At 37.5% G+C, this 144,179-nt stretch overlaps 1 long non-coding RNA gene and 1 other non-coding gene across 2 annotated transcripts; one reads left to right on the forward strand and one right to left on the reverse strand.

The window, feature by feature from the left end:
• The first annotated feature begins 13,589 nt into the window (after nucleotides 1-13,589).
• LOC129528988 (uncharacterized) lies at nucleotides 13,590-95,945 on the forward strand. The gene is made up of 5 exons (XR_008674348.2): nucleotides 13,590-13,706; nucleotides 16,304-16,372; nucleotides 16,751-16,813; nucleotides 75,682-75,789; nucleotides 95,391-95,945. It is a non-coding gene; the product is annotated as an uncharacterized lncRNA (long non-coding RNA).
• On the reverse strand, nucleotides 16,226-16,327 carry LOC115932244 (U6 spliceosomal RNA). Its single transcript, XR_004068558.1, has one exon. It is a non-coding gene; the product is annotated as a U6 spliceosomal RNA (small nuclear RNA).
• Nucleotides 95,946-144,179: the final 48,234 nt, after the last annotated feature.

A 144,179-nucleotide genomic window follows, 5' to 3' on the forward strand; every position in this document is an offset into this window, starting at 1 on the left:
TAAAGCCCTGCAATAAGCTTGAGTTCAGCCCAGTGAGGCTTGTTTTAACTTACCTCTAGAACTGTAAGATAATACATTTGTGTTGTTTTAAGGCACCAAGTTTGTGGTAGCTTGTTAACAGCAGCAACAGTAAACGAATCTAGTGACACATCAAATACAGGAACAGAGACCTTGATGACCTTTCTCTTCTTTACTCTTGAAGGTTTTTCTCTCTGTGGTGACATACAACTGCACTAAGGGTTTCTCAGCCTTGGCACTGTTCACATTTTTGGCTGGGTAATTCCTTGTTGTGGGGGCCATCCTGTGCATTGCAGCATGATTAGCAGCACCCCTGGCCACAACCTGTTAGGTGCCAGGAGCTTTCTTCCTCTGGTGTGGCATTAAACATGTCCTCAGACCCTGTCAGGTGTTCCCTGATGAGCAAATTTACCCCCAGTTGAGAACTGTTTACCTGGGCTTATCCTTAGGGATATGAGTTTATCACCAGCATCTTTGAGTTTTTGACTTTCAATTCAAAAATGCTGCCTGAACTTTTAGACTATGGAGAGATTAAGACTACAGATGGTTCCCTAAAAGTAAGTATCCTCAAAACAATCCTAAAACGAATTAGGCAGGTCTTGCAAGGAAAAGAGGATGGATGGAGAACAATGAGCTCTGTGTGTATGTAGACCACATGCCATCTTCATGTTCTACAGAAGTCCACACAAGAAAGAGAAGTGATGAGTTTCCATGCGGGGAGAAGAGCTTTTCTTCACTCAGGGAATAATTAGAAATTTAAGAATTGTGAATTTAAGGGATCTGTGCTCAATGATTTGTCATGAAATATACCAGTCAAGACTGCACAGAACATTTTATTTTTTTGAGATGGAGTCTCATTCTGTCACCCAGGCTGGAGTACGGTGGTGCGTTCTTGGCTCACTGCAACCTCTGCCTCCTGGGTTCAAACAATTCTCCTACCTCAGCCCCCCGACTATCTGGGATTACAGACACCTGCCACCACACCTGGCTAATTTCTGTATTTTTAGTAGAGACGGGGTTTCACCATGTTGGCCAAGCTTGTCTCAAATTCCTGATGTCAGGTGATCTGCCCGCCTTGGCCTCCCAAAGTGCTGGGATTACAGGTGTGAGCCACCGCGCCTGGCCAAGACTGCATAGAACATTGACTTTCCTTTGGTTACTTGAACCATATCTGTACTGCTTTGGTTTTTTGACTATGGTTAGGTTGTGTAAGCCAGGACATTCTTAAACTGTATAAACATATATTATTATGGTAACTGTATTCTCAGAATGAAGAATCAGTCCATTTACCGTGCTTTGAGATTCTCCACTTTGGGAATTGCCCATGGCTTCCACTGTACTATCTATTTGGATTCTGACTGCTGGCAGGAGGAGAACCAAGCCAGTGCCAAAGTCTTGCCAGAGTGGCAGAGTATGTGGGAGTGTGTGCATGTTTGTGAGTGTTCAGGTGACAATGTGCTCAGTTGAGAGCAGCCTTCTCATTGCAATTCAGTGCCAACTAGAAAAGATTTAGAATATTCTACTGTTTATTTTGTCACCTCCACAATTGAAGAAGATGGAGGATGCATTGCTAAAGACCAATAAAATTGCATAGGGGTGTGTGCGTGTGTGTATGTTAGTTGTAGCAAAGGAGAAGTAAAGCACATTTTACCAATTGACTAGTTGCATTATTGAACCTGGTTCATTCTTCCCACGCATAGCAAGCCAATCACTGAGATGACAGAGTTTGCAGAAGAGGTAGGGGTTATTCATGAGGCAGCCAAGCAAGGAGGCAGGAGAACAGGTTTCAAATCCACCTTCCTAAAGATAGGGCTTAGGGATATTTATGAGTTACAGAAGTGGGGTGGTCTAAGACATAGAGAAAGGTGACTGGCAGTGGGAAAAATGAAGTAATCAGTGATCTATACAAACATCGTGTTCATTGGCATTTCATGGGATGTATTTTTCAGAAAATGGCAGCATTAGCATGATGAGAGGGTGAAGCATTTGTGTCTGTGAGGTCAAAAGGCCACCACTCAGGTATTTCCACAGCCCCAGTTGAAGGGTCAGTGGTCTCAACCAGTTTGACCTGGATGGGAGCTACCCCCAAGCTCCTAAAGAACAACTTAAGTGATTGTTACCATGGTGACTTAAAAAGGTTATCTATAAGGTACCCAAGGAAGGTTAAGTTACAGTGTTCAGCAGCATAGCCTTCAGCTACTGCAGCCTTCAGTTTCATGGAAAAAAAAAAACTGCAAGACACCAAAATCAAGTTGAGCAGGCTAAGTTGGGCAGATCTCATCAGATTAACTCCTCAGTGTCAGTTGTAGCATTGCATAGTAGGGAAATCTCCAGCTGATCCAGGCTTGCATTCACAGGGTTTCAATATTAGGATGCTGAGATTCTGATAGGCAGAGAACTGTAGAGGGCTTATTACCATACAGAAGTTGCCAGCCGGGCACACTGGCTCACGCCTGTAATCCCAGCACTTTGGGAGGCCAAGGCAGGAGGATCAAGAGGTCAGGAGATTGAGACTATCCTGGCTAACACGGTGAAACCCTGTCCCTACTAAAAATACAGAAAATTAGCCAGGAGTGGTGGTGGGCACCTGTATTCCCAGCTACTCGGGAGGGTGAGGCAGGAGAATTGCTTGAACCTGGGAGGCAGAGGTTGCAGTGAGCTGAGGTTGCACCACTGCACTCCAGCCTGGGCAACAGAGCGAGACTCTGTCTCAAAAAAAAAAAAAAAGTTACCTCCACTTCTCTTCCCAGTCTCCTGGTTTCTTAGTCCATTTGGTCTGCTGTATAAAAATACTATGGGCTGAGTGGCTTATGAATATTACAAATTGATTTCTTACGTTTCAGAACACTTGGAAGTTCAAGATTAAGACAGCAGCAGATTCACAGACGGCCACCTTCTCGCTGTGTCCTCACATGGTGGAAGGGGCAAGGGAGACTACTGGAATTCTTTTTATAAGAGCACTTTCTCCATTTGTGATGCCTTCTCCCTCATGATCTAATAACCTCCTAAAGGCTTTATCTCCTAATACCACGTCCTTAGGGGAGATTAATGGGGTACATTTGAATTTTGAGGAGACACAAACATTCGGTCTGTAGCACTTGGTGATGTTTAGGTAACATTCTGAAGCTAATTCAGTTTGCTTTTGCCAGCTGGGACTTACATATTTTGGTATCTATCAATAAGAACACGGAGACACAGGCATGACCTACTTTCTAACACAAGGCCAAGATAGCTTCAAAACCTCCGAACTTAAAAAATAGAGTCCACACCATTCTCTGAAACTAATTCATGCTTTTTCATCATTAAAACGATTTGCCGCAGTTGCTAAATTGGTTCCCAACATCAAACCTTTAGCAAGGCTACAGGAAAGACTTTCTCTTCTTAACAAATGACTCATAGGACCTGTGGGATTTTTTTTTAACCAAACTTCAACTATAAGGAAACTGGTGGACCTCCCTCCTACCCAGCCACCAAACTTTGAGAATTTACTTTCCCTTATGTAATGTAGTCATTTCAGAGGTGAAACTCTTGAGTGAACCCCATTTGCCTTTCCCTCAGTTCAGACATTAGCTTTCTCTAAAAGGCCTCTGTTCAAAAGCTGTCTCAGGATTTGAAGGCCATGTTTACAAGCTGCAGTGGAGCTAATAGGTAGGTCTTCCATCATCACTGGGTTGTTGAGTTTAATCCATTAAATGTAAGCATTAATCACTTTATTTCATCAGCTGTGCTCCCATCTGCTAATAGGTCAAGCTTGTCCTTGAAGCAATCCTTTGTTAGATATAATTCCATGAGTTGTAGGAGCAATTTAATTTTTGCAAGAAATCCTAAACATGTTTGAAGCTCAGTTGAGAATTTTCGTCTCTGCAAATGGACATGTGAGTCAGCAGAGCAGATACTGAGTGGAAAGCTGATGTTTCCCCTCCTGTTATCCTTTTCCTCTCTAAATATCTAAGCATTTAGCAAGTAATCAATTTGATGCTGAATTTAACATTTCTTTTTGAGAGTGAAGGGGAATTTTGAGTGGCCCTCAGTAAAACTCCTGGGCCTAACTTTATTTTCCCTTACTTCAAGCACAAAATTTTTACTTTCTATGTTTTCTCCTCTCAAGCCTTTGGTCTTTACTGATTGAGAGAAAAGAGACCTAACGTTGTTTCATAGTGCTTTGTTTATACTGTGAAAGTAATAAAAATGTCTCCTATAGTACAGCATTTCATAAAGGCAAAAGACTTTCACTTGTGCAGTCTCATTTGCTTCTCTCAACCATCCTGTGGACATGTGTTAGGTGCAAAAAGTCACCTGTCAGTGTGATACAGCAGGAGGGGCACTGGCAAGGAACTCAGAACCTGTGTTTTATTTCACTTCTGCTACTTTTAGGTTTTGGCTTCGAGCAACTCAGGGACCCTCTGTGGGTCTTGCTTTCTCTGATGTAAAATGGAATGTCTGTCTAGGCAGCAGGGTGAGTGTGGTGGTGTACCAGTCATGTCAACTTCTATACCCCTAGAATATCTAGTTATTTAAATGTCAGAACAGGAACCAGAACCCAGCTCTTCTGATTCCTAGCTGCTTTTCCATTCCACTACCTGTGGTAGGCAGAATAATGGCCCCTCAAAGCTGTGCACATTCTAATCTCTGGAACCTGTGAATGTGTTACCTTACATGATGTATTGAGCAGGGTTCTCCAGAGAATCAGAACCAGCAAGTTCTCTCTCTCTTTCTCTCTTCTCTCTCTCTCTCTCACTATATCTATATATAAACACACACAGATATGTATATGTAATGTATATGTATGTGTTTGTGTATACATATAAAGATTTATTATAAGAATTGGCTCATGCAATTATGGAGGCTGAGAAATTTCACAATCTATCATCTGCAATCTGGAAAACCAGAAAAGCTAGTGGTATAATTCCATTTGAGTCTGTGGGCCTGAGAATCAGATGAGGGGTTCCTAGTGTGATTCCCAAAGTCTGAAAGTCTGAGAACCAGGAGCTCCAATGTCTGAGGGTAGGAACAGATGGATTCCACCTCAAGAAGAAAGAGAGTAAACTCATCCTTCCTCTGTTTGTGTGTGTGTGTGTGTGTGTGTCGGGGGGGGGGGTTGTTTTGTTTTGTTTTTGTATTCAGGCCCTCAGAGGATTGGATGATATCCACCTACATTGGTGAGGGTGGATCTTCTTTACTGGGTCTACAAATTCAAATACAAATCTCTTTCACAAACACCTTTACAGGCACACCCAGAAATAAAATTTTATCAGCTATCTGGGCATCCATTAGCCTAGTCAGGTTGACATATAAATTCAACCATCTCACAGGGCAAAGGAATTCTGCAGATGTGATTAAGTGAAGAATTTTGACATAGGCAGATTATCCTGGATTATTCAAATGTCCCTAATGTCATCACAGTGGTCTTTGTAAGAGGGAGGCAGGATCAGTCAGAGGGAGAAAATGTAAGGATGGAAGCAGAGGTCAGGAAGGAGAAATGATGATACACTACTGGCTTTAAACGTGGAGAGTGAGGCATTGAGGCTAGGAATGTAGGTGTCCTCTAGAAGCTGGAAAAAGTAAGAAAAATGATTCTCTCCCAGAGGCTCCAGAAGGAATGTAGCGCTATAGACATCTCAATTTTAGCCCACTGAAATGGATTTTGGACTTCTGACCTTCAGAAATGCAAGATAAATTCCTGTTGTTTCAAGCCACTAAATTTGCGATAATTTGTTATAGGAGCAATAGGAAACAAATACACTACCCCATTCTTCAAGCAACTGAAATATTTCAAGATATTGCTATCACTTACATTGATTTTATATATATATCTTCTGTATGTTAGATGCTAAAGGAAACGCCACTTTTAAATAGCTTTATTTTCTACTCTCCCTATAGTCATTAAATTGAGGAGTTTGAGGAGGACCCTAGCAGTCTCAGTTAATACAATTTACTTGATTAATTCAACTGGGAAACAATAGAGGATATAGATGATAAAAATAATTATAGCTATGGAAGACAGAATGGGAAGGGTGATACTGAAATCTTAATTCTTTCAAGAAAAAAAAATCTGATAGAAGATGGTACCAAAACTAGAGGAAACTAATTTGATAGTGCAATTATTTTTGTACATGTGAATTGTTCCCATGGATGGTGATTAAGGCCATAATGTCCATTTTAACTTTGGATACTAAAAACTTCTCTTACCAAAATTCCTTGAAATTTTCACATGATTGAAATTTGTTTGACAGAAGACATGCAGCTGATCTTAGAGAACATTTCTTGTGTAGTTAATTCCCAAGAAATAAAATTAATCTAAAGCAAATCATTTTACATTAAAATTGACATAACAAAGTAAATTGCTTTAAAGCAGTGGAAGGATGACTGAGTAGGAGACAGAAGTGTATTTTGACTAAAGAGCAAGCCCACGTAGATTAAATATAATTTCTTTATTATAAAAAAGGAACTTCATAAGCAGGAACTTCATAAGCATATCAGCATCTTTTGTGCTTTTTAATAATTTTTTTATGGTTAAATTTTAATTTATTTGGTGAAAACACCAGTGGAAGCACCATTTCTCTTGCATGCTCTCAATTTGCTCAGCTCCCTTGGGCCTCAGAGTAGTGACTTAATAAAAATATAAGCACCTGGTGTCTTAGCAAAAGGCCCTCTATAGGGAGGGAACTAGAGCTTTGAGGGAACTAGAGCTTTGGGGGAACTAGAGCTTTGGGGAAGCAGTTGGTTCCGGAATCTGATGGTGTGGAGTTGAATCTCGCTCTGCCATTTTCTAATTGTGCACCACTGGACAAATCTCTTCACTGTAATGGGTCCTTTTTTCTTCACATTTAAAATAAGGACATAAAATCAATATTTCCCTCACAGATTTATAGTGAAGATTACATATCTTGATATGTAATGACTTAATGTACTGTTGGGCACATGATCAACATTCAATAAACCAGAGATACTGTCCTCATTCAGGTATTGTTGTCAAGTCTTCTGTAGATATTTCAAAACTGCTGCACCAGTTTCTCCCCTCATTGATTCTCCTGTTGTGCCATAGTACTATTTACAGCAGCGAAAGCCATTGTCCCTTGCTCAGCCTTGCTTGATCCATCTGAAATTGTCCTGTTCTTCCCTCTTTAAATATCTTATAATCTCCTTTTATTCATCAGAGTGTAATTAGATGAAGTCTGAATTCTTTACCTTTGTTCTAAAACAAGCTTGTGTTTGTTTGTATGCTTAACTAGAATGTCTTTCAACCAATGTTAGACATATTACATTTGTGATCTCAAATCTCAAATCGGATGTTGCCGCTATCCAGCATGTCTACTAAACTCCTCAGTGTGTTCACTTTCTCATTTGCCAAAATGACAAATACATGCCTGCTTTCCTACTCAAACATCCTATACCAAACTCTCCTTTCCCTCCTTCCTAGCTTATAAACTTGGGCCATTTTAAAAAACACACATTTAGAAGCTACCCCAGTCTTCTTTCTATGAAATCTACCGATCCATTTGTGTCCCTAGCACACTTTCAGCTTTTCATCCTGTGAATACTCACTAAGGTATGTTGACTGCTGAGAGAAAATGCTCAGCATCTCAGTGGTTTCTCCCATGATAGTTTGCTTATCACTCACTTGAAGTCCATGCATCTGTTCCTGGTCATGTAGCTTTCCTGGACAGCTTCTCTTCAAGCAATGCTTTAGAGATTCAGATCACTTTCTTGATATGAGGTCATCTGCAACATGTGGCTTCTGTGATCACCATAGAGGCAAAAGATAGTGGAGAAGGCATAACTGCTTCAGCTCAGAAGTGACACTTTCTTTCTTTATTCCCTCTGTGGGAATCAATCTCATGGCCCTACCTGGGAGAAAGACAGCTGTAAACAATAGTTGTCTGATGGGGAAGAGGAGCTGCCTTGGTTGCATGGTCAGTCACATTATGAATGAATTCTTGTTCGTATAAAATGCAACTCCTTCTTCACTCGTGTTCTGTGCTCTATTCTCACTCAACTTATTGGACCTCCGTTCTGGAAATTATTACTTCTCCTGTTGAGCAATTTCTCTTCTTCTATTAGATCATTACTATTAGTATATAAACATGCTCTAATATCACCTACCATAAAAGACAAAAACATCGAAAAAGAACCCTTTTTTGGTCCCTTTTTCCTTTCCAACTACCACCTAATTTTTTAATAGCACTCAAACATCTTCAAATATAATCCCATTTCAATGTGCTTTCTGTTTCTTGGTAGTACGCTAACTTATAGAAAAATTTGGTTTGGTAGAAACCAGCTTTTAACTTTTCCCCTCGTTCTCACTTGGCTACATTTTAGAACTTACCTTTTTTCCCCATTTTGTCTCTGATTTCCATTGTAATTTCCTTACCTGTAAGAATAAATGAATGTCTGTTTTTATCTTCATAATAAATTGTACCTTTTAATAGTTAAGAAATAAGAATTTCATAGGAATCCTTCAATATTTCTGCTAGAATAAATGTTATATTCATTTGTTTTCATTTAAACAAATCAAAAAAAGTAAAACAAATAAATGACTAATTTTTATCTTCTTAAGCTGACTTTGGTGTGTACATGTGATATGGTTTGGCTGTGTCCTCACCCAAATCTCATCTTGAATGGTAGTTCCCATAATCCCCACATGTTCTGAGAGGACCTGGTGGGAGGTAATTGAATCACGGGGACGGTTACCCTCATGCCGTTCTCATGATAGTGAGTGAGTTCTCATGAGTTCTTATGATTATATAAAGGACTTTTCCCCCTTTTGCTCAGCACTTTTCCATGTTGTTGGCATGTGAAGAAGGACATGTTTGCTTTCCCTTCCACCATGTAAGTTTCCTGAGGCTTCCCCAGCCATGCTGAACTGTGAGTCAATTAAACCTCTTTCCTTTATAAATTACCCAGTCTCGGGTATGCCTTTATTAGCAGTGTGAGAACAGACTAATTACAACATGGTACACTGGACCTTTGGCCTCTCCATTTCTTCCTGCTCCTCCCACACTGGCCAGCATGCTGCCCTTTTGCATGTTTAATAAGTGACATATTGAAGAAGGAAATGTACTGACTATTTGCTTCTTGTTGGCAAGACTAATAAAAGTCACTGTAGTAAAATTGTGATGCATTTGCCTAAAATGAGGCTTTCTGGATTACAAGCAGATTTCATTTATCATAATATCCCTGTCCTCCATAACCATGAGTAACATAATTGACTCTGATTTAATCCTCTATTTCAAATATGCAGGTCATTCCAGAGTTAAACTCCTGTAAGTAAGAAAAATGAATATTGCTGTAATTGAATAGCTAAATTGGCAGAGCATTCAACATGAGATAAATTAGGAAGAAATTGACAGTAAGAACTATCTTTTCCCTGACACCAGAAGCACAACATGAAGAAAGCCAATTAAATCGAACATCTCATCAACCCATTAACAAGTGTAGAATTACACTTTAGGGTTTATTTTTCCAACGCAAAACTTCATTTAAAGCACAGTGTTAGGGAACTGGAGATGTATTTTTAAATACACACACACATATGTGTGTGTGCATATATATATCTATATTTTAACTTATAATAAACATGCATGTATCTATATTTTAACTTGACAGTCTAAATAATTTGTTACTATTCAGCTTGAAGATTTAAAACAAATTAAGTCAAGCTATAAAAATATTATCCATGATATACCAGATAAGGGTAGCACACTACAACCTTCCATTATACATTAATAACATGTTGATCTCTGACCATGCCAGGGTTAAAACCAACTGGGAATCTGAGTGACTTTAAATAGGACATGCACTCTTTTACACCCTCAAATTTCATTCATTTATATTCTCTGACCCCTGAAGTTGTTTGAGTTTATACTATCTGTTTCAGATAATTCAGGTCTTCATGAAATAATTCAAAGCCCCATCTGCTATTTCTTTGGCAGGGGTTGGGCGTCAATTGAAACTACCACAGTTCCTCACCTAACCCACCTGAGGTGTAATTTTAATAGCCAAAAGACGAGAGCAAAGTATTATGTACTAGAGCATGACTTAGAAATAAAAGGACCTGAGGGAAGAAAAAAGAAAACATAGCGAAAGTTTAATTCCGTTCTTTGAACTCTTCCAAACCAAACAAGACAGAACAAACTCACTTTCCCTTGATAAAAAGTAAATAGTATAATTAAACACTTATCCAAAGAAAAGTGTTTATATAAAATATAAAATACTTATCCAAAGAAAACATAAAATCCTATTTACTTATCTGTTTCTAAGTTCTAGGTATCATCCTTACCACTGAAGCTATAAAGACAAGCAAGACTCTCATTCATTCAGTCATCATTCAATCATTTACACATATGTATTTACTATGACTAGGGTTTTGGGTAGCATAGTGAGCAAAACCAGAAATGGATCCTGCCTTTGTGAAGTATACAGTCCCTAGGGATTTGGGAGGCTGGGATGAGGGAATGACTTTAGGCCAGGAGTTTGAGACCAGCCTGGGCAACATAGTGAGACCCATGTCTCTAAAAAATATTTTAAAAACTTAGCTGGGCATGGTGGTGCATGCCTGCAGTCCTAATTGAAAGGAATCAGTCAGCTTGCTTTAGGCAAATAGGAAGGAAGGGGTTCCCGGAGAACCTCCAACCTGTGTTTTGTGCAAATAAGGCAACTTGCAGAGGAGCTTGCCTAAACATGCCCACAGCCGACTAAGGTCCTGCATGTGCACTGGGGGAATGGGGTGGTGACACCAGGAATTCACGCCTTATACAAATAGGGAATCCAGCCTCATTGGCTTATATGTAAAAGCCCTTGTATTCAACTGTTAAGGAGGTAACAAGGACCCTGCTTTCAGGTCCCCACTCTTTGCTGACAGCTTTACTTTTGCTTAATAAACTCTACTCCAGGACCAGGTACGGTGACTCACACCTGTAATCCCACCACTTTGGGAGGATGAGGCGGGCAGATCACAAAGTCAGGAGATCGAGACCATCCTGGCTGACATGGTGAAACCCCGTCTCTACTAAAAATACAAAATATTAGCCAGGTGTGTTGGTGGGTGCCTGTAGTACCAGCTACTCAGGAGGCTGAGGTAGGAGAATTGGAAGGCGATTGAACCTGGGAGGCAGAGGTTGTCATGAGCCGAGATTGCACCACTGCACTCCAGCCTGAGCGACAGAGCGAGTCTCTGTCTCAAAATAAACAAAGAAATAAAATAAAATAAAATAAGCTCTACTCCACTCACTCTCCGGTGTCCGTGTGCCTAATTTTTCCTGGTTGTGAGACAAGAACCTGCACCTAGCTGAGCTAAGGAGTAAAATATCCTGCATAATTTCTACTTGAGAGGCTGAGGCAGGAGGATCGCTTGAGCCCAAGAGTTCAAGGTTGCAGTGAGCTATGCTTATAGCACTGTACTCCGGCCTGGCTGAACAAGCAAGACCCCTACTCAAAAAATAACAATAATAATAATAAGTGTACAGTCTAGCTTGTGAACTGTATCTAGGTGATACAAGTGAAATTAACATATGCAATGAAATAAATGCTCAAGTGGTGGTCAAATGAAAGTCTATAATAGGGAGATTTGACTCAGGGAAGTCAGAAAATGTCTTCCTTGAGAAAGTGATACTTGAGCTGAGAGTTCAAGGATAAACAGGCATTGAGTAGATAAAGCCAGGTATTTTTGATGAATAGACATTGGCAGGTTGAGCTCAGAATGTGGATCTCCATCATTAGATTAACAGGAAATAATTGCTAGAATTTAAACATAAGTAATAGTAAAGTTTTTTATTTTCAGAAAGAATACTCTGAGTGAAATGTTGAGAATAGTCAGAGTATCTGCAGCCAACCTGGTTAGAATGCTATAGATTCAGTCTATATAAGAGATGGCTATTGCTTGGACTTTGGTGGAGATAACAGAAGTGAGGATTCAGAAGGTAAAATCTAAAATTTTGTGATAGGGTGAAGTGGGAAAAGGTGAGTGAGAGAGAAGAGCCAAGAATGATAGCTGGTTTCCAACTTTTTCAGCAGAAGCTCTTGTTTCTGTTCTTTGAGATGGACAGTGCTGGAATCGGACTAGGATTTTTCTTGGAGGAGGCTGAGCTCATAAATGTGTTCTTTTGGACATATTTAAACACATTCTCAAAGATCCGAGTCTGATGAGGGACATAGATAAACCTACACGTACAGTAAAATGCCACAGATGCTACAATGGAGGTGTGTGAGGGGTGTGTGCTCACAGAACAGGAATGAAAAGCTTATTCTCCAGGCGTGGACAAGGCCTTTAGTGAGAGTAGCACCTGATCTAGGATTTCAAGGGTAAGCTGGAGCTTTCCAGGTGGATAAATGGGTATAGGGTTAAGGATGTAAAAGAAGACTTAAAAGGCTGTGAAAACAGTGCACGTTGTGCAATAAAAAGAATACAGAAATGGAACTACTTGATGTGTTCCAAAATTATGACACGTTCCACACGTCTGAAGGAGTTTTGAAGGAATAGCAGGATATGAGGCTGAACATGTATGAGATATTAAAGTCTTTAAATTTGTGATGACTATGATTTATATCCAAACTGCTCTGCTTTTTAGGGTGAAAGTGAAAGCTATAAGTAATTTTGACAAGATAGTCAGTGTGAACTGAGACTGTCTGGGGAAAACTGGGATGTGAAGCTACTCTACACTCTGAAAGTGACTGATTCCCAGAAGCCGTGGGGAGCTGTCGGAGATCTTTTAAGCAGGGCAGGGAAGCAACTGGATGAAAATTTTAGGAAGGTCACGTCACTGAGATAGCTCTGTGCAGGTGGATACAGAATTGGCTTGGTCCTTTTAAGATCTAAATGATTATTATATAAATAAACCTTATTTATCATGTGGCTATCACATACTTTCTCAGGTTCTATTTATTGTGATGCAACCAAAATTAACACTTGTTTAGGCCGGGTGTGGTGGCTCATGCCTGTAATCCCAGCACTTAGGGAGGCTGAGGTGGGTGGATCACGTGAGGTCAGGAATTCGAGACTAGCCTGGCCAACATGGTGAAACCCCATCTCTACTAAAACTACGAAAATTAGCCAGGTGTGGTGGCAGGTGCCTGTAGTCCCAGCTACTTGGGAGGCTGAGGCAGAACAATTGCTTGAACCCGGGAGGCAGATATTGCAGTGAGCCAAGATAGCACCACTGCACTCCAGCCTGGGCAACAGAGTGAGACTTTCTCTCCAAAAACAAAACAAAACAAAACAAAAAAACTTGTTTAAAGTGGCAAGATCATTTATTAAGGCATTTGAACATTAAGAACAAATGTGTATGTAAACTTGCATAAATCTTAGTCAGATATCTGGAGAGGACAACACAGTTTTAACCTACTTTGGGGTTCTATAGCCATCTGCCACTCTCCATTGTGGTCCAGGCTAATCTATGTTTTCTAGTCCTTCTTCATAAGCACCTTTTGCCTAGTTGTAGGGAAAGCTTTCATATGTCTTGAATACCTGTGATTCTTACCCTATTGTTCTCTCCATATCTGCCTTCTACCACTATTCTGGTATATCGTAGCATCACAATGATGCTGTTTTGCTCTATGTGTTAGCCAGAGGCTGGGGAGGGTAGAAAGGACTGCCAAGCAGAGAAAGAAACATGAACCAGAACCAGCTAATACAGGATGGGAGAGTACATGTGCCATTATCAAACACACAGAGGAGTGAATAAGAAGCAAAGGTAACAGATATTAAGAACTAAGCTTTGGAGATATTGATATACTTTGAGTCCAGAGAAGGAGCTAAGATGAGAAGCTGGGGGAGTCCATGTTGTGGAAAAGGGCATAGTTGGGTTGGCGTGTGCATTCACTCTCAGTTTCTGCCCTGACAGAATGTTTGCACGTTTTTGCAATTCCTTAAATTCTTCAATTTCATTCAAACTGTGTCCCTCAGTCAAGGTGCCTCCAGGAACCTTGGCCACCCCCTTGATTGCGCCATGAAAACATCCCCCCTTTTACCTTTCCCAGCTGTTTTCTCCCAGTAACTCTACTCTTTATTGCCTCTCTCACCCCTGATCTATCATCTCTATTGCTCTAGTCTATCAATTGCCAAGTCTATATTTAACCACAGGTAAGCACCTCTTCTAATTGATAGTCATTTAAAAAAGCATTTTGCAGCATTTCTATACCATGCCTTATAATTGTTACGCAATTTGTTTTTCATGCCTCTCAAAGGACGAATCCTATTTTCCATGATAGCATATTTTACTATCCCCACAAAAAGAGAATGAAGCAATTTGATTTGAACATTTAGAAGCTTTTCCTTCTTCTTAAAATTCCCCAGTATCATTACCATTAATTTAATTACTCTACCTTTCTTGTTTCAAAAAAAAAAAAAAAGAGAGAAAGAGGTATTTTCCATTCTAAAGTTTAGTCACCTGCTTGTGCTTTAGCTACTCTAGACCTACATCCACCAAACATTCTCCTTTTTTTCTAGTAAATCTTAAACTTTGCCTTTCCCCTGGCTCTGTACCAAGGTGTTCGAGTTTTCTCCCTCCTTTCCTCTGTACACAGGCACAAAAACTTCCCTTGATTTCAGCAAGCTTCCCTTTGAGGTCATCACTTTTTCTTTCCCTTTAACCACCTGCTTTCTTACAACAGTTTTACATAATGTCTTCTCTTTTCTCTCCTTAGAAAATCAACATAACAGAAATATTTTCCCTTCTAGCATGCTCCTCATTTTAACTGCACGTTCTCATTATATCAGCAAGTAAGATTGTTCATATCTTTTCCGTTTGTTCTTCCCATGTTTTCAGGGCTTTGGCGTCTCTCCTCACTGAAGTGGGAATTGTCATGATAAAATATGACAATATAGATAGCATTTGAGTTAAAGAGGAAGGAAACATATGGGTAGTTGACAACACACATATGTCACTTACACCAGGACCACACTGGAGAAGCCAGTTCTGTCAACTACGGTCACTGGTTTTATACAAGATCAAGCTAATTCTTTTTTAAGTGGGTTTGGGAAATGACTTTGAGCAAATGTATTTATTCTCAGTATATTTTCAACAGATAGTTTTGTTCCAAAAAATAATCTCGTGGCTGTTCTTCTAGACAAAGCAGAATCACCAATAGGTATTTGAAGGTCTGATCTGCCCACGGCATAAGCATACAGCTGTTGGGCCAACAGGTCTGTAGTTAGTAAATGAGGCAAAGGTCAACTGAAATGTCTTTTATGTAGTATCTAAGTCTGGAAAGAACCTGGACAGAACAAAGAAGACCCGTTAGCACAGCAGCAATCCCAAGTAGGGATGAGTCCAAGGGCTCCTGACTTATTCCCTGAGACGCTAAGGCTCAACTTCTGTACTTATTTTTCTTCTTATTTGAAAAGCCTCAGTGACTTGTCATTCTCTGTTTTTAATCTTTTGCCACAGGGGAGAAGCTCCTTTAAAATATATATATATATATAAAATATATATATATATACACACACACACACATATATAATTTTTGAGGAAAAAATATATATACACATATTTTTGAGGAAAAAATATAATACATATGTATTTTTTGAGGAAAAATATGTATACATATATATTTTTTGAGGAAAAGTATGTATACATATATATTTTTTGAGGAAAAAGTATGTATACATATATATTTTTTGAGGAAAAAGTATATATACATATATATTTTTTGAGATGGAGTTATAATTGTTACTTGATTTGTTTTTCATGCCTCTCAAAGGCACCTAATCTGCCTGAAGTGTAATTTTAATACCTTTAATACTCTTCAAGCAATGCTTTAGAGATTCAGATCACTTTCTTGATGTGAGGTCATCTGCAGCGTGTGGCTTCTGTGGTCACCACAGAGGCAAAAGATGGTGGAGGAGGCATAACTGCTTCAGCTCAGAAATGACACTTTATTTCTTTGTTCCTTTTGTGGGAATCAATCTCATGGCCCTACCTGGAAGAAAGACAGCGTAAACAATTGTTCTGTTTTTCTTTCTTTTTTTTTTTTTGAGACAGAGTCTCGCTCCATCACCCAGGCTGGAGTGCAGTGGCGTGATCTTTGTCACTACAACTTCTGCCTCCCAGGTTCAAACAATTCTCCTGCCTCAGCCTCACAAGTAGCTGGGGTTACAGGTGCCAGCCACCACGCCCAGCTAGTTTTTGTATTTTTTGTGTGTGTGTGTGTGTGTGTTTCTATTTTTATTTGTTTCAAGGAATTTAACATTTTTAAAACTTTTTTCATTTTTAAAAATATGGATCACTTCATGAATTTGCACGTCTCCTTGCAGGGGTCATGCTAATCTTCTCTATCATTTCCACTTTAGGATATTGCCACGGTTTCTACGGGACTGAACAAAGGGGGACCCACACAGGAATGAAAACTTAAAACAGAAGTAAGTATTTTAAAGGAAGGGGCCAGGGGAAGAAGAAGAGCACTCGCAGCTTCAGGTGAGCATGAACAGCACCTGAGCTTCCACAGCCCTTCCTATTTGTTGAGTAGAATGAGCAGGGAGGAGGAGGTAATGATTGCTCAGCTGCTTAATTGATCACAGGTTCATATTATTACTAAGAGGCTTCAGATGTGCCCTGTAGCTAATCACAAGAAACACTTGTGCCTGGGTCGTGACTGCCTCAGCATTCCTTCTGGGCGGTAGACGCAGTTTGTCAGTTTACCAGTTTGCCAATGTTTTGCTTTTCTAAGAACAGTTTGCTGTTTACTCATATACCCTCCAGTGGTATACTGAGTTGATCACAACCCTCACTTTCTGCAGCAGCCACTAAGGAAGGCACAGAGGGACTTCCTTTCGGCCTGAAACAGTATCTGTGCTGCCAAAGTGAGTATGGAATTTTAAATTTTCATTCTTAATCTCTTCCTTCACCCACTGGTCATTCAGGAGCATGTTGTTTAATTTCCATGTATTTGTATAGTTTCAAATGTTCCTCTTGTTACTGCTTTCTAGTTTTGTTGCACTGTGGTCAGATAAGATACCTGGTATGATTTTGATTTTTAAAACATTGTAGAGACATGTTTTGTGTCTTTTTTTTTTTTTATTTTAGTATTTGTTGATCATTCTTGGGTGTTTCGCGGAGACGGGGATGTGGCAGGGTCATAGGATAATAGTGGAGAGAAGGTGAGCAGATAAACACGTGAACAAAGGTCTCTGGTTTTCCTAGGCAGAGGTCCCTGCGGCCTTCGGCAGTGTTTGTGTCCCTGGGTACTTGAGATTAGGGAGTGGTGATGACTCTTAAGGAGCATGCTGCCTTCAAGCATCTGTTTAACAAAGCACATCTTGCACCGCCCTTAATCCATTTAACACTGAGTGGACACAGCACACGTTTCAGAGAGCACGGGGTTGGGGGTAAGGTTATAGATTAGCAGCATCCCAAGGCAGAAGAATTTTTCTTAGTACAGAACAAAATGGAGTCTCCTATGTCTACTTCTTTCTACACAGACACAGTAACAATCTGATCTCTCTTTCTTTTCCCCACATTTCCCCCTTTTCTTTTCTCCCCCTTTTCTTTTTGACAAAACTGCCATCGTCATCATGGCCCGTTCTCCATGGTCGCCGTCTCTTCGGAGCTGTTGGGTACACCTGCAGAAAGGCTGTCACTTCACACTTGGAAGATTGCACAGCGGCCAGGCAGAGGCACTCCTCACTTCCCAGACGGGGTGGCGGCGGGACAGAGGTGCTCCTCACTTCCCAGACAGGGCAGCCGGGCAGAGGCTGTAATCTTAGCACTTTGGGAGGCCAAGGCAGGTGGCTGGGAGGTGGAGGTTGTAGCAAGCCGAGATCACGCCACTGTACTCCAGCCTGGGCAACATTGAGCACTGAGTGAGCGAGACTCCGTCTGCAATCCCAGCACCTCAGGAGGCCGAGGCGGGCAGACCACTCGAGGTCAGGAGCTGGAGACCAGCCCAGTCAACACCGCGAAATCCCGTCTCCACCAAAAATACAAAAACCAGTCAGGCGTGGCGGCGCGTGCCTGCAATCCCAGGCACTTGGCAGGCCGAGGCAGGAGAATCACAGGAGCCCGAGGCAGGGAGGTTGCAGCGAGCTGAGATCACGGCAGTACAGTCCAGCCTCGGCAACAGAGGGAGACCAAAGAAAGAAAGAGGGGGAGGGGGAGTTTTTGTATTTTTAGTAGAGAGGGGGTTTCACTATGTTGGCCAGGCTTGTCTTGAACTCCTGACCTCAGGTGATCCGCCTGCCTCAGCCTCCCAAAGTGCTGGGATTACAGACGTGAGCCACTGGGCCCAGGCTAGAAATTCTATTTTATTGTATATATTTAAGGTACGCAGCATGACGTTACAGGATACATACAGACAGTAAAATGGTTGCCATCGTGAGGCAAATTAACACATCTACCATCTCAGATAATTACACCTAATTTTTTGTGTGTGGCAAGAGCAGCTAAAATCTACTCATTTAGCAGGAATCCCACATACCATACAATTTTAACTCTAGCCTCATCTTGTGCCATAGATCTCTAGACTCTCTCATCCTAGTAGCTGCTACTTTATATCCTCTGACCTACGTGTCCCTATTTCCTCCTCACTACCCTGTCCACTGTTTTATTCTCTGTCTCTGTGTATTTGACTTTTTTAAAAAGAAAGATCCCACTTAGAAGTAAAATCATGCAGTATTTTTCTTTCTGTGGCTGGCTTATTTTACTTAGCGTAATCCTTAGCGTATACTTTCTCTCTTCTCTTTACTGCCTCTCCTGTGAAGAAAGGCCTCCTGTAACTTGCAGTAAAAGATTTTAAGAGTATCATTAAGAAAATTTGTTATTGCCTCCAAAAAGTTTAGGATATCAGGGTACTAAGACTCCTAGAACTATAAAAGGTTGATTTCTTATTCTATTTTACTAAAGGTTATTCAAATAATTAAAGTAGCTGGGAAGAAGTTTTTGGTGAAAAACCCCAATTCACTTATCTCCTGTAGATAATAGTTTTGTCATTTATCTTAAAACGTTACAGAACTCATTCAATACATTCCAATTGCTTTTTCTTCCTAGCAAGATATCATAACACTGGCTTTTTTTTTTTTGGATGGGAACCCCTTTGATGATCACCCTGTGTACACTTTTCATTTAGAAAATAATTCATTGAAAACATTTTCTACGGTCAGGCCCAGCGCTGCTCTTCTTTCTGTGTTCTTATACTAGGAGAATTTGCCAACTCCCCAAATTTCAAATTCCATGGCCACCTAAGAATATGATCCTAACCTTCATATTTTAGATAATTCGCACTTTTATGTAATTTTTTTCCCCATAGGATCAATATATGTAAAATGAGACACTATTCTTCCTTGATTAGTGGGGATTACAAAATGATAAATTGTGATTCTTAATGAGAACATTGATTGAAACCTTTTAGTAAAGATATTTATTAAAAATATTTACTCCTGGCTGGGTGCAGTGGCTCACACCTGCAATGCCAATACTCTGGGACACCTGGGTGAGGGGATCACTTGAGGCCATGGAGTTCCAGACCATCATGATGAGACCCTGTCTCTACAAAATAAAGATAAAAATAATTAGCCAGGCATGGTGGAGCGTGCCTGTAGTCCTAACTACATGGGAGGCTGAGGCAGGAGAAACACTTGAGCCCAGGAGTTCTATGATCACACCACTGCACTTCAGTCTGGGCAAGAGAATGAGACCCTATCTCTAAAATAAATAAAATAAGATACAATAAAATAAAACTATTTACTCCTATAACAAAGGATAGTTTTGTTCCATGTGGACAGCGGGAAGGTCTGAGATAAGTTAGTGCTGAGGTTTGGCTGTGTAGCCCCCAGTCTCCTGTACCCTGAAGCTGTATCAGGTCCACACCCTACTGAATGCAGCCTGTGTGAAGTGGGTTTGCCAGGGTGAGAAGTAGCATCGTGTTACCAAACCACCTTTTAGAATAAAATGCTCCAATATTAGGTAGAGAGACTGCTTAGAAAGTCAGAGCATTTTTCCCAAGGTTACTTCTCTATTATTAGAAAATAAAAAATTAAAAAAAAAACTCTTGCACATTTGCACCAGATTGAAAGTTAATAGAAAGTTCATCCTCCAGACGTCTCTTTAGGTGAATCTGCCATATATGCTCCAAATTAGATTCTCTCTTCAATTTCCTTGTCTCTTCTAAGGATATTACCATTTTTCCAATTACTTTCACTCAAAACCTTGGAGTTCTCTGTGACAGATCTCTCTCCTTTACTCACTCTGTCAAAAATTAAAAATTTCTTGCAATTCCCCCTGACACCTTCCAAATCCCAGCCTGCAATGATTCATTTTCATGCCACTCAGCAAACCACTTGACTGGATTTCAAGAATGTTGTTCCCACACCACAATTCTTCTCTAATTATGGCACCAAATAAGAATCTCTCAAGGAACATGTCACGCCTCAGCTGAAAATCCAAATTGTGTCTCTGTAACATTTTGAAAACAAAACCCTCCTTTCAAAGGTCCACATGCTGTCCATTGGTCCTTATTTTCCATCTTATTTCTCACTGTTTTCCAAAGTGAATGTGAGGTCATATCACTCTGATATGACCACTATCTTTATTCTCCTTGAATTCAGCGTTTTCTTTTTTTCATTAAATTCACTTACTCTGATTTTATCTCATTTCAAATTTGAAGCTTAGACAACTAGCCAGGTTTTCAACAGTCTCTCATGGCTTCCAACTCTGATATTAACCCCAGCCCAGCTCTCAATAGGCATTAAATTATACCCTTAAGATAGTGCTAGTATTAAGATAGTGAAGATATTAAGATAGTGAAAAGGTTGCCTGAGCACATGTACTATAACCTGGGATCCGCTGGATTCTGGAGGTTTCAGACCCTTGTATCTTACTTGCTCAAGAGGTGACCTTCCTCTTGAGCCCTATCCGTTGTTTCTGAAACCGCAGCCTGTTCCTTCTCTTTACTAAATTTGATCACATCTAAAAATAAAATTCCTTTGAGTTCCTCCTTCTCATCCCAGCTTCTGAGCCTAATCTAGAAACATGATTTTACCCTACAACTGTGTCTGATGTGAACTATTTTGGGCATAATTAGTCAATAGGACGGTATGATTGTTTTCCTGTAACCGACCTAGGCTGAAGTCTTTTGAACAAACTGGATACATTGAAAACAAGACAAAACAAAACCCTAGTATATTAAAGTCTGAAGCAACACATCAAAATGAGATGAAGTCAGATTAAGTGTGGTTTCCTAATTCAATTTAGATACTAAGTCCAAGGCTAAAATTTAAGACTGAAATCTTGGTATAATTCCTTTAACATAAATCTTGTACATTGGTAAACTCTTTGCTTTTTGTGTTTGTTTTTGAAAGCAAGAAGCGTCCATTTTCCATGTATGTGTCTTCGTAAGTTCCGGCACAGAGTGTACTACCTTTTCACTATTTTATATTTTTATATTATTTATCTAAGATGGATGTTGTTAATCTGTAGCCTGCAAACAAATTCTGGCTATCTGATTGTTTTTGTAAATAAATTTTATTGGAACACAGCCATACCCATTTAATTACATAATATTGTTTACATATTGTCTGTGGCTGCTTACCCTGGATTGCACAGTTGAGTAGATGTGACAGGGCTGATGTGGTTGCAAAGTCTAAAATTTTTTCCATCTAGTTCTTTAGAGAAAAGTTTGTCTACCCCAGATTTAAGAAGACACTATGACAAAAAGAATCCGTATACCTTTGGCCTTCTGAAATTGAAATGATATGCATCACGAGGCAACAGTTTTGAGTTGGCAAGTGTAAAATGAGTAACAGTGCAAATAATCACTTGGGAACCAAGTCAAATCTTTCCTCCTCCATCAGGTTTTCCTTCCTATCCCCACAAAGTTAATTGCCCCCCTCCTTTGTGCTACAACATGTTGTTGTAACAATGAAAACATTAATGATTGTTGATGTATTTGGCTTCCTAATTAAATTATGATCTTTACAGGGGCGAGGAGCATATTATATTTATCTTGACTCACTCTAATGCCTACAGTTGTGGTGTGTATGAGCTCAATAATTTCTCATTGCTAGAAAAGATGAGTGGATGGTTTTTGTAAGTAAGAAATTGCAGTCCAGTGAAAAACAGCTTTTAGCATTTCTACTTATTTTATTCCCTTGGAATTAATACTTACTTTATTCTCTCAGAACTTTGAGAAATATTCTCAATAAATGGGCTAACCATGCAGGGTTAGAGATGATGATGCAATCTTACTTTTTAAATTTTTTTTAGAGACAAGGTCTTGCTCTGTCACCCAGGCTGAAATGCAGTGGCTTAATCCTAACCCACTGCAGCCTCAAACCCCTGATCTCATGTGATCCTTCTGCCTCAGCCTTCCAAGAAGCTAGGATTATAGGCACACACCACCATGCCTCACTAGTTTCATTTTTTTATTTGTATTTTTTTGTAGAGACAAGGTCTTGCTACATTGCCCAGGCTTATCTCGAATTCCTGCTCTAAAGCAATCCTCCTGCTTCAGCCTCTCAAGGTGCTGGGATTATAGATGTTAGCCACCATGCCTGGCCATACAACCTTATTTACAGACATTACCTGAAGAGAAGACACAGGTTGAAATCACTAACAGTTTTGTAATAAAAGGTTTTAAAAGGCTTGTAGATAACTTTAGTTAATTTAATACAGGATATTGGTAGGATATACCTGTCCTACTTTGAAAATAGCAATTTGTCTTTTTGTCAAGCAGGTCGACTGTAAATATCAAAAGCAAATTACTGATTGGGATAAATATTGTTCAAGCCTAACTGTAGAAACCTAATGTTCCTATAAATTGGGCCATGTGTCCAATCCCAGTCACTTTCCATTTGTTTACTTGTCTATTTCTTTATTTATTTAACCATCAAGGATGGATTATGTACCCTATATCAGGGACTGGATTATGTGCATTTACTTACAAAATTATCCAAAAACTCTGAGAACTAAATGTGCTTAGTTTTTGTTTTTAGGTTGGAAACCCTTATAAAATATATGATTTCCTGCAGGTGTAGTGGCTAGAGAGAGATCAGATGTTACTATCATCACGTGGTTTTTGCTATCACTGTCCATCAAGGAAAATTCGGTTAATTCATTTAATCCTACTGGAAAGATACATGTCTCTTACTAGTCCATGCACATTACTCCTTAAACTGTAAAATCAGTATACTATTTTTCTTATCTCTGTTATAACAAATTAACACAAATTTAGTTGGTAGAAAAGACACAAATGTATTATCTCACAGTTCTGGTAGGTGGGAATGTTGGATACAGTGTGGCTCAGCAAGGTCCTTTGCTTGGAATATCATAAGGCCCAAATCAATGTTCCTTGATTCCTACATTCTTCTGGAGGGTCTGGAAATTAATCTGCTTCCAAGCTCATTGAGGTCATTGTCCGAATTCAGTTTCTTATTCTGCTAGGTCTGAGGTCCCTGTTTCCTTGTGGCTGCTGGCTGGGAGGCCATCTTCTCCTTAGGGAGGGCTGTGATCCCCTTTATTTGTCTCCTGTCTCTTTAAATGGGCACTGACCAGAAGAGTCCTCATGCTTTGATTTAACTCTCTAACTTCCTCTTCTGCTGCACCCTTCTTGCCTCCAAAGAGAGAAACATCTTTGTTTTTAAAGGCACATGTGATTAAATTGTGCCCACTTGGATAAGTCACAGAAACCTCCCTTCCTTAAGGTTCATAGCTTCAGATGACATCTGCAAAGTCCCCTTTGTTATGTAAGGTAACATTTTCACAGGTTCCAGGGATCAGGGAACATCTTTGGCATGGACATCTTTGGGGGTCATTCTGCCTACCACGTTTGGTAGGATCCCTTTCTTAAAGAATTCTTTAGACTCAGTTATATAAGCTAGAAATGGCTTGATTGTGCTGTAAGAATAAATGACCTCACAGTCTCATGGAAACATAGTTTATTTCTTGATCATGCTTCATCAAAGTTTGGTTTCTTTTCTGCTCTGCATCATCTTCTCTCTAGGACCCAAGGTGGCAAAGCTTCCTTTATCTGGAACATTGTTAGTAATCGTGGCCAAGTAAAAAGGGATAAACCTTCTGCCCAGAAATGACACGCACACATCGCTTCTCACATGTCATTGGCTGAGGCATGTCACATTTTGCATAATGCCTACCTCCCCCATGAAAGTCAAGGCAAAGAGGAAAATTTGATATTTGGTGCAAAATAATATAATCTACCCTAAAAAACAAGCTTCTTATCATTGCTAAATCTTCTGTTGAAGACTAGTATTGTCAGGCAACACCAATTCCTTACTATTAGGTGAGAATACATAGTGTTACAAAGGAATTTTATTTCTAGTACTGAGACTCTATGTAGAATATTCAGACTATTCATAGCAAACTAGTACCCACGGGATAAAACAATGAAAGAAATAGAAGGAAAGACTTCAGTAAGGACACCAAAGAAGTCAAAAGTTACAGACATGTTGCAAGTACAAACAACATGAAAATTATTTTGCTTATATTTTATGAAGTCCCAAATAAAGACAAACACAGAAAATACCAAAAAATAATTGAGAAAATGCTGACAATCCTCCAAATTAAAGACATTTTAAAATGTTAAGGATTAGAGTTGAGTTGTTCTATATGTTATCCAAATAGTCTTCTCATTTTAACTTTTGATATCAAGACAATTGCTCTAATCTCAAACAAATACTAGTTTTTCTTTACAGAGAGAAAAAAAAATCCAAAAGGAGTGACTAACATTTACTTAACACCTCCTGTGAGCCTTACGAATGGAAGGAAAAGTTTTTGTTTGCTCCTTCTGCTTTGCACCAAGCCCAGCTGGTATTATTCAAACATTATGAGATGATTACCATCAGTTACAGTCCACTTTAGTAGGGTGGTTGCAAGATTCATACCTATGTGTTTGACTGTAGGTGGCCATGAGAGGAAACCATTGAAGGGAGGAGCTACTGTGTATCTTTGTAACAGACAATTGATGTTCTGCTAGTATGTGGAAGACCTGGTTGTTGTGGAGGTTGCAAAGATAAATATGCAACTGTCTTAGACTTTAAGAAACATTTTTATCTCTACTATCTTGAAGTCTTTGGTAGTTCATGTCAATTGAGTTGCTACCATTTTGTGGATCATTGTTGTATATTTATTAACTATTATCTTTTTGTGAACATGCAGGAAAACCTGGCTCAACTGTCCCCTCTTTTGACATGCTCTCTGCCTCCCTTGTCACTCTGAGTGATGAAGACTCACATCTTCTCTGCTCCTTTAGGACCATTTGTCAGCTGCCTCAGCCTCCCAAAGTGCTGGGATTACAGGCGTGAGCCACCATCCCTGGCCAGTTGCACCCTTGTTTTTGGCATTCGGCTCTATCTTATGTAGGTCAATTTCAAAGAGTTAATCATGACCCATACTTAGTACTCCTTTTGATTTGATAGTGCCTCCAGATATGGGCCACCATCTCTGCAATTCTGCATTAATGTGGCATTTGATTCCATAAAAAAGGCAGTTGAATTTAACATTGTTATTGTTGCTATGGCTGTTTTTAAGTACAAGATATTTTGCCAGCACTAGTTGTTGATTCCAAGATTGTGCCAGAGAGCTCACACTCTGGGTTGGGCAGGGAGATATCAGTATGTATAACTTCACAAGACAGACAAAGGTGGAAGAACTCACTTGTTCATGCCTGTTGCTGTGCATGCTCATGCAGTCCATTAGTGGGAATCCTTTTCAAAAGCCTCCAGCATTTCTGTTTGTTTTTATTGAGACGGAGTCTCGCTCTGTCACCCAGGCTGGAGTACAGTGGCGTGATCTCAGCTCAACTGCTAACCTCTTCCGCCAGGTTCAAGTGATTCTCTTGCCTCAGCCTCCCCAGTAGCTGGGATTACAGGCACATGTCACCACCCCTGGCTAATTTTTGTATTTTTACTAGAGACAGAGTTTTGCCATGTTCGCTAGGCTGGTCTCGAACTCCTGACCTCAAGTGATCCACCTGCCTCGGACTCCCAAAGTGCTGGGATTACAGGCGTAAGCCACCGCGCTCAGCCCCTCCACCTTTTAAAAACAGAAAATTCAACTAGACTCCTAAAACATATTTCTAAAGGAGTAAGTTGTAAGTGTAATGTTTAAGGCAAATAAAGTTTAATGCAATTCTAGTAGCAATTTCTGAAGCTCTTTAATTAGTGGAAATAAGCTAACACTTTTCACTTGGGATAAGGTCCAAGAGTAACTTCTTTAAAGACTAAACAGTGAGAAAATAGTTCATGTATAAAAATAAAATGTCTGATTACCTATTTTAATTTGGAGTCTGTAAGAAAATCTTGATTGTAAAGGATAATTGCAGCCATAGGTGTATGATAATACTGTCATTAAAATCATTCTGATAGGGAAAACTAGGATAATGGATTTGGAGTGGTGACAAATCACAGGTCACAAAGTGCTCTGTGTCTTTTAATTCATTTTTTTCATTAATTATTGAGTGCGTATTAAGTCACAGGCACTGTTCTAGGCTCATAATATTAAAAATAATAATAAAATATGGGCCGGGCGTGGTGGCCCACACCTGTAATCCCAGCACTTTGGGAGGCCGAGGCCGGTGGATCCCCTGAGGTCAGGAGTTTGAGACCAGCCTGGCCAACATGGTGAAACCCTGTCTCTACTAAAAATACAAAAATTAGCTGGGCGTGGTGGCCCATGCCTGTAATCCCAGCTACTCAGGAGGCTGAGGCCCAAGAATTGCTTGAACCTGGGAGGTGGGGGATTGCAGCCTGGACGACAGGGTGAGACTTTGTCTCAAAAAAAAAGTTTAATAGTAAAAAAATATGGCTGTGTCTTAGAAGATTACACACTGCGGTGGGGGAGCAGGTAAATAATCAAGCAGTTATAAACCAGCATGGAAACTGATACAGTGAGGGTGATGAAAAGTCTGGGGATCGGTAGATGGAGCACCAATTCCAGGCTGTCCAGATGTGGTCTCTGGAGCACCAAACAACCAGACAGAAACCTGAAAGAGAGTTGGAGATTGGCAGCCAGTGGCATTGGAGAAGGGGAGATGGGAGGTGTCCTTGGAGAGGAAGCCATTTCAGAACAATGTGACCTTAAACGAACTGCATGTGCACACTGGGGCTGGAAATCCGAATAGGAGTTGTATCAGGAAGGGCAAGCCATAACGAGCTTTCATGCATGAAGTCGTGAGTCACGGGAAGATTTCAAACAAGAGAATGAAACAATCGGATTTGTGACTTTGACAGATCACTTTGACAGTTGAGTGAGATAGGAATCAGGAAGATAAATTAAGAGGTAATCTCTGTAGCCCAGTAAAGAAACAATAAAATCTTCAACTGAAGTTTCAGTAGTGGAAACAGAGATAAGTGATTTAAAGAATTCACATCACTTGGGGACATAGAGAAAGAATTGAATTTGGAGAAAATGAGCCAAGATTATTCCCAAAATTCTGGCTTGAGCAACTCAGTGGGTAATATTACTGTTCACCAAATAAAGGCTATAAGAAGAGATGCAAGTTTAGGGGAAGGGAAGAGAGTGTGGGTATGAAAGTAAGAAATAGATAATTTAGAATAATTTCACGTGTGTAATCATATTTAATAATTACTTGTCAATAGAGTGAATAAGGGTGACTTTCTCACTACATTTAAAATAAAATAATTAATTTTTATATGGCTCTACTAGTAAAATCGAAGTTGACATGAAATAGTCATGAAATTAGTCAACCATTTAAATCCATGCAACTTTTAAACATTTAAACCCAATGTTTGTCATGTATACACAAGTGATTCTGAATTGGCATTCATTTTCCATAGCTTTCTAAATAGATGTTGAATTGTGTTTTCACTGAATTATTTAAACTTACTTGTCTTGTGCAACACCACCACAGTGATTTTCTTGTCCTGCAACACTTATTAGAATTGATGTAGCTCAAAATCAGATTTAATTTTTGTATTTATTGCTGGATCTTGCCTGTGGCCGTTATTACTAGGATATTTTATTGGTAATTTTTTTCTTTTCTTTCTTTTTTTTTTGAGATGGAGTCTCACTCTGTCGCCCAGGCTGGAATGCAGTGGCACCATCTCGGCTCACTGCAAGCTCCACCTCCCAGGTTCACACCATTTTCCTGCCTCCGCCTCCTGAGTAGCTGGGACTACAGGCACCCGCCACCACGCCTGGCTAATTTTTTTGTATTTTTATTAGAGACGGGGTTTCACCGTGTTGGCCCGGATGGTCTCAATCTCCTGACCTCGTGATTTGCCTGCCTCGGCCTCCCAAAGTGCTGGGATTACAGGCTTGAGCCACTGTGCCCGGCCTTTAGTGGTGATCTTCTATTTTTTGTTTACGCTCTTGCTCTTCCTCTCTCTCTCTCTTTCATGTATCTGTATCTATCTCTTTTTCTCTGTCTCTCTCTATATGCATTCCATTTTTTTAACACTTCCTTAATTTCTAGTGATATATTTTTTCCTGCTGCAGTTCTGGAATCAGCCACTTCACATGAGCCCTGGCTCCTTTTGCTGGTGCGTGGTATTTAAAAACAAAGATCCAGGCACCAGCTGTGCTCATTGCTAGAGTGGCACTGCCTCTATCCCCTCTCAGTGAAGAAAGCTGGGACACACCTGTAGCTAAACTAATTCATGCATACACACACAACTATATCTGCATCTATGTATTGACATATATACTTTAAAATATGAGTCCATATTAAGACCTCTGACCACAATTCAGCACTGCAGAGTTCATTTTAGCCCTTCTCCTTTTTTATTTGTAACTTCCTTCTTCAGTAGTGAGAAACCTGGCTTTATTATTTATCGCATCTTTACTAATCTGTTCAATTCTAGTGTACAACTAAAGCAGTTTCAGAATTCTTAACCAAAACTCCTGTGAGAAACAAATTTATCAACTAGGATACAGTGTTTGTGTACTGTTCCTTTTTCCCCTTAGCCTTACAGTATCCAGTCAAAACAGCATTTTTCCAGTTAATTACATCAGTTTCTTCCTCCTGCAGCCACCTTAAGTATGATCATGTGGTTCATTTGTAATACAATTTCTTCACATTCCAGTAAATTTTAAAAATTAATGTGTAATAAAATTCACTTTTTGTGGTGTTCAGGTCTGTTGGTTTAGACAAATGCATAGAGTTGTATATCCACTGCAACACTTCAAACAATTTTTTAAAAATCTCTTGGTTTTTTATATAAAGATGAGGTTTCACTTCGTTGCTCAGGCTGGAGTACAGTCCTGCAATCATAGTTTACTGTAGCCTCAGACTCCGGGGTTCAAGCAATCCTCCTGTCTCAGCCTTCTGAGTAGCTGCAGACTACAGGTGTGTGCCATCATGCCTGGCTCAAACAAAGCAATTCTATCACCCCAAAATTTCTCCTTTGCTATTCTTTTATAGATTAACTCTTGCTTCCATCCCCCAACCCCAGCAACCACTGATTGCCTTGGGATAATTCTTCCTTTTTTAAAGATTGTCATATAAAATTGAATCATATAATATGGAGTTTTTCTGGTCTTGCTACTTAGTTCACTAGCAAAATGCATTTAAGATTCATCTTTGTAATGTAAATCGTGTGTCTATAAAGTCTAGTATAGCTGTATTAACAGTTTGCTTTTCCATTCACTAGTTGAAGGACATTGGGAGTACTTTAAAGTTTTGTCAACTATGAATAAAGCTGCTATAAATCATTGTGTAAGACTTTGCGGGAACATAGATTTTTATTTCTCTTGGTTATATAGTTAGGTTTAGTATTGCTTTTCTATAGATCCTTTGAGATTTTCTATATAAACAGTCCTGTTGTCTGTGAATTGAGAATTTTATTTTTTCATGTTCTTATCTGTATGATTTTATTTTTATTGTCTTGTTGCATTGACAAGAAATTTTAGTACAATGTAAAATAGGAGTTTAGAGAGAAGATTTCCATCCCTCATTCCCAAACTTAATAGAAAATTTTCAGTCTCACCATTAAGTATGATGTGAACTCTAACTTTTTAAAATTGTATTTTGTAGATGTCTTCATCAGATTAGGAAGTTCCCTTCTATTCCTAGGTTGCTACAGAATTTTGTTTGTTTTACCAGGAATGTTAAATTTTGTCAAGTGATGTTTTGGCATCTGTTGAAATGGTCATTTATTTTCTTCTTCAATAGTCTGTTAGCATGGTGAGTTAATTGATTGATTTTTTGAAAGTTAAAGCAGGATAGTTTAAATTTACTGTTTTTACTTTCTTACTTCCCATTCTCCTCTCAACAGATGGCTGTCTATCATCCATACCTCTCATGTCACATAGCTCTCTTGCTAAGCTAATGCTCTTCATTTTGTATAACGTTTTCAATCTTTATTTTACATGATGTCTATTAAACATGGCCACCTTCTAGAAATATACTTTCCTGGTTTTCTTTTTTTGTTTCACGGTCACTGCCCCCAATTTCCCTTGTCTTCCTAGAGATGTGTACCCCCTTGGATTTCATTTTCTTGCTTTGTCTATATATCTATTTATCTGTCTATTTTCTCTGCAAGTCTATGTTTCCAATAATCATATACACTTAGGTGACTGCCAAATATAAGTCTCCAATCTAGAACTGTCTCTGATGAGATCTGTGTCCAACACATTTACCTGCATATTATTTTGTAATCAATGTGTATTACCAAAATGACCATGTTGCTCTGCCTCAATTCTTCAAAGCCCCTTACTACTTTTAGCCTAAAAGTTATTAACCTATGAACTCTAAGCCCTACTTAACCTTTCAGATTTATGTCTTGTTTCTTCCCTAGCTATACTGTTAGCTTAATTATACGGAATATTATCTGTTTCCAGATCAAATCACATTATGCTATGTCATGACTCTGAGCCTTTGTACATATTGTTTTCTGTCTGTGTAATGCTCCTCCCTCTTTAAATTTCTTCTCATTTTTCAAAGTTTAGTCTATTTCACCCTTTGTGAGGCCTCATATCTACACCTCTCTGCACTGTTCAATGTCAGGCCACTGATGATTTACTTATCTGTGCTCTCATATCATCTATTCACAACTCACACTATTATGCTGTAATGTCGTAATTGGTTTACATGTTTTTTTTTTTCCACACCCTTCTCCCTATATATACATCTTAGCTACTGGATTTTGATAGCAAGGACTAGATACTGATCCTTTGGCACCTATAAAGGCCCTGATACATAGCTGGCAATAAATCCACATTTGTTGAATGAATAGTCTTTGTAGACAATCTTGAGTCCTAAAATTTTCACCCCTATAGGTTTAAATAAGACCTTTGTATGGTAAATTTTTGGCAGAATGTAGCCAGCAAACTAAGGTGGGAGGTTCTGGCTGTATGCTGAAAAAGAGAGAAAATGTCAGTGACAAGGTGGAGTGTTGAGGGCTAAGTCCAACCTGAAGAAACATCACATAAATCTGGGTCAGATGAGGGCTTTGTAGGAATTGAATATCACCATGCAAAAATTTTTCAGATAAAGAGGGCACCGGAAATGTGATGGGGCTCTGCCAATGGAGAACAGCGTAGAAGATGTCAACAGCATATATATGTCAATTTAAAATGACTGTTACTCAGCTAATGGCTTCCTATATCGTATGCCTCTATGACAAATTTGTGGAGGCTACGAGTATGAAATGACTCACATCCTAAGGATGAAGTACCATTTCTAATGAACCCTTGATGACTGATCATCGTAAAATCGATGCTGCATGACAATCCAACTTCCTTCTTGCAAAGGTTTTGGAGGGTCATTTCTTAAACTTTACCCCTTATGCCGGAAGACAGTTAAACTTTTGGTTTAACTTTTAAAATCTATGTTTTTAAAAAAATACGATTTAAATACAGAAGCCACTTTGGAAAGCATTTGCTTAATTAGATTAGGCTGTAGGCCAAAGACAAAATAAGGGTCAAAGATCTCAGACTGGAAAAGCAGCAAAGCGTGAATCAGCATCTTATTTATAATCACGCTTGAAAATCAAGGTCATTTTTGTTCTGGTAGTATGAAGGAAGCTCTGGTTTTCAATAAGAACTGTAGTAGAAACCTCTTAACTGTCCTCCACTTAATCTACTTTCTGGAGTAACTGACGCTTTGTGTTCCCTGTCTAAAATGTAATGACTGGGGCCACTGACATGCTGAAGCTTGTGACTATGCCCCAAAACCGGGGTTAGCAAATATGGCCCATGAAGAAAATCTGGCATACTGCCTGTTTGGCTATTATTTCATTTTCTTAAAAATTGTGATGAAATACACATGAGAGTTACCATCTTAAACATGTTAAGTATACAGTTCAGTGGTATTAAATGTATTCATAATATTGAACAACCATCACACCATTTATCTTCCACTTTTCATTTTATAAAACTGAAACTCTGCATCCATTGAATAATGACTTTCTAATGCCCCTGTCAACCACCATTCTACTTGCTGTCACTGTGATTTTGACTACTACAAAACCTCATATAAGTAGAACCATACTACAGTATTTGTCTTTTTGTGACTGGCTTATTTCAATTAGCATAGTGTCCTCAAGATTCATCCATGTTGTAGCGTGTGTCAGAATTCCCTTCCTTCTTAAGGCTGAATAATATTTCATCGTTACGTATATGCCACATTGTGTTTATTCATTCCTTCATCAACAGACACTTGGGTTTGCTTCCATGTTTTAGCTACTGTGAATAATGCTGCATGAGTATACAAATATTTCTTCAAGATGATGCTTTCAAATCTTTTGGGTACATACCCAGAAGTGGAATAACTGGATCCTATGGTAGTTGTATAACTGGATCCTATGGTAGTTGTATTTTTATTTTTTGTTTTGTTTTGTTTTTGTTCGTTTTTTTTTTTTTTTTTTTTTTTGAGATGGAGTCTTGCTCTGTTGCCCAGGCTAGAGTGCAGTGGTGCCATCTCAGCTCACTGCAAGCTCCGCCTCCCAGGTTCACGCCATTCTCCTGCCTCAGCCTCCTGAGTAGCTGGCACTGTAGGCACCTGCTACCACGCTTGATGAACTGTCATGAGTGATTTCCATAGTGGCCATATGATAACATCCTGATAAACAGTGCAGGAGGGTTTCAGTTATGCCACAGCTTTGCCAATGCTGTCATTTTCACTTTTTAAGTTTTATTTTTGATACTAGCCATCCTAGTAAGTGTGAGGTAGTATATTACTAGTAGTTTTGATTTGTATTTCTCTAATGATTAGTGATGCTAAGCATCTTTTCATGTGCTTATTGACCATTTATATATCTTCTTTGAAGAAATGTACATTCAAATCCTTTGTCAATGCTTGAATCAAGGTGTTTTTGTATTTTTTTTTTAGTTTTAGAAATTGTCTATATGTTGTGAATATTAATCCCTTATCAGATATATTATTTGCAAATATTTTCTTCCAGTCTGTAGGTTACGTTTTTACTCTATTGATACTTATTTTTTTGTACAATATATTAGAAATTTTATAAAATCCAATTTATTTTTGTTGTTGCCTGTGCCTTTGATACACATCCAATAAATCATCACCAAATGCAATATTGTGAAGTATTGTCCTATGCTTTCTTCTAAGAGTCTTACAGTTTAAAATCTTACACTTAGGCCTTTGATCCATTTTGAGTTAGTTTTTGTATGTGGTGTAAGGGCTCAACTTTATTCGTCTGCATGCAAATATCCAGTTTTCCCAGAACCATTATTGAAGAGACTGTTCTCTCCCCATTGATTGGTCTTGGCACACTTGTCAAAGATCATTTGACTGTATATGCAATAGTTTATTTCTGGGATCTCTATTCTATTCCATTCCATTGGTCTATATGTCTGTCTTCATGCTAGTACCACACTCTTTTGACTACCCTAGCTTTGTAGCTTTGAAATAAGGAATGTGAGTCCTCCAACTGTTTTCTTCTTCTTTTGAGATTGTTTTGGCTGTTTGGAGTCCTTTGGGATGCCATATGAATTTTAGAATGTGTTTTTCTGGTTCCCCCCAAAATTTATGGGATCTGGATAGGAATTGCATTGAATCTGTAAGTTGCTTTGGTAATATTGACATCTTAACAATGTTAAATCTTTCAATCATGAACATAGAGTGTTTTTTCCATTTGTTTATGTCCTCTTTAATTTCTTTTAACAATTTTTTTCTTTTTTTGTTGTTGTTGTCCTTGTTTTTGTTTTCTTTCTTTCTTTCTTTTTTTAGTTTTCATTGTGCATGTCTTTCACCTACCTGGTTAAATTATTCTTTTTTGATGTTATTGTAAATGAAATTCTTTTCTTAATTTTGGGGGGGTTGTTTATCATTACTCTATAAAAATACTACTGACTTTTGTGTGTTGACATAATATCCTACTACTTTTCTGAATTCATTTATTTGTTATAACAATGTTTTGTTAAATACTTAGGCTTTTCCAAATACTAGATTTTATTATGTGCAAACAGAGATAATTTTATCATTTCCCATTTAATGCCTTTTATTTCTTTTTCTTGCGTAATTTCTCTGACTAGCATTTCCAGTACTATCATGACTAGAAGTGACAACATAAAGGCATGTTTGCCTTGCTCCTTATCTTAGAAAAAAAGCTTTCAGTCTTTCACCATCGAGAATGGTGTCCATTGTCAGTTTTTTACAAATGGCTTTTCTTATATTGGGATAGTTTTCTTCTATTCCCAGTTTGTTGGGTATTTAACAGTCATGCAAAGGTGTTACATTTTGTCAAATGCTTTTTCCGCATCAATTGAGATGATCATGGTTTTTGTTTTCTTCAGTCTGTTAACGTGGTGTATTACATTAGTTAATTTTCCCATATTGCATCTTCCTTGCATTTCAGAAATAAACCCCACTTGGTTACAGTGTATAATTCTATATGCTGCTGAATTTGGTTTTCTAATATTTTATTGAGAATTTTGCATTGATGTTCATAAGGGATATTGGTCTATAGTTTTCTTTGCTTGTATTTTCTTTTCTTTTCTTTTTTTATTTTTTAGACAGAGTCTTGCTCTGTTGCCAGGCTGGAGTGCAGTGGCACAATCTCAGTGCACTGCAGCCTCTGCCTCCTGGGTTCAAGTGATTCCCCTGCCTCAGCCTCCCAAATAGCTGGGATTACAGGCACGCACCACCACACCCGGCTAATTTTTTGTATTTTAATAGAGACGGGGTTCACCATGTTGGCCAAGACTATCTCGATCTCCTGACCTCGTGATCCGCCCGCTTTGGCCTTACACGCGTGAGCCACCGCGCCCGGCCTCTTTGCTTGTATTTTCTTTGGCTTTGGCATCTGGGTAATACTGGACGCAGCATAAGGTAGGAAGTGTTCTCTTCTTCATGTTTTTTTTTTTTTTTCTGGAAAAGTTTGAGAAAGTTTGGTGTTATGTTTTTCTTTAAATATTTGGTAGAATTCATCAGGGAAGCCATAAAATCCTGGGCTTTTCTTCTTTGGGAGATTTTTGAGTACTGATTCAATCTCCTCACCAGTATAAATCTTTACAGATTTTATATTTCTTCATGATTTCATCTTGGTAGGTTTTATGTTGCTAGGAGTTTGTTCATTTCATCTAGGTTATTCAATCTGCTGGTCTACTTGTTTATAGTTCTCTCTTATAATTCTTTTATTTATGTAGAATTAATAATAATGCATGTCCCACTTTCATTTCTGATTTTGGTATTAATAATTTGAGTCTTCTTTTTTTGCATGGTTCGTCTGAACTAAAGTGTTGCCATTTTTTACATCTTTTCAAAGGAGAAAACTTTGTTTTATTGATTTTTTATACTGTTTATTCTCTATTTCATTCGTCTCTGCTCTAGTCTTTGTTATTTCCTTTCTTCTACTTGCTTTGGGTTTAGTTTGTTCTTTTTATAGTTCCTCAAGATGTAAAGTTAGGTTGTTGACTTGAGAGCTTTCTTGTTTTTTAATGTAAGCATTTATAGCTATAGATTATCCCTTCCACTGTGTTCCATATATTTTGGTGTATTTTCTTTTCATGCCTCTCTAAGGACACTGCACCAAAATAGCAGAGTTGAATTCTTCTGTCAGAGACATTCTTGCTCTCAAAGCCAAAAGTATTTATATATGAACATTAACAGAAAGTTTGCCAATACTTCCCCTAGAAGATTTCCACTTTATGAAATGTATGAGGCAGTTATGTTGTTCCTAATCCTTAATATCACTTGTGTTTGCTATTGGAGGCATGCTAAGTTAAGTAAACATTTAAGAAACTGATGATACATGAGTGCAACAACAAAAACTGATATTAATTATTTGAACAAAATGAGTAGTGATTTAGAAAAATACAACATAAGCAATTGCCTAAAATATTGATATTAAATTAGGTATAAAATCATGTTAAAAAGCTACGATTTTAAGATTCCTTTACAGCTTTCTCCTATTTTCACTCCATACCATAGATAGAAGCTGAAAATTGTAAACAATACATTATAGATGTAATTTGTTGGCACATACAAGAATAATGTGGAATTGAATTAGTAGAACTATAGTCAAGGAACAACCTTTGGCCTGTGATTATCGATTGCCTGGGTCAATGTTTAACATCAAAATATCGTTGGTTTAGGCATTAGGGGAAGTTCATTGAGCACTAATAAGATAATAAAATTATCCGCGGAATTACCTGTGCTCAAGAATAAAATTTGAAGGTGATTAATCTGCATTGAATGTTAAAATATGAACAAATGAGAGGTTCTTCACTTCCTAAATAATAAAACAAAAATCAGAGCAGAATAAAAAAGGTGTAAATTATAAATCATAGTAGCCACTGGAAACAATGCTGAACTCACAAGTTATAGATTTGTTTTTTTTCTTGTTTTGTATTGTTATTGTTTTCAGAAAAATCACTAAATCTTAAGGCTTTTAAAACTTTTTATTGTTCATCTTTACCAATTTTCTGTCCTTACAAAAACAAGGATGAATTGAGTCTAGATTATTCAAAGATAATTGTATCAGTCCTGTTTTCACACTGCTATAAGGAACTGCCTGAGACTGGAAAGGAAAGAGATTTAATTGACTCATAGTTCAGCATGGCTGGGGAGGCCTCAGGAAACTGACAATCATTGGTGGAAGGGGAAGGGGAAGCAGCACCTGCTTCACAAGGCAGCAGGAAGGAGAAGTGCCAAGCAAACGGGGAATAGCCCCTTATAAAATCAACAGATTTTGTGAGAAGTCATCACTATCATGAGAACATCATGGGAGAAACCACCCCCATGATCTAATTACCTCGACCCTGTCTCTCCCTTGACATGTGGGGATCATGGGAATTATAATTCAAGATGACATTTGGGTGGGTACACAAAGCCCAACTTACGCAAGTCTATGGGTAAGTCATAGACTTAAACATTGTGTAAAACACTTGAAGAAAAAATAATTTCAATAAAAAGTTATTTCTAATTAGCACTTTCTTTTTTTTACCCGTGAAGAACTAAAAAAAGTTATTTATTTATCATAAAATATAGCTGTTGATTTAGCTAGTTCAAGAAGCCCTGGAAATGTTGAAAAAGATGATGTAAGTAAGAATGTCTGAGGTCTATAATTTTTAAATTAGAAGAAAATTTTGCAGATTTATTGAAAAGTCATCAAGATACAACAATTTGTTTACTTTTGTTACCTTAATGGAGAATGAAATTCAAATAAATTTGTTAAATCTTATGGAAAACTTGGGCTGAGGTTGAAAACTACAGAAAATTCTGCACTACAAAGAGATAATCAATAATGTAATGTTACTCATCTCACATAAACTGGAAGTTCCATTTACAGAAATATGGCACACAATAATGGATTGGTGGTAATACTTCTTTTTCTAAAATTAAGAATGAAGTTGGAATCATGTAGTTTGTGATAGAAACAAATCAAAGTATGGAAAGTAATAATAAGAAGAGGAAGTAAAAAGAGGATGAGGAGAGACCAAATAAGGTAAAAGATTTATAAATTAGGAGCTGGAGACAGTCCAGATATCACTTTATTTTAAATTGAACAAGAACACAAAGCAAGTCAATAATATTCATTTTATAAATGGAGATATTATGTTGGAAAAACTGAATTTAATTCATAAGCAGCTTTACTGAAATCTTAATATATGGAAACAATAGCCAAAATCACCACTTTAAGGTATGTAAGTATGTAAAGTATAACTTTAAATCAATCAATTAGTTACTAGTATCATTTAAGAATTTGAAAACTAGGCCAGGTGCGGTGGCTCATGCCTGTAATCCCAGCACTGTGGGAGGCCGAGGCGGGCAGATCACGAGGTCAGGAGATTGAGACCATTCTGGCTAATACGGTGAAACCCCGCCTCTACTAAAAGTACAAAAAAAAAAAAAATTAGCCGGGCATGGTGGCGGGCACCTGTAGTCCCAGCTACTCGGGAGGCTAAGGCAGGAGAATGGCATGAACCCAGGAGGTGGAGCTTGCAGTAAGCCGAGATCATGCCACTGCACTCCAGCCTGGGTGACAGAGCGAGACTCCGTCTCAAAAAAAATAAAAAATAAAAAAAAAAGAATTTGAAAACTATTTTCAGTAAAATGCAAGGAATACTAACTATAAAATGATAGAACCTTACACTGGGAGTAGGGACTTTGTAAGTTACCTAAATCAATCTACTATATAGTAGTGTCAATACAATCCCATTTAAGTGCTGGCTCATGAGACTGCATCATACTTTATGAAGGACTTTCCAGAGGGGAAAGAACCACTGGGACTAGCCCCAGCCCAAAGGACTGAAGGAGAACAAGAAGTCAAATTCTGGGAATGCAAATGTTAATATCAAATACAAAGACAGGGACCATTCTGAATGGGAGCTGGAGCCAGGAGTGAGAAACCCAGCATATTTGGAACAGAAAAGGAAGGCTGTCTTGCATTGGATCAAAGAGGCTTTGTGACGTTGGTTCACATTTGTTACTCTGTGGGCACGTGGGCATCTCTGGGTGTTCTGGGCTGGCTTAAGGAATCTCAAATCAGAGTAGACAAATGTAGTGGTTTCCTTCATTACGTCTCTAAAAATCATGCAGCCTCTGCTTTCACACTTCCAGTAACAAAATCACAACTTTTTCTCCTTTGTTAGGAAGGTGTTTGTTACATTGACCCCAAATTCTCACTTTGACACTCCTTTTACCTGTGAAGAACTAAAAAAAAAAAGTTATTTATTTACCATAAAATATAGCTGTTGATTCAGCTACATTGGGAAGCCCTGGAAATATTGACAAAGATGATATAAGTATAAATGTCTATCAGATAGACATGTCTATCTGAAAGAGGGACACAAAATAAGAACACTTTTAAGTATTAAATATTAACATATAATATTTAACATTAAATATTAACTGTTCTCTGGATTTTTCATTTATCAGGTTAAATATCTTGATTCTTTTTCAGTAATCCCTAAAATGAAATCTGTACTCATATTTTATGTTTGTATAAATACTCTTTGCCTATACTTCAGTTTCTCTATATATTATAAAGAAATGAAAATCTTAGAGTTGTACCTTTTCAGAGGAAGTAGAATTATTACTTACAATAAATTATAGCACATGTTATTAGGAGTCAGGCAACAAAACTGTCTCAGATTGAGCTAAATGTTCATATCTTTTTTTTTTTTTTTTGAGCTGGAGTCTTTCTTTCTCTGTCACCCAGGCTGGAGTTCAGTGGTGCGATCTCGGCCACTGAAACCTCTGCCTCCCGGGTTCAAGTGATTCTCCTGCCTCAGCCTCCCGAGTAGCTGGGATTATAGGCGCCTGCCACCATGACCAGCAAATTTTTGTATTTTTAGTAGAGATGAGCTTTCTTCGCCATGTCTTGAACTCCTGATCTCAAGTGATCTGCCCGCCTCAGCCTCCCAACGTGCCTAATCATTTTTTGCATTAGGCCCTATTCACACACTGCCACTGCTCAGGAAGCTAAGTTTCTCTTATCCTGTATATATGCTGCTGAACATTTGAGCATATTGACTTCACTTGAGTCAATATGTAAAAAGCCCTTAGGAATATTAGTTTGTCAAATCCTATTAAAATTCAGAATTTTGATGTGCCTGTCAAGAAAGTTAATATGATGAAAATAATTGAGGACATTTTTTCTAGATAAATAAAGAGGATAATTTGTCTTTAAATATTGAAAGATGAGTCAGATGAAGAGGAATTAAATGTTTAATTTTCCTTAGCATCAGAGGATAAACGTGATAGTAGGATATTTGGGTTTAATAACGTATCATGTTCTCTTACCCTCTTTGTACGTTTGAACAGTTCATGTCCTCTCTGAGCTTTATTTTTCTGGTTGGCAAAACAGAAACTGAAAAAGATTCATGCCTCAAAGCATTGATGAAATAATGTACTTGAAATTGTTTAACATAATGTAAGTGTGCTTATTGGGCGTCACGTGGCTTCTCTAAGCGTGTCTTTCTCACCTGCCAAATACTTGTTCCTTCATTCATGCATTTACCTAGTACCTTTCACCTCGCTGAACAATGCTGTCTCTTCAAATCACAGAGGCCACCATTTCCTCCTGTGTTTTCTTCCTTCATGCAGTAGCCTGGGACAATGGCAGAAATCATAGCTCCTGCTATGATTTTTTCCTGGGTTACTAGTTTCTAAGGGTCGAGAGTAATTCTGACAACTTTTAATCCTTCATGGGCAAAAGTGGAAGTCTCTGGTATTCTTTATTGATGTATATATGTGTAAATGTATGTTTAATGTATTTATTAATAATTCCTTACCAAACGAGGCAGTGTGCTGGCATATTTGATGGAATGTGAATAAGATACAATTTTTTTCCCAAAAATCTTAAAATCCTAGGAAGAGAAAACCAAAACAGGCAAACACACTAATAAGTATAATATGATGCATTATATACCAACTGGCCTATGTCACATGTAAAATTATTTGCAAAAAGAGTGCCATAATGTCACTGGATTGAAGATCTTGGAGAAGCCTTCAGAAGGAGGTGATATATTTGATACAGATCTTGACCCACGAAAAGCACTTTAACTGATGGAGAAGAAATGGAAAGTTTTTCATTAAGCCTTCCCCAATCCCTTCAGTCAGAATTTGCTACTCACTCTGTTGTATTTTGTTTTCAGATTTATTGTGTCAATTATCCGTGATTACTTTATAGTGTAAGTGTGTAGGTGGATAACTTTATCACCTCTATAATAGCAGCCTCCTTCAAAGCAGGAGCTAGAGTGAAAGTGATTCATCTTTACATCACTCTCCTTCAAATTAGAGTGTAAAGTCCTCTTAATCTAGTAATGCATCTTCTGCCTTTTTGCCAAATGCAACAAATCTGAGAAAATAATATTTATGAAATGAGACCGAAACTGGGTGTTAAATTGAACTGGGGAGAAAGGCTTAGGGAAGGATTGATAACATAAAATGTCACTAAATTGCAGGTGAAATCTCATTATAATATGCTTGAAGGGAATTGGCCAAATTTTCTGTATTGTATTGTATTTTGTCATATTAAGAACTACTTGAAATAAGTAGATCAATGATAGATTTTTGGTATTTTTTTCCTAACCAAGGATGTTTAATGTTGTGGTATTTGTTCGAACTGGTTTCATCTGCACAAAACTTGGTTATTTATGTGAGATATTTTCTATAAAAACAGACATATGCTTGTAATGACATGAGAAAGTTTGAAAATGAGGTAGGAGTTCCCTCTAGCATCCTTGAGGGAATTTGGAGGAGGAGTAATCAGGAAAAACATACACACAACTATAGCCTTCAGCTTGTCTAAACTTTGAAGTTCAGGAAAAATGTAACATAAATAAATTTAAAATGGGGGAATTACAGATTAGAGTCCTAATAGAGCAGGAAAATTATGTATTAGGCATAGAATTGTAACTCACCAAACATTACAATCAGTAAATATTTAGAAATTAGTGCATTTTATCTAATTAAAAAAATGACGCATACAGTTTTGAACAATAGTCAATAATGTGATTAATATAGGGGTATTATAATTTTGTTTTAGTGAGAGAAGCTGTAGTAGGTTGAATAATGGCTACATTAAAATATCAAGTCTTAATTTCTGGAAAGTGTAAAAATTCCCCATTTTTAATTTTTTATATTACATTTTTAAACATTTTACATTTATAAACATTTTTATACATTTTACTTTTATAAAACTCCCATTTTGAGTTTTATAAATTGAAGATAATGTGAACAATTACAATCAAAATATTAAGATAAAATTTTAAACAACACTATGTAACATAAAGATCAGTAATATTATAGGCTTTTATTATGAAGCTTTTGATATAGAGTCATTTATTGTATCATGAGTATGTGGTTTTCAGTATGAGATTAGATGAACTGAAGTTTAGATTGGGGAAGCTAAATGGCCTATAGATCTGATATGAAAATCTTCAATGAGAAGCCTACCTTGGCCTTTCAAGGGCATATTCTTGAAAAGTTCTGTATATGTTTAATATTATCAATCAAATCATCTTTCAATTGTCTCATGGTTAAATCTGGGGTAAAATGTCAAATATATTGACTAATTTTCACTAAGTATATTGTCACTTGAAATTTTATATAAAAATTTTAGGCATAAATAGGAACATAGATATTTGCAAAGTTTCGATCTAAGTTTATGAGAATGTTAGTCTATCAAAATGGTACCATTTTAATTAGCAGTTCAATAAACACCTGTAAGTTATGAAATGGCTGTCAATTAATTTGCTTTCTATGAAATATTTTATCAGAAATCACTTTTGTTCCATAGTCCAGGATTAGTTTGAGATATCCAGCTGTGCATAGTTTAACGGGTTCAAAAGGGACCTGAAGTCCTAGGGCTGATAATGCACAGGCTGGTCTTCATAGAGAGGAGATGGTTGATGTGAAGAATAATGGTGCTGCTACTGTGTTAACTTTGTATACTTTGCATGGGATAGATTGTTTTAATCTTTTAACTGATACAGGTGTTTGTTTTATTATTATTTTCCCCTTTTTCAAATTTTATTTTAGGTTCAGGGTGTACATGTGAAGGTTTGTTAAGTGGGTAAATTGCAGGTAGCTGGGGTTTGGTGTACAAATGATTTTGTCATGCAGGTAAGTAAGCATAGTACTTATAGGTAGTTTTTTGACTCTCACACTCCTCCCAGCCTCCATGCCCAAGTAGCCCATGGTGTCTGTTGTTCCCCTGTTTGTGTATATGTGTACTCAATGTTTAATTACCACTTCTAAGTGAGAACATACAATATTTGTTTTCTGTTTGGCATAAATTTGCTTAGGATAATGGCCTTCAGTTGCATACACGTCGCTGCAAAAACCGTGATTTCATTCTTTTTTATGACTATATGCACCACATTTTTTAATCCGGTCCACCAGTGACGGGCATCTAGTTTGATTTCATGTCTTGGCTCTTGTGACTAGTGCTGTGATGAACATATGAGTGTGTGTATATTTTTGGTAGAACAATGTATATTTCTTTGCAGCCCAGTAATGGGATTGCTGGATCAAATGGTAGTTCTGTGTTAAGTTCTTTGGGAAATCCCCAAGCTGCTTTCCACAATGGCTGAACTAATTTACACTCCCTCCAGCAGTGCCTAAGAGTTCCTTTTTTTATACAACCTCACCAGCATCTGTTTTCTTTTGTTGTTTGTTTTTGTTTTTGTTTTTGTTTTGGCCCTTTGATAATAGCCATTCTGACTTGTGTGAGAGGATATCTCATTGTGGCTTTGATTTGCATTTCTCTAATGATTAGTGATGCTGAGCATTTTTAAATTTGTTTTTTTGACCGTGTGTATGTCTTCTTTGTAGAAGTGTCTATTCAAGTCCTTTGCTCATATTTTTTCAGAGGTTGTCTGATTTTGCTTGTTAAGTTTCTTATATATTCTGAACGTTATACCTTTGTTGGATGCAAAGTTTGCAAGTATTTTCTCTCATTCTGTAAGTTTTCTGTTTACTCTTTGATAGTTTCTTTTGCTGTGCAGAAGCTGGCTAGTTTAATTATGTCCCATTTGTCTATTTTTGTTTTAGTTGCAATTGCTTTTGAAGACTTCATCATTAAATCTTTGCTGAGGCCTATATCCAGAATGATAGTTGTTAGGTTTTCTTCTAGGGCTTCTATAATGTTAGGTTTTTGATTTAAGTCTTTAGTCCATCTCTAGGTGATTTTTGTATATGATGAAAGGAAGGAGTCTGGTTTCGATCTGCTGCATATGGCTTCCCAGTTATCCCAGCACCATTTATTGAACAACAAATCCTTTCCCCATTGCTTGTTATTGTTGACTTTGTCAGAGATCAGATGGTTGTAGGGATGTAGCTATATTTCTGGGTTCTTTAACCTGTTCAACTGGTCTATATGTCTGTTTTTGTAATAGTACCATGCTATTTTGGTTACTGTAGGCTTATAGAATAGTTAGTATATGGGTAGTGTGATGCTTCTGGCATTGCTCTTTTTGCTTAGGATTTCTTTGACTATTTGGGCTCTTAGTTGGTTCCATACAAATTTTAGAATAGTTTTTTCTAATTCTGTGAAAAATGTCATTGGTAGTTTGATAGGAATACTATTAAATCTATAAGTTGCTCTCGGCAGTATGGCCATTTCAACAATATTGATCCTCCCTCAAGAGCATGGAAAGTTTTCCATTTGCTTGTGTCATATCTTATTTCTTCAGCAGTGTTTTGTAATTCTCACTGTAGAAATTTCTTACCTCTCTGCTTAGCTATATTCCTATTTTATTCTTTTTGTGGCTGTTGTGAATGGGATTGTGTTCTTGATTTTGTTCTCAGCTTGGATGTTATTGATGTATAGAAATGCTACTAATTTTTGCACATTGATTTTTGTACCCTGAAACTTTACTGAAATTGTTTCTCAGTTCTAGGAGCCTTTTGGCAGAGACTCCAGGGTTTTCTAGCTATAGAATCATAAAGAGAGGTAGTCTGTAAAGAGAGGTAGTTTGACCTCCTCTCTTTCTATTTGGATGCCTTTTGAAAATTTATCTTGCCAGGTTGCTGCAGCTAGTGAGAGGTGAAGCCAGCTGGGCGTCTGGGTCAGGTGGGGACTTGGAGAACTTTTCTGTCTAGCTAGAGGATTGTAAACACATGAATCAGTGCTTTGTGTCTAGCTAAAGGATTGTAAATGCACCAATCAGCACTTTGTAAAAATGCACCAATCAGTACTCTGTAAAATGGACCAATCACTACTCTGTAAAATGGGCCAATCAGCACTCTGTAAAATGGACTAATCAGCACTCTGTAAGATGGACCAATCAGCAGGATGTGGGCAGGAAACAAATAAGGGAATAAAAGCTGGCCACCCCCCACAGCTGGCAGCAATCACTCGGGTCTTCTTCTGCACTGTGGAAGCGTTGTTCCTTGGCTCTTCACGAAAAATCTTGCTGGTGCTCACTCTTTGGGTCCACACTACCTTTATGAGGTATAATACGTTACCTTTATGAGCTGTAATGCTCACCGCGAGGGTCTGAGGCTTCATTCCTGAAGTCAGCAACACCACGAACTCACCAGGAGGAACAAACAACTCTGGATGTGCCACTTTGAAGAGCGATAACACTCACTGTGAAGGTCTGCAGCTTTACACCTGAAGTCAGCAACACCACAAACCCACCGGGAGGAACAAACAACTCTGGACGTGCCACCTTTAAGAGCTGTAACAGTTACTGCAGAGGTCTGCCGCTTCACTCCTGAAGTCAGCGAGATCACGAACCCACCGGAAGGAAGAAACTCCAGGCACATCTGAACATCTGAAGGAACAGGCTCCGGACACACCATCTTTAAGAACTGTTAACACTCACCGCGAGGATCCGCGGCTTCATTCTCGAAGTCAGCGAGACCAAGAACCCACCGGAAGGAACCAATTCCGGACACACTAGGACTTCCAGTACTATGTTGAATAGAAGTGAGAGTGGGCATCCTTGTCTTGTTCCAGTTAGTTTTTTTAAGTAACTACAGTTGAGCCTTGAACAACATGGCTTTGAATTGCATGGGTCCAACTATATGTGGATTTTTTAAAATAAAAGTTACACCAAGTATGCCTGCCTCTCCTGCTTCCACTTCCATCTCCGCCATGTCTTCTGCCTCTGCTACCCCTGAGACAGCAAGACCAACCCCTCTTCTTCCTCCTCCTCTTCAGCCTACTCAATGTGAAGACATTAAGAATGAAGGCCTTTATGATGATCAACTTCCAAATAATAAATGCATTTCCTTTCTTACAATTTTCTTAATAACATTGTCTTTTCTCTAGCTTACTTTATTGTATATAAAGAAATAGAGTATATAATAGATAAGCAGGATCCTTTTTAAAAGAATAATTAGGCCGGGCGTGGTGGCTCACGCCCGTTATCCCAGCACTTAGGGAGGTTGAGGTGGGTGGACACAAGGTCAGGAGTTCGAGACCAGCCTGGCCAACACGGTGAAACCCCGTCTCTACTAAAAATACAAAAATTAGCCGGGTGTGGTGGCAGGCTCCTGTAATCCCAACTACTCGGGAGGCTGACGCAGGAGAATCACTTGAACCCGGGAGGTGGAGGTTGCAGTGAACTGAGATTGCACCACTACACTCCAGCCTGGGCAACAGAGCAAGACTCCATCTCAAAAAAAAAAGAATAATTAAATATAAGAATAGAATATATTATACATACACAAGATATGTTAATCAACTCTTTACATTATTGGTAAGGCTTCTGGTAAATAGGAAGATACTAATAGTTGGGGGAGTCAAAAGTTATATGTGGATCTTCAGCTGTGCAAAGGTTCAGCCTTAACCCCCATGTTGTTCAAGGGTCAAACTGTAATTAAAATTTTCTTCTTATGTTAGATTTGATATAGTAGAGTATTTGTTTTTTACATTGAATGTGTATTAGTGTGCTAGAGCTGGTATAACAAATGCCACAGACTGGATGGCTTTAACAACAACCAAAAATTATTTTCTCAAAATTTTGTATGTTAGAAGTCCAAGATAAAGATGTCATAAAAAATTAGTTTCTTCTGAGGCCTTCTTCTTTGGCACATAGATGGCCCGCTTCCTAGTGTCTTCACATCACCTTCCCTGTGTATGTGTCTGTATCCTAATCTCTTCTTGTAAGAACACAAGTCAAATTGGTTTAGGGTTCAGTGTAATGACCTCATTTAACCTTGATTTTATCGTTAAAGTCCTTTTCTCCAAGTATTATCACATGCTGAGGAGGATTAGAACTTTAGTGTGTAAATTTTGGGCAAACGCAATTAAACCACGCAGACAGTTACTTTCGGATAAGAAACATTTGTATTTATGTACTGTAAGAGTACACAGATCTACTATACAAATGTAATTAATCATGTAAAAAGGGTACATAGATATATGGTTCTTTCTATCACATTGGAAAAACACACTAGAAAGATAGTAGAATTTTCTATATATTTTCCCTCCCTTTATTGTATAGGTTATGGAAATGCCCAATTTTATAAAAGACAACAATATTCTTCCGTGATGTGTACTATAAAGAATACGTCAATCTTCATTCACCACAAGATATGAACCAGTGTCTTTTCAGATCAAATTATCCTTGGAATTCATAGTCTACTCTGTGATCAATGGGAGTTTTAATTGTGCTTCTCCCAGACTGTATTAACATGAACAATGATACCATTTAAAGTCTGTCGCCATTTTCAGGTGGTGTATTGTCAGTGTTTCAAAAAGAGCAAGTTGTGGCAATATTTCATGAGCCATATGCTGTGAGATACTAATACATGCTGCATGAAAAATAGTTTCTGTTGCCAAGTAGTTTTGGAAATTCTTCGTTAAAGATGTTTCCATGTGAAAGCATTTCTTATAGTTTAAAATGTTCTAAAGTGAAATAATATGGTGGACTATAACATGGAACATATCTGAAACTTATTTTATCATAGAAAATTTTGTGGAATAAGCATCTCAGAACACATATTTTGAATCAGGAAGGATAGGAAGTCTTTCTGTTACTAAATACGATCCCTCCCTCTTTAAAAACTTTCTGGGTATTCATCTTTTATTTATTTTACTTATTGTTTGATGCCTTTTATTATTAGCATCTATGCAGGCAAAATGATTTTGTAATTGACCCAAAGCCAAACAGCCACTAAAACACACAAGCAAAATTTGAATACAAGGTTAGTGTTTTATTTTGTTTTAACTTTAAAACCCTCACTCTTTTCAGTCTACTATTAATCTGGGCTTTCACGCCAGCCCCTGTGGCATACTCCTGTATTCTCAACTACTTGGCTGTGTGGCAGGAAGATCCTTTGAGCCCAGGAGTTGGAGGTCAGCCTAGGCAACATAGCAAGTCTCTGTCTCAAAAAATAAAATAAAATAAAAATAAGTACTTGTAGAGCTACAAAAATCCTAGAGCTTCCTTATAACATACACTAGCTAGTTACACTAACTAGTTAATGGCTAGGTTAACAGTTATGGCTTTCCTACAAAAGAGCACTTCCATACCTTGAAGAAAGATTGTCTAGTTATGAAGTGCTATATTTGCTAGAGAGCATTGCCACTCAAATGTATTGTTTACTGTCTATGAGTTTTTAAGAGACTAAATTTAGATAGGATTTTGAGACTCAGTGAGCTCCAATGATTCATCATAGATAAATTATGTAAAACCTACAAAAATTTGAAGACACAAGGTAGAAACATTTTTGAAAGATGAAGGGGTTTTGTGATACAAAGACTGTAAAATTGGGACATTGTCTTCAAGAGACGATGACGACATGAACACTAGAATGTGCTCATTTTCTGGAATAATTCTGATATTCCTATTTGTTGACATAACATCTCTAGTTATCAGCTCCACCTATTCAATAGCATTGCTTCAATGAGCAAATATGAACGACTAGAGAAAAGAGACTTTAATATTCATAATTATTCTCAAACTTTAATTATGTCAGTTCATATTTATTACTGTGCCTGAATTTCAGCTATGATTGAGGAAGCAGTAGTATTTATTATTACATTATGATTTCCAGTAATTTATAAGATTCAAGTTGGCCACATAAAGACTGCTAATAGTAGTATTTGTAAAAACTCACCAGAATGCCTCATTTAAAGTCTAATTAAAGCAATCTATGAAGTAATTAATATAAACTTACAGTTTTGAACAAAAAGAGAGGAAAAAGGAAAACCTTTCTCAGTTTGATACCTCAAAGTAGAAGTAATTTCAGTCCTTTTGTCAAAATAGAGTCTTTTGCTTAATAAAGACTACATTAAAAAACACGAGGTTTCCTATTTATTTCCTTCTATCTTTTAAGGTCCTTATCATTATGCATGAGGACTTCAGTCTCCAGAATCCACAGGATCATGACAGTAAGAATGAAATAACTGGAACATCAGGTTAGACACAGGCTACAATTTACAGCCTCAGCCGAAATAGTGTTTGTAATAGTTTACTACTTGAAATTCAGACTTAAATTACTATTTAGCCACACACTGAAATGTAACAATTTAAATTCATTAAATTACAGTTAAACAATAGCATCTCAATACCATCTATCATAAATCATTGCATATTTAAAATGACTCTGGTAAACCATTCAATAAATATTTCTTCCTCATATTTTTCACAGCTGAAAATGGATGTTGGGGCATACCAATTCATATACGCCTATTTCTAATAAATGAAGCCTGAGAACAAGAAGTAACTTAACTAAATTAGCTCCTAAATCAACTTAGTGGTAATCTGGGTAGCTGATTGAAAATAAAGTCCCAAAGAATACTCGTGTATGACAAAAATCAAGAGCCCTAGAAAAGAAATCAGGACAGTGGGGATCTAGTTACTAAACATGTTTCTCTTTTCTTTCTTTTTTTTTTTTTTGGCGGTGGGGATACATTCTATCTCTGTCGCCCAGGCTGGAGTGCAGTGGTGCAATCTTGGCTCACTGCAACCTCCGCCTCCCTGGTTCAAGCCATTCTTGTGCCTCAGCCACCCGAGTAGCTGAGATTACAGGTGCGGCCTCCGTGCCCGGCTGATTTTTGTATTTTTAGTAGAGATAGGCTTTCGCCATTTTGGCCAGCCTGGTCTCGAACTCCTGACCTCAAGTGATCTGCCCGCCTCGGCCTCCCAAAGTGCTGGGATTACAGGTGTGAACCACCGAGCCCAGCCCTCTTGAATATGCTTCCGTTACTGGTGTGAAAAGGAAAATCACTTCAACTCCCTGAATATCAGTTCTCCATCAGTCAGATGAAGAGGGTAAAGTAAAGTTTTCTGATGTCTAGTTCCAAAGACTCTATCTTCTTAATTGAATTTTTTTAGTGTTCTGAGTATCGAATTCTATGTATAGCATTTAACTTTGTGACAGGCACTCTTATTAAATGGGCACATTTGTCATGACTGTGTTTTCAGACAGGTTTGTTAACTGAGAAATAATTCACATATCCAATTCAGCCATCTAAAGTGTGCAGTAAATGACTTTTAGTGTATTCATAGAGTTATGCAGACATCACCACAATCAATTTTAGAACCCTTTCATTACCCAGAAAAAAAACCCTGTACACTTTGGCCGTCACCCTCATCCCAAAATTTCCCATCCCTCCCAGCCTTAGGCATCCACTAAAGCACTTCTGTATAGATTTGCCAATTCTGGTGTTTAATATAAACGGAATCATGCAATATGTGGTCCTTTGTAAATGGTTTATTTTTTAATGACAAAATATTTTGAAGGTTCATTCATCTTCTAGCATGTTTCAGTACTTTATTTCTATTTCTACTCCTAGTTATATACCCAAAAGAAATAAAAACGAATACTGCCAAAAAAGCTTTTATGTGAATGTTCATAGCAGCATTATGAATGGAAAAATAAAATGTGAGTATATCCATTTGGAATAATGGAATATTATTAGTTAGACAATAATTATTAATTATAATAATTATTATTGTAAATTGTAACATTATTAATAGCAATGGAACATTATTTCTGAATAATATTCTCAATGTTATTTCTGAATAATATTCTCAATAATCCATTATATGGACATACTGTCATTTTATTTTTCCATTCATAATGCTGCTATGAACATTCACATAAAAGCTTTTTTGGTAATATTTGTTTTTATTTCTTTTGGGTGTATAGGTAGGAGTAGAACTGCTGGGTCATACAGTAATTCTATGGTTAGCCTTTTGAGGAAAATCTTGTCTGTTTTCTAAAGCGGCTGCTCCGTTGTGCATTCCTGCCATCAGCATACCAGAGTTCCAGTGTCGCTACATTCTCATTCTTGCCAACACTTGTTATCGTCTTTCTGTTTGTTTGTTTACTGACATCTTAGTGGGTATAAAGTGGTATCTCACTGTGGTTTTCGTTTCCATTTCTTTGATTAATAATGTTGAACGTCTTTTCATTTGTTTTTTGGCCAATTATGTATATTCTTTAAAAAATGTCAATTCGAAACCTTTGCCCATTTTGAAAATTAGACTTTATGTCTTTTCATTATTGAGTGGTACGAGTTCTTTATATAGCTTAGACACAATTCTCTTATCAACCACATGATTTGCAAAAATTCTCTCCCGTTTTGTAGGTTTTCTTTTCACTTTCCTTATGGTGTTTTTGGAACCAGAAAGTTTTTTATTTTGGTGTGAAGCCCAGTACACACACACACACACGTATACATACACAGACACACACCTATATAGACACTCTCATTTATATGTGTGTATATATATATATGTGCCTATACTTTTGCTGTCATATTAAAGAGAGCTTTGTCCAATCTAAGGCTCAATTGAATTTTCAATTTTCACCTCAACATGAACTTGGAATAAAAAACTCACAATACCAAACATGTGCTTCAGACTGTCAGATAATATTTCAAGTTTACACAATGACATAAAACCTCATGTTATGTTAATTTATGTATAACTTTTGGTAGTAAAATGCAAATATAGATGTCTTATACGTATGTATTTTGAGATAATTTAACCGTCAATAACTTTATGTTTTAATTTTTTTATTTTAGAAGTTTTAGATTCACAGAAAAGTTACTAAGATAGCACAGAGAGTTTGTTTGTTTGTTTGTTTTTTGAGACAGGGTCTTGCTCTGTTGCCCAGGCTGGAGTGCAGTGGCACGATCTCAGCTCACTGCAACCTCCACTTCCTGGGTTCAAGGGATTCTCCTGCCTCAGCCTCCTGAGTAGCTGGGATTACAGGTGCATGCCACCACACCCAGATAATTTTTGTATTTTTTAGTAGAGACGGGGTTTCACCATGTTGGTCAGGCTGGTCTCGAACTCCTGACCTCGTGATCTGCCCACCTCGGCCTCCCAAAGTGCTAGGATTACAGGCATGAGCCACTGCGCCTGGCCTTTGTTTTTTTTTTTTTTTTTTTTTTTTTTTTTGAGACAGAGTCTTGCTCTGTCACCAGGCTGGAGTGCAGTGGTGGCATGATCTCAGCTCACTGCAACCTCCACCTCCCAGGTTCAAGTGATTCTCCTGTCTCAGCCTCCCGAGTAGCTGGGACTAAAGGTGCCTGGCACCACACCTGGCTAATTTTGTATTTTTAGTAGAAACAAGGTTTCACCATCTTGGCCAGGGTGGTCTTAAACTCCTGATTTCAAATGATCCACCCACCTCGGCCTCCCAGAGTGCTGGGATTACAGGTGTGAGCCACCATGCCCAGCCACACAGAGAGTTTTCACGTACTTTGCACCCAGTTTTCCCTATTATTAACTTCTTAGCCAGGTGCACTGACTCACACCTGTAATCCCAGTGCTTTGGGAGGCTGAGGCAGGAGGATTGCTTGAGTTCAGGAGTTAAGAGACCAGCCTGAGCAATATAGCAAGACCTGATGTCTACTTAAATAAATAAATACATAAATAATAAAAACCTGTCCAGGCATGGTGGGACAAGCCTGCAATCCTAGCTACTCAAGAGGCTGAGGCAGGAGGGTCACTTGAGCCCAGAAGTCCAAGGCTGCAGTGAGCTATGATCACACTAGACTGGGTGAAGGAGGAAAAGGAGGAAGACCTTGTCTACAAAAAAAAAAAAAGAAAAGATTCTTATATTAGTACGTTGCATTTGTCTCAATTAATGAGCCAACATAGATATAGTATTATTAGCTAATATTCACATATTATTTAAATTTCCTTAGTTTTTATGTAATGTCCTTTTTAACAGAAAACCACACTGCATTTAGTCATCCTGTCTCCTTACGCTCCTGTTATCTGCAACAGTTTCTCAGACTATCCTTGTTTTTGATTACCTTGTCCTTTTGAAAAGCACTGGTCAGATAGTTTACAGAATGATCTTTAGTTGGTATTTGCTTAATGATTTTCTCATGATTAGACTGAGGCTCTGAGTCTCTGGGTGGAAGACTACAGAGGTAGAATGCCATTTTAATCCATTATAACAAGCATACATTCTATCAATGTGATTTCTTTGTCTTGGCATACTGTTATCCTTGATCATAGGGTTGGGGTAGTATTTATCTGATTTCTCCACTGAAAAGTTACTCTTTTTTCACCTATTCGTACTGTAATCTTTGGAATAAAGTCACTATGCATGGTGCACCTTATGTTCCACTACCTTGAGGGCAGAATATCCTCAGATATTATTTGGAATTATTCTGCCTAGAAGATTTGTCTATTCTCTCCCAGTTTAAATTACCTGATCATTTATTTGTAGCAGTATGGACTCACGCATATTTATTTTATACTTTGGGTTATAATCCACTACTACTTTACTGATTTTTGTCATTCAATTTGTTTCACCTTTGAACATTGGGAGCTTTTGCAGTTGGATCCTATGTCCCTTAGACATATTATTGTGGGATTTATTTATTTATGTATTTATGTATGTGTGTACATGTTTAGTGCTTTCTTCCTTTCTGGCACTATGCAATACTATAGACTTACCATGTATACTCTCTGTCCATTCCTACAATCAGGCATTTCTTCCAAGAGCCCTGGTTTCTTTTTACTGGAAAATGGTACTAGACTGGGCGCAGTGGCTCACACCTGTAATCCCAGCACTTTAAGAGGCCGAGGTGGGCAGATCACCTGAGGTCAGGAGTTTGAGACCACCCTGACCGACATGGTGAAACCCCGTCTCTACTAAAACTACAAAAATTAGCCAGGCATGGTGCCGGGTGCCTGTGGTCCCAGCTACTCAGGAGGCTGAGGCAGAAGAATCACTTGAACCCAGGAGGTGGAGGTTGCAGTGACCTGAGATCGCACCACTGCACTCCAGCCTGGGCGACAGAGCAAGACTGTCTCAAAAAAAAAAAAAAAAAAAAAAATAGTACTAGAAAGGATCTGGGCTCTAGGTAGACTGGTTGTGAACAAGGGTCTTTGCTTCTGGAATCTATCAGCTGATATCCAATAATGTTTTGGTTAGTGACCAACTGCATTTATGATGGTGGACCCATAAGATTATAATGGAGCTGAAAAATTCTTAGCGCCTACTCACATTGTAGACATGGTAACATCATAAGGCAATGCATTACCTTTTCTATGGTTGATACATTTAGATACACAAATACTCACAATTGTGTTACAGTTGCCTATAGTATTCAGTGCAGTAACACGCTGTACAGATGTGTAGCTTAGGAGAAATAGGCTATACCATATAGCCTACATGTGTAGTAGGCTACACCACCTAGTTTGTGTAAGTACCTTCCATGATTTTTGCACAATGATGAAATGCATTTGTCAGAATGTATCCCTGTCACTAAGTAATACAGGAATGTATATGTATCCATATGTAACTATATTAAGCTAAACATGGGGTAATATTAAGGTCTCCGACTAAAATTCACCACCACATTGATCATCCTAGCTTTTTTTCTTGCTTATCTGTAATCTCCCACTCCAGCAGTCACAAAACATGGCTGTCACCATCTGTGATCCATTTATTTACTCAGTTCTGGTGTACATGTACAGTGGGTTCAGAACTCCTTAGCCATACATTTACGGGGAATACCCTTATTAACCACAAATGATTTCCAAAGTTGCTTAGGTCAGCACTGATTCCCTTTAGTGAGATTTTAATAGTATACATAGTAAGATCCTTTTGTCACACTCTGCATGTCGTACTGAGAACCTCCAATCTTCTAAATATATATTTTAAATTCGCATACATTAATAGTCACTCTGTGTGTAAAGGTCTATGTGTTTTGACAAATTCACCATGCCGTGTGTCCACATTAGGCTCCTACAGAATAATTTTCCCACTCTAAATTAATCCCCTTAGCTTCACCAAGTTAACCCGACCGTACTTTGAACCCTGCCAAACACTGCTCTGTTTACCATCTGCACGGTTCTGTCTTGACACAGAAATGTAATTATAAAGGATATAATTTTTTCATACTGTCTTCTTTCAATTAAAAATAAACATATAATATGTATCCATGTATTTTCATGACTTGGTAGCTCATTCCTTTTTATCTCAATAATATCCCACTGTATGGTGTACCATAGTTGTCCATCAACTTATTGTAGGACATCTTTGTTGCCTCCAAGTTTTGGCAATTATGAATAAAGCGGCTATAAAATTTTGCTTACAAGCATTTATATGAACATAAGTTTTCAAATAAGTTGGGAGAATACCAAAACGTGTGATTGCTGGATGTTATGGTAATACTATGCTTAGCTTTGTAAGAAACTGCCAATAACCGGGTGCGGTGGCTCATGCCTGTAATCCCAGCTCTTTGGGAGGCCGAGGTGGGTTGATCACAAGTTCAGGAGTTCGAGACCAGCCTGACCAACATGGAGAAACCCCGTCTCTACTAAAAATACAAAAATTAGCCAGGCGTGGTGGTACCTGCCTGTAATCCCAGCTACTCAGGAAGCTAAGGCAGGAGAATTGCTTGAACCCAGGAGGCGGAGGTTGCAATGAGCTGAGAGCGTGCCACTGCACTCCAGCCTAGGCGACAGAGTGAGGCTTTGTCTCAAAAAAAAAAAAAAAAAAGAAACTGCCAAACTGCTTTCTAAAGTGGCTGTGAAATCCCACCACTTCAAAGTCCTGTTTTGAAATCTCACCACCAATTAATGAAAGTTCCAGTTGGGTCTTCACCAACAATTAATATTTTCTGTATGTTTTGTTTTGTTTAATGTTAGCCATTCTATGTAGTGTTATTTAATTTTTGTTTTTATTTGTGGTTCTAATGGCAAATGATGTTGGAAATCTTTTTTTTTAAATTATTTATTTATTTATTTATTTTGAGACGGAGTCTCGCTGTGTCACCAGGCTGGAGTGCAGTGGTACAGTCTTGGCTCACTGCAGTCTCTGCCTCCCAGGTTCAAGTGATTCTCCTGCCTCAGCCTCCCGAGTAGCTGGGACTACAGGCGCCCACCACCACACCCGGCTAACTTTTTGTATTTTTAGTAAAGACGGGGTTTCACCATGTTGGCCAGGATGGTCTCTATCTCCTGACCTCGTGGTCCACCCGCCTCAGCCTCCCAAAGTGCTGGGATTACAGGTGTGAGCCACCATGCCCAGCCTGGAAATATTTTTTAATGGTTATTTTTTATCTATGATCTAACTGTTTATCTATTGATATCATGTTGCTGATGTGGATAGTTAAATTTTTGCCAATTGTTTAATTGGGTTGTTCATTTTTTATTATGGAGTTTTAAGAGTTCTTTCTGTAGTTTATACACAGATCTTTTGTCAGATACATATTATTCAAATATTTTCTCCTAGTCTGTGGTTTAACTTTTCAGTCTCTTAACTCTGTACTTCATTTGTCAGAAGTTTACATTTTAATCGATTCTAACATCATTTTCCCCATTACTATTGAAATTGTTGTGTTGAATCTAAAGTTTCATCACCAAACCACAGGTCACATAAATAAGTTTTTTCTCCTTTGTTTTCTTCTAGAAGTTTTCAAGTTTTGCATTTTCAAGTTAATGATTCAGTTTAATTTTAGTACAAGGTGTGGATTCTATGCCTAGATTTATTTATTTGTTTTTGCATGAGCGTCCAAGTCCAATTGTTCCAGTAGTTTTTTTGAGAACACCATACTTTCTCCATTGAAGTGCCTTTGCTCATTTGTCAAAAATCACTTAGCTATATTTTTATCAGTCTATTTCTGGGCTCTCTCTGTGTTCCACAGTTGTGTGTCTATTCTTTCATCAAAACCATGTTGTCTTGATTTCTGTAAGTTTTACAGTGTCTTAAAATCAGGTAGTGGGGGTCTTCCAACTTTGTTCTTTCTAGATATTGTGTTAATTATTCTTGACATTTTGTCTTTCCATACACATTTTACAATCAGTTTGTCTATATTTACTCATAGTTTGCTGGAATTTTGACAATGTATGCAAGGAGTCTACAGATGAAGTTGGATAGGACTGACGTTTAACCAATCTTGTGTCTTCCAATCTATTTAGTAATATTTAATTTTTTCATCAGTGTTTCGTAGTTTCCACATATTTATTTTGTTAATACTGTATTTTGGTGCTACTATGTATTTTGTGTTTTTTTTGAATTTTCAAATTTCAATTATTCATTGCTGGTATATAGAGGAACAACTGACTTCTGTATATTGACCTTGTTATTTTTCCTTATTTATTTCAGTTTTGTTTTGTTTTGTTTTCCTAGGCAGAGACTTGGGTAGGGTAGATACTTTTGAGTTTTCTGTATAGACAATCATATCTGTAGGATGTTGAATAGGAGTTGTGAAAGAGGACATCATTGCTTTGTTCCCAGTCCAGAAGGGAAAGAGTTTCTCACTATTAAGTATGATATTAACTATAAGATTTTTATATATTTTAAAAATCAAGTCGAGAACTTCTGTCTATTCCTAGTACTCCGAGAGTTTTATTATGAATGGATGTTGAATTTTTTCAGATGATTTTAATGTCAAATTATATGCTTATGCAGTTTTCTTTTTTAGCCTGTGGATTACATTAGTGATTTACTAATGTTGAACCTGTCTTGAATACCTGGAATAAATCCTGCTTGGTTATGGTGTGTAATGATTGTTATACATTATTGGATTTGGTTTGATAATTTGTAGAGGACTTTTATGTCTGTATACATGAGAAAGATTGGTATGTAGTTTTCTTTTCCTGTAATGTCTTTATCTGATTTTTGTATTAAAATAATTTGGAATTAAGACAGTTTTGGAATTAAGATAATTGGAGCCTCATAGAATAAGTCAGGAAGTATTCCTTTTGCTCCATTTCTGAGGAAAATTGGTATTATTTCTTCATAAATGTCTGATAGAATGCAGCAATGAAATTATTTGGATCTGGTGTTTTTTTATTTTTAAAGCTTATTACTTTTTGATTCGATTTATTTGACAAGTATAGAGCTGCTTATATTAATATTTCTCCTAATATGAGTTTTGATTGTTTATGTCTTTTAAGAAATGGGTCCATTTAAGTTATCAAATGTATGGGAATATAATTGTTCACAATATTTCTTTATTAGTCCTTTAAAATCCCTGAAATTATTAGTAGTGATGCCTCCTCTTTCATAACTGATTTCAATAATTTATGTCTTTCTCTCTTGTCATGGTTATCCTGGCTAGAGGTTTATTTATTTTATTGATCTTTTCAAAAAACAATGTTTTAATTTTCTTGATTTTTTGCATTGTTTTTGTTTTAAAATCATTGAATATTGCTTAATTTATTTTTTCATTTTCTTCTGCTTGCTTTAAGCTTTATTTAGTCTTTTCCCTCTACTTTCCTAAGAAAGAGGCTAAGTTGTTCATTTTAGATCTTAATTATTTTTAATTTATAAGTTTAGTGCTATAAATTTCTATCTAGGCACTGTTTTTGCAGGAGCTCACAAATGTTCTATTGTACTTTTGATTCCATTTAGCACACTATATTTTTCTCTTTATCTTCAGATTATCTTATTTACTTAATATCTTATTATCTATATCTTATTTAGAAATATGTTGCTTAATCTCTATTTATTTTTGGATTTTCCAAATATCTTTCTGTTACTGATTTTCAGTTTAACTCCATTGCACAGAAAGTACATACTTTGTATAATTTCCACAGTTTTAATCGGCTGAAGGGTCTTTTATGACCCAGGATGGGCTTTATTTATATTGGTGAATATTGTATGCAAGCTTGAGAATGTATATTCTGCTCCTGTTGAATGGGATATTCTACAAATGTCAATTAGATTAAATTCATTGATAGTGCTTTTCAAATCCCCTGTATTCTTACTGATTTTCTGCCTGCTTGATCTATTGAACACTGACTAAGGGGTGCCGAAGTCTCTAATTATAATAGTGGAATTATCAATTTCTCCTTTTATGTATGTATGTATGTATGTATTTATTTATTTATTTTGAGACAAAGCCTCACTCTGTTGCCCAGTCTGGAGTGTAGTGGTGTGATCTCAGCTCACTGCAACCTTCACCTCCTGAGTTCAAGTGATTCTCCTGCCTCAGCTTCCTGAGTAGTTGGGATTACAGGCATGTGCCACCACGCCCAGCTAATTTTTGTATTTTAGTAGAGATGGGGTTTTGCCACATTGGCCAGGCTGGTCTCAAACTCCTGACCTCGGGTGATCCACCCACCTTGGCCCTGCAAAGTGTCATTTATTTTCATGTTCTATTGTTAAAGGCATATACATTTTGTAGCGTTATGTAGATCCAAGTCTCTTACCTGTATCATTTCATTCCATTTGAAGAACGTGTAACTTTATTGTAGAAAGATCTGCTGGTAGTTAGTTTGTGTTAGTCTGAATGAGTCTTTATTTCTCCTTTAATTTTAAAGCACAATTTCTGTAGGTATAGCTATAGATCTAGGTCGGTGGGGTATTTTTTTCTTTTAAGAAGATAAGCGTTTTATTCTACTCTCTTCTTGTTTACATTGCTTCCAATAGATGTGTAACTTCCAATTCTTTCCCTTCTATGGTTAACACTTCTCTCTTCATCTCAAGGTATTCACTACTGGTATTCAAGTCATACCCATGTTACACCTTTTAAAATTGTCCTAAAATGATTTCATGTTCTATCATGTTTTTCCCCATTCTTTTTTTCGCTTTGCATTTCTGTTTGGGAAGTTTCTATTGACCTATCTTTAGGTTCACTGACTCTTTCCTTGGTCCTGTCAAATCTACTAATGAGCCTGTTAAAGGCACCCTTTACTTCTGTTAGTATACTTTTTATTTCTAGTATTTCCTTTTAGAACCTTGTTAGAGTTTTCATCTTGCTGTCTGCTTGCGTTGCCCATTTGTTTTTAAACTTTGTTAATTTTTTTGTTAGAGCCCCATATTAGTTTGTTCTCACACTGCTAATAAAGACATACCCGAGGCTGAGTAATTTATAAAGAAAAAGAGGTTTAACAGACTTACAGTTCCACATGGCTGCGGAGGCCTCACAATCATGGCAGAAGGCAAAGGAGGAGAATGTCGTGTCTTAAGTGGTGGCAGGCAAGAGAGAGCGTGTGCAGGGGAACTCCCCTTTATAAAACCATCAGATCTCATGAGACTTATTCACTATCACAAGAACAGCCTTGGAGAGGCCTGTCCCCATGATTTAATTACCTCCCACTGGGTCTCTCTCATGACACATGGAAATTATGGGAGCTGCAATTAGAGATTTGAGTGGGGATACAGCCAAACCATATCCAGCCCTTGACCAACTAATCATAATTTAAAATATTTATCTTATAACTTCATCATCTGTGTCATAGCTGAGTCTGGTTCTGAACCTTCTTTGTGTCTCCGATTTTTTTTTTTTTTTTTTTTTTTTTTGCCATTTAGCAAGTCTTGTAATATTTTTAAGTTAACATACAGTTTAGTTAGTAGGAACTAAGGAACTGAGGTACATAGGTGAATAGAGGGGGGACTTCTGTTAATTTGTCTAAGATTTAGCCTATATTTAGTATCTGCTGTAGCTAAGGTGGCAGAGGCTTCATCTATCTCTAGTGTCCCTATCTGTATTCCTTTTCTTACCTTTCAGCTTCCGTAAGTACTCTTCTTCCAAGAGTCTGTCCTGCAGCTCTTTCATCTATAATCTTGTTTTATTTTACTGAAGGTCTGTCACTGTGGTGGAAAGTTGTGGCAGAGGGGGAATGTTTTATAATCTTACGAGTAATCTTGGTCTTTAAATGGGCCTGTGTCTCTGGCCTATAACCTTCACATATGTATCTCTGGTGATTTTTGTTTGTTTGTTTCATTTTTGGGCCCTCATTCCCTCTACTCTCTTCCCATACTGCAGTCTTCCCAGTCTACTTCTTTGAATTTTTGCTTTCTCATTGACTATATTTTTATCCTTCCATAAGAGAGACAGAAAGGCTAAAGTGGACAGGAGTAGAAGGAATAATGGATAATCCTTGGCCAAAGCCATTTACCCTAGAAAGAAGGTCTCTGTTAAGGAGAAAGGTCAGATATGTTTCACAGTGATTACTCTTTCCCTCCCTCTGACAGAGCCAGGAGGTGAACTTTGTTCTTCACTATGAGAGCCTGGTGTGGTTCCTAGAGTTAAAACCCATGGAAACTTGGCCTACAAGCCTGTGGTCCTCCGGAGACTCTCACTTTCCACACCAGTCCACTTCCACACCAGTCCACTTCCACGCCAGTCCACTTCCACACCAGTCCACTTCCACGCCAGTCCACTTCCACACCAGTCCACTTCCACGCCAGTCCACTTCCACACCAGTCCACTTCCACGCCAGTCCACTTCCACACCAGTCCACTTCCACACCGGTCCACTTCCACGCCAGTCCACTTCCACACCGGTCCACTTCCACTCCAGTCCACTTCCACGCCAGTCCACTTCCACGCCAGTCCACTTCCATGCCAGTCTACTTCCACACCAGTCCACTTCCAGTGATTTATCACACCTGTCCACTTCCAGCGATTTATCAAAATTACCATTTAAGTGCTCACTGGTTTATGGCTACGGTAGCTTCAATTCCAGTTAAGGAAATCTCATCTATGTCTCTCTGGATGAATCTGTTTCTCCAGATTTTAGAATGGCTATTTGCCCTGCAATCTCATTTCTTTGATAGGTCCATGATAAGTCATTGCCCAGTTTTTTTTTTTATATGAGAAGGGATTTCTTCCAAGGACTTTGAAGCTAAAACCAATAGTACCACCATGATTTTATTAAAAAAAAAAATAAGAGAACAGTAAAGATAAGGTAATATGTATTCTTGATCCTCAGCAAGATACAAAGAGACATAGAAAGAGAGATGAACACACAGAAAGAGAGAGAGATCCTTTAAAGATACACACGCAGAAAGATAAACACACAGAAAGAGAGAGAGATCCTTTAAAGACTATGGTACTTTAAATACTAAAACACTAGACACCACAGGCTTAATCAGGCTTCATCATGAAGTCATGATTATTTGTGGATATTAATAGAGTAAAATGTGAATAGCTCATAAAGAGTTAATTTATATAATGAATAGAAATATAACAACAGGGATCTACAACGTGTAAGTCAAAGACATAGGCAGATGAGATATAATAATAGAAATAAATAATTTTTATATTCTACCTCTGTTGATTTGATGGACACACTGTAAGTTGATCCTTGATAATTCCTTTTTCCTAGTGTCTACATTTGATTGTAATTCCTTCCTATTAATGTGAGTGGATTATGTGACTTGCTTCTAACCAATAATATAGATTAATAGTACAGGTGATAAGATGCCACTTCCATGATTCCATTATACCTTAAAAAAAATACTGTCTTTGCTGACTAGTGGGACACTCCCCTGCTGAACCTGAAAAAGCAAGGGACTATGACATACTACATACCACCTATGCAGAGGAACATGTGACAAGAAACTATGATAGTCTACTCCAGCCTTAGGCAGGACCTGAGGGTGACCCCCAAGCAACAGTTTGCAAAAAGCAGGGTACTCAGTCCTGCTGAAGACATGGATGCTTCCAACTCCCTGGTTTAGCTTGGATATGGATTCTTCCCCATCCGACCGTCCAGATGAAAACACACCCAGGCTAATACCTTGACTGCAACTGCAGCCTTTTGAAATGTTGTGTAGAGAGTCCCGCTACACCATGCCAGACTTCTGACCCACAGAAACTGTGAGGGGATAAGCACACATTTTGTGGTATGTTTGTGGTAATTTGTTACACAGCAATAAAAAGCCAATGTAGTTGATAACATAAATGTTTATGGGATAGTCTTTTTGAGAAAATAAAAAAGTTAAATTTAAGGGAAAGAAGGAAAAAAAAAGAAAATTGGAGATCCAGTTTGACTTTTATATTGTGAGATTATTGTTTATATTCAAAGGAAACCAGAAAATAAGTGTAGTATACATTAAAATTTAAAGACTATAAATGTAAATTTTGTTTTTATGCTGTAGAAGACTCAGTTGCTTTATGCAGTGATTATGACTTTCATGGCATATTGGAAAGAGGAACGCTACAGGCTCTGGGTAGATATGACCTGTAGGAGCTGTCATTGCTGCTTCCCAAATGTTTCCAACCTTCTGAATTACGCTTCCTGACCTCCCTGTGAGTCAAGAATGGGACCATACAGCCTCATTGACCATGATCATATGATTGTCAGGGTAAGGGACATGGTTCAGCTGTATGCTAAAGCATTTTATTGCTGTTTTAAGATTTCTTGTTCCCTCTGTTACAAAAAATAGTGGACTTGGAGATGTTACGTTCTCTATTGCCCTGGATCCTTAAAAAATTGGGATAAGCAGGTGTCTGTTATCAGTCCATAATGGGCATGTCACATGAAATTACTCAACTTTTATTATGTTTCCTCAAGGATACAGTGGGAGAAATAATAATATCTCGCTCTTAAGGTTATTAGGACTAAATGAAGTAAGTCAAATTTTTTAGAGTAATGTCTTCCAGGCTCATACATGTTGTCACAATGCCATGATTTCCTTCTCGTTAAAGGCTGACTAGAATTCTATTCTGTATATATGCTATATTTTCTTACTTACATTTAAAGTATTGTATTCCATTATAAAGTCAAGTATTCCATTCTGTATATATGCCTTATTTTTTATATGCCGTTCATCTGGTGATTAGCACTCACATTGATTCTATCTTGGTTATTGTCAATAATACTGCACTAAACATGGGAGAGTAGCTAGCCCTTCAACGTATTGATTTAAGTTTTATTTTATATGCCCCCAGAAGTGGGATTGCTGGGTCATATGGTAGTTCTGTTTTTAGTTTTTTGAAGAACCTCTACAGCATTTTCCTTAATGGCTGTACTAATTTACATTCCCACTATCAGCTTACAAGTGTTCCCTTTTCTACAATTTTGCCAACACTTATCTTTCATCTTTGAGAGAAATAAGCTAAGCACAGAAAGACAGATATCACATGATCTCACTTTGATGTGGACTCTAAAAAAATCCAACTCATGAAAGTAGAGAGTAGAATAATGGTTACCACATGCTGGGGGCAAGGTCAAGAGGAAAGGAGTAGGAAGCTGTTGGTCAGAGGGCACAAAGTTTCAGCTAGATAGGGGGATGAGTTTTGAGATCTATTGCACACTGGGTTGAGCACAGTTAATAACAATGTGTTGTATATTTCAAAATAACTAAGAGTGCACATTTCAAAAGTCTCATCACAAACATGGATAAGTAAGTGAGGTGATGAGTATATTAATTAGGTTGATTTAACAATTCTACATTGTATCCATGTATTAAATCTTCACATTGTACACCATAAATTTATGCAAGTATGATTTGTCAATTGAAAATAACATTAATAACAAAGATAAATTAAAAAACAGAACAGTACAGTTCTTGGTATGTAGCAGATATTGTTGCTGTTGTCATCATCATAGTACCCTGACACCCGCTTGCTTCTGAAATCTGGTATTTGGCCAAGATAAAAAGACAAAGAATTCAAAGAGCACACAATTCAAACCAGTGTGTCTGAAGTTGCCTACAAAGGAGTTCCTAAAGTTGATTTTAGAATATCCTTTCTTATTCCAGGGACTTGCATTTGATTGGATTTTATAAACAGTCTTGAATTGGCTGTTGAATTCCAAAGAAAAGAACGTGTGTGTGTGTGTGTGTGTGTGTGTACACGTTTATTTATTTATTTTTTTTACTTAGTTTGGGAAATATTTCTATCTACATACATTTATATAAAGAAAATATATAGATCTCTCTACATATATTTAGTGATTTTGGGAAATGAGGACTCCCTTGTGATAAGGAAGATAAACTAAATAGTCAAGAAAGGGAAAGAGAGTTCCAGTGTTTTGGCCACTTGAGGCAAAGGCTATGCTTTGGGTGCTTCTTCAGGCTTTTACCCTCTGAAGTGCATTATTTTCCTGCTTCTACAAATAGTATTGGCCAAGTGAGATCTGACATTTTATAATCTCATGTAAATATATATAATACTCAGCTGCATTTACTTGTTAGAAAAGTAAAAACATTTTTTGGCAACTTCTTAGATGTTAGCATGTACACAAGATAGAAATAACTTTGCATAATAAAAATAACTTAAAACTGTGCGAAATAGATGTATCAAAATTTTTGAAAATTCACTTGAAGTTTGAAGAACAGTGCAACCTTCTAACGTATCATCAGATATATTACAAAATATATATATTACCCAAAATATATGTATTACCCAAACTGATCTAAAACAAATATCTGGATACAACTTTTCAGTATTAATATTTTCATATCCACTCTTTTATCTACTGTTTACTTGCTAGAAAAGTAAAAACATTTTCAGGCAGTTTCTTAGATCTTAGTATGAAAATAAATGATAGAAGTAACTTGTATAATAAAGATAGGTGTTAAAACACATAACTTTTAAAGAAATAGATGAATTAATTTTTCTTTAAATAGAAAACCACCATGGGAGGTAGGCAAGGCATTCTTCTAATTTTACAGATAAAACAGGATATTTAGAGATATGAGGTGACTAGCCCAAGGCCCCAGGAAGAATTAACCTGAAACCACTTGGTTCCCTTCTCAAGGCTTGCAAGCATGTGGGTCAAGAAGGGCCTTTTACAGATGGAAATGGGGGAATAAGATTCCCTCAGAACATAAAATTACCTTGGATTCCTTATCCAGCCTTCCACCACCAACCATAGCCTGTCAGTCACCAAATTCTTCTGTTTTACCTCCCAAATATTTTTTTCCACTCTATTGTTTTCATCTGCCTTCTGAGGTTCTGTGAAATAAAAGAATTAATGAAGTGCTTGACTTGGTCTAAGCTCTGGCTCTCAGTTAACATTGCTTTTGAGGCAGTTCATGGAATGTTTAGAGTATATGCTTTGGTGTCAGGAAAACTTAGTTGGAGTCTGGCCATGATGGCTCACGCCTGTAATCCTAGCACTTTGGAAGGCCAAGGTGGGCAGATCTCTTGAGCCCAGGAGTTCAAGACCAGACTGGGCAACATGATAAAACCCCTTCTCTACCAAAATATACAAAAATTAGCCAAGTGTGATGGTACACATCTGTAGTCCCAGCTACTTGGGAGGCTGAGGTGGGAGGATAGCTTAAGCCAGGATGTCAAAGCTGCAGTCAGCCATGAGCTGCCATTGCACACTAGCCTGCCTGACAGAAGAAGACTCGGTCTCAATAAAAAACAGACAATTTCTTTTTTTTAATTAAAGGAAGACCTATTTTGGGTCACTAACTACAGGTAAAATTGTGAGATGAACTCATCATTCATCTTTCTAACTCTGTTTCTTCTGTTTTAAAATGTAGCTAACATCTAGTACACGCAACAGGGGTTGTTTTAAGAAGTAAATTAGATTCTAGGAGATAAAGTGATTAGTAGAGTGCAGATGAATAGTAAGTGCTTAATTCATGTTACTCATTTTTATTATTTTATCACTGGTTTTGATTACCTCCCTTGTTTCCTTGTTTATAATTTTTAATGCTTTTTTTTGCAAATTTACTGCAAATTATTTGATCATTTATAAAGATTCCTGACCTTTGTGGAAGTAAACAAAGATCAACCAAATGAGATATCAAAGGCTATTTTATTCATAACTTGCTATAACAAGAGAGTCAGCTGCCATTCATGTGTTTGGCAGAGGCTGAAAAGCAGGCAGAGGAGGAGGAAGGCTATTTGGTGGGTAAAACCTCCAGGTGTGCCCCGATTGGAAGCTGTTGGCCTGAGGAAGTTGTCTGCTAGCAATGGGGCATCCCATGTGATTGGTTAGGAGAACAGATTCAGCCTTCTCTAGTTGGTCCCAAGTTGGAAGTGGGAGCTCAAATTAGGGAAGCCGCCAGTTATTCATCAAGTCCTGGCCACTTAGAGACAATTTTACAGATGTTATCGCTTGCCTTCATGGACTGCTGCTAGAGACAGCAGTCTGAGTATCTACAACTTGACTTCAACAGGCTGGCTTACTGGGCTAATTATTGAACACGAGGTTGGTTTAATATGCAGGTTGCTGCAGGTTGCAGGTTGGAATTCTAGTTTTGTACATGGTTTAGCCATTGTCCACTAGTATGTGTAGACTCTCACCTTGCTGTCATGGTGATACATCCAAAGCACAAATTGTATTGGTGATTTCTCTGCTTAAAATCCTTCAATGGTTTCGTGTATCTCCAGGATCAGTTCAAAGGCCCTGAGCAGGACACTAAAGGTGATCAATGGTCCCATCTTTTCCTGTGTTTGTGGTTTTATCCAAGATCACAGTTGGCAGGAGATTGTGCTTTATCCTAGAGGAATAACAACATCATTTGCATTTCCAGTGCATACACTAGACTGCTTGACAGCTCTGTTGATTGTTGTCCTTGCAGGGAACACCCTCCACCTACTGCTTTGCTCTTTATTGCCTTCATTTCAGCCTGTTTAGCCACCACCATTTCTGGAAGCCTGCAGTGAAGGTGTTCAGCTCCTCATCTGTGCTCCCAGAACACCACGTGCCAACTTCGGCCCCAGGACTCAGTGCATCACATTCCAATTCCATCTTCATGTATGTCTCTCTCCCATTCCAGACTGTGAGCTTCCCAAAGGCAAAATCTGTTTTATTTATCCTCTTCCCTGGCACTTTGAGCAGGTCCTGGCACATATTTAATGTTCTGTGCTGAATAAGAGTGGTAGGGGATTAGGACCAACATTTTCCAACTTCTGTTTGAGAGTTCTTTCCAGTAAGAAACGTCTTATGAAAATGTGACATTAAAAATGAACGCTGGAAAGTAATTTCGAGTGGTCCAATGGAACCAAATATGATTAAGGCATTTTCAATCTGTCCTCCGTGGCATTTCAGAAAATGTCTCTATCCTGAGCTTAAGTGTGGTGAGTAGTCTGCAACAGCTATTGTAAGGCAAATCCTATTCTTTGCCTGACAGTAAAAACTGGATAAAGGAGCTCTTTTTGAAGCATCTGTTTGTGTCCTGGAATGTAAATATCTGCCACTTTTCTAATTAAGACTTCAGTAAGAGAACTCTGACACTCTCAGCAAAGATCCAACCTTAAGACAAAGAGAAACAGCAAATCTCAAAGATAAAAGTGGTAAAAATGGCCCCTAGAGTTGATGGAATACTTTTGAAGTGGTACCTTTCTGCTGAGGACGATAGCTGCAGGGAATGTGAAGGTTATTCTCGAAGACTAGGGAATGTCACCAGGACCTTTGTCTCTTAGAACTGCCTCCTGCCGGTTGGGTGCGGTGGCTTATGCCTGTAATCCCAGCACTTTGGGAGGCCAAGGCAGGGGCGTGACGAGGTCAAGAGATTGAGACCATCCTGGCTAACACGGTGAAACCCTGTCTCTACTAAAAAAAAAAAAAAAAAAAAAAAGGAAAAAAAAATACAACAAGTTAGCCAGGCATGGTAGCACGTGCCTATAGTTTCAGCTACTCAGGAGGCTGAGGCAGGAGAATCGCTTGAACCCAGGAGGTGGAGGTTGCAATGAGCTGAGATTGTGCCACTGTACTCCAGCCTGGGTGACAGAATGAGACTCTGTCTCAAAAAAAAAAAAAAAAAAAACCTGCCTTGCTTGTGCTTTCCCTCCTCCCTGACTAGAGATGAGTGCTCTCTCCCAAAAGGCAGTTACAATTGTTCTCTAAGCTAGTCTTTCCGTTTCCCTTCTTGCCCCACCAATCCAAAGACTGACACTTCCTAAGGCATGCTTTTGTTCTTGTCATTCATCTGCTCAAAGTGTCAGTTTCTAAAGGCCCAACCAGTAGGCATGCGTCCAAGGTGATCTGTCCTGAGCCCACAACTTGTCTTTCCATTTCTAGTTCACTATACAGTCTTTGAGTCATACTCCAGCAATTTCAGAATATACCTTGCACGGTCCCACGTCCATAAGTTTCTTGACTTGAAATTTTCTACATGTCTATGATGGTTTTGCTGATCTCTTTATCTTACAGTTTTTTAGACTCACCTGAAGGGGCTGGGGAGAAAGAGTTTATTAAATATACAGATTCGTTGGTCTGATGACAGCTTATTACTTCTACAAAAAGTGCGCTTAAAGGAAGCAATATTTTGGGGGAAAACGTTTGTGAGTGGAAATGCCTAAAGAACCTGTCTTGAAGTGGTATTGGTATATTATGAAAATTGTTTTTACTTGGGTTGAATGACACAGATTAATAAAAATAGCAGACTCTCCAAATGACATTTTATTCAGACATCATAGGACAACGATCAGTGACCCAGATCAGACATTATTATGATTTTCATTTGGATTTGGTGGGTTTTAAGAAGATTGATTGCAGCATCCAAATCTATAGCACAGACTTTTGGGGTGTGTCTAGATGCTGCATTTGTGAGAAGCACCCAAAGGGATTACTCTTTTTTTTTTTTTTTGAGACTGAGTCTAACTCAATGCAGTGGTGCAATCTGGCTCACTGCAACCTCCGCCTCCCGGGTTCAAGCGATTCTCCTGCCTCAGCCTCCTGAGTAGCTGGGACTGCAGGCGCCCGCCACCACGCCTGGCCAATTTTTTGTATTTTTTTGGTAGAGACGGGGTTTCACCATGTTAGCTAGGTTGGTCTCGATCTGACCTCGTGATCCGCCCACCTTGGCCTCCCAAAGTGCTGGGATTACAGGCGTGAGCCACCGCGCCCAGCCGGATTACTCTTTAGACTAAATTTTAAAGAGTCCTTGTGGGAAATAATCCAATTTTTTCATAACGTTTTTTGTAGTTGGTAAAACTTTATACCTGGGTAATTATTTTTTCTGGTGGATTATCAATACAACAAAAGACCGTGCATTACTTATTATTTGTATTTATTTATTTATTTTCTTTAGAGACAGGGTTTTGCTTTGTTATCTAGGCTGGAGTGCAGTGGTGTGATCATAGCTCACTGCAGCCTCAAACTCCTGGTAACAAGTGATCCTCCTGCCTCAGCTTCCCGAAGTGTTGAAATTACAGACATGAGTCACCACACTTGAAGACCATGTATTATTTCCCTTGAATCTCCACAGAACATGCCAGTGTTCCTTTTAGACCAGAAATAAACCACCAAATGTTAATTTCTTGCGCGTCCGTGTGAAGAGACCACCAAACAGGCTTTGTGTGAGCAACATGGCTGTTTGTTTCACCTGGGTGCAGGCGGGCTGAGTCCGAAAAGAGAGTCAGCGAAGGGAGATAAGGGTGGGGCCGTTTTTATAGGATTTGGGTAGGTAAAGGAAAATTGCACTCAAAGGGGGTTTGTTCTCTGGTGGGCAGGAGTGGGGGTCGCAAGGTGCTCAGTGGGGGAGCTTTTTGAGCCAGGATGAGCCAGGAAAAGGACTTTCACAAGGTAATGTCATCACTTAAGGCAAGGACCGGCCATTTACACTTCTTTTATGGTGGAATGTCATCAGTTAAGGTGGGGCAGGGCATATTCACTTCTTTTGTGATTCTTCAGTTACTTCAGGCCATCTGGGCGTATACATGCAAGTCACAGGGGATGCGATGGCTTGGCTTGGGCTCAGAGGCCTGACAGTTAACTTCTGGACTATGGCAGTTTGAGGGAACACAGGTTGTTTGATATTGTTACAGAGCAATAATTTGGGGGTAATAACAGGGTATTTTAATGCAATTTTATTCAATGTAGAAGATATATTCCTGAAAAATCCAACTGTGCTCATCATTTGTAGCCTTACTGGAAAAATAAAGTTTAGTATAAGCAAGCATGTTAAATGTGCAATTTAACAGAATGTGCACTGAAATACTTTGACTCAAAAGACTCTGTACTTTAATTTCTGAACTCTCAGTAATTTAGGTGACAGATATTTGTTGAAATTCATTGTATTCGTAATGGCACAAGAATATTCTCAGTCCAAGCTGAAAAGCATGTATCATCCTGGAACGTGGAAAATCACCAACAATATGCAGGAAAAGAAGGAACCAAAAGGACATAGATGGTTTTGAAGTAACAAACATTCTTGCTTCAGGGAGTTACCAACTGGACGTAAAGCCAGGATGAATTGTCTTAAGGAATGTATGTTAATTGTGGTTTGAAACCTTGCTTTGTCAATGGTGTGTCTTTTCTTTTTTAAATGCAGGCACTTATTTAAATAATTTATAGATGACCTTAATTAGTCATTGGTCTTCTAGTGGAGATGCTTGTTAAATTTGTAAAACAGATAGATCTACAGAGAACTGTTTTAGGTAGATCAAAGGAGATCCACAAAATTTTGGTCGGAGAATGAACTGAAAGTACAGTGGGCGTTCCACAACAGGGAACACTCAATGAGCTGCATAGAATTTCTCGGTGTTGGGTGTTCTGATTTGAAGGCTCATTACTTCCTCTGTATCATTAGGTAGCAAATTTACTTCATCCAAATTAAATTAATCAGTTATCTAATTAATACTTATACAATATTTTTAACAGTTGAGGGAAATTGAGGGAGGGGAGAGGATGACAGATGTCACTGTGCCGTAATTGGTAATGCACCAATTAAGGCAATCAGATACGACAAATTGGATTAAAACCTAACAGATCCAGGGATGTGTTTTGCCTTTTTTCTCCCCTGCAGCTGTAATGCAAAGTGAAAAAAAAAAATTCAGTGTGTACAAACAAACCTTCGGATTAGTCATGACTGTTTCACGCTGTACTATACAGTTGAGCAACATCTTTAGGATGTGACATTAATTGGGAGGGAAAGAACAGTTATTTGTTCTACCAAAGCATGGTGTAACATGTGATCATATGTGGCTCCTACATGTTGTTCCATGACATGCAAATCGTCCTACAACAACAACGTGGTTTATTAGGAATGTTCCTGACTCTAAATTTGGTGAATCCTTATATAAATGGTGATCTAAACTGCAGAAAAATGGTAATTTGGTTTTAAGTAGACAGATAGGGACAGCATGAATCTCAAAAGTTGCTCTTATTTCACCAAGTGTAAAAACAAAGATGGCAGATTGTGACAGAGCTTCTGTCTGTCCCTCTCTCACACACAGCAGGCACGGCCACTTGGCAGCAGCAATGTTTTCCACCAGAGATTAATATCATTTTACAAACCTTCTACACACAGATTTCCAGGGAGCCACTACCCACCGGGTGGACCCAGCCTATTTTGAATGTGAATTTACTATCAAGTTTACATTACATTAGTAATATAAGGACTTAAGGCTTAGGGGGGAATGGAGAGGGCAGGAAACATTATGACATTATGATGCCCGAATGTGAAATATGAATATCACATAGCTTTTCACCACTTAGCCCCATGTCTGCTAGTGGCACAGATGAGACGTTAGGGAAAGAAAGTCAGAAACATTGTTTGGTTCTAATTTAGTGGATATTACTCAATTGCTGCAGGCCTGAGTGTGAGCCACCACGCCCAGCCCAACCTATCAAAAATCACTCATGTCCTCTGCTTGTGTATCTTCTAGCATTTCTTGTCTTCATCAATACACTAGGTGTTGACGATGGTGACTGACTACCTCTAGAAGTCATAAATAGGTGAGAATGACCATATAGAGTTTATGATTGTAATAGGATGGGAGAAGACAAACTGCAAAGAGCTAATGTCACTTCAAGCCTGCTTTTTTTTTTTTTTTTTTTTTTTTGAGACGGAGTCTCTCTCTGTCACCCAGGCTGAAGCACAGTGGCACGATTTCGGCTCACTGCAGCCTCCACCTCCTGGGTTCAAGCAATTCTCTTGCCTCAGCCTCCTGAGTAGCTGAGACTACAGGCGTGTACTATACCACACCTGGCTAATTTTTGTTTGTTTGTTTGTTTTGAGATGGAATCTCCCTCTGTCACCAGGCTGCAGTGCAGTGGCATGATCTCGGCTCACTGCAACCTCCACCTCCCAGGTTCAAGCGATTCTCCTGCCTCAGCCTCCCGGGGAGCTGGGACTACAGGTGCACGCCACCATGACCAGCTAATTTTTGTATTTTTAGTAGAGACAAGGTTTCACCATGTTGGCCAGGATGGTCTAAATCTCTTGACCTCGTGATCCACCCGCCTCAGCCTCCCAAAGTGCTGGGATTACAGGCGTTAATTTTTATATTTTTAATAGAGCTGGAGTTTCATCATGTTGGCCAGGATGGTCTCAAACTCTTGACCTCAAGTGATCCACCCAACTCAGCCTCCCAAAGTACTGGGATTACAGGCGTGAGCCACCACGCCTAGCCAAAGCCTCATTTCTCGAAGAAAATCTTGGCTTCTAAATATTTTTGTGTCCAAATTCCACACATCAGGCTTTGAGGGAAGGTGGGGGGTATGTACATGTGTGCTAAAGATAAGATTACAGTGGCGCAGTCTGCATACACTCAGGCCTGGAGCAATTGAGTAATATTCACTAAATTAGAACGAATGTTTCTGACTTTCTTTCCCTGACGTCTCATCTGTGCCACTAGCAGGCATGGGGCTAAGTGGTGAAAAGGTGTGTGGTACTCATATTTCACATTCTGGCATCATAATGTCATAATGTCATAATGTTTCCTGCCCTCTCCATTCCCACCCTGAGCCTTAAGTTAGCCAGTACCAATCCGGACCACCCAGCTGCCAGAATCCCAACAGCAATGACAGCTCAAGAGTCCTGCTTTATCTGTGGCTCACATCCCAACCCATGCCCCTTGCCAAGTTTCATACTCTCTTTACCTGCTCTAGTTGCCCTCTTTGACCTCCTTTCTCTTTTGTGTCCTGCACACAAGATGCTGATTTTCTGGCGTTGATGACAGCTCCTCTCTCCTATGTCACACTTTCCCCTTGCCCTTCAGTTTGTGCTTGCTTTTGATGTCACCGTGTGTAACACAACTGGAGTTCCTGGCTTCCCTTTACCCGGCCAGTGTTTCCCCTGAGTTTGCCATTCATCTCACAGAAGTTTTTCTTGTAACCTTAAGAGTTTTTCTTTTCTTCCCTTTGTACAAAAAAAAAAAAAAAAAAAGTCACTTCACAGGTCCCAACTCCTTCTTTTCTGGTGCCCTCATTTGTCAAAGTGACATCTGGTTATTGGAAAGTGGCAGTTCCTGCTATTCCATGAATAATGTGAATGGGCTAATTTGAGGGGTACTGCCCCATTTCCTGTTTAGAACTTACCAAAGGGGCACGTGCTTTTTGAAAATTGCTTTCAGAGAAAAACCTTCTAGACCAAGCTTGTCCAACCTGTGGCATGCAAGCTGCATGCGGCCCAGGACAGCTTTGAATGCAGCCCAACACAAATTCCTAAATTTTCTTAAAACATTATAAGATTTTTTGTGTGTGAATTTTTTTTAGCTCATCAGCTATCATTAGTATTAAGTTTATGTGTGGTCCAAGACAATTCTTCTTCTTCCAATGTAGCCCAAAGAAGTCAAAAGATTGGGCACCCCTGTTCTAGACTTTTATTAAGCTGAAGTTCATAGGTTTCCTTAGTTATTCAGGTTTCCTTGGTTTTTCACCCTAGTGTTATTTTTCTGTCCTGGGATTTGATCCTGGATACCATATTTCATTCAATCATCCTATCTCCCTAAGCTCCTCTTGTCTGTGGCAGTTTCTCGGAGTTTCCTTATTTTTGATGACTTTGCCAGTTTGGGGCAGTCGTGATCAAGTATTTTGGAGTGTCTCTTAATTGAGAGTTTCCTGATGTTTTTCTCATGATAAGACTGAGATTCTGAGTTTTGAGAAAGCTCACAGACTTGTTAAGTTCTATTTTCTTCACATCACGTCAAGGGTACATAACATCAACACGGCTTTTCACTGTTGATGTTAATCCTGGTCACCTGGCCACAGGAGTGTTCGTGAGGTTTCCCCAGTGTAAAGTTATTCCCCAGCCCCTTTTCTGCACTGTTTGGGATTCTGGCATAAGTCACAGATGTTGGCCTCCTTTGGATTGTCTCCCAGGCTTTCAGTATTGGTCCCTATGAACTGGGCAATCACATCGTGCTTAAAACAGGTCTGTGGTCTAAGAAATTAGGATTCTAATATTCTTACTTTGTTGCAGACCAAAAAAAACTTCTTTGGGTTGTTGTTTATTTTTATTTATGTTTTTAGTAGATGCCAGGTAAGGAAGGAAAATAGCTGTGATCCTTGTGGTGAAACTCTGCATCTTGGCTGTAATGGTGGTTACATGAATGTACACATCTGATAAAATCACATAGAGTGAATCATACACACACACAGACATACACACAATTGCATGTAAAACTGATGAGATCTGAACACAGTCAATAGTTTGTGTCAATGTCAATTTCCTGCTTGTGACATTATACTCTAGTTATGCAAAGTATTACCACTGGGGAAAGCTGAGTAAAGGATGCATCTTTCTGTATTATTTCTTATGACCTGCAGGTGAAGCTACAATTATCACAAAATAATAAGTTTAAAAAGATTAACTATTAAATACAATTTAAAGTATCTGTGCAGTTCTTTTTGTCTTTAGAATACACTTCACTAAGCCTATATAGTCAAAAAATACATATTTTAAAGTCACGTGAAAAAAATGTACTATGGGCTTATATTATTAATGCAATATTCAGTTAGAGTTATTTGCTCATTTACTTTTATTTGTTTTCAATATCAGGGATTTCTTACTAAACTGAGTTGTGTTTTCTTAATAGGTAATGTATCTACATGATTCAAAAGTTAACAATAAAATGAAGAGATGCCTAGAAAATCCTGCTTCCTTTAGTGCCTCTTCCTTTGTTTTCCCTCTCAACCCTTTGTAGGTAAATATTTTCTTATGTCATACTTACCCTTCCAGAGTTTGTTTGTATGAACGAATAACTGCCTTATCTTACTAAAGAAATCAACATACAATACATACTATGATGCATGTTGCTCGTTTTCCCAGTATATTTTAGAATAACAATATATTCTCTCTTTATCATAATACATAGAGAACGTCCTTATTCTTAAAAACTATATTATATTAGATTCCAGCACAAGAATGTACCATAGTTTACTCAGTTTTCTTTTGCAGAACATTAAGCTAACAGATAATACCACAATGAATAACCTGGTACACATGAGATTTCTTACTTATTCGGGAATATCTGTAGTGGGCATTGCTAGAAGTTTGATTGTCAGGTTTAAAAATTAAAGAATTTGCAATGTTATTAGATACTGTCAGATTTTCCTCCATAGATATTGAACCATTTTGCACTTCTTCCAGAAATTACAAGTGTCTCTTCAACACCATTATTTTCAAACTCCTGTATTTTCTCCAATTTGATAGCTAGGAAATGATTATTAACGTAGTTAATTTTTATTCATTTTATTATGAGTGAGGTTGCACATCTTCACAAATGCTTAAATGCTATTTGTAATTTGTTTTTTGTGTGATTTGTCTTTTTATATCCTTTGTTTAGTTTTTTCCATTGGGGTGCTCTTCTATTTCTTCTCAATTTCTAGAAGTTTAAAATGTATATATTACATATAAATATATACTATATATAATTGATATATATTTGAATACATGTATTTGTTTTTAAATATATGTTTATTATAAGTTTATTATATATCATATATTTTATAAATATGTGATATATCATACAATATATTATATTATATAATATATATCAATATATTATATAATATGTATCAATATATTATATAATATGTATCAATATATTATATAATATGTATCAATATATTATATAATATGTATCAATATGTTATATTATATAATATGTATCAATATGTTATATTATATAATATGTATCAATATGTTATATTACATAATATGTATCAATATGTTATATAATATGTATCTATGTTATATAATATATATCAACATGTTATATAATATATATCAACATGTTATATTATATAATATATATCAACATGTTATATTATATAATATATATCAATATGTTATATAATATATATCAATATGTTATATAATATATATCAATATGTTATATAATATATATCAATATGTTATATTATATAATATATATCAATATGTTATATGCAGTTATATATAATATATATGTATAACTTACATATTATATAGCATAATATATATTAATAGGCTATACACAGGAAACGCTTAGAAATTTAGGTATGTATACATATATATGTAGTCATATATATACACATATGTGTATATATGTGTACATATGTATGTGTGTGTGTATGTGTACACACATACATTTACTTCTTTGGGTTTTTAAACCGACATCCTGTGGCTCAAAAGGATACACCAGCATCCTGTGGCTCAAAAGGAGATAGAGTGAGCATTGAACAAGTCAAATCCTCCATTTTTAACCATTCCCAAACTAGAGGATGAACGCAATCAATACATATGGTATGATTAGACAACAAAGGTTAACACAATCAGTTCCAGATATTGATCTCAAAGTTCAGAATAACAAACACATTCCATCATGAATCATAAAACATTCCATTAGGTAATAAATGAACCCAGTACAATGCTTGGTGATGTAGTAGATACTTAATAAATATTTATTGAAATAATGATATTTGGAATGATTTATTTTAAAACATATTACTGATTGACTAAAATATGTTACCTATGTTAATCCAAGTTCTGTGTGTCCCAGTTATGAGTTCCTTGTACCTTGTATTAACTACATCAGTTCTTCCAGGTAGACACCTAACAATTGTTATTGTTGACATGATTGCAGCTATGTAAAAAATGTACATACAGCAAAGAGTCTTCTATGAAATACACCAGAATGGTTGTCACTTTTCTAGATGCCGAGACAATAGATGATTCTCAACTTCATTCTTCTTTTATACATTGTCACATTTTCCATAATAAATTTCACTACACTGTCAACGGTTAAACATTCCTTATTTTTTAAAAAATGGAAATGTGGCTGGGTGCAGTGGCTCATGCCTGTAATCCCAGCACTTTGGGAGGCTGAGGCGGATGGATCACCTGAGGTCAGGAGTTCGAGACCAGACTGGCCAACATGGTGAAACCCTGTCTCTACTAAAAATACAAAAATTAGCTGGGCATGGTAGCAGGCACCTGTAATACCAGCTACTTGGGAGGCTGAGGCAGGAGAATTGCTTGAACCCGGGAGGTGGAGGTTACAGTGAGCTGAGGTCACGCGGTTGCACTCCAGCCTGGGGGACAAGAGCAAGACTTCATCTTAAAAAAAAAAAAAAAGCAAATGCTTCTACTGCTGATACATTTGGGCGGTCAGCCGTATATGGGCAGCTATTCCATATTTTGGCAGTTGTTCAGTATTTTGGTCCCATTGCAGTGGAAGCTATAAAACTTCTAACTGGGGAAGTTTAGGTAGGTAACAAACTATTATAACCATTAACAAGACTTTATCCCCAGTGCAATGGGTTTATTAAAAACAAGCAATACAAGGATATGATTATATATCTTAGTTTCTGATAGCCATTCTCGATATGAAAATAGCTGAAAAGAGATCCCAGAGTAACTAGGGATTCTTCTGTAATAAACCATGGCTGTCAAGATTAAAGCAAATTCATCCATTCTCTGCAGAGTAACTCTCATTAATTATATGAGCATGATTTTCTTCCTGGAGAGTTATTTAAGTGAGCATTTTCTCCCATCACTGTGGGATGTGGTCAGACACACTTGAACTTTGAGGAGTGTGCCTTTGATTCTCTTATTTCTGACTAAATTGCTAAAAGTCAGACATCATGTGGAAATGGATTTTGGTACCAACCTACATGAAGCAAGATCACTTAGCGTTCTCCTAGTGCACCGAGGTTTTCCTTTGAAGTCTGTTCAAGGGAAAGGTTTTGCTTTCTGACAACATAAAGATTATTCTCCTGGACTGTGCTTTGAGTTTATCAATTTGTGGAGGTCATATCCCCAGCAAAACTACAAAGAATTGCATTCAGCAAGCATCGAAGACCTTTGTCATGTAGAAACACTATATGCTGAGATGATCTAGGGTAGAGGGGAAAGGGTATTTTTAAAAAAAGGGAGAATCAAGGGCATGATAAACTTTACTGTCCTAAATGCATACTTTTCTTTTATTCTTCAATTTATACATCAAAGTATTAAATTATAAAAATATTTATAATCCTCTCATTTGCAAGTCTTTATATTGCTGTTGATGGTGCTGATGACCATGATGATTGTATTTTCCCTAAACACTATGCATTCCTATAGTTCTTTGCACCTTTTCATACTTCATACCGCATAATATTAGGGGTTAAAATTATGCCAAATTAGTGATAGCTCTTATTATTTCGACACTTATTTTCACTAGCCCTTGCTGAGCCTCCAAGCTTTGTGCAATACCTGCATTTATCTTTGTGAGTCCCCAGGGCAAGCTTTAAGGATACTCATGAAGAGACCTGATTAAATTCCCAGTGTAATCATGAATTAATTCTCCCATCATGGCCCTAGTCCTGCTTTTTTTGATGCCACTATCAACTCCACTAAAGACACATTAAATTTTGGAGCGTGTCAAAGCAGCACATTCTTGGTCTCCATACCCACCTGGTGAAGATGGAGCTGAACTGTGAGACGAGAAGGCTGTCTTCATTATTGATTTGTTTGACAGTTTTATACATAGACCTATACCCTAAAGTTTCATAAGAGGAGCATGCCTCTTGATATGGATTTTTAGCCCCTTTCTTCACTAGGGTTTAAAAAGCAGCTCCTGGAGTCTGGCATAAGGAGATGACTGATTTCTGAGACTGACCTGGGCTGCATTATCTGCTTTCATCCCATCCAATGGTCAAGCCCCTTCCATCTGAGTCTCACTTCCTTCTTTAGGTTTAGCTTGCCATCCCCTAGGGTTCCATCATCAAATGCTTTGACAAAGGCAATGGGTCACTTTCTAACTTCCTCTATGTTGTAGCATGAGTTATATGTTGGAAAGCATGGTCTTATTCTTATCTTTACTAATTATTCACTTCCATGAGCCTACACAGTTTCTTACCTCTGAGTTTCTCTTTTCTCATTTGTAAAACAGGGCAGAAATACCTCCCCAAGAGAGTTATGAAAATGACATGATGTAACATATGCAACATTTAAAATGCCCTTCTACCCATTATAGACCCTAATATGGTAATGCATTAGTATTGGGTAACTTAGTGAGCTGAGAATCTTCTGGATGAAAGCAGGGAAAATAGGAAGTTCTCTGGCCAAATGAAGGAAAGGATTAGGTCAGAAAATTTTCGACTCTCAGGTATGCCATATCTCTTTCTACTCCAGAAAATTCCCTTCTGGAGGAAAAAGTGAATATAGGTAGGAAATAGATACAAGCATCATAGTAGTTTTGAGAAAAGGGAAAGTGATCACCCATAATGCAACTAAGGACATGATATCAACCTCAAGTCTGTGGAAATTCTGGCAATTCTCCTTCCCACACTTGTACAATTCTACACATTTTATGAATTATGCCAGGTGAGTGGGACTCTAGATGCTTTAAGATTTCACATCCTAGAAAGGTGGGAAAATATCACTGGCAGCAGCAGAGGTGAAAGAGAATTTACAATGAATCATCTAGAAGGTCTCAACATCTGTATACAGTCTTGGATTTGAGATATTTCCAGGACTGCTGAGAAAGGGAAATGTCTCCTCAAATAAAATATATCAACAAAGTATCTACCTGGGAGCATGATAGCAGGTTGTGTGCATTATGGTATTGTCATTATCTCATCTCTATTGTAAGAGAGAAAAAAACGCATCTTAATTATCTTTGTTTCTCTCAAAGTATGAGCTCATAGCTCTGTGCATAATAGGCTACAATAATTTTATAATTGTTTAAATTAAACATCCAAACACTAAATTTGCCTTAGAAAAGTCATTTGACTATTGCGTATCTGACTATGACAATTCCGCATCGTACTTTTGACAGCTTCTCAAAATTGTCCCAGCACTATGACAATTCCATATCATACTTTTGACAGCTTATTGTTCCAGCAGCTACCTCCAGACCTGCTGCCCAGCAGTCTGCTGCATCTAAAACTCACAGGGAGTGAGGCTCTTCGGCACAGAGGAAAGAGTCAATGTTCTGAGCACTCTATGAATGGAGTAGAGTTGCCCTGTGATTTCTTCATTATGAATATGCTGGTGACCTTGGCTGAATTATGCTACTATGATGTGTTCCTTACACATTTCTTTTTCCTGGCTTTTGTCTAATTACCTTCATTCCATTCACCAAGGTGGCTGCTCCTGTATGAAGGTTTTATCTTATTTTTTTCTGCGTTTAGTCTAGTGTAGCCAGAGGCCAATAAACATGTCCTTCATTCTTAGAAACCAATGGCAATTCAGAACCTCATTTACTGAGGGCTTTGTCCTGCCACTTTCTGTTAAATGGAACTGGTAGAAAAGCAGGGGAAAGTTGGCCTGACTCTGGTTTTGACACTGCATTTTCAGAGCTCGCATTCTGTTGGAAAGAACAATCATTAAATGGGTCAGCAAGCTCTGGATTTCAATTTGGGGAGTTTCACTGAATTTAAATTAGTTCTAAGGTTGTGAGAAAAATGGTTTGCTTGCTATTCCATACCAGCAGCGTAAGTCTGAGAAGACAGTGGCAGGCTGTTGGGGAAGAATCCTAATGGGAGTCTATTGTTTAAAGAACCTTTTCCGTTCTTAGGTATGCCATATAAAGATCTTCCTCTTTTAAAAATCCATCAAAGGGTCATAGTTTGTAAACTCTGCATACATGCAGAGAAGCAAATTATAAGTAGTCAATACATTGGGGCCAGGCGTGGTGGCTCACGCCTGTAATCCCAGCACTTTGGGAGGCCGAGGCAGGCGGATCACGAGGTCAGGAGATCGAGACCATCCTGGCTAACACAGTGAAACCCCATCTCTACTAAAAATACAAAAAATTAGCCAGGCATGGTGGCGGGCGCCTGTAGTCCCATCTACTCGCAAGGCTGAGGAAGGAGAATGACATGAACCTGGAAGGCGGAGCTTGGAGTGAGCTGAGATTGTGCCACTGCACTCCAGCGTGGGCGACAGAGCAAGACTCCGTCTCAAAAAAAAAAAAAAAATTAGTCAATACATCAACATTTTGTATAGTGCCTACTTAGAACAATGACAATGCCAACTTTCAAAAAATTTTATTCATGAATTCTTGCTGTATCCAGTCTGTTCTTAATGAAATGTGATGTGAAATGGAAACAAGTTAGATTACTGATAGTCAAGAATCCCTGAAATACTACCTCACCTCTTGAAGGTCAGTTTTTATAGGGATAAAATGAGATAATCATTCTTACTTTGGTTGTTAAATGAGACTTTTTCTATTGCCTTGGAGTTTCAGCAAAATTTGCAAAGCTGAAGACAATAGATGATAGTTGAATCCTTCCTTATTCTAAAGATTAAGCTGAGCAGGAGCCTGGGAGCCTCTCCAGTGTTTACTGTGACCCTCAACCTCCCATCGCAATAGAACAAGAGAGAAGACTAGAGAATTTGGGAAACACTCCTAGAATGTGAACCCAGTAGAAGTACTGGGGCATTTTCTCTCCTCCCTCTGTCAGGGAGTGGAGAGCGTGATCCCCAGGTCAATTAGTTGGAGGGACTTTAAGAGGATGTTCAGAGAGATGTCCTGGCTGCAGGTGTTTTAAGTTGTGCAAAATCATGGTGAGGTGAAAGTGAGAGGCTTCTGGGAAGGCCTTGAGTTGTTCCCTGAAAAGTGAGGCCCATAGAAGATGCAGAGACTCTTTGCTGGAAGAATGCTGGAGTGGGAGGCATGGAGAGAGAGGAGAAAAGGATCAGGGTGGGGCCTGCCCTTCTCCCCATTTGGCAAGAATACATACATTTCCTGTGAGCCAGAAGGATGCTGTTAAATTCAGTCAGTCCTGAGACAGGGAGATTTTGGCAATCAGTAGAGAGTTGGTGGCAGGGAAGCCTACAGAGGCCAGAGAGAGACCCCTTTGGGACTCTTCTGGGAAACTGCAATTTAAAAGACAGTGTGTGTGTATGTGTGTGAGTATGTGTGTATATGTGTGTGTGTGTGTGTGTCTGTGTGTTTGCGAGTGCCTCCTGAAGAAACCCACCTGTCCTCTGGCAAGCAGCCTTTCATTTGTATTGATAAGTGAATACATCAGTGTCCAAAACTTTTTGTGATTTTCTTCTAATTTGCAACACATGCGCCCCTCCTGAAGTGCAGACCCACCAGCACTGGTCAGTACCTCAAGGCCATGAGTGTCACGATTTTCTTCTAATTCGCAACACATGCACCGCTCCCCAGGTGCAGGCCCACCTGCCCTGGTCAGTACCTCAAGGCCATGAGTGTCAAGACTGAATGTAAAACCCACCTGTGCTTAACGAGCGCTGAGAAAGGAAAGCTCTTGTGAGCATGATCACAAGGACTCTGTGAAAGAAGATTGTGTTACATAAATAAAGTCATTGTAAGCATTTCCATGTTACTCTGATAGAAACATTTCTGAAAAATCCATCAAGTAGTGTTTTTTCCTGACTTAAATAATCAAACTAAAATTCTATGGCCCTGAAAACATTTTCCCAAAGTATTATGAAAGCAAATAAGTAATTGAATTTAATAAATGATTAAAATCATAGAAACAAAAATAGAGATAAACAAGTTGTAAATGTTTATTATTTTAAATCATTTCAGTTCACTTTCAGTTCTGGTTCATTGACACTAAAATTTAAAGAAAAATATGGGCTAGAAAATATTGAACAGAAAAATCACTTATCTGCCATAATGTCTTCTGAATTATTCCTGTTTGTTTTTCACACCCCCTTTTCCAATATTTTAAAGCTATATTTTCATGATAGCATATTCATTTATTCAAATACAGATTTTTCCACGTGTGTTGTAACTTGTGTTTACGCTACACCAAAAGAGTGTGGGGAGAGAGAGATGCTGAGAGGGCAAGATAGTAATTCAAAAATGCAGCCAGGGATTACTTGAAAAAATGCAGAACTCCACAACACAATGGGTAGCACTTTTAATTAAATTTATAGTCGAACTGATAATAAAATTGGTAATTTGACTTGTATTTTCTTTTAAATCTCCTTTAATTCTTAAAAATAAGATACGGTAGTGTAATTTTCTATTCTGAGTTATACTTGTTCAGATTCAAGCTCAGGGCATTGTTGTTTCTGAGGCATCTGCCACAGAAAAATACATAGGACATATATTCTAAACCTTTGCAATAATCTCCACAAAGATGTATCTGATCAGTTACATAACAGCTGGAACTTACATGGGCCTGCAGGCCCTTTGTTCAAAAAACTAATCATTTTTTCCTGGTGGTATCAAGTGATAAGGGTAGAAATCACTCCTTTTCTTGACACCGGGGTCAAGAGAGGCAGGCTTATTTCTTTAAGCCTGTAGAGATCTACTTTGAAAAGAACTGAATGGTATGCAGCATTTTTCAATGCCAAATGGCCTATTTAAGATTTTTATCAGAGATTCTTATTTCTAGTAATGTCAAGTTTTGATATTCAGATCACACCCTCAATGAAAATGCCTGAAACTCCTTAGACAGAGTAAAGAGCTGACAAGAAAGGAAAAAGCTCCCTGGCCAACACCTAAGAGGAAATGAGAGAAAGAGAGTGCACCAGCGCAGCAGATGGCTAGAGCCACTTTAGCCCGGAGGGTATTTGAGGAGCCCAGTGATTTGGGGTCCACAGATGCTCAAGGAGAGGAGTCAAATGGGGAATGCTCTGCATTAATCTGAGATCCCGAAGGGCACCCCTCTCAGAGTAGAAGTGAATTAGACTTACACCTCCACCTCACTATCACAGGGAACAGCAGGGAAATGGCTGCTTCGGGTCTTAGGTTGAGTTTTCACACAGCTGACTTTAAAGACTGTGTTAGCAATCTAGGAGAAATGGAACCAATGAGAGATTATCTATGTATCTATCTATGAATTATCTCTCTATTTCAATATCTATCTATTTATTTTTGAGATGGAGTCTTGCTCTGTCGCCCAGGCTGGAGTGCAGTGGCATGATCTCAGCTCACTGCAAGCTCCGCCTCCTGGGTTCATGTCATTCTGCTACCTCAGCCTCCCTAGTAGCTGAGACTACAGGTGCCCACCACCACGCCCAGCTAATGTTTTGTATTTTTAGTGAGACAGAGTTTCACCGTGTTAGTCAGGATGGTCTCGATCTCCTGACCTCGTGATCTGTCTGCCTCGGCCTCCCAAAGTGCTGGGATTACAGGCGTGAGCCACCACTCCCGGCCTCAATATGTATTTATTATAAGAAATCGTCTCATGTGATTATGAAGGCTGGAAAGTCCAATGATCTGCCTTCTGCAAACTGGAGACCCAGAAAAACTGGTACTAGAATTCAGTCCAAGTCCGAAGGCCTGAGAAGCAGGGAAGCAGAAGGTACAAATGCCAGTACAAAGGCTGGAGAAACTGACAAACAGTGTCCCAGCTCAAGCAGTGGGGCAGGACAAAAAGGGACAGATTTTTTTCTATTTCTGACTTTTGTTCTATTCAAGTCCTCAACAGATTGGATGATGCTACCCACATTGGGTAAGAGTGATTTACTTTACTGGGCCCACTGCTTCAAATGCTAATCTCATCCAGAAACACCTTCACAGACTCACTCATAAACAATGTTTAATATGAGCGCCACATGGCCCAATAAAGTTGACACAAAAAATTAACCACCACAGAGGCAGATTTGAGTACAAATAGTTTATTGGCAGCCTTGGCAGATGCTGTGTTATGCAACCTATATTCCCTCTTCATGAAAGACACACTCATTCCCTACATCTATGAGTGTGGGTTGCAGCTGGCTGTCAGGTGAATGCCTCTCTAGGACTTGCCCTCAGCTGAAGAGAGCTCCTCATCCATGGTCACCCCTTCCATGGTATCAGCCACATCCAGTGACTTGTTTGTGCAGGGGATATACAGGCCTGGCCTCCTTGTCTGAAGGTGAGAAATCTCTGAAGGTCATTCCTATTCTGAAGCTCCCTGTGGGGTCATTTGAGGCCTCTGCTGAAACTGCATTGTGGTTTAGCTTTTCTCTCTGCTCAATTCTGCTTAATCTGCCTTCACAGATCCTTCAATAAGCCTCTTTTATATAAAATCTCAGAGACTTGGAGTTTGTTTCCTGGGGAACCAAATGACAAGAAACAATTCCAGAGAATGTGGATATAAGCTAAGAAAGGGAAGAAGATGAACAGATTGTGTTAGGCAACCGATTACTGCTCAGGGAAACTGCAGCTCAGTCCCACTGCAGAGCCCTGTGAGATGGCACAGAACATGCCTCAGAGGGACAAGGACATTTGACTATTTTTCACCAACTTTCTTTTTTTTTTTTTTTTTGAGACGGAGTCTCGCTCTGTCGCCCAGGCTGGAGTGCAGTGGCACAATCTCAGCTCACTGCAAGCTCTGCCTCCCGGGTTCACGCCATTCTTCTGCCTCAGCCTGCCGAGTAGCTGGGACTACAGGTGCCCGCCACCATGCCTGGCTCATTTTTTGAATTTTTAGTAGGGACAGGTTTAGTGTTAGCCAGGATGGTCTCGATCTCCTGACCTCGTGATCCACCCGCCTCGGCCTCCCAAAGTGCTGGGATTACAGGCGTGAGCACCCAGCCCCAACTTTCATTCATCATCAATTGAGAGTTGTTCTCAGGACTGTCCACTGTCATGTCCCCAGCATCACCAGCCTGCCTGGAAAATATGCCAGCACTCTTCCATGATCCCAGGAATATCAGGGGTCATGCAGTAAGAACCGCTTCAGGAATGGAAACGAGTTTTGATGGGATGTGATCAGAACATCAATGACAGCCACTGTAATTTGATTCTGAAGGAGCACAGTAAAATAGGAAAAGGGAAATAAACTCAGTAGTTGTGGCAAAGATCCAGTTCCAATGTGAATTCACGCCCCTTGCACACACTACCTCTCCATGGTCCATGGATTTGACACCCTGTAAACTTGCTTCAACTGGGTCTAGACTAGTACTGACTCCAACAGCCTGAAAGAAGGAAGTTCAAACCTGCTGTAAAAGAAGAATCCATCATCCTAGGTATTGGTAAATACCCACGTATATATTCTTAAAGAACAATATAAAGAAAAAAGTAAACATAAATTCAAATTGAGAAGTTGAGGAGGTACAGAGAAGGAAAAGCTGTTGAAGCAATAAAAAGAAAACCTAGACTTATAAGGACTCTGGCTATTGGACTTGTAAGAGATTGCACAACAACTAGTTTATTATGCACACGAGGAAAAACATAAACTTGAGTTTATTTGCAGCAATAGAACTTTATAAGATGACTAGGCATATTTGAAAAAATAGAATGTCTGGAAATGAAAATAAAAATTTCAATCAATCTGAAATTCAATACTCAGTAGAAAGATTAACAGCTGACTAGAATGTGCTGATAAGAGAAATGACAGATGTGTCACAAGAAATTATGAAGGATATAAAATTGAAGAATATTAAAATGTGTGGTAAGAAGACAAGGAAAGTATGCTTGTAATTGGAGTTCCAGAGTAAAAGAAGTGGGGCCAAAATTATTTGAAAAATTAGTTGCCAAAATTGTGCAAATTTGCTGAAAGCTAAAACCCACAGATCAGAAAATCTCAATAAAGCCCAAGAAGAATAAATATAAAGAAAACCACACCAAGTCACAAAAGCTATTGCTTAAACTGTGTGATAAAGAAAAATATCTGAGGCAGAAAAAAAGACTAATTACTTATAGAAAAGCGAAGATAACAATTATAATCTGACTTATTACCAGAAACAGTGCAACCCAGAAAAAAAAATAGAATATTTGAAGTTCCAGAAAAAAGTAAAGGTTGTCAAACTAGAATTTTATACGTAGAATGAATAATTTTTAAACATGAAGGTGAAATAAAGGTGAGAGACTCCTTTGCCAGCAGATCTGTACTACAAGAAATGTTAAGGAAAGTTCTTTAGGCAGTGAGAAAATGATACCAGATACAATTTAGATCCATGCAAAAGGATGAATAGTGTCAGAAATAGTAAACTGTGGCATATTCATACAACAGAATGCTATTAACAATATAAAGGAACAAACTACAAATACACATAAAATGTAAATGAAGAATATAAAATCCTTAAAAAGATTTGCTGAATGGTACATATTCATACTGAAAATTTTCATTTATGTAAAGTTGTAAAACAGGCAAAACTAATCTATGGTGAAAAATATCAGCAGTAATTTTTTTGGAAGTGTGGGTGAAGGATTGGCTGAGAAGGAACATGAGGTTACTTTCTGAGTTCATGGAATATTTTATATTTTTATAGAGGTTTGGGTTTCAGAGGTGTATATGCTTTTCAAAATTCAATAAATGTACACATTAGATGTGTTCATTTCATTTAAGTAAATATACATCTAGTGATAAAACTAAACAGATATTGGATTCTGGTTAATAAGATGCACGCTGATTATCTCTGGGGAGGTCTGCCATCTGCAATTTACTTTGAAATGTATCAAAAAGAATAATTAATAAATTGATAGAAAAGTAAATAGGCATATAGTAATATGGGAAGATAGAATAAAGATGGAAGCTATACAGGTGCTCACTGACTTCAACTTTGCTCTATATTGGAAATTGTTCACCATAAAATTTTAAAGAACAATGAGGGCCGGGCGCGGTGGCTCACGCCTGTAATCCCAGCACTTCGGGAGGCCGAGGCGGGCGGATCACGAGGTCAGGAGATCGAGACCATCCTGACTAACACGGTGAAACCCCGTCTCTACTAAAAATACAAAAAATTAGCCGGGCATGGTGGCGGACGCCTGTAGTCCCAGCTACTCGGGAGGCTGAGGCAGGAGAATGGCGTGAACCCGGGAGGCGGAGCTTGCAGTGAGCCGAGATCGTGCCACTGCACTCCAGCCTGGGAGACAGAGCGAGACCCCGTCTCAAAAAAAAAAAAAAAAAAGAACAATGAGGAAAAATATTAAAACCCAAATTATAAATCTAATATTGAAAAATGCTTCATGACATTGTGGATTTCTTAATGCAAGGCACAAAGAGAATGAACCATAAAGTAACAGAGTAATGAATTCAACTACATTGTACTCAAGAACTTCTCTTCATCAAAAGACAGGATGAATAGAGCACAAAGACGAACTACTGGGCACAGGATGATATCTGCAACATATAACTGACCTAGTTTCCAGATCCTACAGAGAACTCCTACAAATCAAATTATTGGTTTAATTTAAATCAATTAATGAAGAAAAGTCAGGAAGCATAACAGAAATATTGAGCCAAATAATTGCTTGGGAATTTCACCAAAAAGGCAGTCCAAAGAATGCTTGGTAACATGTAATTAACAAATGTTAATTAAGCCCCCAAATACCATAAATATCTCAACAGACCATGTATATGTAGAAAGTCTAAAACACATCATGCTGTTGAAGACGCGGACGAGTGAAACTATCCACTGTTGCTGTATTTGTTAAAATTACATCAAGAAACTATCTGACATTATCTAATAAAGTCAAATATGGAAAAATATGAAAAAATGAATTCATCTCTACATGTATAGAGAAAATCTCACATATATGTGCCAGTATAGTGGATGTAGAATACATTTCATTTCAGGCTTGTACCCCCCTTCCCTAAAAATACAAAAAAAAAAGAAAAAAATCAATCAATCCACCAACTTGGAAAGAAACAGAAACATAATGTTGAACAAGAAAATCAAGACACAAAAGAAAACACATTGTATGAGTCATTCACATAAAGTTCGAAATGAGGCAAAACAAATCCATATTCAGAATGCATATCCAATTGGTGAAGCCATGTAGAAAAAATAAGACATGATCATCAGCAGCGTGAAGATAATGGTGCTCTTAGAGGGCAGTGACGTCCCTTGTGCCTGGGCAGGGCTCGCAATGAGTGTGCTCCTGGGGCGCTGGCAGTGTTCTATTTCCTCACCTGAGTGGCAATGACATGCTTGGTCATTTTATTAGTTAAAATATACAGATATGTAAAAACATAAATATGTTTAATTCACTTTTCTATAGTCATGCTATATTTTACAACGAAAGAATCACGCCAGGCGCAGTGGCTCACACCTGTAATCCCAGCACTTTGGGAGGCTGAGGCGGGCGGATCACTTGAGGTCAGGAGTTCGAGACCAGCCTGACCAACATGGAGAAACCCCATCTCTATTAAAAGTACAGAAAATTAGCCGAGCGTGGTGGCACATGCCTGTAATCAAAGCTACTTGGGAGGCTGAGGCAGAAGAATTTCTTGAACCTGGGAAGCAGAGGTTGCGGTGAGCCGAGATCACACCATTGCACTCCAGCCTGGGCAACAAGAATGAAACTCTCTCTCAAAAAAAAAAAAAAAAAAAAGAATCAAAATACTGCTTTTCATAAAACAATGTTATTGATAATGATTCTATATTTTGACATAAGCACCACAAAATGGCGTTTTTGTTGAAAAAGAGTTTATCCTCTGACTTTTGACAATCTCTTTAATGTCTTTTAGTCTCTATCTGCACTCCCCCTCTGACACACTTTTTCCATAGGATATTGTGAAGAAGAGGGGGTTCAACCCAGGGAAGGATACCCCCAAAACACACACTTGGTACTGCATCAGTTGATGATTTTCCCCAAAGAGACACAGTTTGTCTATAAATCCTGATGTACGCCTCCAACAGAAGACGAGGCGCTCTGTTACACCAGTGGTTCTGTGTGATCTGGATGACGCTGGCACCTTTCCACCACTAGGGTTCTCTCTCACATTTGATTCAGGGTCATCAAACACAAGAGCAGGTGGTAGGCATCAAGGATGCATAATGAGATAGTAATAACCAAGCCATAGTAATAATTATAAAAACAACAGCTAATTCTTATTAAGTACTTATTATGAGCAGTGTATTAGTCAGTGTTCTCTAGAGGGACAGAACTAATATGAGAGATGTATATATGAAGGGGAGTTTATTAGGAGAATTGACTCACATGATCACAAGGTGAAGTCCCATGAAAGGCCGTCTGCAAGCTGAGGAGCAAGGAAGCCAGTCCGAGTCCCAAAACCTTAAATGTAGGGAAGCTGACGGTGCACCCTTCAGTCTGTCCCGAGAGTCCCTGGCAAATCTACTGGTGTAAGTCCAAGAATCCTAAGGCTGAATTTGGAGTCTGATGTTCGAGGGCAGGAAGCATCCAGCACGGGAGAAAGATGAAGGCCAGAAGACTCAGCAAGTCAAATCCTTCCAATTTCTGCCTGCTCTATTCTAGCCGCGATGGCAGCTTATTAGCTGGTGCTCACCCGCATTGAGGGTGGGTCTGCCTCTCCCAGTCCACTGACTCAAATGTTATCTCCTTTGCCAGCACCCTCACAGACACACCCAGGAACAATACTTTGCATCCTTCAATCCAATCAAGTTGACACTCAATTATTAGCCATCACAGGCAGGCAGTGTTGTAAGTACTTCATGTATATTACTTCATTCCGTCCTTAATACTTCTTTGAAGTAGGAGCTATTGTATTTCCCATTTTTCAGCTCAGGAAACCGAGGCACAAGTCAGTCGCTTGAGGTAATACAGCATGTGAGTGTCACAGCTGGATTTCAGAATCAGACGTTTTCCCTCACACTTCCTGCTCTTGACTACCATGCTATTTGGTAGGAAACAAGTTTAAAAATATTATCTACTTGTGAAGATTGTGTTACTGTTATTTCTAATACAACACAGGGAATTAAGTAATGCATACATGTCTTTAAATCTTTAACAATGTTGCACGTAACATATGTCTTCAAAATCAATAGTTGGGTGATTAGAAAGTATATATGGAAGAATAAATAATGAAGGGTGAGTTTTGAATTGAGATGAATATAACGAAATCTAGATAACTTTACTGCCAAATGAATATTTGATTCATTTGAATCAATGGATGACTATAAATGGCTCTATAGTCCCACAAATAATTCGATAAACTGATCTTCAACTCTATGAAGAAGCGTGAAATGTAAAATTGAGTAAGCAAGCTATCTCCAATTCAGATCAGTCACAGTTTAAGATTTTATGCTTTTGCTTTTACTCATCTCTACTTTATTTTTCAGTTATAATACAAATATTCTTTTTCCAGCATTACTTTTAGAGTTGCCAAAATGTTAATTTACAGTTGGATTTTTTTTTCTGTTATCATTATTATGACACACTTGGCTCCTGGCTCTGTACTCCCAGATACTAATGAATCTAGCATTGCTGCACTGTTTCCAAACCCAACATGAGTATAGTAACTGTGTACACTTCTCAATAGGGCTCAAAAACTCAACCAGGGTGCAAATAAGCCAGCTCTAAGCAAGAGCTCCTCTTACGAGGTGGAGAGACAGACAGCCAAATCCTACTTGCCGGAGGGATATAATTCATGCATAATGTTTCTATGAAGTGTTGGAACTAGGAGTCAAAACTCCTTAACAATTTTGTTGCAAGCCAGCCCCCTCCACAGGTTTCAAGTTAACTCCAGCCTCAGTTATGTGGCTGCTGATCCTCTGAAGGCCTGAGAACTGAACTGTTGTGAAATTAAAGAAGAGAGTTGTGTTAGTTCTTGCACTGCTAGAAAGAAATATTTGAGACTGGGTAATTAATTTATAAAGAAAAGAGGTTTAATTGGCTCATGGTTCTGCAGGCCATACAGGAATCGTAATGCTGGCATATGCTGGGCTTCTGGGGAGGCCTCAGGAAACTTATAATCATGGCAAAAGGCGAAGGGGTAGCTGGCACCTCACACAGCTGGAGCAGGGGGAAGAGGGTGGGAGGAGATGCCACACACTTTTAAACAACCAGATCTCCCAAGACTCACTCACTATCACACAGAACAGCACCAAGGGGGAGCTCTGTCCCCAAGATCCAATCACCTCCCACCAGGCCCCACCTCCAACATTGGGGATTACCATTCCTCATGAGATTTGAGTGGGGACACAGATCCAAACCATATCAAGAGTGAAAAGTTCTTACTCATTGATTTGTGGAGAGGCCACAAAAGTTGAGTGCCACTCTTGAAACATATGTCTAAAGAAAAAAGTTGAACTTTAGAAATCAAGCAGAATTGCTGGCTGTCAGCCAATGAACAGTCAAAAGATACAACTGGCAAGGGAAAGGTAGTCTGAGTTGAAATGATGGAAAGAAACATTGCTACCAATAATAAAAATCAGAGGAAAGATTATATTTTTAGACTGCCAACTCTGTTAGCATATGTTGTTATTTTTAATCTTTAATATTTTTACAAATGAAGACAGGGAAATTAATATTTATACCAGAGAGAATGAAACATTAAGCACACATTCAGTCCATGATTGAACTCAATGTTCTCTACCTCACAGTACATTATACCCACTCCTTTAATTAATTAATTATTATTATTATTATTATTATTATTATTTGAGACGGAGTTTCTCTCTTGTTGCCCAGGCTGGAGTACAATGGTACGATCTTGGCTCACTGCAACCTCTACCTCCCAGGTTCAAGCGATTCTCCTGCCTCAGTCTCCCGAGTGCCTGGGATTACAGGCACCCGCCACCAGGCCTGGCTATTTTTTTATATTTTTAGTAGAGATGGAGTTTCATCATGTTGGTCAGGCTGGTCTCAAACTCCTGACCTCAGGTGATTCACCTGCCTTGGCCTCCCAAAGTGCTGGGATTACAGGCATGAGTCACTGCGCTGGGCCCACTCCTTTAATTTCAGGAACACTAACCTCACAGAGGGCCTCAGTAGGCCCTGCAGTCTTCTCATACTTTCTCTTCTCTTCACCTTTCTCTCACCTAATGGTTGTCCCTGACTAGCAGTGTGACTTTAAGCAAGTCATTTAACCTCTCTATGTCTCAGTTTTCTCCTCTGTAAACTGAGGATAATAACAATACCTCACGTGATTGTTAAGAGCATTAAAGACTATTAAAAATCCAGCCCTTAGAACTGTGCCTAAACCATAGCAAGAGTTATGGAAATTTGTGGCTGTGATTCTTACTTCACCGACAAAAGTGCACCAGAGGAGCATTTCCTTGTGCTCTGTCATCTGACCATCTGTATCTTATGCCAGTCCTCTTATTGCTGTGGTAATGATCTTTATCCCTATGTAGGGTTGATCTTTGCACTTTTAAGCTTAATGTGTTCTCTGAGCAAGACCATTTCTTCAGCAACTCATCCTTGTTTCGTTGAATTTTCCTTCCCCGCTGGATAATTGCAAACAACCTAAAAGCATACTGCAGCATCTTTCGTCTCAAAAACAGATAAGCAAACACAAACTCCATTTCCTCCAGCCTTTGTCCTATCTGTGTTGCCCCAATCCCTGCAACAAAACTCCATGAAAGAGTTAGTGTTATGGTATTTCACTACTCTAACTCTTCTCCTTTCTTGATTGCATTCTAATTAATTTTCCTCTTTCTCTTTCTGTCAAACTGTTCTTTTCATCATCACCCTAACACCTATGTTGCTAAATCCAATAATTAATTTTTCTCTTTGTGACTTGATTTCTTGTCATGATGCATGTAACTAGTACCTCTCAGGCCCCCTTGAAAGACTCTTTTTCACTCGGCTTCCAGGACATCACAGTCTTCTATTTTTCTCCTACTGATCTCGTTTTGCAGGTTTCTCCTCATCTCTTCTAAATGCTCAAGTACCATAGTGTTGAGTCCATGAATTTCTGATTGTTTTCCTTTATCCATGCTCACTCTCATGGTGACCACATCCAATCTAATTGCTTTAAAATGCTTTCTCTAAACTGGTAGCTCCCAAGTATACAGCTCTAGCCTGGTGCTTTCCCGGAACTCCCAGCAAATAATTCTAATTGTGCAGTCAATGTTTCCTCCTACATATCTTTTCAGCCCTTTCCAATTTATATATTCAAATCCAAATTCTTAAGCCTAATCCTTTCAGTTTCACCCTTTTCAGTAAATGACTACTCAATCTTCTTGTTGCTCCATCCATTGGTGCTATCTATGATTCTTACCTTTTCTTCAAAGGTCACGTGCAATCCACCAGGATATCCTCTTGATCCTATTTTTAAAGTATATCTGGAGGCCAGACGCAGTGGCTCACGCCTTTAATCCCAGAAGTTTGGGAGGTCAAGGGGGGGTGGATCACAAGGTCAGGGGATCAAGACCAGCCTGACCAATCTGGTGAAACTAAAAAATACAAAAATTAGCTGGGCGTGGTGGTACACGCCTGTAATCCCAGCTACTCAGGAGGCTGAGGCAGGAGAATCACTTGAACCTGGGAGGCAGAGATTGCAGTGAGCCAAGATTGCGCCACTGCACTCCAGCCTGGTGACAGAGAGAGAATCTGTCAAAAAAAAAAAAAAAAGAAGTATATCTGGAGTCTAAATCACTTTTCACCACCTTGAATGTAGCCATCCTGATCTAAGCCACCACCATCCCTCCTCTTGGTTTTTGCAATAAATCTTAAGTGATCTTCTTATTTCCACCTTTGTCTCATTTCAGTTTATCAACACAACTGTCAGAGAGATCCTTCAAAATATAAAAAAAGATCATGTCTCTCCTCGGCCTAGATATCCTCTGCTGGCATTCATCTCAGGGAAGGAAAATGTAAATCTGTACAGGAGCTTCCAAGGACTTATGAAGCCAACATGAGTTCCCCGATGGTTCTGCTGCAGCAACCCTGTCTTCCTGCTCTCACTGAACACAGGAGGCTCATTCCCAAGTCAAGGCATTTGCATTTTCTGTTTCCTTTGCCTGGGATTTTCTCCCATCAGATATCAGCATGACTTCTTCTTTATCTTTTTCCATCTGTGGTGAAATATCATTTCACCCTCTTTCTTTCACCCACTTTAAATGTGCAAACCTCCCTAACCTCAGTGTTTCTTATCCCCTTTCCCTGTTTTAAAAATAGAGGCTAATACCGTCTGACATGCTATGTGTTTTACTTACTTGTTTATTGTTACTTTCATCCTCCAGAACCTAAGATCTTTGAGTGTGGAGATTTTGGTCTATTTTGTTCATTAGTTTATCTATCAAGTCTAAGAATATTATGCAACACAGAACAGTTCTCAATAAATATTTGCTGTAGGAACGACTCCAAAAAATTTTGTATCTTTTCTTCACATCTTCTTATGGTGTACTCTCTGATTTGTTAACATTTTTACAACATGAGCTTATTCTATTCTCATAACAAAGCTGCAACCTACATTATGCAAATGTATCTCCATTTCACATATAGATGTTATACTTTAAAGGGATTAAGCGAGTTGCTTAAGATTAGTCAGACCTCAGTGCTATCATTCTAAATCCGTGCTACTGCATAATTCAATAAAAATAATGCTAAATTTTCGCTTTTTAAAATTAGTAAAAAGAAAAAAACTCCCCTAAACTTTTTGTCCACTGGTTGATAATAAAAGAAAAAAGAGTCCTACAAATACAAATACTCAGATTTTTTTCATTTCTTTCTTTCTCAGCATTTATGATTGATTCATGAAAGATTATTGAGTACTACATTGAATTATTCACTGGCATTAGAACATATAATGTATGGGGGTTACTGCTTTTTATGTCCACATACAACATCACAAACTGAATATTCTGGTAGATGTCTAACAGTATTGTATTCATGATCATATTCAAAATGATTAGTTGTAAGCTAAGCCTTTGGATTTGCATGCTTATTTGGTTTTAAACCAGTTGAACACTACAATTTGAATGCTTTTTGTTTTAGCTAAAGAATAACCTATTAACTTTTCCTGGAAATGTATGGAATCAGGCAATACAAAAAGAAATAACGCTGAGAAGCACTATTAGAGTCAGGATGCGTAAAGGACTGGGGTGAACTCAGTATGATTTGGGAGCAGGTGTTAAATAGACAAGAATCTACCACAGTCCCTTAAGGCAGTATTGCAATACATCTCTGGTTCCCTCACTATTTATATTTCCATTCCTTTCATATTTTCTCAGATGTTTCTATCTGCTATTACTCAAGTCATTCCCAGTTATGAATTTTCCTATGACTTTGATTACAGGATGTAATCTGCTGCATTATATAGTAGACTTGAATATAATCTGCTGCATTATATATAGCTACTAATAGGAGGTTCTCACTATTTTTAGGCAAATTCTTGTTGTTCCTTTTTCTTTTTTGACACAAATCTTTGACCTCCCTGTAATTGCATTGATTGTTTCTAACCCTGGCTGCCTTCTCTGTACCCATTGTCTTATAGGCCAGTGCACTACAGCTGTCTCATTTGTATAATTCAACAAATGTTCCGAGAGATAGAATTGTGAACACCATTGTTTCTAGCTGTAAATAGAAGCAAGTTGCTTTGTGTGTTTCTGGGTAATTTCATCTGTGGTTTCCATTCAGATACTCTTACAAATGGTCTTGTTTCAGAAACAATTTAGTTCCTCCCTCCTCAGCCCTATCTCACTAAAATGTATGTGATACATAAACTTAGCAAAAACTCACTTCTATTTAAATTTGCCAGTTCTAGCTCTTTGTTCTATTCACCTTTATTGTCTGCTTACCTCGTTGTAATGCTCTAATTTATATAAGTAAAGATCTTGAACACTGGAAGGCAGCAAATTACACAGGACCTGTGTAGTCTTGAAGAGCAGATGTGACGTCTTACTTTTGTAACCCCACAGTTCCTAGCACGGTGTGTGCAGATTGAATAAGTAGATATCTGTGAGTTATATTATAACATTTTAAAATTCCACCACACTTATCAAAGTGGGAACAGGATGCACATTTCAACCTGCAGCCTCATTTTTTCTTTTTTCTAATTTGTTTACCTCTCACTTATCACTTTCAAGTTTTCACTTTCACAGTGTAAGCCTGTAACAGTGAGCAATAAGCTTTTCTCCCTATATTATTACCCAAGCTAATGCCATACATATTGATTAAAATATGAAAGGTGAGAAACACGTCATTCACCTTGTAGAATTTTTGAGAAATATTTGAAGTGTTAATCAGTCAAATGATAATGAATACCAACTATCTAGTAACTAATAACTTCATCTAGTGGTAGTAATAATACTTTACATGTATTATTCCATTTAATCCTCAAGACAGCTTAGTGTTGAGTATAATATTATTACTGTTATTTTACCAATGAAGTAAATTAGGTTTATAATGGTTAAATAACTTGCCAAAGATCACAGAGCAATCAAAAAAACCAAGTTGAATTCAAACCAAAAGTGTATCTGAGTCCAGAGCCTGTCCTCTTCCAAACTGTAATACTTCAAACAGTATTACATTAAGGTTTATGCTTTTGAGTGGCTTCATAGGTTATATATAATGTGTCCAAATCCAAGTTGGAAAGAACAATTCAAGTTAATAATTTCTATTTTGATAATATGTGTAGCACAGTACATTCCTCAAGAGAATTTATAATCAATAACCTTTCCATATGAAGGTTAAAAAAATTTGGACAAGGCCAGGCGCAGTGGCTCACGCCTGTAATCCCAGCACTTTGAGAGGCCGAGGCAGGCAGATCACGAGGTCAGGAGATCGAGACCACCCTGGCTAACACGGTGAAACCCCATCTCTACTAAAAATACAAAAAATTAGCCAGGCGTGGTGGTGGGCGCCTGTAATCCCAGCTACTCGGGAGGCTGAGGCAGGAGAATGGCGTGAACCCGGGAGGCAGATCTTGCAGTGAGCCGAGATCGCGCCACTGCACTCCAGCCTGGGCGACAGAGCGAGATTCCATCTCAAAAAATAAAAATAAAAAAAAACTTTGGACAAGGACAAACAGGGCTCTGGTAGAAGGCAGATTGTGGTAAGTTTGATTAAGGATATTTGTAATGCCCTGGGAAATCTTGAGGAAGGAGAGAAGTGTCACTATCTTTTAGAGAGTGTCACTCCTTAGGCATTGGGGTGAAGAAAGAGGAAGAGACAGGTATCTTTGCTAACAGTGGTAGAACATCTCACTAAATGGGCAGGAGTCTAACAAAAGGGAAGAGAAAATAAAGTGTGAAAAAGCATTTCAGGCAGAAGAAAGAGGATGGAGTGAGGTACACAAATAAGAAATTTGTAAACACTAAAAGCATAAATTAGGCAAGAGACTAGAAAGAGCGAAGAGCCTAGTTTTGGAAAAGAAAGAAAAATATCTGATAGTTATTTTTTAATGTGGCTCAGGAAAGAAGAAGTAAGTCAAATCCAAACACAATAGCCAAATGCTTCATGTAGTCTGTGATAGAGATCAAGGCTATGATTAGAAGATGTTTCAGGGTATTGAGAAGAGTATACAACTTAGAAATAACTCTAGATATAACTTAGAAATAACTCTAGGTTGTATACTCTTCTCAATACCCTGAAACATCTAATCATAGCCTTGGTCTCTATCACTTAGAAATAACTCTAAGCCAGGCATGGTGGCTCACACCTGTAATCCCAGGACTTTGGGAGGCTGAGGTGGGTGGATAACTTTAGGTTAGGAGTTTGATACCAGGCTGGCCAACATGGTGAAACCACATCTCTGCTAAAAATACAAAAAGTAGCCAGGCATGATGGCACGCACCTGTAATCCCAGCCACTTGGGATGCTGAGGCACAAGAATCGCTTGAACCCGGGAGAGGGAGGTTGCAGTGAGCCGAGAATGAGCCACTGCACTCCAGCCTGGGTGACAGAGCAAGACTCTATCTCAAAATTAAAAAAAGAAAAAAAAAGAACTCTAGCTTTCATAAGACACATAGTGTTGAATATGAAATGATATTCATTTAATGCCAATTTTATTGACATCCATTAACTTTATTAAATGCCAAGTGTAGTTTGACATAGCCAGTTACACTTGTGTTAATAAAAACAGCAATTACAACAACACAACTGTTCCATGGAGCAGATTTAAGGATCTGGAACCAGTAGCCAGTAAAGCTCTTTGAAGGAAGATGATGGTTCCTATCTCCCTCAACTGAAACCACCTTTGCAAAATGATGACAGTGAGAGAAATCTGACATAGTTGACTCCATGTTGCTTCTTACTCCCAAGCTGTTCATGGTCATTCCTGGACATGGACCAAGCTGACTTTGGGAGTAATTTAGTTTATAGTTTAACCTTAAAGCAAGGATGATGATAGCCCTTCCCAAAGGTAAATCAGTTTTGTAAAACTAATAAAAGTCCACAAGGTTAATATTAGGAGAGGGTCCTGAATTCTTCTAAGATGTAGGTGTAGTTAAATGATAACCAGCCATTGTTCTGGAGGTCACAAGATGTGTAACTTCCCCAGTTACTCCTGTAGATAATGTCACTATTGTAGAATATGCATTGGCCTTTTGAGAGGTCTTTTCAGACTTTTTGCATTTCTGATGACCAGCTGACTCTACCCAGGCCAAGGATTCATGATCCAATCATTCCTGTGGCTCCCACCCAGAGGCTGAGTCAGCCAGTGTGGACTGTTTTCCACACCTCTATGATTTCAGTCCCAGCCATACAACATTCCCCATTCCCTAGCCTTGACCACCAAAATATCCTTGAGAAACCCTAAACTCCTGAGCCTTCTGTGAGAAATTGATTCAAGTAAATAACTGTCTCCCAAGTGGTATTGCTGGCCTTGCCTCAATTATACTCTTTCTTCACTGCAGTGCCCTGGTCTCAGTGAACTGGTTTTGTCTTTGCAGTGGGCAGGAAGATCCCACTGGACGATTACACAACTTGGATGTCACAGCCACTCAGGGACTGCCATAGGTGGGTGACTCATTTCAGTTTCTGAGGTCACCCATTTAGTGGCAGTTAAGTCATTTCTGCTTTTCCTTCCTGTGAATCCACTACTCCCACTGCTGGAATATTAATTCAAGTGGAGCTACAAGATGCAAAGATCATAGGGCAGGCTTAAAGCTGATCCATGCCATTCTTTTAAAAAGGTTGGAAAATGAATTTGTAACTTTGGCAACAGAAAGGTATTTTTCAATCACGATTTACAGAATTGTCTTGGTTGCATTGTTGTCCTTTGGTAAGTTAAAGCATGTTGTGCTAAAATATTACTCCCCAAGAACTAAGAATTGCCTCAATAAATTCTGTTTTATGCCTATTGCACGTACTCGCATGGGAACTTTATAAATATTATTCTAATTAGAAAGCCTTGAATATCTATTGCTCTAGGAGACTGAGGATCCTTTATTAATTCATGATGTGGTTCAAGCTAGCTGTGAAGTTATGGGAGTGTGAATAAGTGTCATCAACTCCAGATGACTTATGTAATACAGACCACAGTGATGGATGAGACCTTCCTGCAGTCATGCCAAACAATCTGTTGAGAGATGTTGATTTAATAACTTTCTTAAGGAAAGCACAGTGCAAGCTACCGCCAGGGGAGAGGGAGAAGAATTAGTTGCAGATCCTACCCCAGAGAAATACAAACTAGTGCAACAGAGAAGTGTGCTTCTGTGTTTTAAAATGGCACCGATTATTTTCCCCCAAGCACTATGTTAAATGTGAGGACTTTAGTAAACCCATTGTTTGCTTCCTTTTGGACTGTTGAGAGTCCAAAGCAATTAATGCAACTTTTAAGGTATTCTAGGCAAATGTTTTACCTAATGAGAAAAAACAACAACACATTTGTATTTGCACATTTATTGAGGAGAAAGCAATTGAACTCTAGTCAGTTTTTTTTTTTTCCTCAGAGTACTGAATATTTTATCTTTAATTCCTAAGTCACAGTAACCTGGAGAATGTTAATTAGTTCATTTGGTTCTTCTATAAATATTTTCTTTTTAAGAGGTACAATGGCCTGGTGCGGTGGCTCACACCTGTAATCCCAGCACTTTGGGTGGCCGAGGCGGGTAGATCACGAGGTCAGGAGTTCAAGACCAGCCTGACCAATATGGTAAAACCCCGTCTCTACTAAAAATACAAAAATTAGCCGGCGTGGTGGCACGTGCCTGTAGTCCCAGCTACTCAGGAAGCTGAGGCAGAAGAATTGCTTGAACCTGGCGTTGCAGTGAGCCAAGATCGCGCCACTGCACTCCAGCCTGGGTGACAGAGTGAGACTCCGTCAAAAAAAAAAAAAAAAAAAAAAAAAGTACAATGTTTGAGGCACACAACACTCTGGTTCAAGGTAGAAATTGTACATACACACACATATTAACAAAAGGAAACATGACGATGGGGTTCTTGATGGACAACAATATCAGTTGGGTATGCTACCATAAGCCAGTTTTCCAGTTTGTTCTGTTTAATTATTGCTGTATTAAAAACCCATTCTATTTTAGTTCAGTGAAGACGGTAAAAAATGGAAAATTTTATTTTGAACCCTTGAAAGAGCATTGGTTCTCTCACAATTACTACTGATGGAAAGAATGGAATGTCACTCATAACTTGTGACAGATAATGTGAAATACAGGGTAACATTAGCGGGCTTCCTCATATAAGTTCACACCAGACATCTTACTATTGTGGAAATGATATTTTCAGACTTTTAGTGCTAGGAATTCCATTAAACTAACCTAAAGATGCTTAGAGGATGCATACATATTAATAAAACTCATAAATAACAAAACATGTATAAAATTCCCTAAATTACCATGAGAAATAAAACTTCCATGCAACTGGTTAACCGTTTGTTTCTCATTCTCTAAGTTAGCAAATACATCCTTGTAAGATATCAAATAACCATTAATTGCTTGATAGCATCGAATATTCTGAATGGACAGTCTCATCACGCATGCATATTCAGGTCGGGATAGTTATACTGAAGTCCTGTATCTGTTCATCAAAACCTTCCCCTGGTCATCTGGAGATACACTGACAGATATTTACTGTCAATCCTCCTAAAGATTTGCTTTATGCATACTTGCTCAGTTACTGTCATAATACTTCAGTTACTTCAGTTACTGTCATAATACTTAAAATGATGAACCGCAAATCAGTTTGTTGAGGGAGGCACTGAAGTAGAGTGTTTAACACAGACCACCATTTACCGATTAAGTGACCTTGGGCCCATTACATAACTGCTCTTGACACTAACTCATTCATCTGCTTACTTAATAAGCATTTACTAAGTGGACTAGGTTCTAAGTACTGTAGGAGGCACTTGATGAGGTGGTGGGAGTGAGAAGATTCTAAGATGTTCTTCCTTTATGGAGAACACACTGTCATTGAGGAACAAGTATCAAATACAAGTTAGTATAGTAGAACGTACTAAATGCAGTCATAGCTCAACACAGGCAAATTTCTAAAAAATTATTCCCGTCATCTTTGACTTGCACCTTCAGCACTTCCCAAATCTCAGCTAAAAACATTCATGAAATATCTCAATTGTGTTTTCTCTTTAAGATAAATATAATGCATTATGTATTCCCTGAGTATCATATCCAGAAATATATGATGTTAATTTGTCCTTATTGATGACATTAATTTTAATCACTAGGTGATGTGTTGTTTTCTCCGTTTAATAGTTACTCTTTCTTCCTCAAAAAATCATCCTTACTTGGTATTCTCAAATACCAAATGCTAAATATCCTTTACTAACTGCATCAGTTATCTATTCAATAACAGCTGGCAGCTATGCAAGAGCGAGAAAGACCAACCATGCAAACTATCTTCAAACCTCTACTTCAATCATGTTTGCTTATGTTTCATTGACTAAGGCTAGTTCCATCGGGGGTGCAGAGTCAGTTTGGGAATGCACTACAAAAATATATGACAGAAGGGAGGAATATAGGGAGGGTTAAGAATTGTGGCCGTTAATGCAATCAATCTACCACATGTAAAATTAACTAACACCGAATTTATGTCGGCACTAAGGACATTTCTCATGTAAATACTCTAAGAAAAAATGAACTAGTGTATTCACACTCTATAATTGTGGCCTACAATATAATACAGTACAATATAAAATACACTACGTAGGAATGGGTACAGTGTTTTATGTCAACTCTCTGGGTTGTGAACTCATTTTACTGTTGTTTATTAAGTTTTTAAAGCACTAGAAGGCATGATTCTGGTATGATGTTGACTACCATGATGGAACAAATATAAATTATATCTTTCAAACTATGTTTGTTCTCAGAAATGTCCACTGACAATGAGACAGCAAGGTGGGAGGAGGTCCCTGGAGAAACTCCAAACAGCCTGCCCACTGGGGTGGAGCCTCAGGAAGTTCACACCGTTTGCGTTTGCAGTGAGGAGAAGCCTGGCTCCTCCTCTTCCTGTGTGGAACCTGGGATTCTAATGGCGGGCGGGAAGCTCTCTGACAGGTACTCTGGCTTAATGAGAGTCCCTGTTTCCCCCTTTTCTTCCTTTTCACCCAATAAAACCCTGTCTTACTCACCATTCAAATGGTCCGTGAGCCTGAAGTTTCGTGACCATGGGACAAAGAACCCTGTCTTTAGCTGAACTAAGGAAAAGTCCTGTAACAACAAGTTTGCCACAACTGAGGATCTATAAACAACAGCTTTAAGAACGTAACAGACTGTGGTAGATCAATTCCTACAAAATATGATTGTTACAAATTCCACAAAATACCCCTTTTTTTTTCCCACAGTGTCCCTTTTAGTAACCATGGTCTTTTACTATGATGTCTCATAGTAAATTACAAGAAGACATTTAGATAATAACAACTTTGCATATATTATCTTGTGTAGCATACAAAATGTATATATATATATATCCTTGTGTAAAGTCCAGGTATGAGACATGCAACTGATTTCCTCAAAATGTTTTAAAAATGTTTCATTAAAGGCCAAGGTTTAGACAGCTTACAAATGCCTCCTTTCCTGTAATAGAACATTGTATTGTTGCCTTACCATTCATTTAACAAAGCAATAGGGATGACCCAAATCGCGGATACTGGAGCCCTCAGTTTAACAGCAAAGCTTCACAAAAGCCCTGGGAATATGAAGATTTGATGAGAACAGATGGAAATCGACCGGCTGCCCATGGACATTCGCTCCCTACATTCCTCTCCAAACAAACTAAGTTGGTCTTTACAACCAAAAAATGTGAGACTCTCTCTAGCCATTATCTCTTTACCTTGAGGGTTTAAAGGCATAATCCTAACCAGGGTAATTGCCTAAAGGAGTTAACAACAGTGTAGCAGAGGTGGTTTTGGCTCTTTCCCCTGGGATGCATTCCTTTCCTTCTATTTAGATGGGCTTTCCGCAATATATAATACCAGATAGAATAGCTATAGCTCTAAGGATCATAAGCTGATAGGCCAAAATAATCACAATATTAAAGAAAAGTACTATATACGTCAGAATAGAATAGGTTTTGCTGTGTTAAAAAAAACATAAAAATCCCAAACTAAACATTCTCATACCATATGCTCTCTCAATCTTGATCCTTAGAATTTACCCAAAGAAGTTAAAAAGCTATGTGCACAAAAAATCCAACAGGATATTAATAGAAGCTTTATTCATCATTGCCAAAACTTACCAGCAACCAAGATGTCCTTTAGTAGGTGAATAAACAACAAACTGTGGGATATCCAAACAATGGAACATTGTTCAGCACTAAAAATAAATGAGCTATCAAACCATGAAAAGACATGGCATCAACCTTAACTGCATACGATTAATTGAAAGAAGCCAATCTTAAAAGATTACTTATTGCATCATTTCAACTATGTGACATTCTGGAAAAGGCAAAACTAGAGAGAAAATAAAAAGACTGGCCAGGTGTGGTGACTAACACCTGTAATCCCAGCACTTTGGGAGGCCAAGGCGGGAAGGTCACCTGAGGTCAGGAGTTCAAGACCAGTCTGGCCAGCATAGTGAAACCCGATCTCTGCAAAAATACAAAAAATTAGCCAGGCATGATGGCAGGTGCCTGTAATCCCAGCTACTCGGGAGGCTGAAGTGGGAGAATCACTTGAACCCAGGAGGAGGAGGTTGCAGTGAGCCAAGATCACAACACTGCAATCCAGCCTGGGTTGAGTGAGACTCCCTCACAAACAAACAAACAAACAAAACCAAAAGAAAACAAAAGATCACTAGTTGCCAGGGGTCAAGGTGGAGGTGGCGGATGAAGAAGTAGGTCTCACACAGGATTTTTAGGGCAGTGAAACTACTCTGTATGATACTATAATGGTGGATACGTGTCATTATACACTTATACACTTATCCAACTCCATCTCTTATGGAGATACTGTTAACAGCAAAGGCTATTCATATGCGGAGTCAGGTGATATGTGGGAAATATTTATCCTTCCTCTAAATTTTGCTGTAAACCTAAACTGTTCTAAACACTAAAGTCAATTAAATAGTACAAAAATCTTAGGCAAAAACAATAAAATAAAGACTATACTAACTTCCAGATTTTCTTCATTGCTTTGATCAAAATATGTTTTCATGTATTTGTGAATTTCTGCTCCTCTCTTGTGTGCTTGGCAGGCTTTCAGGTACTAGAGACACAGCAGGGAGTAGAACAAGGACTCCCCATGGCATTTAATTCTAGTCCAGCAAACAAAAACTGAACAAAGAAATGGGCACAAAGTTTACTCTTAGTTAGTATTGTGTGCTAGGAGGAAAACATTTTTACTGATCTGTGTTTCTCTGCCTAATTGTTCCTTAAGTTGTTGTTTCATTAATTAGAAAACATTGAGGGCTGGGCTCGATGGCTCACGCCTGTAATCTCAGCACTTTGGGAGGCCGAGGCAGGCAGATCAGTTGAGGTCAGGAGTTCGAGACCGGCCTGGCCAACATGGCGAAATCCCGTCTCTACTAAATATACAAACATTTGTCAGATATGGTGGTGTGTGCCTGTAATCCCAGCTACTTGGGAGGCTGAGGCAGGAGAATGGCGTGAACCCGGGAGGCGGAGCTTGCAGTGAGCTGAGATCACAGCACTGCACTCCAGTCTGGATGACAGAGGGGGACTGTCAAAGAAAAGAAAAGAGAGAAAGAAGAGAAGAGAAAGAAGAGGAGAGGAAAGGAGAGGAGAGGAGAGATAAGACTGAGGCTTTTATAAAGCTGGACTCATTCATTAGGAAGCACATGGGAATGGGTGTATGCACGCATGTACACACACACATACACACACACTCGCGGGACTTTTTCAACATTTCTTTTAAAACGTACATGATTTCACTTATTTTATATTTCATCTCAAACTCTTCAGGAAGCTAGTCTCAGCCAACTAGACACTAAGGAAGCAAGCCATCCATCTGCAGTAATGAGGAAAATCATTAGATAATTCATGTTATTGTATGTTCCTACACATCAATCTTCTCTGAAAAGCCATTAAGATTTAATCCAAAAATTTATTCTCAAAGGAAGGTAATAGGACTTCAGAGCACAGAAAAATAACTAAGTTAACAATAAGAAAATATATCATTTCTAAAATACAGGGCTTTGTTGATCTGACATGTAAATCTCCCTTTTAACCACCAGTACAGAAATGTGTTCTAAGGGCTGAAATGCACACTGCACTAAACCACTGGATTTGGAAATGCCAATAGATATCACTGGACTTTTACAATTTAATTTCTAAATTGAACGATTTTCTATCCGTTTTCTTCATATATTTCTCCATTCTTTTGTTTCCTTTTTATTTTAGTGCCTATCCCTAGTTATCAGAAGCAATCACTAGGAGATGTGTATATGTTTTTGACATGTATATGTATAGTAATAACTACATATATAGTGTATATATAGTGTTTATGTCATATATATGTTTATATATATCTATATAGATAGCTATATATGTGTCTGTATATATGGCTCAGACCAATATATAAATACATGTGTGTGTGTCTATATATATGTGTGTGTGTGTGTATATATATATATGTATATATATAAAACTATCTTCCAGCAAACTGTTTCCAAAATTATACCTTAAAGGACACTTAGTCAAAGGAAAATCTCCAACACCTCTTTCCTTTCATCTCTTCTGAACAACAAAAGGTGTGATTTTTTTGAGCAGATCAATAGTTGTTTTTAGGTTGTTTTTGGAAAATGAGTCTAACCTGAGGAACCCTTGTTCAATCTACTTTTGTTGTTCATTTTCATTAATTTTTAAACTCAAGCTATTTGTGCAACACTTATGGAGGAGAAAACAGTTGAAGAATAATCTCAGAAACTGACAGGACATGATGTAATGCGTTGTCAATCCTTTTGGTATTTTTTTTTCCTTTTGTAGTCAAATTTCCATGTGCCTTTTCTAAGAAGGAAGAAGTAATAAGAAACAACTGTCATTTCTAATTCCTTATAGTGAAACAATGATCTGCCATAGGATATTAGTTTCTCACAATAGGCTTCAATAATTTTGACCCAGAATGGAGCGCAGGATCGCCACCCAGAAACGTAAAGAGTAAATAAACACCAGGTAGGCATTTATAACTGCCAAAGCTCACGTGAGGATGAAATGACACAGCACATGGCCAGGCATTAGAAGGTCCTGTTAAAAGCAGAACAGATAACTATCTGTTGGCTCTAGCACAGCTATCTGTCCTAATTAGATGTCCTACTGTCCTTGTAATATGGGTTGGCTGTGTCCCCACCCCAATCTCATCTTGAACTGTAGCGCCCATAATTCCCACGTGTTGTGGGAGGGACCTGGTGGGAAATAACTGAATCATGGGGCCGGTTTCACTTATACTGTTTTCTTGGTAGTGAGTAAGTCTCCCAAGATCTGATGGTTTTATAAGGGGAAACCCTTTTGGCTTGGCTCTCTTTCTCTCTCTTGCCTGCTGTGATGTGAGGCCTGCCTTTCGCCTTCCACCGTGATTGTGAGGGCCCCCCAGCCACATGGAACTGAGTCTATTACACTTCTTTTTCTTTATAAATTACCCAGTCTTGATTATGTCTTTATCAACAGTGTAAAAATGAATTAATACACCTTGCCATGCCTTCAATTTTCTTTTTAATAAAGATCATTCTATTTTATCTTTCATATCCAAGCTCCTATTCTGATCATTTTAGTATAGGGAAGAGGCAGCTTAGGGGTCTGGAAGAGAATCCCAGGATTATTAAGGCTTAGATTTGGCAGTAATTAACAAAACTGGGAGAAAACCGGTATTCTTGTTTTAGTCCCGATTTGATATCATATCTTCCTTTCAGTGTCGTATTTCCCTCCTTCTCTCTCTTTCTTTTCTTCCATTCCTCAATGAACGCCTGCTATTCTACTGTTCCCTTTGCTTTCCTTCTACTACCTAAAGTCTCATATCAATGCCCACACTCCATTCACTTTGCTTTGAAATTATTCCTTCTTCCACTCTACTACTGCATGGAAAGAAGAAATAATTCAATAAATCATTGATGGCAAAGTATTTGACTAAATAACATTCCGTGAAAATAGGCTTTTAGTCACAATTATTAGTTTAATGTAAGGAGTAGATTTGCAAGAATAAGCTTTGAGAAACACTTATGTATTTAAAGAGTTATTTCCCAAAATATCTCATGATGTAAGCAAAATATTTTGAAGCATGAGGACTTTTTCATACACTGAAGTCAGAAATATTGGAAGGGAATTCCTTCTACTATAAGTAAATTCGGTCTAGTCTAGGACCATAAATGATCTTACATTTATTGGGCATTAAATACAAGACAACATGCACACATCATTTCTTTGAATTTAAAAAAAGATAAAGTAAGTAAGAATGTCAGTTTATCTTCCGCAGGTGTATACCCAAAATAATAATTTCCTTATTTAAAAAAATCAGCTTCTTTCTGATTTTCATCCTTCATCTGTAGCTGATGATTCTGTGTTGAAGGGAAATTCAGTCTCAGTCATATTGTCATCTTCGCTACACTCTGTCCCTGAATAGTTGGTTTTCACTAAGTTCCCAGGGTGTTACTCAAACCCATAGCACTGGCTGCCAGAGAAGCCAAGTTATGTTGTCTAAGGCTACTTAACCCCACCACAGCTTGAAATTCTCTGCTTGAAAGCCACCCATAGGAAAGAGAACTCTTTGATGGGATTGACAGCATCTGTACCAGGTTACAGCCTCCCTAAGGGTGTCACACAGGCATTCTTGTTGAGGGGTTGCCACCTCACTACTGGGATTAGGATGGGGAAGAGGGTGGCCAGATGCTGGGGGAAATTTGCTGATCTGTTTCCCTTGTTCCCACTCGAGTTTCATTCAGGGAAGGTCACCTTCCTGCCTCTGACTTCACAACATCACTATCGCTCCTAATCTACCTCCAGAATAACCAACAAAAAGTCTTTGACAGCATTAGGCCCTTATAAAATGCAGGCAGAGCCACTGACCTCAAGTTGATTCTTCTTTACACCTTGGCTAAATCATAGGAACAACAAATTATAAAAACTCACTGCTTGTTTGAAATGGAAGAGAGGCCATGGAGAAAAATAACGTTTTACCTGTATAACACAAGATTTGTACAAGATAACATAAGAGACTGACGGTGTCTTCCTAACTTCACTTGGTGCCAAGAATAAACATCTGGAAAGTGCAGGGAACACTCAAAAAAATCATCTTGCTCTCCATATTGTGTTGGTGCATAATACAAAGTAGAATTCAATACTGTGGATGGCTCTTTTTCTTGCCATATTCTGCCCTCTTGCTTCTCTGATGTGCACCCAGTATAAGAGCTTACAGTTTCTCTTTGTTGCTGTTCCTTCATGGTTTCTGTTGCTGGTTTTCATTTTACTTGATCTCTATATGTCACAGCTCCTCAAGGCTCAATCTTTACCCCGTGCTGTTCTCTGTATTGTAATATCATCAATCCTATGATTTTAAATATGATATATAGTCACATACCATATAACAATCTTTCAGCCAGTGATGGACCCCATATACAATGGTGGTCCCATAAGATTATAATATCATTTTTTACTGTACCTTTTTATGTTTAGATACACAAACACTTACCATTGTGTTATACTTGCCTGTGGTATTCAGAACAGTAACATGCTGTACAGGCTTGTAACCTACAAGCAACAGGCTGTACCATGTAGCCTAGGTGTGCAGTAGCCTATACTGTCTAGGATTATGTAAGTACATTCTATAATATTCACACAATGAACATTATAGGAACATACAGGAAGTTGCCTAATGATGCATTTCTCAGAACATATCCCTGTCATTACGTAAAGCATGACCTTATATTTTCACAATTCCTAATTTTATTTTTCCCTCCAGTGCTTTCTCTAAGATTCCAATTAATAAACAATTGTCTACTTAAAATGTCCGATATAATTCCTCCAGACGCTTCAGTCTAAATCCTTCAGACGCTTCCCTCCGACACCTTTTCCTCATCATTTTCATGATCTCGTTTGTCTCTTACTTTTCCTTTCCTCACGCCTTATATCAAATCATTCAATAAATCCTTAATTTGTCTCCCAAAATACATCTCAAATCCATCCATATTTTTGGTCTCCATGAGGGTTGGAACTTGACTATTTTGCTTACTATTGGGTTCCCATAGCATAGAAGAGTGTTGAGTACCTAGTAGTTAATTAACAAATAATTTTTAAATGAGTAAATTTAAGCAGCAAATAGTGTTGTGAACTATATTAGAGAAACTCTGCTCCAAAGATTCTCACATTTTTGCTTTCCAATTAGAGTTTTGCACTGAATAAGATTCATCTCAGGTTCTGTAACTTTATCTTTCCCCTTGTAGAAACTAGTGTAGGTGCTTTTAAAAATTCATATATATGTGTATATGGACATATATATAATTTTCTGTATTATACTGTGTCTCTAGGCATCTATCCATCTTCCAATCTACCATCTCAATATTACATTGGAAAATAGAAATTTTGTCTGAACTGCAATATTAAAACTGATATTTCCCTTGAGGAACTAGTAGAATAAATATTTATTCTATTATAAAATATATTTAGGCATTAAATATTTAAAAATTAAAATATTAAAAGACCATTCTTTAGATGTCATGGGTTTCCATCTGTTTACTTAATCCGTTAAAAAATGTATCCTTTCTTGTCGAGAGAAGAATGGGGAATAGAATATGCGACACTGACCTAATTAATAAGTATGTGGGATTAGACTAGGAAGTGGGTTGAATTCGAGTCACTTCAGATTTTTATTCTAAAAATAAACTTTCACTTACAATTGAACCAGTTTTCCAGAGACTGAGCATCATGGAATTGGCCACCTTTCCCTACACTTCCTGAATGATACCATATTCCTTATATATGCATTATGAATCTTTTCATCAATAGGAAATGTGGGAGAAGTGGTATTAATTAAACAACAGCATAAAAATGAAATACAAAAAATAAACTTTGGAAGATTATTTCTACATGTTTGGATAAAAGATTTTTTTAATGTATTTTTTAAGACAGGGTCTTGCTATGTTGCCCTTCAGATTTCCCTTTTCTGTTGGAAGGAAGGAAGGAAAGAAGGAAGGAAGGAAGGAAAGGAGGGTGGGAGGGAGGGAAAAAGAAAAAAAAGAAAGAAAAGAAAGAGAGAGAAAGAAAGAAAGAAAGAAAGAAAGAAAAGAAGGAACGAACTAGGTATTTCCACACAAGAAAATACTACTCAGTGATAAAATGGACTGATATACTCACCAGCATATGTAATAAATGCATCATGCTAAGTGAAACAAGCAAATAAAAAGTATACATATGTATTCCATGATTTCATTTAAATGACTTTCTGGAAAAGACAAATGCATAGAAGAAGCAGAAAGCAATGCAGTGTTTTCCAGAGGACAGAACGGGTATAAAGTTGACTAAAAAAGGACATGAGATAATATTTTGGGTGATGGAAATTTTCAATATCTTGATGGTGCATTGTCAAAACTCACTGAATTCTACACTCGAAAGCATACATTTTACTCGATGTAACTTATATTTCAGTAAAATATACTGGGAAAGTCCATTTGTTAAATCAATCAATCATACAATCAGTAAGTTAAGAAATACTGATGTGTCACTATCAGGTATATGATTGATATTTTGGCAGTAATATTATAGTGAAAAATCAATATGATAAAATGTGTGACAACATCTCAATTTATATGAATTTCAGATTATGTTATTTTTAATTATCTTCCTACAGTAAAGTATATCTGGTGCAAATATATAAGTAAAGGGGACAAGAGAAACTTGGATGGTAAATTGCCCAAATAAGAAAATGGGTTTTTGTGTTGGCTCTAAATCATGGATACACATAGCAGAAAACTCAGTAATGAGGACTTTATCTAAAAGGCAACCCATAGCTCTGCTAGAGTAATTCTGAGTCCTTCTGTTGCCTGTGCTGGGTAAGAGGGGAAGGTCCATTTCTCATGAGAGAACCTCAAGGATTAACACGTGAATACAGTGACAGGCAGTCTGGAAAGTACATACATGCATGTATTAAATATATCAAATATTGGTCTCTGTGACCTTCAAGAGATGATATTAAGAAAAAAAATCCAAAAAAGTTGTAAAAGAAGAGAACACTCTTCGCTCCTGTACACTCCCAGAGCAGTCATGCCAGGAGCTTTGCTTCAAGCAACACACTTACTCACAAAGCACAGGCAAGTTTAATTGCTCCCCTCAGGCACTAGAGATCTGAAGGCTTCAAATTTCCCTTTCCTATTAAAACAAAAATCTGAGCATTTTCTATTTTATAAAATAATGAATAATTAAATGTTGACATTTATCTTCCATTGACCTTTCTGAAGCACCAACAGATAGACACCTCCCTCTACCTTTCTCACTCTCTGTCTGGTGTTCCAGGTTTTCCAAACAGTGTGCTTGCTTGGGGTGTTCCGTGAAGTGGACAGGATACAACTGCATACAAATAGCAGTTTTTTTATGCTTTTGTTTTTTTTAGCATGAAATCAAGCTTAAATCAACAAATTATAATCTGACAAAATTTTTAAAATAATCTTTGTGGTACATAATATTAAAAGTGTAAGAATTTTTGTCATAGTAAACATATGTGGCTCAAAAGATAGGTATGGTAACGAGAAGGCATGAACATAATCTCTATTTTTGGGTTGTAATTTTTGAAACAGGGTCTTGCTCTGTCACCCAGGTTGGAGTGCAGTGGTACGATTATGACGCACTGCAGCCTCGACCTCCTGGTCTCAAGTGAGCCTCCCACCTCAGCCCCAGAGTAGCTGGAACTACAGGCATGCACCACCATGCCTAGATAATTTTATTTAAATTGTATTTCCCAGGATGAAAATCTCCATTTTTATTAGCCATCTCTGAATAAAACATCCTTTGCTGTCACCCAATTCCCTTTCTTTTGGACACCATGATCATAAGTAACTGTATTCATATGAAGCTTTTCCAGATATAATACAAAATAAAACATTGATTTTTACACCATCTCTAGTGGGTTTCATTAGCAAGTGCCACTTCCTAAGGGCATGAGCTCCTCTTAGAACACTGACACAATTCCATTTGTGGATGAAAAATTCTGAAGGACATACCATGGTTTCTGGAGACAGCACCAAACACTGCAGCCATAAATGGCCTTGCCAGAGCAGCAACAAGTCCCCCATAGTAACCCATTCTCTTTGGAAGTGCAATGGTATTCTTTCTTTCTTCACTATAAATATACATCTGTACTGTCAAATCTCATGCAATAATAGTATATTTGTATTGCTTTCAACAAAAATGTAATGACAAAAAAACTAAATATAGGAAGGAATTTTTGGCTTTCAGATATAAATATGGATTGTGCATATAAACACTTCATTTGAAAGAGAAAAAAAGCAAAACCTCTAAAATCAATAAAACCTTTTGCAAAATTTTTGCATTTTTCTTAAATTGATGTGAAATTCTCATGCAACAGTACAGAGACTTTAAGAGTACCATGCAATGATTGTACGTACACTCTTGTAACCATCTGACAATAAAGATATAAACCATTTTGTTCATTCCAGAAGATTCTCTCATGCCCACCTTCTAGTCAGTTTCTCTACTCCATACATAGAGGTCATTACTGTTCTAGTTTTTTTCTCCATAGCTTAGCTGTGTGTATCCCAGAACTTCATACGTATAGATTTTATAAGCATGTTCTCTTTTGTATTGGATTCTTTTGCTCTAATGTTTCCAGTCATCATCCACGTTGTTGGGTGCATCAATAGGTCATTGTTTTATTGCTAAGTAACCTACACCAAAGTTAGTTTATTCATTAAAATATTGATGGACATTTGAGTTATTTCTAGTTCATGATCATTTAAATAAAGTTTCTCTTTGTGGGCATATGTTTTCATTTTTCATGGGTAAATGCTAAGATTGGAATTACTGGATATGTGTATGTTTCACGATATCTCATTGTGGTTTTACACTATGAGTAATGAAGTCTTTTCAGAATTTCTCTTGTGCAGTGTCTGTTCAAGTATTTGATTGTTGATTATATTGAGTTGTGTCTTCTTATTTATTTTTAGAAGTTAATGATAAATCCTGACTACAATTTGTATGTACATATATACATACACACATACACACACACACACACACATATATATGAAAAGGCGATTCATGGAATGGAAGAATATATTTACCATATATTGTGTGTCTTGAAGAGCTGAAATTTTAAATTTTGATAAAGTCTTTTATGGTTAGTGCTTTTTATATTCTAAGAAAATTTTGCTTACCTGTGTTCATAACATTTCTGCTGTGCTCTCTTCTAACTGCAATCTCCACCTCATGGGTTCAAGCAATTCTCCTGCCTCAACCTCCTGAGTAGCTGGGATTACAGGTGCGCACTACTATACCCAGCTAATTTTTGTATTTTTAGTAGAGACAGGGATTCACCATGTTGGCCAGGATGGTCTCGATCTCCTGACCTCATGATCTGCCTGCCTTGGCCTCCCAAAGTGCTCGGATTACAGGCGTAATCCACCATGCCTGGCCAAGGCTTCATATTTTTAACCTTCAGTGTTTGGTCTGTGATCAATCTCTAGTTATTTTTTGTGCATGATAGGAGATAAGGGTCAATACTTATTTTGTCCTATATGGTTATCAAGTTGTTCCAATGCTATTTATTGAAAAAGCTATAGTTTGCCCCTGGAACTACCTTGACATTTTTGTCAAAATCAATTGATCATAAATATGAGAGCCTATCATTGAATTCATCTCTTTCATTGACACACTTATTATCATTGTGCCAACTCCATATTGCTGCTAACTGTAATATAACTTACATGTGAAAAAAATCTTGAAATTATATTTTGAATTTTCATTCAAATTTGAGGCATGAAATTGCCTTAGTTTTATAGAAAGAAGTGTAAAGATGCATCTATATTTTGAGTCCCATGCATGATCTGTATATCCGACAAATAATGGAAGGAAAGAGGAGAGCAAAAACAGTGAATATGAGGGGCTCACAGGACCAAGAGGAAATACAAACTAGCTACCTCTTTCCTAATGCTAGTGAGTCACTAAAGCATTAGTCAATTAATTGTCCTGATATAAGTCATCAATAGTCTTCAGAAAACTTCTCTGGGGAGCAGCTTTTATATTTTAATGCAGAAACCAAAAGTGGGAATCAAAATTAGGTGAGGACAATAGTGTTTTCTCATAATATATAGTATATAACAAATGTAACATAAACTTTTTGATATGAAGAAGATTTTCATTTACCATTGTAAAAAATTTGTGATATCTTCATAGTTTCCATCTTTTTAGGTTGTTTTCCTTATGACTCAAATGAGGAAGAATAAACTTGGTTTAGGACTATTCAATGCCAGTGTTTTCAGATGGTGAGTAATTGTAATTATCAAGGACTCTGGAGTCCTGGTTTAAGGGGATATTGAGTGAACTTCTGAGTGAGAATCATGAACCTTTTCAGCATTTTGGTTTTAAAATATTACAAGTAAATGCCTTTTCTTGAGAAAGCATTCCGCAGAAGGTATTTATGTATTTTTTCCAGGTGAATTAAGCTCTAGTTTGAATGACTATGAGACTGCCTCTGCTAGACATCAATTCCTACTTCATAGTTCTTCTCTTTTTGTTCTTTTGTGGTTTATTTAATTTTTTAAACTTTATTTTTAATGATAAATAATAATGAGCTATATTTATGGGGTATAATGTGATGATTAGATATGGGTTTACAATGTGGAAAGATTAAATCAGGCTAATTAACAAATTAATCACCTCACAAACATTTCTTTTTTATAGTGAAAACATTTAAAGTCTACTCTTTCAGCAACTTTGAAATATGCAGCATATTATTATTTATAGTAATCACCATTCTGTAAAATAGATCACCAAAGCTTATTCCTCCTCACTAACTGAAACTTTGTACCCTTTAATAAACATCTTCCCCTTCCTCATTGATTCTTCTCCCCCAGCCTCTGGTAACCATCATTATACTCCCTATTTGTGTGAGTTCAACTTTTTTAGATTTCACATTTGAGAAAGATCATGCAGTATTTGTCTTTCTGTGCCTGGCCTATTTCACCTCCAGGTTCATCTATGTTATCCCAAAACACAGGGTTTTCCCCCTTTCCAATGCTAACTAGTATTCCATTGTGTATATATGCTACATTTTCTTTATCCATTCATTTGATGATAGACACCTAGGTTGCATCCGTATCTTAACTACTGTGAATAACATTGCAATGAACACAGGAGTTCAGTTATCTCTTTGGTATACTGATTTGATGTATATTCCTTTGGATAAACACCCAGTAGCAGGATTACTGGATTGTGCAGTAATTCTATTTGTAGTTGGCTGAGGAGCCTTCATCCTATGGCTTTGTTCATTTACATTCCCACCGACAGTACACAAGGGTTCCCTTTTCTCCATACCATTGCCAACCCTTGTTACATTTCATTTTTTAATTAATGACCATTCTAACAGATGTGGTTTTAACTTGCTTTTCCCTGATGGTCAATGATAATGAGCATTTTTTTATACCTCTGGTTTTTTTTGTTTTATGAATGCACTTTTTTGATATTTATTTATTTATTTTCTTTATTTTTGCATGTTTTGGGGTACAGGTGGTATTTGGTTACATGAGTAAGTTCTTTAGTGGTGATTTGTGAGATTTTGGTGCACCCATCACCCGAGCAGTATACACTGCACCGTATTATTTAGTCTTTTATCCATCGCCCCCCCCACCCTTCTCCCCAAGTCCCCAAAGTCCATTGTATCATTCTTATGTCTTTGCGTCCTCATAGCTCAACACCCACACATCAGTGAGAACAAACAATGTTTGGTTTTCCATTCCTGAGTTACTTCACTTAGAATAATAGTATCCAATCTTATCTGGGTCGATGCAAATGCTGTTAATTCATTCCTTTTTATGGCTGATTAGTATTCCAATATATAAATATACCACAGTTTCTTTATCCACTCGTCGATTAATGGGCATTTGGGTTGGTTCCACAATTTTGCAATTGTGAATTTTGCTGCTATAAACATGCTTGTGCAAGTATCTTTTTTATATAATGGCTTCTTTTTCTCTGGGTAGATACCTAGTAGTGGGATGGCTGGATCAAATGGTAGTTCTACTTTTAGCACTTTAAGGAATCTCCACACTGTTTTCCTTAGTGGTTGTACTAGTTTACATTCCCACCAGCAGTGTAGAAGTGTTCCCTGTTCATCACATCCATGCCAACATCTACTGTTTTTTTATTTTTTGATTTTGGCCATTCTTGCAGGAGTAAGGTGGTATCACATTGTGGTTTTGATTTGCATTTCCCTAATCATTAGTGATGTTGATTATTTTTCCATATGTTTGTTGGCCATTTGCATATCTTCTTTTGAGAATTGTCTATTCATGTCCTTAGCCCACTTTTTGATGGGATTGTTTGTTTTTTTCTTACTGATTTGTTTAAGTTCATTGTAGATTCTGGATATAAGTCATTTGTCAGACATACAGATTGTGAGGATTTTCTCCCACTCTGTAGATCTTCTGTTTCCTCTGCTGACGGTTCTTTTTGCTGTGCAAAAGCTCTTTAGTTTAATTAAGTCCCAACTCTTTATCTTTGTTTTTATTGCATTTGCTTTTGGGTTCTTGGTCATGAAGTCCTTGCCTAAGCCAATGTCTAGAAGGGTTTTTCCAGTGTTATCTTCTAGAACTTTTACAGTTTTAGGTCTTAGGTTTAAGTCCTTAATCCATCTTGAGTTGATTTTTGTATAAGGTTAGAGATGGGGATCCAGTTTCATTCTCCTACAGTGTCTTGCCAATTATCCCAGCACCATTTGTTGAATAGGATGTCCTTTCCCCACTTCATGTTTTTGTTTGCTTTGTCAAAGATCAGTTGGCTGTAAGTATTTGCCTTTATTTCTGTGTTCTCTATTCTACTCCATTGGTCTATATGCCTATTTTTATACCAATACCATGCTGTTTTGGTGACAAAGGCCTTATAGTATAGTTTGAAATCAGGTAGTGTGATGCCTCCAGATTTCTTTTTGCTTAGTATTGCCTTGGCTATTTGGGGTTTTTTTTTTGGTTTCATATGAATTTAACAATTTTTTTTTTCTAATTCTGTGAAAAATGATGGCTGTATTTTGATGGGGATTTCACTGAACTTATATACTGCTTTTGGCAGTATGGTCATTTTCACAATATTGATTCCACCCATCTATGAGCATGGGATGTGTTTCCATTTGTTTGTGTCATCTGTGATTTCTTTCAGCAGTGTTTTGTAGTTTTCTTTGTAGAGGTCTTTAGCCTTGTTGGTTAGGTATATTCCTAAATATTTTATTAATTTTTTTTTTGCAGCTATTGTAAAAGGGGTTGAGTTCTTGATTTGATTCTCCATTTGGTCACTGCTGGTGTATAGAAGAGCTACTAATTTGTGTACATTAATCTTGTATTTAGAAACTGCTGAATTTTTTAATCAGTTCTAGGAGTTTTCTGGAGGAGTCCTTGGGGTTTTCAAGGTAAACAATCATATCGTCAGCAAACAGTGACAGTTTGACTTCCTTTTCACTGATTTGGATGCCCTTATTTCTTTCTCTTGTCCAATTGCTCTGGCTAGGACTTCCAGTACTATGTTGAATAAGAGTGGTGAGAGTGGGCATCCTTGTCTTGTTCCAGTTCTCAGAGGGAATGCTTTCGACTTTTCCCTATTCAGTATTATGTTGGCTGTGGGTTTGTCATAGATGGCTTTTATTACATTGAGGTATGTCCCTTGTACGCTGATTTTGCTGAGAGATTTAATCATAAAGGATGCTGGATTTTGTTGAATGCTTTTTCTGCATCTATTGAGATGATCATGTGATTTTTATTTTTAATTATGTTTATGTGGTGTATTACATTTATTGACTTGTGTATGTTAAACCATCCCTGCATCCCTGGTATGAAACCCACTTCCCACTTGATCATAGTGGATTATCTTTCTGATATGTTGTTGTATTTGGTTAGCTAGTATTTTATTAAGGATTTTAGCATCTAGGTTCATCAAGAATACTGGTCTGTAGTTTTCTTTTTTGGTTATGTCCTTTCCTGGTTTTGGTATTAGGGTGATGCTGGCTTCATAGAAATAATTAGGGAGGGTTCCTTCTTTCCCTATCTTGTGGAATAGCGTCAAAAGGATTGGCACCAATTCTTCTTTGAATGTCTGGTAGAATTCTGCTGTGAATCTGTCTGGTACTGGACTTTTTTTGTTGGTAATTTTTAAGTTACCATTTCAGTCTCCCTGCTTGTTATTGATCCGTTCAGGAGTACCTAATTCTTCCTAATTTAAACTAGGAGGGTTGTATTTTTCCAGGAGTTTATCCATCTCTTCTAGGTTTTCTGGTTTATGTGGGTAAAGGTGTTCATATTTGCGTTGAATGATCTTTTGTATTTCAGTGGTGTCAGTTGTAATAGCTACTGTTTCATTTCTTAATGAGGTTATTTGGATTTTCTCTCTTCTTTTCTTGGTTAATCTTGCTAATAGTCTATTAATTTTATTTATCTTTTCTAAAAACCAGCTTTTTGTTTCATTTATCTGTTGTATTTTTTTTGTTTTAATTTCATTTACTTCTGCTCTGATCTTGGTTATTTCCTTTCTTCTGCTGGGTTTATTTAGGTTTGGTTTGTTCTTATTTCTCTAGTTCCTTGAAGTGTGACCTTAGAATGTCATTTTGTGCTCTTTCAGTCTTTTTGATGTAGGTGTTTAGGGCTACGAACTTTCCTCTTAGCACCATCTTTGCTGTATCCCAGAGGTTTGGATAGGTTGTGTCATTATTGTTCAGTTCAAAGAATTTTTTAATTTCCATCTTGATTTTGTTTTTGACTGAATGCTCATTCAGGAGCAGGTTATTTAATTCCCATATATTTGCATCGTTTTGAAAGTTCCTTGTGGAGTTCATTTCTAGTTTTATTCCACTGTGGTCTGAGAGAGTGCTTAATATAATTCAAATTTCTCAAATTTATGGAGAGTCATTTTATGGGCTATCATATGGTCTATCTAGGAGAAAGTTCCATGCAGTGTTTAATAGAATGTGTATTCTGTGGTTGTTGGATGAATTGTTCTGTATATATCTGTTAAGTCCATTTTTTCCAAGGTATAGTTTAAATCTATTGTTTCTTTGTTGACTTTCTGTCTTAATAACCTGTCTAGTGCTGTCAGTGGAGTACTGAAGTCCCCCACTATTATTGTGTTGTTATTTCATTTCTTAGGTCCTATTAGTAATTGTTTTATAAATCTGGGGGCTCCAGTGTTAGGTGCATATACGTTTACGATTGTGATATTTTCCTGTTGGATAAGGCCTTTTACCATTATGTACTATCCCTCTTTGTTGCTTTTAACTGCTGTTGCTTTAAAGTTTCTTTTGTCTGATGTAAGAATAGCTACGCTTGCTGGCTTTTGGTGTCCATTTGCATGAAATACCTCTTTCCACCCCTCTACTTTAAATTTGTGTGAGTCCTTAAGTGTTAGGTGAGTCCCCTGAAGGCAGCAGATGGTTGGTGAGTTCTTATCCATTCCACAGTTCTGTATCTTTTAAGTGGAACATTTAGACCATTTACATTCAATGTTAGTATTGAGATGTGAGGTACCATTGCATTCATCATTGCTATTTCTTGCCTAGGTGTCTTGCTTTTTTTTGTTTTTGTTTTTTTCTGTTTTTGAATACAAGTAGTGAGAGTAGATAACCCATCCCAAGCCCCATCACGGGCTGCTGCTTGTCCTGTAGATGGAGAGCTGGAGCATGGACCTGCCTGACCCAGACCCCACCTGGCTTTGCCCTCCTTCCACCCTAGTAGCTTAACGCAAAAGACAGAAACTTTTGGGAATTGATGGCCCTGTCCATCACCTCAGAAAACAGAGTACCCCCCTGGGTAGCATAAGGCAAGCACAAGTCCCACCATAGCTACTGCAGCTGGTGTTCTTTTGCAAGTCCCACTTTCTGGATGGAAGCCAACCAACATAGTCCGTTACAGCATCTCTAGGTAGAATAACACCACACTCAGGAAGGAGAAAACTTGTGTGTAACCCCAGCCATCACCATTGCCTGCAGCACTGTGGCTAACTAGGAAGTCCTCAGTGTGTCCATGTGACCAGATCTTTACTATAATCAGCATCTGAGAAAGCCAACACACTAAGGCTGGTTATAACCAAGGAATATCACAGAGCCTACATCACTCCCCTACCACCTCTATCAGAGCTGGTGCTGGTACCCACTACTGGGACACTTGAGGACAGGTCACATCACTGGATCCCCGGCAGACATTCTTCAGCACCAGCCTGGAGTGTGGCAGCCCCACTGTGTGGCTAGATCCAGAGGAGGAGCAGCATTCACAGTAGGCTGGCTCTCAGGGACTCTCACTCCTAGGGGAAGGGGGAAGGCACCATATCAAAGAAACATCATCTGGGGAAAAAAGAATCCAGACAGCAGGCCTTGAGTCCCAGAATTTTCCACAATTGGGAAGTTTATTTCAGCAGAGGCATAGGTGCAGTGCTGGGCTCTGTGGCATAGTCTGCAGCTCTACCCCAAGTCAGGTAGGCTTGGACTCAAGGGATCTTGGAGAAGAGGACTTCTCTTCCCTCTTATCCACCACTGCAGACACAGCTGTAGTTTCTCCCATGGGATCTCAGCATGGGTGCACCTATAGACAGCCTTTCTGGAACATTTCAGGGTGACTGCAGGTCCACAAAAGTGATGTTCCAAGTAGAGAGGAATTGTCACTCTACCCTTTGTTCAGGCTTGCACAAGGGGCAGAGTCACAATTCCTTTCTATTGGAACATCAACATTCCTGCAAATGAAAAGAGGTGCCTGTCTGATCTGAATTGCTGAAGCACTGGGTCAGGAGTGTGTCTTGGAAGTAGATCACTTTGTTGCTCGGCTGGCAGGGGAGCTGAGATGACTCCCACCGTTCCCCCTCATAAGACTTCAGTGTGTTTCATTGAGAGCTCCCCCAGCCACCTCTGTCAAGGCTTGGACCTCTGTCCATTGGGTATTGCAATTTCCCATCTGCTTTAGCCACATCTGGTCTCTACCCAAGGACACCTTCCCTACTAACCCAAAGACTGAACTAATAATCAGTAAATAAGTGCACATCACAGGGTAATAAGATGATCTTCAAGAGATCTCTGCCATTCCAACCTTGGAGGAGACCATTAAATTGCTCACACACTGAGCACGTTGCTACCACAACCAGCATCTGAGAAAGCCAACATATGAAGACTCTCTATAACCAAGGGACCCATACAGAGTCTTCACCCCTGAATGCATCAAGAGTCAAATTAGGCTACAATAAACTAAAACCATTAAAATCACATCCTTAAGCAAGAAAGAAGGAAATTAAACAAAAAACACAGTTAAATAAAAAATGAATGCAAGAATATTTAGAACAAATAGTCTACCAAAATGAAAAGAAACCAGAAAAACAATTCTGATAATATGACAAAACAGGGCTCTATAATATCCCCAAAAGATACACTAAGTCCCCAGTAATAGATGCAAACCAAGAGGAAATCTTTGAAATACTAGATAAAGAATTCAAAACGTTTATTATTAGGTTACTTAAAGAGATGCCAGAGAAAGGTGAGAACCAACATGAAGAAATTTAAAAAGCAATTCAGGATATGAATGAAACATTTCCTAAAGAGATAGATATTTTAAAGAAAAATCAATCAACTTGTGGAAATGAAAGACACATTTAGGGAATTACAAAATGTAGTGGAAAGTAGTAATAATAGACTAGACCAAGTAGAAGAAAGAATTTCAGAGCTCAAAGACAAGGCTTTCAAATTAACCCAATAATACAAACATAAAGAAAAAAGAATGAAAAAACGAGCAAAATCTCCAAGAAATATTACATTATTTAAAATGTCCGAATGTAAGAATAATTGATGTTCCTAAAGAAGAAAAGAAAGCACGATATTTGCAAAGTTATTTGAGGGAATAATTGAGGAAAACTTCCCTGGCCTTGATAGAGATTTAGATATCCAAATACAAGAAGTTTAAAGAACTCTTGGGAGAATCATTGCATAAAGGACATTTCCAAGGCATATAATCTTCAAGCTATCTAAAGTCAACATGAAGGACAGTATTCTAAGAGCAATGAGACAAAAGCTTCTGGTAACCTATAAAGAAAAACCTATCAGACAAAGAGCAGACTTCGCAGCAGAAACCTTACAAGCCAGAAGGAATGGGGTCTTATCTTTAATCTCCTTAAACAGAAAAACTGTCAGTCAAGAATTTTGATTCCAGCACAATTAAGTTTCATAAATGAAGGAGAAATAACAACAACAACGACAAAAATGCAGAAGGAATTTGTTAGTACAAGACCAGCCCTATGAGAAATGTTAAAAGGAGTTCTAAATCTTGAAAAAAAGTTTGATATGCACCAGAATAGAACCTCTTGAAAGCATAAAATTTGCAGACCATATAAAACAATAACACAACAAAGAAAACAAAGTAACTAGGTAACAATTAAGGTGATGACTGGAACAAAACCTTACATTTCAATATTAATGTTGAACATCAATGGCCTAAATGCTCCACTTAAAAGATATAGATTGGCAAAATGAATAAAAATCATAAACCAAATACCTGCTATCTTCAAGAGACTCACCTAACATGTAAAGTTTCATATAAACTCAAGGTAAAGGGTGAAAAATATATTCTATGCAAATGGAAACCAAAAGCAAGCAGGAATATCTATTCTTATATCAGATAAAATACACTTTAAAGTAACAACAGTAGAAAAACGAAAGGTCACTGCATGATGAGAAAAGAATCAATTCAACAAGAAGATATTAGAATCCTAAATTTATATGCACCTAACTCTGGAGTGCCCAGATTCATAAAACATTTACTGCTAGACCTAAGAAATTGGATAGACAGCCACACAATAGTAGCAGGGGACTCCAACACACCACTGACAGCACCAGACGGATCATCGAGACTGAAAGTCAACAAAGAAACTATGAATTTAAACTACGCTCTGGAACAAATGGACCTAACAGATATTTACAGAACATTCCATCCAAGAACTGCAGAAAATCATAGAGGATGTGAGGTGAGCATGCCCTGGTCTTTCTCTCTAGGTAAATTAGGAAAAACAAAACAAAACAGAAAAAACCTGGCGCATAGTCTCCCCAAAATCTGACCTTTGGTAAACTACGTTTCTGATGCTGCCTTAACAGATTATCACAAACTTGGTGGCTTCAAGCAGCAGAAATTTATTCTCTCAAAGTTCTAGAGGCCAGCAGTTCAAAATCAAGATGTCAGCAGGGCTGAGCTCCTTCTGGAGATTCTAGGGGAGAATTCTTCCTTGCATATTCCAGCTTCTGGTGGCTCCAGGTTCTCTTGGCTTCTGGCTGCATAATTCCAGTCTCTCCCACTATTGTCACATGGCTTTCTTTTCTCTGTCTGTGTCCTCTCCTGTTCTTATAAATGCAACTGCCATTGGATTTCCCTGCACCCACCCCACATTCCGGGATGATCTCATCGGAAGATCTTTAAAGTAATCCTATCTTCAAAGACCCTTAGTTCATATAAGGTCACATTCATAGGTTTCAAGTGGACATGACTTTGGGAGTTGGAAGTGAGGGGGGCCAGGCAGTGTTGCAAAACTCAACCCATTATGAGAAATAGAGCTCCTCTCTACAGAAATATGGTAGAATAGGGAATGAGTTTTTCCGCAAGTTTGGGGCAATCAAACCCTGCTGACTGAAGACAGAGTTTACATTTTTCCTTGTCCCCAAACACAATAAATTATGGGCATTCAAATGTTCTTACTGGGTCTCCATATCTTTAATACTTCTGCCAGGGGAGAGAAATAAACTGAGTCAAACTAGTATCAACAGAATAATGTAATTGTCTGGATATTGTCATTAAGGAATAGAGAGGAGCCAAAAAGTTGCTTACGTTTCTTGCTTGAGAAACACAGTTCACCAAGGCCCGAGTATATTGCAGAAGGCACATCATTGTAGGGCTTTGTGTATTAAAGAGCAGAATTTAGGAATGGTATTCATGAACTTACAAATTCATTGAAAAATCAAATTGATTATACAATTAAAATAATTTCCATTTATCTAAATAATTAAAACTTTAATACTGTATACTTACAGCCTTCCTCTAAGTGGTTCTCAACTATTGGGTAATTTTACCTCCAGAGGACGTTTAGCAATGTTTGGAGACACTTTTATTTGCCATGACTGGGTAGGACGTGCTACTGGCATCTGGTAGGTAAAGGTTGGGGGCGCTGCTAAGCATAATTCAATGCATGGGCAGCCCCCATATAGAAGAATGATCTGCTGCAATATGTTAGTAGTGCTGAGGTTAAAAAGCCCCCATCAAAGCTTTGCTGTGAGACACAGATATTTCACATTTGCAGTAGTTAAATCTTGCATTAAACCTCTACTTTCCTCTAGGACAACGTCATTCATTCTTTCTTTTAGTCACTTAGACTTAGAAATTAAATATTTACTGAGTGTTGAATACGGTGCCAGATGTGATTCCAGGAGCACCAGTGAACAAGAGAGATCAAAATATTGCTGTGGCAGGAACAACATAGTAAAACATTAAGGAGGTTCAAAAAGCGAATGCATACATGTATGTGTGTATATTAACACATATAGCATATATAAGTATATATATCTCTATATATATGCTAGTGTACACTCACATACATATATCCTTGTACACACTTATCTATCTACCTTATTTTCTCTGTGGCTTCTCAGATTAGCTGTTCACATCCCCTTTTTATTACTGCAATACATATAGGAGATGAAGTTCCCCTTGTAATACACCCGGGTGGGTAAAGCTAAATTCCAGGACACTTTGTTTCCAGAAACAAAATAAAGGTTAAGGTAGGTGCCAGTTTGCAGCATGCTAGCTCTACACGATTGAGAATGTCTTTTTAAGAGACACCACTCTGAAACCATTTTAATGGAAGGAACTCTTTAATTTGTAATCTGAATATTTTATGAGTTGTGACAAATTAGTCCCAATATATCTTACAAATGAGCATAATACATCAGAATGTCTCAAAGCCATGACTGAGATCTGCTGAGGTAAAACACAAGATTTCTCAAATTCTTTTGAGTCAAATTTGTAAGTAGCTGAGGTACAGATGTTGCAGCCAACCCTGATCAGCCTGCCTACAGATGTGGGGCTTTGCTCTGGAGTATCTGGTACTCCTTCTGATGCTACTCTGAGTATTAGAAACAAACAAAACAAGCAAGCAAACAGAAACACCTGGAGAGCTATGTCCCATAGAGGTAATTTAATAACATGATTCTCATTCACTGTGTGCATTTCTATGGAAATCTCAGTCTTGCAAAATCTAGAGCTAATGATCTCAATTATTTTTTTTTTTCCACATCCATTATTAGGCATGGAGTCATGGATGAGTAAAATAGCTTTCCTTGGAATTCACTCTTTTTATATTTTGTTTCCTGCAAAATAAATTTTTATCTTCCTACTTCATTTTTCTTCCTACCTTAGCCAGTAAGCTCCATTTCTCTAAAACTTCCAAAGATCACCTTGAAGGAAAAAAATATGGAATGTGTCAACAGACGTGTTGTAAAGGTTAGGTGATTACATGCTATGGTTTACTCAGATACATTATACATGGGTTATCTGCTCGCTAAACTCCCAAGAGGGTGTAGAAAACTGAATAGGAAATCTTGCAGACTTTTTTATTCCTATAAATTTTTCTTTCTGTTTCAATTTGTGATAAAATAATGTGAGAAAACCCTTATTTATTTTTTTTATCAAGTAGTCAGTGACTCTCAGTAATTCTTAATGACAAATAAAAGAAATTGAGGGAAGGATAAAAATCCACAGATGTAAAGATTATTTGGTTAATAACAATCTGAATAATTCTTAATTATCTCGTAAGCCAAGCTCAAGTGGATATTTTAATGTATTTTATGTTTCATTTGAACTAGTTTGCTTATATATATTTATATGGTAATTTATATACATATAAATCATTGTTGAATTTACAGTTATCCATTTAAATTATGCCACATTAAATAATGTTTACTTATGCTTGTGTGCAATTTTTCCAGTGGTATTATTTTCTGAGGTTGAGTTATCACCATATACAATTTGCAAAAGAGGTGTATACAGATATGCTTAATATGTAAAAATATTTAAGTATACAAATAATTACTGTGCTTACACTTATCATAGTATAACTTACAAACTGATAAAAAGAAAAAAAATGAAGCAAGTAACTGACAACGTATTTGGCAAACTTTTAAATGATAATGTTAGATAAAATATTTCCATGTATATGGAACTCTGTGAAACAATAATTATAAACATATGAGTTTTTTATTATATGAAAAGCCAGCTGGTTATGTATACAGTATAAATATAATTTTATATTATAAATATGGAGTCTGGCTTATTTAATAAAAGATCTGTTTGTTGTTTATTTCCTTCTTTTTGTTTGACTTTAATTTTAACTGAAGCTGTTATTTACAGATTCATCTTCATTACCTTGTGTTTAAATTTTCAATTACTCCATTGTTTTTCACATTGACTGCTATATGTACATGACATCTTGAGTTTTCTACAGTTAGGAAGTGTCTGTAATTATAAGTAAATTTTTTTCTCATTACAAATATAATACACATTCTACTTTATACATTCTTAATGTATATGAATGTATATAAGATATATATGAATGTATATAAGAATGGAAGATTTTCTATTCAGTTTTCTACACCCTCTTGGGAGTTAATGAGCGGATAACCCATGTACAACGGTATCTGAGTAAACCATAGCACGTAATCACCCAACCTTTACAATACGCCTGTTGACACATTGCATATTTTTTTCCTTCAAGGTGATCTTTGGAAACTTAGAAAAATGAAGCTTACTGGCTAGGTAGGAAGAAAAATAAAAGATGAAGAGAAGGAATAGAATACATATTCTATTTTATACTCAGTATAACCTTTTTTCTTATTGCATAAAAAATGGTTTGCTTTGTATTCTCCCTAATGCAGACCAATATGGTATTTTTTATAACACATATTTTAAACAAATTATAAAAATCTAGACATGGCTTCACTAAAATTACCTCCCGACTAGTTTAGTGTGATCATCATTCAGATATATGATTGACCAGATCATACTGTTTGATAAAGTCATCATGATAAATAATATGCACAAGGACAATTAGTTTTTTTAGTAACTACAAAAAAGGGAAAAAAGTAATGATTAATTTTCAATACAGTATACAGATTGAAATTCAGTTATAATTAATTACCAAATAGTGTGTTTCTGTGCACACACACACACACACACACACCCGGGTTGCAGGAGAGGGTGGTTAATCAGTGAGAGAATGGAGTTGGCATGTATTCCTCACAGCAAGAGGAAAAGAAGCAATGGCCCCTTAAATTAAAATTATGTAAACCTAAAAGTAAATTGGAGCCTGTGGGGTTTTGGAATTTACTTTGAAATAATTCGTTTCTAATACCTTGTCTTCAAAACTGAGTTGGAGCAATTAAAACAGGAAGCTAGTATTATATAATCGTTTTGTCTATCAGAATTTGAAACAGGAAATTTCAGATAATTTAATAAACATAAAATGGAATGATAAAAGGAACTCAATTATGAGAACGAACTCTCTCAACCATCAGCAAGGAATACCAAGATAATTGAATAATTCCAAAGAGTATGAATGGCAAACTTTAAATAGCAAATCATTTAATGGTACTTCAGAATGATTGAAAAATAAAGAGAAATTGAGGAGAAGGTTATTTGACTGTTTACAAAACTATAAAGTTAACTTCTGGGAAAGATAATTTACGAGAATGTAAAAATATAGATGTTCTGCTTCAGTGAATATGAAGAGCAAAAACACAATAAGTAGATAGCTAATGATGGATTTGTTCTGGTCACTGAAGTCACTCTGGTTAATCTCCAACTAAATTGCTCATTTCCATTTTGCTTTGCTCTGCTTCCTTGCCTACTTCTCTTCACCAAACGTATGTAAAACAACTAATCTTCTGATCCCTATGATTTTTATTTGTCCACTTTTGAACTTTTCCCCATTTCTATTTTGCCTGTCAAATTCCATCTACTTATGGAAATATGCTACCTTCTATTTCCATGCATTTTCTCGTGTGTTTCAGCTCTTCCTTAAATATGTAAACATTTTATCAAAGGCAACTATGTACATGACATAATTCTATTTTATACTTTTCCCCCTTAAGTTGAAGTATCAGGATATTTCCTTACCTAATCCAGAAATTCTATTCCTTGTCTTTTTTGGGAAAAACAAACAGACAAAAAAATCCTAAACTTTTCTCATTTGCACATTCAATGATTGATTAAATTCTATTTTAATCAAAAGCCCTTTGAGGGCTTTCACTGTAACACCATGAATTTATTCACAACCAACCTAAGAATAAGAGATCTTTGATATTATAGAGGGATTAGCAGGCACACTGAGACACATTGCCCCAGACCAATCAAGAATAGCAGTTACAGCATGCTGACTACCTCTGCCTGCCAGCACCTCAGCCTCCCTAATCCCATAAGATCAGGGCAATCTGATTGCTTTCAATTCATTGCTCTGACACAGTTGATTAACACATAATTTTGTTCTATTTATCAACCCAAATCTTTGTTCTTCATCGTAAAGCCCCATATTTAATTATGAGCTAGTTACTTAAAAAGGTGAAGCATACTAAATTATCCACAGGTTTTTTATGAAGTAGTTGATTAAAATAATTTCAAGCTTATATTACTCCCACTGTCTTGTGGACAGCTGAAATTCAATAAACTATCTAATTCTAATTATAAACATCAAAATGCAGTTGGCCAACTTTTCTCTAATAGTTTTATGTAAATGTCCTCATCTTCAGATTGGCAAGACTGTAGTCATGCACACGTCGTTAATCACATTCCAATTATGTAATTGAAATATAATTTTAAGTGATTTTTCTTCTTTACCTTTATTCCATGACTGGCTTGTTCCCCTTCTTAATGAACAAAAAAATTGATCTAATGTCAAAATGAAACTCCATCAGATGCCCAGTGAGCTTTAGGCTAATAGTACTCTTCTCTCTGTCATCAGTTGACTATTGCCTTTCCCTTAAGAATCCTTCATATGTCCCCATTGCACTGTGGATCCTATCATAGATCTTCCTATAGGTTTCTTCTTAATTGACGCTCTTCAAGATACTATATGTACTCTAATACTCTTTTCATCTTCTGTATCTTATACTCATTATTACTTATTCTGAATACGTTTGTTTTACTTCTTACAGTGTCTTTTGGTAATGTTTATCTGTGATCCAAAGACAGTTGTGTGTGTGTGTGTGTGTGTGTGTGTGTGTGTGTGTGTGTGTGGCGTTGGGGGCTGGGGGGAGGTATGGTTCAGTGGCAGATGAATATCATTCACCTATCCATCTTTAATTATATGTATCAAAGTAATTTAAGCGCTTTAGACATTGCTTTTAGTGGAACACTTGAAAGCAGTTATTTTATTTTATTGAAGAAATTTCATTTAATTATTAATTTTTCTAATCCAAATGCTACCAAACTAAAGAAATGTTATTGGAGATAAGACTAGTTTTAAATGAAAACTCTCTTGGTAATGAAATAAAGGAGATGATAATATTTACACAAACTGCTTAATGTCGTTTCTAATACTGAAAACTCTAGGAACAATTTGATAATAAATTAACCTAACATATAATTAATAGCAGTGAACGTCTTTGACAGGATTTCCTAAGGCACTAAAAAAATCAATACACGTAAAAATGATTATATTGGGAAGGCTACCATTATGTATATCACACTAAATATTATAAGGAAAAACACAGAGGTATTGTTGAAAGACATACTGAAAATTTATATAAGGCCAAAAGAATGTGATTTTTCAAGAAAAGAAAAAACTTCATTCAAATTCCCACGTTGTTATTTGTCATTCTCAGTCATTTTATTTTGAGCTTCCTGAATTTCCTCATATGTTAGTTGGAGAAAAAAATATCTAAAAAACTGTAACTTCAGTTGTGTGAAAATTAAATGAATTAAACTGCATAAAATCCCTTTGGAAAATTAAGATGATATGAATATATTAGTTATAATCAACAGTTTGTATGTTGACATTTAATGAGTGCTTCCTGCATTCATTTGATTTATTTTCCATCACAATTGCATAACAGAATCTATGATATTCCATAATAAAATATTATAAAGACAGAGAAATGTGCGCATATTAGTATAGCAATTCCGGTTTATTCTCTCATGTATCCATCTGTCTTTCCATCCATCCATATACTCATTAATCAAAGCAATCACGAAGTCATCTATGTTTTCATCCAGTTGGTGTTTATTGAGCACTTACTCTATGAAAAGTAGCTTGCAAAGTTCTGAAGACAAAAAACTATGAATATGATTTTCTCTCTACCTTCAAAACTAGTCATGGACCCATTTTTATAAAACAAGGATATTATAAGACAATAAATTACCACTGGAAATTTTTAGCAGAGGTGTAACAGAGCTATTTTCTGTTTGTTTTGTTTGTTTTGTTTTTGGAAGCAAGTAGAGGATGGGCTGAGTGAGAGGACAGACACAGCACTCAAAGTTTGGAGACGTTATCAGTAATGAGTCAGTGTAGCATAGAAACTATTCTAGGTATTTTAATCAAGAAGGGAATTAGTACAGAAAATAAGGGCTTACAATAACGTTGGAAATTGGCTAATGGGGCTTGTTCTAGGCAAGGCTACCACAAATGATTTCCAAAATAATAGAACTTTAAGATTGCCTCTAGCCCACATTGTCCTTGATTGACAGCAACACTAACCAACTGCTAAAAGTAAGGGATATTGCCTCTGCCACACTTTTGCCTTCCTAAGATCATGTGAGTGCATCCAGTTGGCTGATCCCATTGAGATTCCGGACTCCTGGCTTCAAGGAAGTCTAGGAAATGTATTTTCAGCTTTCTAAATTCTTCAGTCAGATTGAAGAAAAAAGTTGAAATTGAGTTGGGTCAGCCAATCAACCTTCTCAGCACAGAGGACATAGGATGGGTGGGAGATCATGAGTGCCTGAATTAACCTAACAGTAGTTGAAATGAAGTGGAAGGAATAGATTCTTGTAACATTTTTTAGTGAGATACTTCTTAGAGGGAATAAAACAGAGGATTCGGGTAGACTTTAGGTTTCTTATCGGAACATGAATGCATTAACTGAAATAGAGAATGTATAAAATGGAATCATGGCAGACTGTGAGTTCTCCATTTGCAAAACATTTTAATCAGATAAAAGGATAAATCATTGACTTTTTTAGTTACCTATTGCAGTGTACATCTTACCCCCACACTTACTGGCTTAAAATAACACACATTTAGGCCGGGCGTGGTAGCTCACGCCGGTAGTCCCAGCACTTTGGGAGGCCGAGGCGGGCGGATCACGAGGTCAGGAGATTGAGACCATCCTGGCTAACACAGTGAAACCCCATCTCTACTAAAAAAAAAATACAAAATAATTAGCCGGGCGTGGTGGCAGGCACCTGCAGTCCCAGCTACTCGGGAGGTTGAGGCAGGAGAATGGCGTGAACTTGGGAGGTGGAGCTTGCAGTGAGCCAAGATGGCGCCACTGCACTCCAGCCTGGGCGACAGGGCGAGACTCCGTCAAAAAAACAAAAACAAAAACAAAAAAACCCCCACATTTATTATCTCACAATTTCTCTGGATCGAGAATCCAGACACAGCTTAGCTGGGTCCTTGGCTCCAGTCTCTCCATGCCCTTAATTGAGGATGTTTGGTACATTTGTACTGCCGTTAGATTCTATTGTCACAATCTGCCTTTCTTCCTGAGATATTGTGGCCTCTTACTGATTTTTAAAACTTCCATACATTAATAATGGTTCACTCTTTGTGCTATAAACATTATGAGTTTTGACAAATCTATTATGTCATACATCCTCTGTTAAAGGGAAAACTTTTACCGGATTAAGTGTAAAAGAGTTTAATGGAGCAAAGAACGATTCACTAGTTGGGCAAGGGTAGGCTCAGAGACTCCAGCACAGCCATGTGGTGAAAGATTTATGGACAGAAAAAGGAAAGTGATATACAGAAAATGGAAGTGAGGTACAAAAACAGCCAGATTGGTACAGTTTGGCGTTTGCCTTATTTGAACATGGTTTGAACAGTTGACTACTTTTGATTGGCCAAAATTCAGTGATTGGCACAAAAGTAGACCTCAGTCTGTATAAAATTCCATTTAAGTTATAGTTCATGATGTGCAAAGAAACTTTTAAGCCAAACTTAAAATATGTAAGGAGCCTCTCCTTACCTATTTGTAATGTAGCTCTTTCAAGCTGGCATCTTTCACTTTGCAGTATGAATGTAAAGTTCCTCCAAGTCTTTGTGTGACTTACTAACTCCTTTCTTTGTGTCACTGAATAATACATTGCATAGATGCGCTACAGTTTGTTTAGCCTTTGACTTATTGAAGTATATGTTGGTTGCTTCCAGATTTTGGCAATTATAAACAAAGCTACTGTAAACATTTGCATGCAGGATTTTGTGCTTCAAAATTAATTCAATTTATTATTGAATTGAATTATATACCTAGAAGCACAATTGTTGAATTTTATGATAAGACTGTGTTATCTTTGTAAGAAACGTTCAAGCAGTCTTCCAAAGTGGCTGCACCATATTGCATTCTCATCAGCAGTGAATGAGGGTTCCTGATGCTTTTGGTCCTCACTAGCATTTGACAACGTCAGCGTTTTTTTGAATTCAGAAATTGTTATAGTTTTAATTTGAATTTCTCTGATAACAAATGATGTTAGGTATCCTTTGCCATCTGCACGTCTTTGGTGACGTGTGTGTTTATATTTTGGCCATTTTAAATTTCGGTTGTTTGTTTTCTTGTTGAGTTTTAAAGTTTCTTCGTATATTCCAAATACAAGTTCTTTATCAGGTATGTGTTTTGCAAATACTCTCTCCCCATATCTAGCTTATGATTTTATTCTCTTAACACTGTGTGTAGCAGAGCAGATGTATTTACTTTTAATATAGCCTAATTTATCAACTTTTTGTTTCATAAATTATGCATTTGAGGTTACATCTAAAAACTCACCACCAAATCCATGGTCACATTCTCCTAGATTTTCATCTGCAAATATTGTAGTTTTGCATTTTACTTTTAGGTCTATGATCAACTCTAAGCTCATTTTTTGAAAGGTGTAAAGTCTACGTCTAGATTTTCTTTTCATATTGATACTCAACTGTTTCTGCACCAATTATTGAAAAGACTATTACCCAATGACTTACCTTTCCTCATTTGTCAAAGAGCAGTTAATTATAGTTATGTGAACCTATTCTGATCTCTCTATTTTAGTATATTTATTTATGCATTTTCCCCGTAGTGCTGATAGGGACAGGTGGCAGAGATATTCCAGGCAGAAAAGGGCAGGGTCCTTGGTGAGAGCTCCCCTCCCCTCAAGCCTGGAACTGTGGCCCAGAGTGAGAACTTTAATCCCTGTTTTCCCATTGGAATGTTGCCTTTTCCAAAACCACCCCTCACTTGCTCTGCCCCCAATTCTGTACCCGTAAAAACCCCAGGCTCCACCAGCAGAGAACAGAGAAGGGGAGAAGAGGAAAAGCAGCTGGACGTCGGGGACTGCGGTTTGACGTCGGAGAGAAGCAGCTTGACTTCAGAGGGACAGCTTGACCGCTTTGCTTTGGAGAGGAGTCTGGCTGGGGATGGCTGGACTCCAGGGGAAGATCATCTTTCTGTTCCATCCCTTTTCCAGCTCCCCTCCCACTGAGAGCCACTTTCATTGGCAATAAAATCCTCCATATTCACCACCCTTCAATTCGTTCATGCGACCTGATTTTTCCTGGATGCCAAACAAGAGCCCAGGTGCCACAGGCGTGGATACTAAAGGCTGTCACACTGACCCTTTGCCCTTGCTGGCAGAGAACAACCACTTCATGCAAAAAGGCAGAGGGCCCACTGAGGTATTTAACACTTAAGCTGTCCGTGGACAGCCAAGCTAAAAGAACACTGTAACACACTCCCTCTGGGGCTTCTGGGGTCCCTGGTATTCCCGATGAGACACTGTCATGGGGCCTGCAGGGAGTTTTGCTCCTGCCAACACCCAAAAGCACTCTTTCTGGCTCCTGCACCTGCTCACCTGCGTGCTTCCCCTTCCCTCAAGGGCTTGAGAGCTGCAGGCTGAGTAAGTAGGCACCCTTGTCACGAGGTCCAAAAAGGGATCAAGGAAAATTTCCTGTTTCAGTGCTTTGGCAAAAACTTGAGTCAATGATACAGAAAAGTTATGAGAGTTGAAATCCTTGTCTAGTTCCCACTCATAATTCACTGATTTTTATTTCTGTAGTTTATAATCTGAGGTTAATTCTATCCAATAATATTTTCATTGTAGTAATTGGGTAATTTTTATATTTAGATGTTGCTTTTGGTTTCTTTTTTGTAACGTCCAGTTCTCCATTTTTTTGGTACATATAAATAAATATAATAACTCTTTTAATGTTATTATTTGATAATTTAATCATCTCTGTCAATTCTATGTTTCTATTGACTATTTCCCCCCCAATTGTAAGTCTAATTTTCTTGTTTGTATGTGCAGTAGTTAAAAAATTCAAATTAAAAATATTGCAAATTTCTGGCCAGGTGTGGTGGCTCATGCTTGTAACCCCAGCATTTTGGGAGGTGGAGGCAGGCAAATCACTTGAGGCCTGGAGTTCTCCAGCCTGGCCAACAAGGTGAAACCCGTCTCTACTAAAAATACAATTAGCCAGGCATGGTGGTGGGTGCCTGTAATCCCAGCTACTCAGGAGTCTGAGGCTTGAGCCCAAGAGATGGAGGTTGTAGTGAGCCAGGATCGCCCAACTGCACTCCAGCCTGGACAACAGAACAAGGCTCTGTCTCATATATATATATATATATATATATATGTGTGTGTGTGTGTGTGTGTGTGTGTGTGTATATGTGTGTGTGTGTATATATATGTGTATATATATGTGTGTGTGTATATATGTGTGTGTATATATATGTGTATATATATGTGTGTATATATGTGTGTGTATATGTGTGTATATATATATATATATATATATATATATAGCAATGTAGAATATTTACCTTCTAGAATATTTTCTGGCCAATAGATAAGTGACTTCTAGATTACCTGTATGCTTTTGAGGCTTGCTTTGAAGCTGCTTTTTTGGTGGGTTTGGAATAATCTTAACTTTAAGGCTAAGTTAGTTACATTTCTACGATGTGGCCATTCTGCTGTGTCTACTATAGATCCCATGTGCTCAATACATTTTAATTTAAATTATTCTTGGCCCTCAGTGTGCTATGGGAATTACTAACCCTACACTTTCAGGTAATTGTTTTTTCCTCAAAAATGTTTCTTGCTAGGTGGCATGGGTTTTCATTCTATGCATGCACAGATTAGTGGTCTGCTAATAACTCAGTGACACACTCTGATAATGTCTGTTCCTCAAGTCCTAGATATCTGGCCCTCTCCTTGTCTCCTAGGGATGCTAGATTTCATTTTGCGGGGCAGTGCAGCAGTTTTCTCCAGTTTGAATGTATCAGCAGTGGCAAAATCTTCTTCATTTTCTTTTGTTTTCTTAACAGTCACATAGTCCTATGATACAAATTGGCCAATGTTTGAGTTCTTTCTTAATATTTTTCAGCTTTCTAGTTGTTTCCAGTTAGAGGACAATTTGGTGCTTTGTTATTCTCCCACAGTTGGAACTGGAAATTGCCCTGAGCACTTCCTTTGAACTTCCTTCATGTATCAGGAAAATTTTGTCCATTATGAATACAATTGTTCAAAATTTGAAACAATAGCTCATTTCTCGTTTTTAAAAATTATTGCATAGACATGAGACTTATATTCTGTAAATAGTGATTTTAAATAGTAACGTAAGAAAATCTATATTCAATGAAATCCATTTTCTGGATAAAGTTAAATAGACATTCTGAATTTAGGGTGTGCTATTGCCGGAGTTTCTGACATTCAAAGCCAGAGTAGTTGCGGAACTATCTACAGCAATGGAGTTTTCCTTGAACAAGTACAGCTCAAAAATGGAATTAATATTGTATTTGGAGGGCTGATGAAAACAGTAATTTTTAAAATTACACAGTATATAGTAAACTATCAATAATTGGTAACTTTTATTGCGTAATTGATAGGATGATGGTGTTTAGGAAAATAAACCTTAATTTTCAAACAAAAGCTAAATTTTGTTTTGTCTGTTCTATTACCATTCTTTATTTCTTCCTCACTCTTTCCCTTTCCCTTTCCTTCCTTTTTCCTTTCTGTGCTCCTTTAATGAAAGCCGTGGATTGGTTCCTTTGTGCCTCTTCTGTCTACAGCCTGTGAACTTAATTAAACTTTGCAAATTTAGCATGAATTCCAACTGAAAGATGACATTTTTTACTTAGTATACTATTTTCCCCAAATACAAGCATGCAAAGTAAAGCTTCACCTGAGTGGTGAATAGAAAAAGCTCTGAGACCAGCCTGGCCAACATGGTGAAACCCCATCTCTACTAAAAATACAAGAATTTTAGTAGAGATGGATCTTCGGATTTAGCAATCCAGTACTCCCATTGTTCTTTGAAGAGGCCGTCTTATACTGTACAAGTCCCTTTATCCTGCCCTGAGTAAGTTCTCTGCCTTGTTAACTCTAGGGTCCCTCAAGCACTAGTGTCCTATATTGACGGTCTTTTAGATTGGAGAAAGATGGGGCAGGCGCATCCGCATTAAATCATATACTTGCTACAGCACAGTTATGTATGAACTCAGGCATTGGATTTTCTACTCTTTCATAAGGTCTCTTTGAAGTTTCAGTGTGGTTATCAGTCCTGGTGAAGATCCATCAAAGCCTTATATTCTTTAGTTTCCTTCACAGCATTGGGAGAAGTTGACTTTCTTCATTAAAGATCATTTATTCTGTAAGAATCTTAGTCATAATTTATTGTTAATTGAATTTTTGATTATTGAATAAATTCATTCATGCATATATTCATTTCATGCGCTCATAAACTGTGTACATTATTGTAATGTAAAAATAATGAAAAACCATAAAATACAAATTCCTCAGAGGAGTTTGTATTTTACGTACTCTATATTAACTTAAAATAAATTTTGTTTCATTCTATAGGGATTTCCAAATCTCCCTTTCTTTTTCTGTGTGTGTGTGTGTGTGTGTGTGTGTGTGTGTGTGTGTATGTGTGTTCCTCTCAGATTTATGTCACAATATTTTTACCCTACATTTCAATACTTGATCAAATAATGTCACATCCAATCTATATTTCTTATTATCTCATACAAAAATTCTCTAGAGCTGCCTTATAAAATTTAAAATGATTCTGACATATTTTGAATAAAATTGATCAAAAATGTCTTTTTTCTCCTGAAAATGTTTGACATCATTTCTATGCACCTATAAATGTGATCTATATATGTATGTGTACATATATATACATTTTTATATATTATGGATATATGTAAAATATTTCATGTATATGATATATAACACATACCTATATGTATATATCCATACACACATATATATTATTTACATATCTATTTTTCTATAGCATTTGCCTCTTTCTAAGCTAAAATTTATCATGTTAAAATAACTATTTATTTGTAAAAAGCATTTAGTAGTGTTTCAAATGAGAAAATGATGGCATTGCCCTAAGTGAATTAATTCCCCCTAACACAACCAGTCTGGTGTTTCAAAAAGTGTATGGTTCTCCTGAGTGTGTTAATGTTTTTAAATTCAATAAGAAATATCTGGCAAATAAAAATGCAAATAAACCATACATATGATTTATAAAATAATCCTATTCCATTGAAAACATTTTTTCTGCTTAAGAAACTGAAGATCTGCACAGAATTTAGAGTTTAGAATATATTTTTCTATTTCCTAATCAAACTTTATATTGTTTATATTAATTATAATGAGTCTCAGAACCATTTACAATAAGCTGGTGTTACTTTCTTTCATATTAATGCATTCTCTCCAAAATGTTACATCTCCTCTTTTTTGCTAATCTGTTTTTCCACTAATTATTTACATTTTTCCTAGAATGTTCAACATAGTAAGGGACTATATATTCAAAATGATAACTTTGTATTATGAGGGATTCTGAAAGCATATTCCTCATAGTGCAGAGTTATACATATACACATATGTATTTTAATATATGCATATATATGTATCCACATTAATCCTAGGGGAGTATGGGTTGCAATTTACATGGAATGAATTTTAAAATTAGAAGTAGTTTTCAAAGAAAGGCAACATATCACATCCTACATGCTAAGCATGAATAGACAGCACTAGAACATAAAATGTCATAAAATAATTTTTAATTATTTGCAATCTAAATAACCAAATTGTTAACTAAAGCAACATAGTAATTAACAATTGTATTGAATACAAGCAATAAATGAGTAAAGCCTCAAAATGTGGCATTCTTTTTATACTGAATCCTTGATATCCCTGATACATTGATTCTAACTCCTAAATCCTCAATACACATTATTTTGTCATTACAATATTTTGTGCTATATTATTTTGAATAATATACTCATATGAACATCAGTTTTCTAATCTCTTAGTGCCACACATTACATCCTGAACTATCGTACATAGTCTTCTCTACCTGTTCTTACCAAGCTGGTGAGAATGCTTTTCACTTTTCCTCCCAATACTTTGTTAAGACCCAAGGTTAGTTTGAGATTTAAGGAAGGCATTCTTGGAATAGGAAAAGGATATCTCTGTTTTCTGTGGCTAAGCACATTGAACTTCTACTGTGAATTTTGAGGAAAGGTTTCAGCTATTGATAAAGTGTAACTTTATTTTTTATTAGGTGGTGCTATTCCACATATAGAACATATATACATTTACAAGTTCTGCATACATATGTTTACATATGTATACATTTCCTCAGGGGCATTAAAACAAAAATAATATGTTTAGGATAAACAAAATTCTATTGTCTGCTATTATCACATAAAACTAGTAGTCCATTTTGTATATTAACAATGAGTAGGATCTATCTATACATCATATATATATTACTTATATATAGTATATGTATATATAATAAGGTTATTACAAACCCTACTCTGACTTAATCTTTTTTCTATTTCGTTTTTTTCTTTCAATATTCTAACGTTTGTTTGCTTTAAATTTATCTAAGTTTAGTTATCAAAATCAAGCTAATTTATTTAAATATTAAAAAATTATACTTATAAATCTCAAATTCTTGCCTCGAATATCTAACATGAGCCTCACCTGCAGATTACACCAAATGACAATGTAGGTACAAATAAAATAAGAGACAAAGTCTATGCTTCCTAATTATTGGATTTCACAATGTTTAAATGATGACAAGTCGAGGTCTCACAATCTAAGAGGAATTCAGATATGGTTGCTGTTCAGGTTTTGTCATAATGTCTTTGTTTCTAAAAAGAAAAAATAAAATTAATTTTAAGTAAGTCATTTTGTTTGATGAAAGAGTAACTCTAAATATTATTTATGGGGAAGTTATTAAAATGGATGTAGAAAGTTAATGAATTTAAATGAGTAATATTATCTCTATATCTTAGTTATAGCCAATGCATTTACACATCCTCAAGAAGTTGATAAAAAATGTTTGTGGCCAATATGAACATTACAATAAGTTATTTAAAATTATTTTTATTAAATTTTTATTTTGCTTACATAATCCAGAAAATTTGACTGATTGCACTGATCTCTTAAGTCTCTTAAATTCACTTATGGGCTGAAATGACAGCTGAGCTAATGAAATTTATGAATACTGCCTCAAAGCATGAGCAGTGGGTGCCATAGCCAATTTCTTCCATTTGCATAATTTCTATATAATTTTGTCTCTAAACTGTAAACAGCAGTTACAATGGGCCATAACTTATTTTTCTACCATAGGACATCACTGAAAGTATAAAATACAAGTTGTAAAATATGCATTCAAGTCAAATATGTAATGTATGTAATGCCTAGCCACATTAATACTTCCACTGTCAGGCATTCCTAAGGGGTTGCATCAACTATGATGCACAATCAGAAATGTAAAAATTATTCTACATTAACACATGAATTATTCATGTTTGCAGCAATAAATAGATGTTTTTTTCTTACCATCTGCATTAATAAAATGAGAAGTAACGTGTTTGATAATTAAGATTCCTGTGTTATTATGTTGGTGTACCATTAATACATAAAGTCAATCTGTAGAACTGGTAATACATGCATGATTATGATTTATGAGCATAAATCAATTTATGCTTTATATAGTATTGATTTATTTCAAAAGAAAAATAACTAAGAAATTATCTCAAAATTATTTATGTAAGGAAAAACTTACATAACACATAGCAAAAACATTTCATTGAATCCTTTTTAAAAATGGAACTATCTAAATATTCTGAATCTGTAGTCTGTTATGGAACTGGTGCATACATATTTTGAAAACTTGCACAGGTAAATGGTAACCATAATCTAGGTTGGAAACCACAGCCCAGACATAGTGTCCAAAAGAGAAATTCTTAGGTGAAATGGTCTTGAATAAGATATAAAATATAATCACATGTAGGAGACCACAAGAAGAGGGTGACTTTACCTTGGCCAGAAACAGATAGTCTGGCTATCATTGCAAGCTGCCAGGAAAATAAAATATTCATTTAGTACAATAATAAGACATTTTTTCCTGGTGAAAAGAAATCAAGGAGCAATTATATGCTTGAGGGCACCGCAGATATTGCAGCTTCATCTGCCAAGGGTCCCTATCTCTAAAAGCATACAGTAGTTATCAACCATATGTTTAGTGAATTGAATATATCTGAAACAGTGCCAATAGTTATGTACATTCTACAGAAAAAGACTGCTGGGCAAACATGATAAGTGCCAACAGAAGTTTGGAAATTTCGCAATATATTACAAAGTTTTCCAACTATGAATTAAATAAGCTTTAATTATTAGCTGTAAGACTCAGCAATCTGGAATTATATGTTTTATGAGAGTAATATATAGCATTTCTTTTATGGTGAAATGAGATTTTCATAGAAGAAGTAGGTTAGGAATTTTAGTAATTTCCATTAATTTACCAAACAATCCAGGGCACTAGTTCTCCCCAACCATCTTCATAAGAAGATAACCTTTTTTTCCTTAGCCCCTCTGGAAATGGACCAAAGAAAATAGAAGAACTGTGAAATGTGGATTTGCTTTGTGGGATAATGTGGTTATATGATTTAATTTTACATTGCTGTGCTATATTTTCTCACTTTGATTCTTTTAAAGATTGGAATGGGCTACAAAAGGCATTTCAGCCCCAATATTACAAAAAATGTTTTTGAGTTTGACAGGGTAAAAAGTACAAGGCTACATGTGTAAACTTAGTAATTTCATTAAGTCATTCATACCAATAAAGTATAGCATATATTAAGCATTTATTGATTATTGAGAAAATGAGTTCTTTAGAAATTTAAAGGAGCTGTTTCAGAGAGTTGAATATATTTAAATACATATGTCTAATTAAACATTCGAACTGGGAATCCAATAACATGTAGGACTAAAGTAAATGTTTCTTATTAAATTGTGACCCTTCCTCTTTTTATGTTCTAATGAATAAAAAAATTCTTTCACCTTTTGTATGTTTAAATTAATGTAATTACTGAGATGGTGACCAGAGGCGTAGGGTGAGCCTAAAATCTACCAACCGACTTCGGTAGAGTCGGTTCAGTTTTTGTCCTTTATTTTCTTGGGTTACAATAGTAATCTAATCTATATATTTGTGATGAAAAATATATAAGATGTGACTCCGTTAACTGGGGCTAATCCTAAATTTTGTGGGCAACAGTGATACCCCATATTTTAATCAAAATTATTATATCTCAAACATAGTCAATCTCTTTATCTTAACTACCTATACAGTAATCCATCAGATTGCCAACAACACTAATAAATTATACACTTGTATAGATAGATAGACAGTTTGATAAATAGTATTGACTTGCTATT

The sequence above is a fragment of the Gorilla gorilla genome, chromosome 1, assembly GCF_029281585.2.
Source record: "Gorilla gorilla gorilla isolate KB3781 chromosome 1, NHGRI_mGorGor1-v2.1_pri, whole genome shotgun sequence".
Lineage (NCBI taxonomy): Eukaryota > Metazoa > Chordata > Mammalia > Primates > Hominidae > Gorilla > Gorilla gorilla.